Raw genomic sequence first — 137,211 nt, 5'->3', positions numbered from 1 at the left:
AAGTAATAAAATATATGTTTTAGCGTCTTGAAAATTACATTTTTTAGAGGCAAGGAGGATCAATTTCTATAATATTAAAATTTCCCACTTCTTACAAAATTTGGGCAGGAAACTCTTTTCCTTTAGGTCTGAATTCGCTCAGTTAAACAAATGGGAGTACAAAGTGGATGATTAATTAGTTCTTTTTAATAATTATTTTAACATGTTGACGTAGTTTAATTTTTTAAAAAGTGTTTCTTTCACATTCTATTATAAACATTTATTAATTTGCTGTAATTATTAAAGACAGACTAACTCTTACTTGGGGGACCATGACTTTGTTATTTGCCGTCCGTGATATAACCTTTGATTTTCACTTCACGTACAATCAAGGCTCAGGTCTCAAGAATGTAGCATATTTTAAATTTATTATTATTATTATTATTATTATTATTATTATTATTATTATTATTATTATTATTATTATTATTATTATTATTATTACTAGTAATAATAATAGTAGTTAATTACAATGGTAACAGCTATGTTAGTAATACTAAAACTATTGTTAATAATGGTAACAAGTAAAGAGTAATGACAACTATTTGCTACGGAAAGAGTTGAATATGATAAATATATGTGTAAAAATAATTTACTTCAAATCAACACACAGAAAGAAGAAAATTATGACGTATATAACTAAAACACAACATTATGTTACTAATACGAGGTGGAAATGGAAAAAAAAAAAACAAAAACAGACATTATGAAAGATCTGGGAATCACATTTGATAGGTAGTTAATATTTTGTCACCACACAAATGCTATCATGCAAACAGCAAGAAAGAACAATAGGCTTTATTTATTTATTATTTCAGAACGATAGAATATGTATTTATACAAATTATTTGTAAGAACTGGTTCTGTAATATGAAACAGTATATCTAAAACTTTGACTAACAGATTGACGGTATTGTTGGCACGGACGCGATGGTAACGTCACAAGATATTTTTGGCTCCAGTGTCGTTTAAGACTTGTGCCGCGAAATGATTTTTAGGTCTTGTGTCATTTAGGTCTTATGCCGTTTAGGACTTGTGCCGCGAAATGATTTTTTTAGATTTTGAGCCATTTAGGACTTGTGCCGTTTAGGACTAGTGCCGTGTCCCCGTCCGGACACTTATTGGTGTCAGATTAGTAAATGGTAATCGTGATCACACTATTTAGCATTCCATAGAAATTTTGCATACATTTTTGAGGGTCTGTGAAATTCGTACAATTAATTTCAAAATCTTAAGGCCATATAGCCAAATCATTTGTCAACTGATTAGAATATGTAATGCTTTCTTTGGTATGAGTGAAGCACCACCTACAAATAAGTTTCCTCAGGGTATTTACTACCTCGCCGATCATTTTGAAAGTTATTTCGTTAAATATCTCAGTTGCTTTGTCGTAATGGAACTGTATCTTTGTGTTCGGGATGGGAAATTTTACAGCATAGAGTGGAAATGATCCCAAAATCACCTGATATTTTCTTGCTAACTTCCTTCTGAGTGGTACCATAGTGTGTTTGCTTATACAAATATAGTTATATTACAGTGCCCTCTGAATAGATGTGTATGTTGAAAAAAAATAGAATTATATTGATGTAGTACCCAATATTGAATTTTCATTTAAGTATTAGAGCGCTTGAAAAAAAAATGTTGCATTAGATGGTCGTAACTATGGACATTCTATTTGGTTGGCGTGACTATTTCTTATAATGTTAACTGGCCGAACATCATATATACATAATTGTAGTGTGCAATGACTCCTCATACAGAGAAAAAAAAGTTTGAGAAATATTTTGTGTAGTGGTGAGTTCGAGGTAGCTTAGAAATTAGTAATCAACTGTTACTGTCTATAAATTTCGCCGTTTCTTCTATTTTGGTATGTAACAAGCTACAGACCTATAATTTGGATAATAGTCAAAATATTTTAGAATTCCCCAACATATACGAAATTTATTCTTGTAAATGATAATACAACCAACTTTCTTCGGATATTTTGAGAACTTGAGATTTTTCATAACTTTGTGAATTGGTTTTAAAAAAATATAATAAAATCTGAAACAAAAGCTGACATTAATGTTGTGAAATCATGTGTGTTAACAAAAGTCATTAATTTTTGAACCTGTTTTCGAGAAATTTGAAAAAAAAAATTAGGAGTCCCCCTGTTGTAAATAATGTGATTGCTTTTAAGAAGCCTGTGGTGTTTATTTTAATTCGCATATCTTGAAACTTCCAAATCAGTTGTTCTCTTGTTAATTTTTGAATAAATCAATATATATCTATATATTCTGTAAACGAAAAAAAATTACCAATCCTTATAATAAATTGTTTGCGAATTAAATAATTTGATAGTCACGTATTATTTATGTTTGATAAAAGTTATCGTTTAATCTTGAGTCAATGTAAGATTTAGCACATTATGTGATTTAACATTGATTATGGAATCTGGAAGTTTAGATCCTAAATGACAATTTAGAGTTTACATCCTCTTAAGACATCATGCTATCTGTCCTGCTTAATGGAAGTTGAGATCCACTTATACCAGTGCCGATGAAAACATTTTTTCTTTATTTTTCTCTTATCGCCGTTTTTATAGATTATTTTCTTTGTCGTGGGTTTCATATGATAGAGGTCTGCACAGGCTCAAGCTGAGCCCGCGGCCCTAAGCCTGACCCGGCTCACGGGCCGGGCTCGAGCCTACAAATCATATGTCACTTCGGGTCCGGGCCGGGCTCGGGCCGTAAGTTTTTAAATATACAACCATATTTCTCAGACCTTTTCGGGATTCATCATCATCACATCATCACAGGTATTCTGCCTTTAATGGCAGGTCACTTGCCGCAGCTGAGAAGCTTCCATGCTCCACGGTCCTCCACTAATCTCTTCGTCTTCGCGTATGATCTTTCTGTTTTAATATTATCCATTAATTGTAGTCTCCTTCGCTCCCTCCCTCTCTTTCCCGCCACCATACCCTCTAGGACGTCCCGCATGATACAATCTCTTCTTAGGCAATGTCCCAACCAGTTTCTCTTCCTCTACCTAATAATATCTAAAAGTGTTCTTTTCTCACCCACCATTTCTAACACTCTCTCATTCGTTTTCCGCTCGACCTAACTAATTCTTTCGGGTCGACTTTTTCTCTTCGCGGATTTTCAGGATTAACTTTATAAATATACTGTACACCGATATATATTAGACCGTTCTTTCTGGAGAACTTTTAAAAGACAACTTCAAAATCATACCTCTAATTCCTGTAAATAAAAATACAATTTTGCGTATTAAGTTTCTGTAATTCGGGCTTATTTCGGGCTCATTTGATTATCATACTATCTCGGGCCGAACTCGGGCCTAAATGCTAAACATATTTTGGACTTGGGTCCGGCATCACATTGTAAATTCACGGGCTAAAAATTCCGGTCCGTGCAGATCTCTATCATATGAGGAGTCCAAACAGACTCCACCTTGTGCCTTGCCCGTTGAATGGATAGATGCGATCACTCTCAATCAGGAATCTACAGTTCACTAAATTAGTTACGGAATGTGATGTTATATAAAAAAAATTAGAATGGGCGAGAGTGTTATAAGTTACACATTTAAGGTTACACTACAACGCCGAGCCAACATTAGTGGTTGCTTAGCCCACCGTTTAACACTGTTAGAACTACTGTATGTGAGGGTGATTTGCAATTAATGAAATTTTGTTTGTTTAAATATGAAGTATATATGGACTGGTAAATAACTCTAATTGGATATATTCTCGTTGCAACACATATGCTAAAACACTAATAGCAAGACTTCAATGTTGGTCATAAGTAGAAATGGTCTACTGTTGCTCTCAAACCTTTAGTTGCATTAATCAAAACTATGATGATGAAATAATTTAAATAATAATTTATAGCCTCATAATAATGATTTTCTTTCTATTACAGGTATCTTACTAGCATTAAATCCTTCATTGGATGTGTGCCAAGAATTAAAGTTGCATTTCTGAAGACTCACAAGTGTGGAAGCAGTACAATACAGAATATTCTTTTTCGATTTGGCATCAAACGCGATCTTGATTTTGTTCTTCCTCAAGCTGACAATCAATTAGGTTACACTAGACATTTTCAACGATCAATGATCAGTCATTTACCGTGGCATCGTCGAGGATACCATATATTTACCATCCACACAAGATGGAACCATCCGGAGATACAAGCAGTAATGGGTAATTACACGACATATGTCTCTATATTGAGAAATCCTGTTGATATGTTTGAGTCCCTTTATGCGTTTGCAGACTTCGAGAAAAGGCTTGGGATGAACATCCTACAGTTTGCAGACACAGTCAATGCAACTGATAAACGGGATTTGCGTTCTCACTCTGTTTTAGGTAGAAATCAATTGTTGTATGATTTTGGATTAGAACCAAGTGATACAAATGACATAAATAAGGTGAAAGAAAAGATTCGTGAAGTGGACTCAAACTTTGATCTAATTATGATTACCGAGTACTTCTCTGAATCGTTGATTTTGTTGAGGCATATGTTGTGTTGGAGTCTTAGAGATATTGTGAGCTTTAAAGTAAATGCTAGACGATATCAATATAAGACAAAGCTTACTGAATCTGCACGTGAGAAACTTAAACATTGGTTATGGGCTGATCAAATGTTCTATGATCACTTTCTGGGTAAATTCTTGAAGAAAATGGAAGATTATGGAACAGAGAAATTAGCCGAAGAAGTGGCAGAACTCAGTGAGATGAATAGTAAATTAGTTAGGAAGTGTGAGGCAGCTGAGGTTGAGAAAAGTGATCTTTCTGGTGTGTTTGAACCTTGGAGTAACAAAGTGATTGGTTATAAAGTTAAAACGGGTGATCAACAGTGTAAAGAACTAGCAATGAGTGAACAATATTTTCTGGATATTTTAAGGCTACGACAAACTCTCAAAGCTAGACATAGAATTATTAAAAATGCTTAATTCTTAAGGAGGTGCAATGATAAAAATCTCACAAGAGATAACTTGTGGTCAGTAGTGACTACAACTCTTTTTGTAAATAATTAAGCAAAGCAATACATATTCAAAAATTAAATTGTCAGTTTAATATAATCAATTTTTATTATTTTAAAGTCTTAAACATTTTCTTATATTTACTTACTATCAAAAACTAAACATACTTTTATAATTTGCAATACCGTATATTGAGGAATTTAGATCAATGTTAATAAAAGAAAATAAACTATGTAACTGAATTAACGAAGCCATGAACTTATCATGACAAAATTACCCCAATAATGAGGAAACATCGTCATACAAAGTTGTGAAAAAGTAAGGCACATTCTATTACAGAATTGCATAATACACAAACCTTTTATACCTACGTTCTCAAGTTTGTATACATTGATATGTATAGTATGATTGCAAATAAATAAATAAATATAAATACAAGAACATTATACAAAAACAGTTTTTAGTGTTTCGGTCAGTCAGCAACGTCACATGTCGCACATGTAGTTTGATTCTAAGATCTTGTTACTTACTCTAGAAATCCACGTTGAACATGAGGCACACTGAAGCCAATCAGATTCCTTGTACGTACTGCATTTGCATTTGCATATCCCGCAATGTTCTTGGATTGAAGGATTAAGTTGTGCAACCAGTTGCTTCTTTCGTTTCTAGTTTAATGTCTCTATGCACAGAGGTTAAAGGGGGTAGTGATGCTTATAATGAACGAAATGGTAAAGGGAGAAAGTGGGAGACAACGTGAGAATCATGAAAAAAAAACCGACGGTTTTTCCACCATAAAGCCTATTTGGCGGGAGCTGGGATCGAACAGTCCACACACCAGAGGTCAGCACTCTACTACTGACACCAAGGATGTTATAAAATAGAGGATCTGCCCACATGTATCTTCAACATATGAACTCAATGAAGCAAAAAAAAAAAAAAAAAAAAAAAAAAAAACCAACAACCGAGCATCGTCTGATTCGGCACATTTGATTGGCTACTCTCCTTTCCGCCATGATTGTTGGCTCGAAACATTGCGTTCTTAGTGGCGCGGAGTGGGCAGAGTAGGTGTGGCGAAGCTGTGACATATGTCTTCACGATTTTGTTGTATAGGCAGATCCTCTATTTATAACATCCTTGACTGACACATCGCGATCCCAGCAATCGTTAGTGTTATCGTTATATCCGGTTTGCCATGGCTCAATACTTTACCAGAAACAATCTCTCTGCTTCTCTTTCTCCTCTGTATCGTATGGTGACTCTGTAACACCTCTGCAAGGTTAAATAGTCGATTGTGACAACTAAGAGGTATCTATTGCGGGTATAACATTGTTACCCTCAAAGGTTTGGCAGTATACCTTTCCTTAGATATGTCGTCGTTGACAGGGACGTATGCAAAGGGGTTCGGATCTCCCCCGAAATCCTGACTGTTATAAAAATTTAGTAGCATTTTAGGGATAATTTTATAAATTTTAATATAATTTATCTTTATGATCAACTTGGACCCTCCAATAGCTTTGGACTCCTACCAAAATAAATTCCTGAGTATATGCTTGGTCATTGATACTGCAATATTTTGTATGTCAAGTTTTCAGGAGAGCAAGAAACATGTGGCTGTAGCCAAATCTAAAGTCTCTTGACGTTGACTATACTGCTAATGTGGAACAACTCTTGCTATGGGGGAGCTGCAATCTCCTGCCGAAAATTTGAACTACAAAATAAATATATATCATAAAACTGAACATGGTTGTTTTTTTTTTTTCTTACATACGATTAGTGCTGTTAAAATTACTCGAATATTTTTTCTGCTGTTATTCGAATATACGCGAATATTCGACTTCAATATTCGTACAACGATTGGAGCAATTATTCGATATTCGAATAATTATTCGTTGCCAAAATAATTGTTCAATTAATTATTCATTATCCCAATAATTGTTCAAATAATTATTCGTTATCCAAATAATTCTTCACATAATTATTCGGTATCCAAATAATTGTTCAAATAATTATTCGTTATCCAAATAATTGTTCAAATAATTATTCGTTATCCAAATAATTGTTCAAATATTATTAGTTATCCAAATAGTTGTTCAAATAATTATTCGTTATCCAAATAATTGTTCAAATATTATTAGTTATCCAAATAGTTGTTCAAATATTATTCGTTATCAAAATAATTGTCTGAATAATTATTCATTATCCCAATAATTGTTCAAATAATTGTTCGTTATCCAAATAATTCTTCACATAATTATTCGGTATCCAAATAATTGTTCGAATAATTATTCGTTATCCAAATAATTGTTCAAATAATTATTCGTTATCCAAATAATTGTTCAAATATTATTAGTTATCCAAATAGTTGTTCAAATATTATTCGTTATCAAAATAATTGTCTGAATAATTATTCATTATCCCAATAATTGTTCAAATAATTATTCGTTATCAAAATAATTGTTCAGGTAATTATTCGTTATTCAAATAATTGTTCGAATAATTATTCGTTATCCAAATAATTGTTCAAATAATTATTCGTTATCCAAATAATTGTTCAAATATTATTAGTTATCCAAATAGTTGTTCAAATAATTATTCGTTATCCAAATAATTGTTCAAATATTATTAGTTATCCAAATAGTTGTTCAAATATTATTCGTTATCAAAATAATTGTCTGAATAATTATTCATTATCCCAATAATTGTTCAAATAATTATTCGTTATCCAAATAATTCTTCACATAATTATTCGGTATCCAAATAATTGTTCGAATAATTATTCGTTATCCAAATAATTGTTCAAATAATTATTCGTTATCCAAATAATTGTTCAAATATTATTAGTTATCCAAATAGTTGTTCAAATATTATTCGTTATCAAAATAATTGTCTGAATAATTATTCATTATCCCAATAATTGTTCAAATAATTATTCGTTATCCAAATAATTCTTCACATAATTATTCGGTATCCAAATAATTGTTCAAATAGTTATTCGTTATCCAAATAATTGTTCAAATAATTATTCGTTATACAAATAATTGATCAAATAATTATTCGTTATAAAAATAAATGTTCAAATAATTATTCTTTATCCAACTAATTGTTCAAATAATTGTTCATTATTCGAATAATTATTCGTAATTCAAATAATGGTTCGAATAATTATTCGTTATCCAAATAATTGCTCAAATTACTATTCGTTATCCAAATAATTGTTCAATTAATTCTTCGTAATTCAAATAATTGTTTATTATTCAAATAGCTGTTCAAATAATTATTCATTATCAAAATAATTGTTCAGGTAATTATTCGTTATTCAAATAATTGTTCGAATAATTATTCGTTATTCACATATTTGTTCGAATAATTATTCGGTATCTATTCTAAATGAGCGAGAGCAAAGAAATGTAGTTATGCAAATAAGAAGAAATCCACGTCAAAGTGTGCCAAAACTTCCCACAAAAATTGTATTTGAGACGGGAAAAGCAATTTCGTGTGAAACGGGACGTAGGACGTTGAGAAGAGCTGGATATCATGGTCGCACAGCCAAAAAGAAGCCATGGACAAATGAAGTCAACAAACGTAAAAGATTGGCGTTTGCTAAAAAGTACATTTTACAGCCTCCTGCATTCTGGGATTCAGTGATATTCAGTGACGAAAGCAAGTTTAACGTGTTCGGGTCAGATGGACTGCAGTATGTGTGGCGACGACCCAATAAAGCCCTACAACAGGAAAATCTACGACCTACTGTCAAACACGGAGGTGACTCCGTAATGTTGTGGGGCTGTATGTCTGCTTCTGGTGTCGGTAACTTGGAGTTTATTGATACCACAATGGACAAATACGGGTATTTGTCAGTGTTAAAGAATAACATCAAGGAAAGTGCTAATAAGCTTGGTATGGGGTCGTTGTATTATTTTTAGCATGACAACGATCCCAAGCATACTGCCCATATTGTCAAACTCTGGTTATTATATAACACTCCAAAAAGATTGGAAACTCCACCGCAGTCTCCGGATTTAAATCCAATTGAGAGTTTGTGGTGGCAATTAGAAAAGCAAGTGCAGAATCATAAAATAACGAATAAAACTGAGTTGAATAAGATTCTGCATGAAGAGTGGAGCAAAATTCTTCCTTCAGTGACCCACAAATATGTACACTCCATGCCTAAAAGGTTAGCTGCTGTAATAAAAGCCAAAGGAATCGCTACCAACTACTGAACTTTTTTTTCCTGTTCAATATTCAAATGTGTACGCTCAATATTCAAGTGTGTATTCAAGTGTGTACGCTCAATTTTGTGACTCCAAAAACACATACTATTTTGTTTCTTATTTTTTTACTCATTACTGAAATAATGTTTACGAACAAAATGTATTGTAATTTCTTCTAGATCTTTTCAGGAAGCAATATTTGAAGTTTGAAATACCTACTTCACTTATGTAGATGTCTTTTGTGCATTTTTATGTTAATAAATAAGGTGTACGCTCAATTGTGAGAGCGACTGTATATATATATATATATATATATATATATATATATATATATATATATATATATATATATATATATATATATATATATATATATATATATATATATATATATATATATATACCTATTTACCAAGAGAGTGAGAGATAATCGTTTTCACCAATGAACTGAAAGTATTTTAAATTTAATTCATAAGGTTGAAATTTGTATAAATCTTCGAGTTTTACGTCCCATGATTATGCCGTGTGGGCGAAAGGATACGGTGATAATGAGAAATTAATGCAATGGTGGATTGAAGAAAGTGGGAGGAAATGGAAGAACTCCGAGAAAATCCACTCACACGGTGTTTGTCCACCACAAAACCCATTTGGCGCGAGCTGGGTTCGAACCAGGGACCTCACGCACCAGAGGTGAACGCTCTACTACTGAACCACCGCAGCCTCCTCTTTGTATAAATGTATAATGTGTTCCCATTCTAATATAGATTTGAAAGACATTATTTTTCGCAGACAAAACATTATTCTGTATATAAGTAGTTCACAACTGGAGGTTCATTAACAGAATATGCAATATCTTTAATTTCGTTTTGAAAACTGTCGAATATTTTCCCCCCATCTTTGTGAACTATTGCAATTTGCGAACGGAGACACAAAGCTATGTCAGCGTTTCATACTAGAAGGAAAGCATTTAGATCGTTTCGAAAAAGAGTGAAATAAATTACAAACTTTAAAACAACATTTTAGTAAACATTATTTTTCTACAATGTTAACCTAATTACAATGTGCAAAACATGCATTCATTATTACAACACTATGTACTGTATATCCCTTTCATCATGAATCCTCAAAAAATTCCTGTTCCATAAGCATAAAAAAATTCAAAATTTAACTCTTTGTTTCATAAGCGACTGTTAAACTTAGATAACAATATAAATTATATATTTAATGTCCCTTTAAGAGACGCATTTCTTGCACCAATTTGTATATACTGTCGTATCTTACTAAGCACGTTGAACTTAAGTTGTAATAAGAGACTTATAAAATAACCGTATACATAGGGTTATTTTATAACTATGGTTGTGATAGATTTTTATTTAAACAATTATGGAACGTATTTTGGGAGAGTTGTTTACTAAAACAAATGATAAAACAAGAAAAAAGAAAGAAGAAGAAGAGGAGTCACGTTGACAATATTAGTTCTTCACTATCAACTCATTTAGTCAGGACTTAGTTAATCACTAAAAGACCTACAAAAGTACTTAAACTTGTAACAGACAATATGATTATTGATAACATTTATTAATAATAATAATCGTAATAATGATAATTATCGTAATAGAGAGAACTTTATACAATTAAAACTAAAATTTACATGAAATAACAGCTGTACACAGTGTAAGTAAGTTTTTCAGAACTTAGTTGATCATTAAAAGACCTACAAAAGTACTTAAATAAACTTGTAATAGACAATATGGCTACTGATAACATTTATTGGCATGATAATAATCGTAATAGAGAGAACTTTATACAATTGAAACCAAAATTTTCATTAAATAATGGCTGTATACAGTGTAGATTTACACGACATCGAAATTCTTCCAAGGTTATGAACATTACTTTATTATCGCGCTAGCAATATCACAGACTAGAATATACAGACCGCAAACTCAGCGAGAAACTGGAAACTTGCTGACAGTAGCGCCTATAACACGCGACGACGGAACTAACCAATAGATCTGACGTCACCTACGTTGAAGTTTCGAAAGTAATCACAGACTAGATTTTCGCTCCTTTAGTTGCATTTGGGAACAGCATTTTCCGTTGACGTACTTCGTGTAACTTACAAGGAAAGCTATCCAACTCCTCGACGAGTATCGCATTGAAACTTGCACAAGTGGAAGAACATATTGAAAGATGGAAATATGCTTACTCTTACGATTCGCAACGTCGTCGAACCGCAAGTAGAATGATCGTTCCACCATAACCTCTGAAATTTATGTACTCTGGTCATACACGCCAGAATGTGATACATTGGAACCTGTTTTCTCACGGAGATAAATATTGTAAACTCAAGATAACTGTCGGTGGCGATTTGGATCTCTACTATGTCATGTCAAATGGAATATGATACACGATCGTAAGTTCCAAACGAAGATGTTTACGCGGTGGAGAAAAGGGACGCGCTGAAACCACAACTCAAAAATGGCTTTCTATGATTATTATTATTATTGTTATTAGTATGACTATTATTATTATTATTATTATTATTATTATTATTATTATTATTATTATTATTATTATTAGTAGTAGTAGTAGTACCGGTAGTAGTAGTAGTAGTACTAGCATTATTAATATGATCAGTATGAAGATTAAAAATAATAATAAGAAGAAGACAAGAATAGCGTATATTTTTGGGCTCGTTAAGTAACGAAGGACTTCGGCCCGTCTTGAGTGTCTTCTAGCACTGCTATAAAGGTTTTAAAATCCACAAACAACCATACCCCACCCGGGCTTCGAAATCGGGACCCTTGAGTCGCTGGCTTGACGCCTCAACCAACACAAACATAAGTTTGGCAATAAGACGAAGAAGACGACAAAAATATTATTATTATTATTATTATTATTATTATTATTATTATTATTATTATTATTATTATTAATAATAATAATAATAATAATAATAATAATAATAATAATAATAATAATAATAATAATAATAATAATAATAATAATAATAATAATAATAATCTTAGACCAGTGGTTATCAACATACGTCCGATCACGAACCCCATATTATCACATCCTCTTGCCAGCGATCTCCTTATAAGTTGTGGCTTGTATAAGCTTGTGTCTGATTTTTAATATACCTATTGTGGAGATATCACTATTATTTCTATAATAGTAGAATCCATTTCTTGTATATAGTGGATACAGTAATTTCCCTAAAAGCGAATGGAATAAAACCAAATTTGGTCCGTTCATTCATATTACAAATATCGAATCCGATCCGTCATAATGTTTCAAAATGAGGGCCGTTTGAAAACTTTACAACTTCATAACTCCCTTAATTTGGGGTCACATGATAAAAAAAAATAGTGCATTTGCATTCTTCTGATATTTCAATATGTAGTTTTCATTAGTTTCATATCGTACCTCTTTAATTTAAATAGATTTTTAACCAACTGTGCACCTGTTGAAAATGTTTAGTGGACATTTTTTTCTTGGCAGTATGTATACAAATATGTAAAAATTGTCTATCAGAACAAAATTCAAAACAATAATTATTTAAAAATATGTACGGTATTAGATTCTAATTATATTTCTCTCTTTAGTTTATCTTCGCGACACCCAGGTTGATAAACCCTGTCCTATATATTTCTTCTTCTTGCAGATCTCGTGTTCCTCTGGGTTGAAGCGTTAAGCCAGCGACTCAAGGGGTCCGAATTCGAATCCCGACTGGGGTATGGTTGTTTGTGGATTCTAAAATCTTCATAGCAGTGCTATAGGATACTCAAGACGAGTAAACACCTTGGTTACTTAACGGGCCCAACTATGCATTTGTTGTCTTCTCATTATTATTATTTTTACTAACCATACTGCTCATATTAATACTACTAATCATACTGCTACTACTACTACTACTACTACTACTACTACTACTACTACTACTAATAATAATAATAATAATAATAATAATAATAATAATAATCATAGAAAGCCATTTTTGAGTTGTGGTTTCAGCGTGTCCCTTTTCTCCACCGGGTAAACGTCTTCGTTTGGAACTTACGATCGTGTATCGTGTTCCATTTGACATCGATTCGCATCAATGAGGTACTAGAGATCCCAATCACAACCGACTGTTATCATCTTGAGTTTGCGATATTTGTATTCGTGAGAAAATAGGTTTCAGTCTATCACATTCTGGCGTGTATGACCAGAGTACATAAATTTCAGAGGTTATGGTGGAAGGATCATTCTACTTCCGGTTCGACGTTGTTGCGAATCGTAAGAGTAAGCATATTTCCATCTTTCAATATATTCTTCCACTTGTGCAAGTTTCAATGCGATACTCGCCGAGGAGTTGGATAGCTTTCCTTGTTAGATATTTTCAAACTGAACTCTTGAAAAGAAAGCAAAACCTAATATATATAAAGCTGGAATGAAACGTCTAGTCCAGAGACAGTACAAGAAAAAGTGAACATTAGCTTATCTTATTTATCTGCACTACATCTAACACTGACATGTGAGATGTGAAGCAAACGAAAACAATCCGCCGGTTACTATGACCATAGGCGCCGACTTGAAGAAAATATTGGGGGGACCAAACAATGAATAAATATATAATCATATTCAGCCGTTTTCTATCAACCAGAGATAGAGTGGGTCAGTAAGTCGGTGGGTCAAGTGGGTCAAGTTTTCTGAGTGTGTCAGTGCGTTGTGGGTCAACAGCATGTAACCCACTGTGACCCACCACGCACCGTGACCCACTGAGACCTACCACCCACTGTGACCCACCACCCACCGTGACCCACTGCGACCCACCGACTCAGTATGATCTATCGACCCACTCTGCTCACTGCATTGTAGACAGTATCTCCTGAAGACTGGTAAATTTATCTTCGTTTTACTTTCAAGACCTTCATTTCCCTTCCTTTTCCATTTGTTTCTGTCTACTTACCTGAGATGAGTATACGTATCTAACCAAGTGAAAAAAAAAAAAGAACTTCAGGCACTTTTGGATATTGATATTTTTAATTGTAATCATAGCAATGGGACTTATACTACTACTTGGTTTTCGAGACCTGTGAGCTTTTAGAGGAGCTAATTACTAAAAAAAAAAAAAAAAAAAAAAAAAAAAAAAAAAAAAAAAAAATTGAATCACTGTAATATATAAAAAATATAAATTATTATATAAAAAATTGAATGTAACTGTGTGCCTGATCAACACGTTCAAATTGCAAAGTCAAATGAAATTACTTTTGGTATATATTTAAGCCCCTTAATTCAAACTGGGATGTTATATTGCTTTCATTATAATACATAATATCCTAAGGAGGTAGTGAGGATTCAAATTTTTGCGAAAAAAAAAAAAAAAAAAAAAAAAAACAGTATCTTGCACGCCGTTAAAGTTACGGAGCTGAAATTCAGTGTATTAAATCTTTATTGAAAATAAACAGAATGTGTCCTACCCCTTTTTTTTAAAAAAAAATTCTCCTTTATGGGGGGAGGGGCACTTTCTATATATGGAAAATTGACACTGAGTTAGTTTGTAAAAATGATCGATGTTATTTAAAAAAAAATCAGAAACAAAAAATACAGTGCTTGGCTTCATATATCCATTGCTTTCTACTATAATAATTGCTGAAGCTTATGTTTATTATATGGAGCGCTTACAGCACAGGACAATCAACCCATAAAGTTCTGAGAAAAATAGGCATAAAATTTGTACTGTAAGCTTAATTACACGGAAATTTTAAGTTTAAATTGTACGCATAATTATATGGATAATTTTACACTCCCCCCTTTGACGTTGGTCTACTTACCTTGATTTGGAACTTTCAAATTTCATCCTTTTTTCCACTGAAAAGTATCGATAATTCAACAAGGAAATAATTATACTATGATAATTGAAATAACTCGTAATTTGGCACATGGCAAACATCAGTGTGGTAATTGAAGGGGAAGAGGAGGGAAATTCTCATTCACCTCTGAACACTTTCCAGGAACCTCGTTCCCTTTCGCTTTCTAGACGGAGGAGGGAACTTGGTAATGGCATCAAACCTTCATATGTAATTAGAAAAATTAAATTTATAAAGAAATAAGAAATCATCAGTTTATCAGGCTTTAATTGATAATTTATTGACAAGATTCCCTATCGAAGGCGTGGTAGATGAAGTTTCTGTTCTCCACGAGTCGACATTGCTAACTGACATGGTGATATGGAAAAGATGTTGTATGGTGATAGAGAGATGATACTTCTTGTTGAGTATTTCAAACCTGACCAAGAAAAATCGTTATCAGGCTTAAGTCTAACAAGCAGATTGTCGATGAGAAGTTGCAGAAATCGGGTAGAAGTATTATCAATTTCCACGACAGAGTGCGAACGGGGATTTCCCCTTATGAATTTACAGATGACTGATATTAGAAATAGATTAAGTGCTCAAACATTGTCTAACTTATTCATCAATGTTAATGGTCCAACGCTAGACAAGCTCAAAGTAAACGAGCTAGTTATTTCTTGGCTGAAGGATGGACATCATTCCGCTGCGGATGATTTACCACGAGAAAGTTACCAACAAGAAATAAACCCGATTTCAGATTTGTTTTAAGGTGGAAAATTACGAGTTATGAAAAATGTATACTTGTATTATTAATAGCTTATTTGTGTTATTCAACTTTGTACCTAATTTTTAGTAAGTCTCTTCTTTGCTTTAGGTAAACTACTTTGAATAAATATTCACAATAATTGTAATTATGCATATTTGTAACTTAAATTTAACGTGGTGTTTTAGTGATTACACAAATTACAATGAGCATAGTTTATGGAGATGCTCTCACATAGTACCCGAGCACCTTTATACACTATGAAAACCGATCTTTCAAGTCTTTTGTGAGAAAAATACTGTGAACTGAGAAACCATAACCTTTTCCATATTGTACAGGGGTATTTTCCTGCGAATAGAAGTTTCTTTTGGAATGCGTTCAGAAATTAACACTTGGAAGAATACTCTCTTAGTACAAGTATATTTTAGGCACACACTCCCCCCACCTCGGACTGTTTCAATTTCCTCACTGACAAACACTTTACCATATTATATCGTAAAGGTCAGATCCACCGTTATTGTAACAGAGTGGTGCTTGAACGATTGACTAGAAATTCAAACTCCGATTAGTGACAATTTCAGTCTTGTTTTATTACAAGTGTAAACTCTAGTCAGTACAGAAGAGGCCGTAGATCGTGTTCAGAGTTGATGACGATGGATTTGGTGAGTCAGAGTAAGTCACAATGGATGAGAGTGGTTCATGGTGGGTGGTGGGTCACGGTGGGTGGTGTGTCGCTGTGAGAGGTGGGTCAGTGGGTCGTGGGTCAAGTTTTCATTGACCCACGCCGCTGCATCCGCTCCGCTGCGAAATTCGTAAGCTAAGTCAAATTTGTCTAAAGGCATTAAAACAAATTCAAGTTCAAATTCTGGGAACTTCGCTGCACTACATTGATCTTCACTTGTCATATCAGTGTTGCCATAGTGTTGGTTGAAGCTTCAGTGCTCTATTAAACACCGTTTCGAAAACGGCGCTTTCTATCGAATAAGAAGGCTGTTGCTAATATTGAATTAAAGGCAAGACGAAATTTACGACAGAAATTCTTGCTCCTTTTTGTTAATTCTTCCTCAACTGAACTATATTGGGGGGGGGGGGGCGAGGACCCCACCTTTAAACATTGGGCGGCCAAAAGTGCCCTGCCCCCCCAAACTCGGCGCCTATGACTATGACAACCATATGATGTCACGTTCCAAGACCGATGGCAGCGCAATCCATATACGACGACACTGATCCCGCCCACCGAAAGCGTTGATTGGCTCTTTCGCTGTGTAGACGATCCAAACTGATTTCGATAACGCATATAGGAAGTTGCTCGTCTGTATGTATTCTAGTCTGTGATCAATATTTACCGACAATGAAAAGATGGCCCTTTGACACTACTAAAGTTTGTCGCAATATTTGAACATTTTTTGTACATTAAATAACTATTATGTATATATATGATTTACATGAGCACTATAAGTTCTCTCGCTTAAGTTGCCCTGAGTGAGTACGTATATAATTTACCTAATAAAGAAATATAATTGAAATATTTTTAAAAATGTTTAATTCCGTATAACACCAAAATTTGTCACAATTTTTGATCGTTCTTTCAATGTGTTGAAAACCATAATAATACATAGATGAGCAATACGATTTACATGATCATTATAAGTCCTTGCACTTAACTTGCCCTGAGTATATACATATATAATTACTTGATAAAGAGGTATCATTGGTTTTCTTAAGTTTAAGAATGTTCAGTAGCAAGGTTCTGGTAAAAGGTACGGAGCTGTTTGACTCCAGAAGGATGTCTGGGTGTAATTTTAATTTTAACTCCATTTCCAGACTTTAAAACCAATTGAGCTTCCAATTCAAGATCTTCTCTTTTACCAACAGCTTCAATTTTATAATTTCTCAAAATTGTTGAGATAATCACTTTCTCTTCTAACATGGCGAACTTCTGACCTGAAAAAAAATAATGTAATAGTTAGCAATAGCTCCCAATTTCCAGCATTTTATGTTTTTTTTTTTTTCTGAGATACAGATATTGTTAATAGGATGTACAACACCCTCATATTACACAATATAATGTTACAATTAAATATAATATGTCCGTCCTTTCTAAATTGTAGTTGTCCACGTCACCATTACTATTTGGTCTATTCACGCGGGAGAATTTTCTTAATAATGTGGCCTAGGTTCTTACACTTTACATCCATGCAGTGCTATTCATTCTCACAGTTTAAGCTGACTTTTATAACATTTATGCATTATTGTAGGAAGTTTCCCGTATTCTTGAACTACATTACAACGAACTTAATGAGACAATGGAGCAATGACATGCAGGCCGGTAGCCAGCCCAAAAATGTAGGGGGGCCCCGGCTGAAGTTAGGGGGGGCCCGACCCAAAAATATTATAGTTCATCACCATATTATAGTTCATTTGCAAGCCTACCGTGAAAATTTTATGGGGGCCCGCAAAAATTTAGGGGGGCAGCCCCCCCCCTGGATACGGGCCTGATGACATGTTGGATCGACTAAATTCATAGATTTATCAACAGACAGTTTTTCACATTAGAGCCAACCTGTAATTGTAATTTGTGTCTCAGCGAACTTGATAGGCAGCAAATGGGGCCACGTCAACAAATATTTTGACACTAAATAGTCTTTTGTTTTTAATCTATCTGCTATGAGTAGATTCAGTTTTTTCTTTTAAAAACAGTGTCATAATTCCGTAAACACATTATTTCAGATATCAGGAATTTATGTCTTATCTAGGTGCACTTGGCTGGTGATTCTGTTTTCAATAAATAAATAAATAAATAAATAAAAACATGTGAAATATAGCTCTACTACAACAGCTTGAAGCTAAGACACTAATATCTCAAGAACTTATACTCTTGCTACAAACTAGCACAAAATTATGTTAACATTTATTTACAGCAATTGATTGAAAATAATTAATTTTTAGCTATTAATGTCTGCTAAATTTCATGATTGTTTAGCTATACACCTTAACTCTACTCAGGTCATAAAGTCATTTACTATTATCACCATATACCAAACGTTATCATGAAACAATCTTTCCATTCGTACCATCATCATGTGATTTATCAGTGTCCCAAATGTCAGTGGCGGCCGGTGGTTTGTGGTTTCGGGTGTTGCAGTACGAACGATCGGAGACAGAAGATATAAAGTGGACTCATTGACTAATCAGCATAACTTTAGATGCAAATGCTATGTGACATGTTAAATTAAATAAAATTCTGTGTTTAAAAAATAAAAAATGCAGAGCATTTTATCCAATTAATCACCTTATTTAATTAGTAAGTTCATTCTCCTCTCTTTGATTGGAGCAAATCTGCCTAATACATGCTGGTTGAACTCTGGTATTCTAATTGTCAGGTCTTTTTCTCTGGAAAGCATAACCAATGGTGATAACCTTTCTTGGGACATTCAATTCCTTGAAAGTGTCAATTCTTTTGATGTGGAAAAAAACTTTCCTTATTTTGCTGACGCCATAGGTACAGTTAATATTAATTTCAGAAGCTTTGTAGATTCACTAAATATTTTTTCTAGATTATTGCAAACAATTCATTCTAGCAAACTCAGTCCCTGACTGTGATCCGAATTCCTCTTCAGCGTAGACTGAAGAGAGTTCGTAGCAGAGATCAGTGTTATAAAAAAATGTACATTGAACACACTTTATCCCTTTCGGGATGAAGGGGTTTTTGGGGTATTTTTTAGACTTTCAGTCAAGCAGCTACTGCATCGTCACTATTTATCCTAGGATCATGGTTCATACCTCATTCTCTTCAGAATGGAGCTGGCTTTCAAATGGTACCACTTGCATGCTCATACCATATACCAGGAGCGGGGAAAATGATGTCAAAAGGAAAATTTCGGAGGGAACTTTTTTCACACTTTGGGCCCCCCCTGGACCGGCCCTGTGTGAACGTAGACATCTAAAAAAAATCTGATAAATAGTACTTGGTATACTGAATGTGTGTGCCAAATTTCAAGTTTCTATCTTGAATACTAAGGGCGGGAGAAATTTTATCAAGAATTCTCACAATGCCCCAAATTACCGTAAAACACTATGATCTCAGGAAAAAACTTTCCTGAGACATCCCTAATTACCCTAGGGCCATGTTTCGCCCATCATTCTCTTTAGAATAGAACTGCCTTTCAGGCGGTACCATTCACATGTCTCCATCATGTATCTAAGGCGGGAAATTCCCGAAAAAAGGATTTTTTGGTCGAAATATCCCTTTTTCCAACTTTTAGCCGCTCTGGACCCCCCTGTTTTAACGCATAAATCTGAAAAAAAAATCTGTTAAATACTACTTGGTGGACTGAATGTTTGTGCACAATTTCAACCTTCTAGGTGCAAAAATAAGCCCGCCAAAAATATATATATACCGACAATGCCTCATATTTCCCTATACAGAAGTATATTTTGATAAAAATTCCCTGACACATCCCTAATTACCCTAGTGTCATGTTTCGCCCATCATTCTCTTCAGAATAGAGCTGCCTTTCAGACGGTATGACTAACGTGTCTCCATCATGTATCTAAGGCGGGAAAATCCCGAAGAAAGGGATTTTTTGGTCTAAATATTCCTTTTCTCAACTTTTAGCCGCTCTGGACCCCCCTGTTTTAACGCAGAGATCTGAAAAAAAAATCTGATAATTACTACTAGTTGGGCTGAATGTTTATGCACAATTTCAATCTTCTAGGTACAAAAGTAAGCCCGCCAAAAATATATATACCGACAATGTACCATATTCCCGTATACAGAAGGATATTTTGTAAACATTCCCTGCGACATCCCTAATTACCCTAGGGTCATGTTTCGCCCATAATTCTCTTCAGAATAAGACTGTCTTTCAGCCGGTATGACTTACGTGTCTCCATCATATATCTAAGGCGGGAAAATCCCGAAGAAATGGATTTTTGGGGTAAAAATATCCTTTTTTTTTCAACCTTTTACCCCCCTGTTTTAACTCAGAAATCTGAAAAAAAAAATCTGGTAAATACTACTCGGTGGACTGAATGTTTGTGCAAAATTTCAATCTTCTATGTGCAAAAATAATCCCGCCAAAAAATAATGAACATAGGCTTAATAAATAAAAATATATAATTTAGAATTATGACGTCATCACCTCCTATGTCTCGACGCAGGAAGATGTGAAACCATACGTAAGGTCTTCTACAATGCCTCTGGACTTGAAAAAAAAAATGGACGAAAAAGCTTAAATAGGAGAGTTATAACGCAATGTACCATGAAACACCCGTATGGTGCAAATTGTACCATATGAGCTCCAAAGGGTTATTCACAGTTTATCTAGGAAAATTTAAAATAAATTGTGGAAATGTATCTAGTGCAAACAACATTATTGCCATAAGATGTCCTGTAAATTTAAACCGGATTTTTTCCCACCACACTCCTGAATTGCCCTTTGCTTGTTTAGTCTAAGCCTTAATTGCAAGTTTCTTCTCAGTTGAAAGCTGGATTTTTTTTTGTAAATTATTTACAGAAGTCATGGTATACAATTCATTCAGAATGTGTAGGTTATTTATAGAATAAAGCACACACAATAAAATTAAATCTAATAACTAATAACTAAAACAAATGATGCAAAAGACGTACTGGCATATGAATTGTGAATGTCATATTCATACATCAACACACACATATATGCGTAAAAGAAAAAAACTACATTCGAAATCATCCGACTTGGTTGTTACGCAATGCACGATGAACACAATATATACTTCCACATGAGGCGAAACAACGCTTATCAATGTCATACGTTCTGGAAAGCAAACTTCGAAACCCGCCAGATGCATGTAAAAAAAGCCAAAAATCAAAGAACGTCAAAACAAACAGCATTGCCAGTTCTACACCCAGAAATGTTAGCTGAGAGGGTCTAAAGTATTAGAGGAAGGTCCAATACTTCTACGTAATATCGAACCTATCTTATACTGGACCCGAAAAGACGATAAGTGATTCTTAATTATTTTCACCTATATGTTTTAGAAAAAAACGATAGAACGATTATTTTTATAAGAAAAGAAAGAGTACATGATGAGGCGTAAGATAAAATATTTAACCTACATCAATCATTTCTCTGTTAAACAAGTATAGTTTGTTAGGAAAGTCTACAAATGTTAGTCAAGTTCCGAAATTTTTGGGAGGTCCGGACCCGGTGGACTCCCCTCGTGGCTACGCCCTTGAGCATTGTTAACTAGACCCAAATTCAATGTGGCGTTCCCCATCATACAGTTTCACGTGGAAATTATCAAGAGTAGAAAATATACTTATTTTATAAAAGAAATATGTATATACTAAAATACTATCCACAGAGGGGGGCGATTCTATATATTGACTTATTAATATTTGGTTCACAAATTGTTATACAAGAAGCCTTCATTATCTATATAAGCTAAGAATTAACTTGTAAATGCGGGTCTACTTTCATTTGTTCTCTGCTCTACTACATATTTCTTTCTTATTTTGTAATTCTGCAATCACTTTTTTTTTTTCAAAAAATTGTCATTATATTGATTTGCTTCAGTATAGTCCCGTAATTTAAAAATATGAATGCATAATAACAAATTCCATTTGTTAATTGGTAATGAAATAAAATTCAGAAAGCTAATTTAGTGCGAGAAACCTTCAAATTCAATGGAAACCGTGCTGTGTTGCAGAAGCACTACAACGACAAGACCATTTAACTTCTGAGATAGGGGAAAGCAGACTTAACATTCGCTCCAATTCCCGCGCTGAAGGAATCTGGTCGTTGTATGCTCGCTGCAACACAATAGAAATTAGAGACTCTGTGACGGATTATTTTTCAATTTTTAAAACGGATTAACGAAACGGACAGTTACAGAAGTTTAAAAAATGTTATTTAAAGTATATATGGGATTATTAGAAAGTATTTTTTCTGTTCTTTACTACTATTGCTAATAATATTTTTTCTTGAAATACTTTGGTCGTTGCGCAACGCTGCAATACTAACATTAGCCGCCACTGCCACTGCCAAATGTGGTATTTGTGACTATGTTAATTTACTAGTTAATGAAAACTGGAAAGAATTTTATATATATATATACAATATAAATAGAATTGAAACAAAACAAACAAATTTAAGGTATTAAATGACTGATATCAGAGAGCGCTTCAATAATAGTGTTTACAGAAGTGACTGACTAACAGAACATATTACTAATTTTTCTTATTTTAACCCAGCGAAGTGGATAATTGAGGCTAGTTAGTCAATAAGAGGGAGTAGATTGTTCTCCTCCTCAATGTAAAAAATGCAAGACTTTATAATATAATGCATAGTGAAATTGGTAAAAGGTAAAGTATGGAAAATCTAAGAAAAAATATAAATAAATAAAAACTCGCTTGTTTCTACGATATACAGTACAACTAGTATTTCTAAATCATAAAATACAAATTTTTACCTATGCAGTTTCTTGGTCCTGCACTGAAAGGAATGTAAGCGTAAGGATGCCTTCCTTGTACTCTCTCAGGAAGAAAATTGTCTGGGTCGTATTCCTCTGGATTTGGAAATACATTTGGGTTTCTATGTGCCATAAAAGGACTCACAACAACCGTTGCTCCTGCTGGAATTATGTAGTCCTCTGAAACAAAAATAAAGAAACAAACGCTGAAAATCAATTCAATTTCATAAATTAGCCTTATTTATAGTTTTACCTGCTTTCCAACATTTCGAACATGCGTTCTCCATCTCTCATTCACTGAGAAATAATCATATCCCATCGGAGTTCCTTATTCAGATATGTCATGTATATACGTAGTACATGAAGGTTCAAAGACCTGCCTGTGACTCAATGGTTAGAATGTCTTTATGTTGGAGAACGGGTTCCAGGAAGACCTCAAATAGTTCGGGTTCCATGTTAAACTTTACCGCATGACTCACATAACTTGGGCACTGCTCAAAGGAATATTAAATTATACTTCATGCATTCATTCATTGCTCAAAAGAGATGTTGAACTGTACCTCATGCCTCATCTACCTCAATCATTGTTAAAAAGAGATGTTAAACAATACCCCATGTTTTATGTAGCCTAGACGTTGCTGCAAAGAGATGTTAAACTATACTTCATGCCTCATATAGCCTAAATATTGCTCAAAAGACTTGTTAAACTATACCTCATTCGTTACCTACCCTATCAAGGTAAGTTCGGAAGAAAGCACTCGCATGCAGAGAAACTAATTATGCCATTTGATAGACCAATTCATGCTAATTACAACAAGCTAATAAAATTCCCGTACGGTTGAGAACTTTTCGAGAGATTCAACGTTAAATGTACGATTGCGCCTCCCAGCAACCTACCGTTATTATGCAGTTTTGATTGTTTCAACTTGCTTCTGCTTAATCACTGGGGTCCGTTAACAGACAAATTGTCCATTTCAAGTTGGATGACGGATGGCAAAGACATAATGGTTGAAAATATACTAAAGAACTGCACATGATTTGTACAACTATTTACTGAGTTTGGCTTCCGACCAATCAAATATTATGGCAGATTTGTACATAGTATGAAACTTCTTCATCCGGACGTTATGATGTATCAACGAAACAATCAAAGAAAGTTCGTGTTTATGCTAATGAATCAGTTCCTATCACCGAGGTAACAGAAGAACAGTGATCAAATTTAATCTCTAACCTATCATTATTTTGAACAGTATAAGTACTAATTTTAACTAACAAACTCGTTAGTTATTGCAAAAGAGTTTTTTCTATTACCTCCGATAGATTTCACCTCGTATGTCAATAGTCGTTGCTAATAGTGTTGTACTTAACGCGTTTAAATGCACTGTGACAATTACGCTCACACACTTAATTAATTGTTCATATATTCAAATTAAAACATCTTTATATGTAAATTCAATTTATTTTAAAAAAGTCAAGGAAAATTTTATTTTGTTTCATTTAGCAGCCAAGCGAACCTCTTTCATTTGTCCCAGGTAAAGAAGTTTCTCTGCTTTTCAGAAAAAAAAAACATAAGACGGTAACCGCACTAATAGACCACCCATTTTTCTACCTCGCCAGTAAACGGTAATGGAATTTGCTATTGTTACTCCAGCCATACTGTCGCACTACCAAAGTACCTCCATATCGCAAATATCACGTCACAGACACACAGGAACCAAAATTTTTTATCTACAATCTTCGCAAGTGCTTCTGAAACTCTTTAACATCACGTACTAGCCCAGAAGAGACGCTAGAGACCCAAGCCAAATTATCAACCGATTTTTGGGAAATGGTGTCACGAACTTAAAGCGGCGAATCAGAATCCGAAATTCAAAATTCACAAAGAGAAGAATGAAGCGTCTATTTTTTTAAAAAAATAAAGAAAGCTGGGAGAACGCCCACACGGAAGAGAGGTTACTCTAAGTCGACACTTCATCGTGAAAACATCACCAACACGCGATTCATAAGCGTACGTCAACTCATATGTACATATATATATATATATTTAAGTGTTTAAATTTCAGAAAAATGGCTAGCTAGACACCCGTTAGCAGCCAGTTACTTAAACCACGCGTTATCCACAGCAACTTCGTCGTTACAAGATTATTTATACAAATATTTAAAACATCGACAGATAGACATAATTCTTATCATCTTACGGTAACGCTACATAAATGGTGATGTTGAAGTGAGTCTGTGATTCTATATACGTTGATTTCCTGCATAAAGTGCAAAGACAGGAAAAGTAGTGCGATGTATGGCGGATATATATATAAACTGTGCGAGTGAAATTTAAGTGCAGATGGATGTGATAAGTGACGCATCGTTGCATTTCAACAACATGGAGATGAAGGACGGAGACACGGGTTCGATCCCCGATACTTGGAACAGATGCCTTGCCACACGAAGACCCAGACGCTTCAGACAAACGAGGACCTCTTCTCCGGGAGTTGAATCCAGAGGACAGCGGGGTCTGAGAAGGGACATTAGGAAGCATTGTGACGGTCAGTTAAGTACAGTGCAGTTTTCTTCTGAAGTGTGGAAATATAAGCGGAAGGACTTATTAAGGTAGGACAAAGTATTCTGTTATTTTCGTTATTGAAGAAGGACTATGGCCAATATTTCCGTGATTCGTGATCTCCATACCTTTTTCTAGAAACTTCGGGACATTGTTTATTCATACGGAACTGTCCGTAAACATTTAGAGCATTTTTTTTGAAGAAGTAAACAAATAGCCTAATGCCTTGGTTGCATTTCCAAAATTAATTCACTGATATAGGAACTGTTAATTTCATTCTTGAATAAGTACCATAAAATTTTTGATTATTTTACTAGTGAAATTTGTATACATTGATTTGATCTTCAATCATGCATTTATTTGTAATCGTAATGTGTCAATATTTAGATCCTTGAAGCCGTCATTATAATCATTTATATGCAATCCAGTATTTATTTATATCAAGTATGAATTATTTCTCTTTTAAACATAAATCGCGTTTAAGATGTGTGAATGTAATGTAATTTCTGTTTTGAGTAAACTATGATTTAGCGTCAAAGTCTAGTTTTTCAAATTTTAACATTTGTATAGGTTGTGTTAGGGAAATATGTGTCAGAGCGGTAAACAGGCTTAATATGATTTTATTGTAACTTGTCAATTTTTATTATACTCATTCTTAAAAGAAACAATCAATATAAAGCTTCCAAAGTACAATGTAACAAGAAATGGCTTCCCGAACAGGAACCCGAATGCGTAGTTAATCTTATTTGAAGGACCAACATGCGTAGTTAATTTTATTTCAGGACCGAAAAGCGTAGTAAGCGTTAAAAAAAAAAAAAAAGTAGGAAATTTAGTTTGGAGAAGCATACATAGTAAATTTCGAACAGCGAACGAAAACAGTAATCAAGTCTATTACGTAATACTAAAATTAAGAATGGGAAGCGTGATAGGAAATTAGGTAACTTTGTATTCAAAGAATCATTATTTCGAGATTACCCGTAGGGAACGATTAAGCGTTCTACTCCCCCTCGCAACCAATTTTATTTCATTTCAGCACATGCGTAAATAATAATAATAATAATAATAATAATAATTGTTCTTACCTCATGTTTGTTTGTTGGTTTGTGTGATTGGAAGAGAAAAGAGATACACCATTTTCTTTGTTAAAAAAAAAAGAAGAAAAGAAGGAAAGAAGAAAACAAAAAGGTAATGCACCAGGTAAGCGATTAATATAAGTGAACATGCAAATTTTTGGCATATTGATGCATAAATTTAGCTAAGTTTGTTTCTAGTGAATAACATTAGTATTAATATAATTATATAGTCATATATATATATATGTTTAGAATAGGTTAGATTTAATACTTTTATTTACACGTGCATTTTATTACTTAAATATTATTGTGTTTTAGATATTTTATCTGTTAATTAATACACTATTTGTATATGCACATGAATATACATGTGAACAAAAAAAAAAAAAAAAAAAAAAAAGAATGAACTAAGTTGTTGTGGAAAACGTGTGGTGATAAAGTAGCTTGGCATGCTACATTGATGAAATAGTAATATTTTTGCGTATTAAGGTGAGCTTAGAGTACGAAATTTAGAGTGATTGACAGCATAGGTCAGATAATTAGAATTAATTTTAGACAAATTTTAATAAGAATCATTCTGACAATCCAGTTATTTAAGTCTACTTGCAGATGCCACAGTTGAGGCCATCTACCTTGAGGCAACGACCAAGAAACAGAATGTCTGCCATGGAAGAAGCACAACGTTGTCGCACGTGTGGACGTGACCTATGGGAACAGGATTTGGATCCCACGGATGAGGCTCGAAATTGTCCTGAATGTGGTGACCAGAGGAATACAAGTCCAGTTATGGAAAATGATGTCACTCAAGGAAGTAGAGACAACATTCAACAGCATCACAGGCCGAACAGCACTAATGGCGATTTTCAGGAATCTCTTCTATCAGCGTTACATGAGTTCATGAGACAACAAAAAGAAGAAAACAAGAAAAACGAAGAATTTAGAGAAGAACAGAGGAAGAAAAACGAAGAATTTAGAGAAGAACAGAGGAAGAATATAGAAGAACAGAGGAAGAATATAGAAGAACAGAACAAGAAAAACGAAGAATTCAGAGAAGAACAAGATAAAAAACTTGACAAGCTCATGGAAAAACAAGACCATTTGGCAGAAGACCTCTCGAGGAAACTACAGGAGCAAGCCAGGAGGCTGGACGAACACGAGAAGTCGAACAAGGAAGCGCTGGAGGACTTCAAGCGCACCATCTCCCAAAGTCTGGAGGAACAGAGAGAGCGGCAGCACAGGCAGTTGCAGGAGACAGAAGAACGTCTCACGGCACAAGCTGGCCAAATGGAAGAGAGGATGGTCAGGCAAATGGAGGAAAGGCAGGAACAGGTCCTAGAAGATATGCAGCGCATGCGGATGGACTTGGAGACGCAGACCCAAGCACAAAGGATAGAGCTGCAGACAAGGATGGAGAATATTGAACATTCCATGACTGTACGACAAGAGGAGCTAATAGAGAGCCTCACTAATCAGAGCACCAGGATTGAGGAACTCCGGCAAATCCAAGAGGTCGAACGGGAGAAAGCAGGAGCTATTCAGCAGACGGTGGACCAACTGACAGCATCCCTAACGGAGAAGATGTCCGAGTTGGTAGAAAGGAGAGTTGGGGAAGCAGTAAGAAACATACCTCAACCCGCCTTCTCAGAACCCCCTCGAAGGACTCCAACGCCTCCGGTTTCAAATCCAATTTTAGAAGACCTCAGTCAAGGGAATCAGGAGAGTGGAAGATCTGTGGACTCTCACGTTAGCTGCAGAAGTTTTCTTCGAGCTCCTAAAATAGATGAATTGCCATCGTTTGACCCGGATACGGATGTGGGACTGCCATCAACCTTCCTTGAGCGGTTGTTGGATGACTGCAGGCTATACGGAATAGCGCAGGAAGAACTTCTCCACATAATTCCACGTATCCTACGTGGAGCAGCAAAGATGTGGATAGACAATCACATCCAACAGTTCAGAACTTTTGAAGACTTCCGTCGTGCCTTTCTGAGGAATTTCCAAAGCGAAGCCATTATTCAGCGAAAGCTCACTCGCCTCAGAAACACACGCTATAGGGCTGATTCACGTAAGTCCCTGCGTGAATTCTTTTGGGAGCAAGTCAAGGCGTTCCGGGAACTAAGTCCTTCTATGTCAGAAGCGGAAGTTCTCTCAAACGTGAAGAACATGTTACCGTTACGTATCCAAAGGCAGCTCATCGGAGTTCAGCTGGAGGACACGGAGCAACTGTCAATGATCCTCTGGGACAGCGAAGAGCTGGACAGGATAGAGAGTTTCCAGAGAGACCGAAATGCCCAAAGGAATAACAGGGGTACGACAGACCAACGGAGAGTACAGCATGTGCGTAGGCAGTCAACGGAGGAAACCGTATATAGGGACTCCGGAAATAGAAGACAACGGAACCATCCTTATCGAAGAGAGGACAATCGATTGCGCAACACTCACCAGCCATCACCGCGGACAGATGAAGACAGTTCCGGCAGCGAGAGAAGTACAGGAGCACCGACAAGAGGTCACGCGCAGCGCCGTTTCCGCCGCAATCAAAGAAACAGAGGAGACAGGCCAAGAACTGAAGAGAGACAAGTCCGACAAGTGACCACGCATCGAGGGAACAGCTCGGAGCGAAGAGGTCACACGAGAGGAAACAATCGTGGGTCACGAGGGAGAGGTAGCAGTACGCCAGACAGCATCAATGCTACCAACCCACTGGTCCTGCAGGCAGAGCAGCAGCAGGAAAACTAGAACTTGACCGCCAACGGTCCAGGGTTCGGGTTGACGGTCAGTCTCAGTCTGCTAGAAAGGAACCCAATAAAGTAGTTGACACCGATGTGGAAGGAAATGAAACAGCAGTGAAGATAAGAATTAATGCAGAAGGCAGATGTTGCACAGAGACTAATCAAAGAAACGTTGTAGAGCAAACACAAAAGAATACTGAGCCTCAGAAGATGAATGTGCATGTCTCTGCCACTTGGCTTACCTCTGATGATAATGAGAATGAACAAGGGGAAGATGAAACACAACGATATCAAACACCCAGGATAGAAGTCGTTATAAACCAACATACCTTCGAGGCAATTCTGGATACGGGCAGTGAAGCTACGTTGATTACGGAGTCTACTTGGAAAAAGATATCGGCAGATGTTCGCAACCCGACATTGCGACAAGCACAGGAGATCAGATTAGTGGATTTCACGGGGAGGTGTCAATCCAGAGCAATCGGTCGTGCAGTAATACCGATTGAGCTCTCGGAGATGGAGATTGCGTTGGAAGTATTGGTAGTTAAACGATTCAACGCACCCATTCTCCTGGGCGTGGACTTTCTGTACCGTGTACGCGCCGAGCTAGATTTCAATCGCTGTGAGCTGCGAGCGGATGCAGAACCCGCCAACATAATCCGCAAATTCCTACCTATGTCAAGAATGGAAGAGGAACTTTGCGTAGAGAAAGATCTTCAAATTTCAAATGTAACCAAAGACGAATTAATGCAAGAGATTGAAGAAAAAGTGCGTGCAGCCAACTTACCCTCGCACATTGAGGCACAACAACTTCAAGATATCCTTCGTAATCACTGCTCAGTATTTTCTGATCGTCCAGGACGCTGTAGGGTGTATCAACATGATATTGTTGTTGAAACAGAGGAGGCCATAGTTTCCAAGATATATCCGGTTACATTAGCACACAGAGATGAAGTGCGTACGCAACTTAAGCAAATGCTTGAATGGGACATTATTAGGCCTTCAAAATCCTGTCATTTGAATCCACTGCTGGTTGTACCTAAAAGTGATAAAACTCTACGTCTATGTGTTGACTTTAGATCCCTAAATAGGCATACCAAGGTGTTACAGACACGACCTCTGGAAATTCAGGAGATACTGCAGAGATTCCACGGTGTGAAGCATTTTGCAAGAATAGATATGAACTGTTCTTTCTGGCAGCTAGAACTGACTGAACGCTCGAAACCCTATACCGCCTTCCCATTTGAAAACAAATTGTATGAATTTCAAGTCATGCCATTTGGACTTTGCAATGGGACTCAATCCTTTACGAATGCGATGAACTTGGTATTAGGGGATGAGGTTCAGGACTTCACCATTTGTTATGTGGACGACCTCCTAATCTTTTCTAGATCGATGGAGGAACACCTGCAGCACATCGACACCGTTTTGGCACTTATCAGCAAAGCAGGAATGACGGTGAAATTGAAAAAGTCGGAGTTCGGATTAAAAGAAGTTAAATTTTTGGGACACGTGATTTCACCAACCGGTATTGTAAAAGATAAATCGAAAGTAGAAGTCATATTGAACCTGGAGCCGCCTCGCACAATAAAACAAGTGAGAAGATTTCTTGGCATCTTAGGATATCACCGCTCATACATACCAAACTTCTCGCAAGTGGCGCAACCTCTCTTTGAGTTGCTGCAAAAGAGTCGAAGATGGAAGTGGACTCAAGCACACCAGAAAAGTTTCGAAGACTTAAAGAGGGCTATCGCGGAGGATGTGATGCTGTACCATCCCAACTTCCAGGAACCCTTTTACGTGCAGTGTGATGCATGTTTGTCAGGCCTGGGAGGCTGTTTGTACCAGAAACAAGGGGATGAAAGGCGAGTGATCCAATACGCCAGCCGAAGTTTAAGAGGAGCAGAGAAGAATTACGCCATCAATGAGCTGGAATGTCTTGCCATTCTTTGGTGCATACAGAAATTTCGCATCTACCTCCTTGGTCGGCGCTTCACTGTGATCACTGATCACAAAAACCTACAATGGCTGCACCGCAGCAAGAACTGGAACAGTAGGTTGACCCGCTGGAGTGTACAGCTGCAGGATTACGCTTTTGATGTAGAGTACTGCAAAGGCAAGGATAACACAGTTGCAGACTCCTTGTCACGCTATTACGAGGAAGGCCCTGCAAACACTTTCAGCGTGAATACTGTGAAGCAGCAGACCTTGGTACTTGCAGTCACCAAAGAAGAGCTTGCGAGACAGCAGAGAGAGGATCCTCAGTGGCAGGATATAATTGACTTCCTAATAAAAGGCGATACTACGGATGGGAGCACCAGGAATCGGAATTGGAGTCAAAGCTATTGCTTAGCTGACCAAGTTCTATGCCTCAAGAACTTTCATGCTCCAGAGATGCTGACAATCTGTCTTCCGAAGACACTTCAAGACAAGGCACTCCAAGACATCCATGACAACGGCGGACACTTTGGCTTTTACAAGTCGTGGAAGGCCCTGAGCCAATCTTACTTCTGGAAAGGAATGAGGCGAGACTTGAAGAAATGGATAGCCGATTGTGAAGTGTGTGCTCGATCCAAAGTGGACAGACATCCCCCTCAGCGAACAGTAACCTCTTACCACGCAGAGCGACCCAGAGATATTTACTATGTCGATCTTGTAGGACCAATGACACGAACACCCACGGGAGAAAAGTATATCCTCACCGTGATGGATGGATGCACGAGGTACCTCGTAGCCATTCCCTTGAGGAACAGTTCGGCTAACCTAGTCCTCAAGTATCTCAGCCGTTACGTTCTACCCATCATTGGGGTACCAAATGCCATATTGAGTGACCAAGGACCACAATTTACCTGCTCAAGATGGAAGGAAGAAATGGAGAGACACAACATCAAGGTCTTGTACGCACCTCCATACCATCCGAAGTCGAACCTGGTGGAGAGAACACACGCTGAACTTCACCGACTATTCAGAGTATTCTGTGCCAAAAATCACACTTCTTGGGCAGAACATCTACCAAGCATTGTCATCCTCGTAAATCATGCGGTGACAGAATCCCTCTCTTATACTCCAGCGGAATTATTTCTAGGAGCAGTGCGAAGAAATCCCATCTTGGAGCATTTTGGTATTCCGAGGGAAGAACGAGAGACCTGGGAGGACAAGCTGTTCTATGCATCCCGTAGGAACATCACCTTGAAAAGGCGAAGAAATGAAAAACTCACCACTAAAGGTCCGGTGGTAACACCTGGGGACTTAGTGTTCCTGAAAGCGCACAGGTTAAGTGCTGCTGCAGACCAGACCGTGCGGAAGTTTTTCGATCTTTACCAGGGTCCGTATTATGTGAAGAAGAAGGTTGGAGCTAATACCTTCGCCATTATTGACTGTAGTACAGGAAAAGAATTGGTCCCACAACATTTGGAGAATCTCAAGACGTGGAAATGCTCAGAAGAGAGAAAGGAAGAATGGATCCAACGCATGAATGAGAGACTCTCACCCGGAGCATCCAGTAGCCAGAAGTAATCTTCAAACATGACATTGAGATTATCTCTCTCAGCGTGCACGAAATTTTAACATTAGGGTTCGGATTTTTTGTGAATATTTAAATTTTCTTCTTCAACATAGATTAGGGTTAGGACTTTCATGTATTTGTACTTTCTGTCAGAATTTGAACTTTTATATTTATCAAATGTTACTTCTCCTTAGATGCAGCCGTGCTTCACTCTGTTGCAGCACTTGCTACATCTTGGGAGGGGGGTATTGTGACAATTACGCTCACACACTTAATTAATTGTTCATATATTCAAATTAAAACATCTTTATATGTAAATTCAATTTATTTTAAAAAAGTCAAGGAAAATTTTATTTTGTTTCATTTAGCAGCCAAGCGAACCTCTTTCATTTGTCCCAGGTAAAGAAGTTTCTCTGCTTTTCAGAAAAAAAAACATAAGACGGTAACCGCACTAATAGACCACCCATTTTTCTACCTCGCCAGTAAACGGTAATGGAATTTGCTATTGTTACTCCAGCCATACTGTCGCACTACCAAAGTACCTCCATATCGCAAATATCACGTCACAGACACACAGGAACCAAAATTTTTTATCTACAATCTTCGCAAGTGCTTCTGAAACTCTTTAACATCACGTACTAGCCCAGAAGAGACGCTAGAGACCCAAGCCAAATTATCAACCGATTTTTGGGAAATGGTGTCACGAACTTAAAGCGGCGAATCAGAATCCGAAATTCAAAATTCACAAAGAGAAGAATGAAGCGTCTATTTTTTTAAAAAAATAAAGAAAGCTGGGAGAACGCCCACACGGAAGAGAGGTTACTCTAAGTCGACACTTCATCGTGAAAACATCACCAACACGCGATTCATAAGCGTACGTCAACTCATATGTACATATATATATATATATTTAAGTGTTTAAATTTCAGAAAAATGGCTAGCTAGACACCCGTTAGCAGCCAGTTACTTAAACCACGCGTTATCCACAGCAACTTCGTCGTTACAAGATTATTTATACAAATATTTAAAACATCGACAGATAGACATAATTCTTATCATCTTACGGTAACGCTACATAAATGGTGATGTTGAAGTGAGTCTGTGATTCTATATACGTTGATTTCCTGCATAAAGTGCAAAGACAGGAAAAGTAGTGCGATGTATGGCGGATATATATATAAACTGTGCGAGTGAAATTTAAGTGCAGATGGATGTGATAAGTGACGCATCGTTGCATTTCAACAACATGGAGATGAAGGACGGAGACACGGGTTCGATCCCCGATACTTGGAACAGATGCCTTGCCACACGAAGACCCAGACGCTTCAGACAAACGAGGACCTCTTCTCCGGGAGTTGAATCCAGAGGACAGCGGGGTCTGAGAAGGGACATTAGGAAGCATTGTGACGGTCAGTTAAGTACAGTGCAGTTTTCTTCTGAAGTGTGGAAATATAAGCGGAAGGACTTATTAAGGTAGGACAAAGTATTCTGTTATTTTCGTTATTGAAGAAGGACTATGGCCAATATTTCCGTGATTCGTGATCTCCATACCTTTTTCTAGAAACTTCGGGACATTGTTTATTCATACGGAACTGTCCGTAAACATTTAGAGCATTTTTTTTGAAGAAGTAAACAAATAGCCTAATGCCTTGGTTGCATTTCCAAAATTAATTCACTGATATAGGAACTGTTAATTTCATTCTTGAATAAGTACCATAAAATTTTTGATTATTTTACTAGTGAAATTTGTATACATTGATTTGATCTTCAATCATGCATTTATTTGTAATCGTAATGTGTCAATATTTAGATCCTTGAAGCCGTCATTATAATCATTTATATGCAATCCAGTATTTATTTATATCAAGTATGAATTATTTCTCTTTTAAACATAAATCGCGTTTAAGATGTGTGAATGTAATGTAATTTCTGTTTTGAGTAAACTATGATTTAGCGTCAAAGTCTAGTTTTTCAAATTTTAACATTTGTATAGGTTGTGTTAGGGAAATATGTCAGAGCGGTAAACAGGCTTAATATGATTTTATTGTAACTTGTCAATTTTTATTATACTCATTCTTAAAAGAAACAATCAATATAAAGCTTCCAAAGTACAATGTAACAGCACATATACTCATTTTTCAAATAAACTTCCAATTTGAATCTCTCGAACAGTTTTCAACCGTAGAGGAACTTTGTTAACTTTTTGTAATAAGCATGGGTTAGTCCTTCAAATGGCATGCTTAGTTGCTCTGCAGGCGAGTGTTTTCTCCCAAACTTCGCTTGTAAGCTTTGAATTACTTTATGTAATATCTCATCTAGTCTAGACGTTACTCAAAATAGGAGTAAAACTGTGCCTTATGTCTCATTTGGTCTAAGCATTGCTCATAGGATATGTTAAACTATAGCTCATGTCCCATCTAGCCTAAACATTGCTTAAAAGTTATGTTGAACTATTCCTCATGTCTCATCTCGCCTAGGCGTTGCTGGAAAGAGATGTTAAACTATGCCTTATGTCTCTCTAATCTAGATATTGCTCAAAGGAGATGGTAAACTATGTCATGACTCATTTAACGCAGACATAGCTCAAAACAGATGCTAAATTCTATCTTATTTAGGGTAGGTTTGCTCAAATAATACGTTAAACTCCAAACCAACTAACAATATGAAAGTGAAAACAGTGAACTACCTTTTCCTTAAATGTGGTTAAAAATTTAAAAAATATCTATAAAGGCACTTAACACGTGAATTAATAAATGAGCATAATCTGTAATACTTAGGTAAAGTAAACAATAGTCTACATTTTACTTGTACCCTAATGGTTCTCTAAATATTTAACTTTTATTATAGTTTTGAATGAATGATTTTATATTTTAGCCTTTAAAGAACAAATTTAATACTTGTAAAGTTTTATATATACACAATACAACTCACTTGTGTGTACATCCTCTTTAAGCTCTCTCGCAAACATAGGGACACTTGGATACAATCTCAGCGAATCCTTGATGCATCTTTCCAAATATTTCATCTCATTTAAATCTTGCATCGTCGCAGGACGATCAGAATCTCCAAAGATTGATTCAAGTTCTGCAAAGGCTTTCTCCTAAAATAGTAAAGCTCATTCAAGTACGGATTTGTCGTAGTATTCGGACTTCATTTTGTTGATACATTTATATACATAATATATGGATTTCCTGAATATCTGTATCAAACATTTTTAAACAAATGGTAACAAATCAATACATAGTCTACCAACTTTCAACTTGATTTTAGACTTTTTACATTTACTATTTGTTACATTTGTAACACAGGGTCGAATTTATATCCCTCACGTGAGCAAGGCACAGAATGGGCCATAGAAATAATTTGTATACAGTATATTTTAACTGTTACTTGTAAATCGTCCGATTTTTCTGCCACATATCGGGTGAAAACCGAACTAGCTTTCCAAGGGTTTTAGATCGAGAATGGTGATTAGCTCATACAAGAACGAAGAGCTGGAGGAAGGGGATCAAGATGACAGCAGGACAGATAGTATAAAAGCTTAAAACTCTCACTTCTAACAATTTTTCATTTTTTTAAAACTAATCTATATATATAAAAGAGAACGCACAAATCCTTTGTTACCTCATCACGCTAATACGGCTGAACCAATTTCTTTTATTTTTGGGGGGTTATTAGGATTTGGACCCTAGATGGTTTTTATCATATCACTTTAATTTTTAATTACCAGTGTCTTGAGATAATTGACCATTCAAGTGTCCATAACGTACAAATCCTTTGTTAGTTCATCATAGGTAAAAATAAACGTATTTATATGCAACCCGCATGACCGTGTCACTCGGCGGGTTAACATAAATGACAGGCGATATAATGTTAACATTTACTGCAATCTACTATGGTTTTTATCATATCACTTGAAAGCGAAAACTTCCGGGGTGACCGCAGCGAAGCGGGGCGGGTTAACATAAATGACAGGCGATATAATGTTAACATTTAATGCAATCTTCTATGGTTTTTATCATATCACTTGAAAGCGAAAAAGTAAAAATTATCTAAGTAACAAAGTTTATTGCGTTCCGGGGTGACCGCAGCGAAGCGGGGTGAACGCTGCTAGTTTTACTTATAGATATTTTTAGTTTGATACAATTACTTACAACAACTTATCACTGTTTTAAGTAATAAATTGTTGTAAGGACTAGTCTGGTGCCACCAGTCCTCGTTACTTATTTATTTTTTATTTTTATTTATTTATTTTTTTAGTGTTAGCAGTTTTACTTAGAACCAGCTATTAGACAGGTCAGTTTGCTTATAGCTCATACTGTAACTTTTGAATCAATTTCACTATCGGAACAATTCTAGTGATAGAATCGACATGGCTTTATAGCCGCGACTTTAAAGCTTAATATCCGACTAGATGAGAACAGAACAGAACAGAAGAATTGGAACGAAATGCATCTATGTCTATAGCTGGATTATATTTCATATGCGACAATCTATGAATATGTGGACACGCGATAGGGACTAACGGGACTTTGTGATCAGTCTGTGAATCACAGTAAATACGTATCTAGTCAGAAAACATAGTACCGGTATTTCTTACGAAAAATTGCTCCCTTCTGTCATCATAAAAATATAAATAATTAATTAAAAACATCTAAAACTTATGAAAAGAAAATTCTTATAGCAGAACGAGATACATATTGACGTTGGCCACAATAGACTGAGATGATCCAGGCAGGAGAAAGGCAATCTCTAGCTTCATTGTTTTCTTCCAAACTTTTCATTGGTTTCAACCAATCTACAGGTTACCATTCTGTATATAGAGCGTTTCTAAAGTTCTTTAATAATGTATGATGCAGTACAATACATATTTAACATTACATGCTTCCTAAAAATCCACGAATATCTTGCCTAACGCGATCAATTGGCTACAAGAAATATCCGATGTGACGAAATAAAACATCTAATAGGAGAACTAAGCAGGTTTTCGGGTTCATCAGAATTTCCTTTTTCAAACGGGAACAGGTCAAAACTCCCACAGCCAAAACCCCCATACTCAAGAAATGTCAAAACGCCCACACAATCGGTCATAACTCCCACACAAACGGACAAATCTCCCAAATGCCCGAACGGTCATAACTCCCACAGCCAAAACCCCTACACTGGTAATCGGTCATAACCTCCAACGATCATAACTCCCACACAAATGGACAAAACTCCCACACATAGCAACGGTCACAATCCCCACATAAATGGACAAAACCCCCACACTAATGAACAAAACTCCCACATGCAGAAATTGTCACAACTGCCACACAAATGGACAAAACCCCCACACAATCGGACAAATCTCCCACACTCTGAAATGATCCTGGTTGCATGTCTTGCCCTTGTACTTTTTAATAACATTTTTTATTCCACTTAAACTGATGTTGCAACTATTCTTCTTGTACTGTTTTCTAATGACAGAAACACTAAAGTGGGCGTCATAAAGAGCCGCAACAAAGACGTGCAATCACGATCATTTCAGAGTGTGGGGGATTTGTCCGATTGTGTGGCAGTTGTGACAATTTCTGCATGTGGGAGTTTTGACCATTTGTGTTGGAGTTTTGTCCATTTATGTGGGGATTATGACCGTTGCTATGTGTGGCTGTTCTGTCTATTTGTGTGGGAGTTATGACCGATTGTGTGGGCGTTTTGACATTTCTTGAGTGTGGGGGTTTTGACCTAGACCCGAAGACACAGCTTCTCATTACCTGTAATTGAACAAGGGCTCCTAGCACCAAAATGAACGCTCTACTATTCAGACATAGGCCTCTATGCTCAAATTGTGATTAATATCGTCATATAACACTTCAATAGTCAATTCGACTTCTACAATATTTCCATCTATGCTAGCGTATATTCTATTTGTTGAATTAATTTTTTTTATTTTAAAAATTATTGCCAATTCGTCAATATGTGTAACGGTAAAACCCGTGTTATGCAAGATATTGGTGTATTTACCATAGATTTTATATTGCAAACCAACTCTGAGACAGAAGTACTAGCTATATTTTCACATAGGAAAAAAATCTCTTTAAAAATAGTTTCACGTTTCTTTGCTTTAAAAGGGAAAGAGAAAGGGGAAAAAGGAAGTAAAAACATACCTGGATATCTGGGTGAGACCCTAACAGAAAAAATGTAAAACTGATGGCAGTTGCTGTTGTGTCATGGCCCTGAAAAATAAAACGTAATTAGTTTAGTACTTATATATAAAACAAGCGACATAGGATTCATCGAGAAAATATTTAATTTATTTGCTGAAGGTACCCATAAGACAATATTACGTGGGATAGTTTAGCAAATTGAGGATAATAGCCACGATGGAAAGAAAGGGTTTTTTGAAGAAAAATGTTTATTACCTTAAATATAAAGGTAACCAAGAAAGTTCTGTCGCTTTTTCTGGAGGTCTGTGTTCCATTGGCCCTCACACTGTGAGTTAAATGCGAATAGAGATAAGGAGAAGGTCAGTTGTTGGTGTGGGTATATTCAACATACTTCTTCAGTTACATCGTGAACTTCCGTAGGGACAGAGTGAACATGGCATCTCCACAGACCGTCATAAGGGAATGTATGCTGTACGAGTTCAAACTGGGGTCAAACGCCGCTGCAACGGGGCTGAAGATATGCCAGGCCTTTGGTGAGGGAGTCGCGACTACCCGGACAGTGCAGCGATGGTTTAACAAGTTTAAGGATGGTGACTGACACTCGAAGACGCACCACGTACCGGAAGACCAATACATGTACAAAATGATCTTCAGGCAGCAATTGAGGCGAACAGTGGCCAGACATATGAGGAACTGGAGTACAATTCAGTGTGAGTGGAGAAACCATTCGGCACCAGCTCCATCAACTTTAGAAGCACTACAAGTTGAGTCGATGGGTTCGACATGATTTGACTCCGAGCCAGAAGGCAACGCGAGCAGACACCTGTATTTCTTTGCTGTCTCGTCTGAGGAAAAAAAAAACATTTATGGACACGGTGTTGACATATGATGAGAAACACGTCCTATACGAAGTTCCACGGTGCTGTCATCATGGATCAGGATCCCATGAACAATTCCAAAACAGCCGAAATCAGCACTGCACAAGAAGAAGATAATCCTGTGTGTTTAGTGGACTGCTCGCGGCATCATGCACCGGAAACTGCTACAAGCTGATCAAAGCATCAATGCAACTGTGTACTGTCAGCAGTTGAGCCCTGTTCAAGAAAAACACAAAACTCTGGAGTCAGCATTTCTGAATCGCGAAGAGAGTCTCCTGTTACGGACAACGCTAAGCCCCATGTGGCTAGGAAACCCGGGACACCATTCTACGCCTTAGATGACAAACATTATTGCATCCGCCATACAACCTGGACATTGCACTTTCCGATTATCACCTGTTCCATTTCTTGGACAATCACCTTAGAGAACGCCAGTTCAAATCCCTAGCAGAGGTGTAAAATGCACTTGACGCTTTTTCACTTATGGGCTTCCAGAGCGTTGGCAGAAGATTGTCGATGCTGCTGGGGACTACTTTTGATCTTCGAGGTACATCTTAGGTGACAGTAGCGTACCCAGGAATTTATTTCGGGGGGGGTTCAAACTAAATATGAAGCTATTTTATATTAAAATTGCTAAAATTGCCCCTAAAATTAGGCTAAATTTTTAAAAAGTCGAAATTTCGGGGGGGGGTCCGGACCCCCGTGTCCCCCCCCTTCCGTACGTCCCTGTTAGGTGACATATCAATGTTCGAATGTGGTGGGTGAAAAAGCGACAGAACTTTCTTCGTTATCTTTATAGCACAACACAACGTCTATTACTATCTTTGGTCAAGATCAGGTTAGTTCCTGACAAGGAACGAACATGAACGTGTCATCCGGACATCCGAATCAAACCTAGTTCATTCGATAAGCATAACAAAGATATCTTCATGCACAAAAAATTAGAAGTCATGGACAACGGGATAAACCCGTGCGGCCCATTAATCCTGTTATTATAAGGAAAATCGTAGACTCGCAGTGAAATAGCTATTGCATCAACACTGTTCATTGGAAAGTCATGGTTTATAGTTCATTCTCTTCAGTGTGAAACAAGCTTTCCAGAGGTTCTATGAATTGGGGCCCATAACGTACGTGAAGAGGGAAAATTGGAAGAAGGTCGGGAAAATTTCCTCCAGAAATTCCTATCAACAACTTTGGACACCTGTGGAGTGGCCCCGGGTAAAAGCACACAATCTAAATGTATCAAGCAAAATACTATAGGGAATAAGAAATATGTGTACCAAGTTTGTATTGATAGACACAATAGATATGAGGGAAAAGCGTGTATTGTTATTCAAGCTTTTGGCACTTAATTTTTTTCAAGTTGTTCATGGCATCTTTTTTTTTTTTTTTTTTTTTTAATTTTGCATGAACATATCTTTGTTATGCTTATCGAATGAACTAGGTTTGATTCGGATGTCCGTTCCTTGTGAGAAGAGGTATGATATATATTATTCCTTTCATCAACTGCAGAAATCAAATTGAATAATCATGAGTTTGGCGCGAAAATATTTATTACCTGTATTAAGGCCAAGGTTTGCCTACTTTTGAAGCAAGTTGGAAAAGATAAGAAAAAATTGACAAAATACATTAAAGTGCCATAAATGATCGAAAATTGACCGTAGGCAGTTTACTGAGACAATGAGCTTGACAACTGCAAGCATTGATAGGATTATCACCCAGCTTCTGGAAATTAATAATAATAATAATAATAATAATAATAATAATAATAATAATAAACACCAAAATGGTTAGGCCCTTAACCAACCTTAAGATAACTAGGCGCAAGATTTGAAGAAATAATCTTCAGCCGAGTCAAAATAAAGTTCTCTAAGGAAGATGGGTGACATATACTTTGTTTTGAATTTGTAGAAAGTGGCTATGATACATTATCTCCCAAAAGGGCAAACAGTAACATTGAGCTGTAATGTAGACCTAATTTGACACATTCTGCCTTCAATCTCCTCCCAAACCTAAAAAAAAAAAAAAAAAAAAAAAAAAAAAAAAAAAAAATGGAAGTCTTCTATAAATGAGAGCTACTGGTGATAAATTTGGGAAGTTTTCACCAAGTTTGGCTTTTTAATCTAACTCTATGGCCTATGGTACCGGAGGTTCAATGCCGCGTTCAAAAAAGCTCTCCATTGACTCCTGTCCTTTGCCAACTTGATCCAGTTTCTACTTCGTATTCCTATTACTGTGAGATCCATCTTGATATTATAATCCATCTGCGCCTAGGTTTTGCTAATGTTTGTTTTCCAATTAGATATCCAGCTAAAACTTTGAAAGCATTCCTATTTTCTTCCATTCTGGCTACATGATCTGACACCTGAGCCTCCTAGATTTAATTGACCCTGACAATGTTTGGTAAACGGAACAAATTACAGTTAAGTTTGGCTTATAAGTTAGCAATAACAGCTCAAAAAAAAAAATCATTCCTTTCAGAGTACTGAATATAAAAATCATCCCTTAGAGAATACACAATACTAGTACTTCATGTTTCATGTAGATGATACCATGAATGTCATTCAACAAACTAGCAGAATATGAAATACTAGCAGCGTTCATCCCGCTTCGCTGCGGTCACCCTGGAACGCAATAAACTTTGTTACTTAGATAATTTTTACTTTTTCGCTTTCAAGTGATATGATAAAAACCATAGAAGAATGTTAACATTATATCGCCTGTCATTTATGTTAACCCGCCGAGTGACACGGTCATGCGGGTTGCATATAAATACGTTTATTTTTACCTATGATGAATAACTAACAAAGGATTTGTACGTTATGGACACTTGAATGGTCAATTATCTCAAGACACTGGTAATTAAAAATTAAAGTGATATGATAAAAACCATCTAGGGTCCAAATCCTAATAACCCCCAAAAATAAAAGAAATTGGTTCAGCCGTATTAGCGTGATGAGGGAACAAAGGATTTTGTACGTTCTCTTTTATATATAAGATATATCTTTATCCTCCGTAAGCCAAAAGATTTAACCATTGTACTGATGCCATTTTGTAAATACGAAACAGAATACTTGGTACGCCGTCCCTAGATTAATGGTCAGCATGGTTGGCAATCGATAATTACAATCCAGTTGGAAAATAACTTGGCTCAACGTAGTTTAAAAGGTACCTTGGCCAACCATCATCCAACGTAGTTTAAAAGGTATGTTGGCCAACCAACAAGTGTTATTTCTTTCATAGGGATCACATTGGTAATTGGGTTGATTGGTAAATGTGCAGAAGAGCAGCTAATCACAATGTATAGCCAGCTCTGGAATATGCTAACGTACTATTTGTTCTGTTCGTATTGTTTCCCACTGTTTGTACTGTTTGTTCTGTTTCTACTGTTTGCACTGCTAGGGCAAAAACATTCTATTACCAGGGCATATTTTACTCAACACTTGAATAGAAGAAGGAATTATATTTTGCAAAAACCCCTCTCTCTTTTACATTCGTCTTCCAAACAGTGAGCTGAATGCCTATAAGGTAAAAATTATAACATATAAGTAATGTAATTTTATACATTTCTGGATGTGGAAGTCTAGAGGTTTGTAATACCTCAAACATAAATGTATCCACTTCTTCTCTTATTTCTTCGTCAGTGAGAACATTTCCATTTTCAGAAGCTTCCAGTAACAAATCCAAGAAAGCTAATCTCCTCTTCTGACCTGGAAGATAAGATTTAGACTATGAAGAAAAATAAAATTATATAGAATACGATTAGTTATAGATTATGTATAGACCCTACGATAAAAACATATAGAAGATAAGATTGAAATTCAAGCTTGATTATTTTCTAGTATCATTCGTTCATCTTGTGCTGATTATATATATATATATATATATATATATATATATATATATATATATATATATATATATATATATATATATATATATATCGTGAGATATAGACTATGTGGAAGATATAAAATATGTAAAAGGTTGGAAGTCATGCTTAATTATTTACAAATATTGTTTGTATGTTCATCCTATTTAATTCTCCTGAAACGTGTCCTTAATGAAGCTACATATCTACTTTTAAATAGATTATTTACATATGTTAATGCTATGGACTTAATTGAAACTATATGTAATAAGTTTCAGTTTTCTTAATTATTTTAAAATGTATTTATTTATAATTTATGAATGACTTTTTCGTTTAAAGAAATAAAACAAGAAACTGGACATTATTTTGCAAGGATAAAGAAGAATTTCTATATAAAAATACGCAGTGGTATTCTACAGGCTGTCCAATATACAATGCAGCTAGGAGTTTTGAATAGTAGAACTTCTGAACCTGAAGCGATACACAAATAAAGGTTGTACCAAAATGAAGCTTTGTTCATGCATATATTTTAAATTAGGAACCAACGATTGAAGTGCACTAGTAACCACACAGTGTTGCCAGATGTAACTGAAAGTGTAAATCATTTTTTTTTTTTGCAAAACATGTAAATTAACTCATAACTCATACATATGGATGTTCTGTCGTTAATTTTCAGTTTGTTTAGTTGGAGTAGCTTGGAAACTATGGAGTGGAAAAAAGAATTTTTCATTTCCACCCATAACTAATCAGATGAGGCCTCTGTAAATTGGAACTAGGGAAATCGTAGTTTTCATAAATTAACACTCTGAATTGGCAACATTGTTGATGTTTGAGTGCATCAAAAGATGTGTTGAGGATCTGTCTACATTATTCAATTCCTGAATACAACGAAAAAGAAACTTTGAAATTATCATGATAAAACTTTTACTTACATGCACCCGGCAATTCTGCTCTTCATTTCTATGGGGTCACTTAGAGCGAGAGGAATACAAGAACAATTCTGGAACTATACAAGACCTGCAAATGAACATTCGCAGTGCCATTGAGAACATTAACACTTCTACTCTTCGTAAAGTTGCTGCTAACATGGTGAAACGTGTGAACCAGTTTTCGAATCAAAACAGGGGACACTCCCAGGATCACTGTAGAGCTGATAACTCCTTTCGTGATAGTAGCAGTGTTGCAGGGTGCATGTAAGTAAAAGTTTTATCATGATAATTTCACAATTTCTTTTTCATTGCTTTCAGGAATTGCATAATGTAGACAGATCCTTAACACACCTTTTGATGCACTCAAACATTAGCAATGTTGCAAATTCAGAGTGTTAATTTATGAAAACTACGATTTCCCTAGTTCCCCTTTACAGAGGCCTCATACGATTAGTTATGGGTAGAAATGAAAAATTCCTTTTTCCGCTCCATAGTTTCCAAGCTACTCCAACTAAACAAACTGAAAATTAACGACATAACATCCATACGTATGAGTTATGAATCAATTTACATGTTTTGCAAAAAAGTTGATTTACACCTTTAGTTACATCTGGCAACACTGTGTGGTTCCTAGTGTACTTCAATCGTTGCTTCCTAGTTTTAAAAAATATGCATGAACAAAGCTTCATTTCGGTACAACCATTACTTGTGTCCTAGTTGCATTGTATATTGGACACCCTGTATAAATGTATTTAAGTAAGTATTACGAACGGGTTCAAATTTACCATTAGGTCCAATAAGTCTGGGCATAACATTCTTTGGTGAGTACGTTGAGTGAAAATTTACTAAACAAGAGTAAGCAATATGGAAAAATGCAGTTGTTGAATAATAATAATAATAATAATAATAATAATAATAATAATAATAATAATAATAATAATAATAATAATATGATTAAAGTAATAGAAAACGTCCTCCAAGTAATAATTCTTTTAACAATCCATTTGCTTTAATCGTTGGTAGTTCAAACTGAGTGTAGTTTTAACTTTATATGTATAGTCATGTCCAAAATGATCGTGGCATGTCTATAATATGTTGTTGTAGGAATATAATTTGATAACGATGTCACCCGGTATTTCTTATAATGATAGCATATTGTAAGGATCCCCACATCAGGACAAGAGCACCTGTCAATACAACACGTGCTATTGATTATAAACAGAAGAGCAGAAGAAAAGCCGACACGAAAGGTACCGTAGATCGCCGAAAGAAGACGGACCTCACGGAAGGACCTGAAGAGGACAGATAAAAGGCGGACAACCGAGGGACCCAGCATCAGTCGTCCAACTGATCAAATCACCTACACCGCCCTGAGGTCGCACTGGACTAGGGGTACACCTATCTTTAGCCGAGGTCGCACTGGACTAGGGGTCATTTCTACAACCAAGCCTCGCGAAGCTTCCTTGAGGTGAGGGGGCTATCCTTCAAGACTCACCAGCACCGGTAGGTGCCTTGGAGACTGCCTTGAGAGAAGGGGCACCGTACAAACACCTATTTCCTCTCATCTGGATAATAAGAGAGACACTATTTTACTCTTTGTAATCAAAGACGTTTTGTATTTAACAAATTTTTATAATAAATTGGTGAAGGGGATAAGTCTCGGTCCATTATTGACTCTACCAAAGTCATCACAATGTGTATAATCGGCAAAGATATGTATGTGGTAAATTTCATGTCAAAGCAGCAGTAAATAAGAACAATATATAACCAAAAAAACTTTCTTGTCCATTTAGCAACATTTTATTTTACCCATTCTAATTTTCGAATTTATAATTATTTTCTTATGAAATTTACCACAAATATACATTTCCCGATTATACACACAGTAACAGTATTAAAAGTACCCTACAAAATCATTGTCAAATTATATTCCCACAACAGGACAGTTATAGATATGCGACAATCATTTTGGACATGACTGTATCTTCGGTAAACAGTTACATAAAGGCACGAGCGTAAATGAGGAGTTGCAAACACCTTTCTGTCTAGGGAAGGCAAAACATTAAATCCGGACCTGGCTGTGTGTTAAGGATTTTGAGGGAGTGGCCGTGTCTGTGTACAGGGAAATTGTTCCTGTACACTATTTCCAGAGCTAACTGTTTGATTCATACCGTGTCAACTCGATTCTAAACCGATCTTTTTTCACTTTTTTTTTTTTTTTTAATTCAAGAAATGTTCCTCGGTTTAGAATCGGCATAGTTTAGATGACACTCTTTATTGTTAAAACGATATACTCTTTATCGACGCAATCTGGAAATATCGCCAGAAGCCGCCCCAAGTAAGTTTTCATTATCGTATAGCCTCGGTGCGGTGTTGCCAAGTCAGTGGATTTTCTTCTAATTGTAGTGGTTTTATAGAGATTCGGGAGAAATCGTCGGTCACGCGTTTTAAAAGTGTTCAATCTCGAATGCGCTTCACGCTAGAGAAGACGGTGCTCTCTACGATGTTGACAAATAAATAAGGGACAATGAATTAGAATCATCATCTAATGATGATGACTGCCTACACAATTAAATGACAGAAAATTTATTCCATATGTTTTGTATATTAATTACATTAATAAACTTAAAGTTTGTTGTAAATTTTCGTTTTTGATTTCTGCCTTACAAATTAGTGTCGGCTTATAACTAAGGTTGCCATAATTTTTTTGCTCCAATATACGGACAAGCTTTAAAATGATGACCCATCAAAGATATGGTGCCCAAACACAGAATAAATATTTAGAAATTTCTTACCTAAAAATCACCTTTTTAGGTTATCACACAATTGTTTACTGTAATACTTAAAACACTATTGGAAACTAGCTGTTTTATAACTTTTTTCATTAACACGAATATAATAAATCATGTCATTAGATTACATGTATCAAATCTAACCAAAAGAAGCCTTGAATGGAAAAATGAGACACTTTTTAAAACCGTAACCTATGTTATTAATAGTTACTAAAATATAAGTTACCGTATATGATGGAAACACAATTCTTTTCACCCGAGATTTTAGCAATTCCCGACTCGGGAATTTTCGAGCAGCTCCAAAAACTGTCAAATGCGGACATTTTCCTATTTCGTGCTTTGTACGATATGGACACGGACACGGACTCAAAAATACGAACAGCCCGTACAAAATACGGACATATGGCAACCCTACTTATAACTGAATAAATATAGTATTTCTTGCTAATAATTCGATGTTGGTTATGATTTACAAAATATTTATAACAATTAAGTAAAATTGAAAAACATTGTCACCTATTGCAGATTCTTCAGAAGTTTCATCGTGTTTGACACCATTCACTTGAGCTTTTTGTAGTCTTTCTTGTTTCCTTTCACGAATAACCTGGATGAAAACAGGAAACAGAAGAAATAATATAATATGCGAGTGAGTGTTTGTGCAAATACACTATATTAAATTTTACCATTAGAGGACCCAGTTTTGTATTTTGTTATTGCATTCTAACAATTGTAGAGTAAAAGAAACAAATGTAGTTAGAGATGCGCACGAGACGAGTCGAGACAGGATTTTCCTAACAAAATTCGAGAAGAGACACGGCTCTTCCAACAGAGAAATATACATTTTTCGAGTCGAGACATCACTTTTACAGCACATTTTCGAGACGAGACAGCCCCAAATTTTGGCTCGTGCGCATCCCTAAATACAGTGAATTCTAAGAAGTTTCTGGTAAACATGATAATTCTTAGTTTGGTTAGGGACATAATGCATGGAAACTTCTCAGTGCAGAGCAAAGGATTTTCCAAACAACAGCATTTTATTATTGATTATTATTATTATTATTGTAATTATTATCGTGGCAATTAAATGTTATATATTATGATTTACTAACCTTTGTACTTAATCCATGCAAAATGTCTAAACTGTTTGTCATTTGTTTCCTGTATTTACTTAAATTGAATAGAAAATCAGGTCGAAGCCATATCTTGAAATGTCTCTTGTGTATGATATCAGTAATACTGGAAAAACAAAAAATAGTGACGGTGAGTGGGGCAAATCATAAAGCATAAAATGCATAATATCATTTCAGACGTGCAGTTCGTATTCTTAAAGGCACAAAGATTGGTCATAAGTATTGCAATATTTCCACAACCCAAACAGCAGGCGCGTTTATACGCATCTTCAGTCAGTTTTTAGTGGCAATGACACAATGTCTGATACATGAACTGTCCGAATTCAAACTCGGGCGTAATGCTGCGAAGCAACTCAATATTTATGTCATGCAAAAGGGAAGATATAGTGAGCCACAATACAGCAATTCACTGGTTTCAGAAATTTTGCGCAGGTTGCAAAAATGTTGAAAATCAGTCAAGGTTCGCCCGCTCCAGGGTAACAAATTCTGAGGTCACACGATACGCCATTGGCGAAAATTCAACCAACCAACGCACGACAATTGACAAACCAACTCGGTTTATCCGAGTCCACTGTAGTGTGCCTTCACGAACTCGGGAAAACCATCATAAGTTGCCGCATTGTGCCACATGAAATGAGAACAGATCAGGCACAGAGGAGAGTGGATGTGTGTCGACAACTGCTGCAAAATCCACATGATGTACGATTCCTGAAACGGACTGTCACATGCGACGCAAAATGCGTGTTTTTCTTAAATCTGGGCAAGAACAGTGGTTGAGCAACGGCTAACTTTCAGAACCGTTCATCAAACAGAACCGTTTTGAGCATAAAATCATGCTCTCGATATGGTGGAACTACGAGGCGACAATTCACTTCGAGTCCATTCCTAACGATCATACTATGAATATTGGTCTTTATTCTAAACATTTGGAGCTGATGTATGCTGCACTATACAAAAAATATCTTGCATTCATGCACCGAAAAACGTGTCCTAATGCAACAGGATAACGTAAAACTACACTTGGCTCGAAAAACGCAACAAAAAATGTAGGCACTTGACGGCATTAAATTGACGCCACATCTGGGATCTTATCCCTTCGGATTACTGCCTGTTTTGGTCCATGGCGCACTTTCTGAAGAAACGATGCTGCACCAACCAGCAGGATGTACAAACAGCAATAGGTAAATTCTTTGCTTTTAAAGACAAGATGTGGTATCGACGTGGAATTGAGAAACTAATCCAGTCTAACTCGCGGGGTTATACTAAATGTTACCTGCTTTCAATGTACTGTAATAAACTTAGCTATGTCATGTACCAAAATATTGCAAGACTTACGACTCAACCTGGTATTGTAGGCATTCAACAGAATCATGAAACTGAGATAATGCGTAATTTAAAAATATATAACAGCGCTTAATACAAATAAGATTGTAGTTTTACTAAATAGAGGGTTTAAAATAACAAACAATTAATTTGTAAATTTAGGTTTTGAATAGTTGTTATAATATAACAAGAGTGAATAAAGAATTTACTGCAGCAGAATAAAAAATAAGTACAAAAAATCGCTATATCAAAATAAAATTGAAGAAAAAATTGCTACAATAAATAAAAGCAATGGTAGAATGCCTACTTCTGGTGCGTGAGATCCTTTGTTTGATCCCCGGTCAAGCGAGTTTGTTGCGGACATCATGTCCGTGGGTACTCCCGTTTCCTCCCACTTTCTCATTCCACAATTTTTCCATCATCACTCACTTACCTTTGTCATGGTCTCCCTTAGCCTAAAGGGCATAAGCGTGGGACGTTAAACTGAAAGAATTTATTTCATTTTTATTTTCGAATACATTTATGGGAATGTTTTCTTGTGTGATTTATTTATATATAATTTAGGCAAATAACCAAGTGTAGTAAACGGAAAACGATTAATTAAATGTGAGACTGAACACAATACTTTCCGCAAACTGGTATTATATTGTGAAAAAAGTACGCATAACAAAAGTAGGTAAAAATGTATCCTTTTCGATACTATACTATGTATGGGGGGCCCCGCGGTGGCTCAGTGATGGAGCGTTCACCTCTGGTGCTTGGGGTTCTGGGTTCGATCCCAACCCCCGCCAAGTGAACTTTGTGGTGGACAAACACCGTGCGTGGGTTTTATCGGAGTTCTCCCGTTTTCTCCCACTTTCTTCATTCCACCATTTCATTCATTACTCATCATCACCGTCTCCTTTAGCCTAACCGGCATAACCGTGGGACGTAAAACTCAAAGATTTTATTTCATTTTCATTTCACTATACCATGTATCTTCATCTGACACAAAATACTACTATAATATCGAAATGTTACACTATATGCATTATTTTGTTAAGTGTGTGCAACGTGTTCACAGCCAAAAGTAAAGTAAACAGTGTAACGTATCAATTCTATAGTGCGTATCTTCATCAGACACAAAATACTGCTACAATATCGAAATGTTACACTATATGCTGTATTTTGCTAGGTGTTTGCAAGGTGTTCACATCTAGTATCCATTTAATATATATTGCTTATGTTGTCATAATTTTGCTCTTATTTGTTTCGTAATGGGTCAAAACTAACATGATAATGCAACTTGGAAAGAAAGGTGAAAAGTGTAATTTAACGTTTCTGGCTAGTTAGGGTTGCCAGATTTTGTAAATAAAAAACCGAGACACCAATTTCAGACTATATGTAAAGTCAGGGTTCCTACTCATTTGGTCAGAATGAATTAATTACCTGTCTTTTCTAAGTTACTACTCACAATTTTCCAGTTCATTCTAATACACACACACACCCCCAAGAAAAAAGCCCCACAAGGGATGTATAAAGAATGGAAAAGATAACAGAAAGAACTGCCAGACATCCCTTATTTCGAATTCCGATTTGTTATGTTTAATAGGTCCTAAATATTGGGCCAATTACGACACACCATTCCATTTATGATTAAAGAGATACTTTTTCTTTGCTACGTTATCACCTGAGTCAGAAATACTATCCTAAAAGAAGTACAAATTTAGCACTTAGCAAGAAAAGATACATTTACGATAAAGTCAGAACGCTAATCAAAAAGGTTTTGATATTTTTAATTTTTTTCTTCCTTTCGAGGCTAAACATAGGACGAAAGAATGGATATGATTTTCAAATATCTTGTTCTTTGTTTGATAAAATTAATTGACTACACAACCCGTTTTTAGCTGAGACATACTACTTCGTGAGATTGATTTTATTTTTCAATCTGAAGAACGAAAACCGGGACAAACAGGCCTTCCGAAAGCCTTTTTCGGAACAGTTAATTCTTTCATTGAAAACCAGGACATCTGACAACCCTATGGCTAGTAAATGTTTCTGGAATTCTGGAATGGATTAGTAGATGTCATATGAATATGGTGTTGAAACATTTACGTTTCAAATAAATTATTAATATAATTATGGAAGATTACTTACTTATGAATCGCTGTGATGTAGTCAGCATCTTTGTTGTTCTGGAAATCAAGATCTATTCCCATCGCTGTTTCTGAAAATAAATAAAATTGAAAACTTTGAAATTATATTTTTAATTTTCTTAAAAATAAAATCTTCAAGAAGTCTACAATAATTTAATAAGATTACAGATTACCTTATATCTAACTAAAGAAAAGCACAGAAAAGCATATACAGGGTATTAATGAACTAAACCGACAAACTGTAAGAGGTGATTCCTCACATCAAAATAAGAGAAAAAGTTCATATGGACCTGTGGGGAAAGGTGCATAGTTTCAGAGCTAGGGCTGTCCAAAATCGCAAAACAGCCAAATTTCAAGAGGCCCTATTTCGAATTCAAGAAACTGTGAATGGTGGTCTTTATCAACGTAAAGGAAGTCATGCATACGCAGTCCAAAATGCACATTTATTAATGTTCAATGGGTGTACAGAGTATTCCCTGTAGGGTGAAATTCCCAGACATGCCATCAAGAGAATTTTGAGATGTGCCCTGACTTTATGATCGGTCCAAAGTAGGCAAACGATTGATAGCAGTGAACACGAAATCCTTTGGCGCGATGTCGGAAGTGTTAAGGATCGTCAGCAGTACTCGGGAAAACGCATGCTGCGGTGTTATCTTTCACGCTTGTAAGTGAAGAAAGCGTGAAATATACCGTAACGAAATACATCGCATCACACGTTATTCTGAACACACACACACAAAACATGGAGCTGCCGGTTCCTAACTCTTCCGACTTCACTCCGAAGCATTGGATATCCATTGTTGTCAAGGCTTACCTCCTGCCTACTTTGGTCCCTCCTTGAAATCAGGTCAAATCTGAAAACTCTATAGAGAGCATATCTGAGAATTACAGCCTGTTGAGAATACCCTGTACACCTATTGAAAATTGATAAAATATGCACTTTTGGATTGTGTATGCGTGGCTTCCTTTACGCTAATAAGAGCCACCATCCACAGTTTATTGAATTCGAAAAATGAAATGAAAGCTTTGAGTTTTACGTCCCATGTTATGCTGGTTAGGCTAAAGGAGACGGTGATGATGAGTAATGAATAAAATGGTGGAATGAAGAAAGTGGGAGGAAACGGGAGAACCCCGAGAAAACTCAAGCACACGGCATTTGTCCACCACAAAGTTACTATGCGGGGGCTGGGAACGAACCCGGGACCCCAAGGACCAGAGGTGAACGTTCTACCGCTGAGCCACCGCGGCCCCCTCTTGAATTCGAAATAGGGTCTGTTGAAATTTAGCTTTTTCGGGATTTTGGACATCCCTAGCTTGAAACTATGAACTTTTCGCCATAGTTCCATATGAACTTTTTCTCTTATTTTGATGTGAGGAATCATCTCTTACAGTTTGTGGTATAGTTCATTAACACACTGTATATATATATATATATATATATATATATATATAGTATGGCGCTAAATTCGTTGTACAAAAGCAGAGGAGTGATTCCTGGGAGTAAAACAAACAAATAGTTCCAATAAACATAGGGTGAAAACCCCATCGTTTACGTGTTATAGGCTACCGAAATCATGAAAAAATTAATTTTAAAGGTTTATAGCTCCAAAAGTATGGGACCTACCTTGGTCGGCTCAAGACTTTACTTAGCAACTAGTATGTGCTCTATCCAAAAATACATGTTTTAGAATCCTAAGGTACTCAGGCAACAATTTTTATGGAGGTAGTTGGAGAGTACTTTATATCAGAGGCCCATAGTCAAACTCCCTTTATAAAAATTGTTGTGGAAGCAACTCAGGATTCTGAAACACGCATTTTTGGATAGGGTACATACTAGTTTCTAAGTGAAGTCTTGACCCGACCAAGGTAGGTCCCATAGTTTTGGAGCTATAGACCTTTAAAATTCATTTTTTCATGATTTCGGCAGCCTATAACACGTAAACGATGGGGTTTTCGCTCTATGTTTATTGGAACTTTTTTGTTTGTTTTACTCCTAGGAATCACTCCTCTGCTTTTGTACAACGAATTTAGCGCCATACTATATATATATGATATGTATTCTGCCTTTATTGGCAGGTCACTTGCCACAGCTGAGAAGCTTCCATGCTCCGGTACTCCGCTAACCTCTTCGTCTTCATGCATGATCTTTTTGTTTTTGTATCGTCCATTAATTGTAGTCTCCTTCGCCCCTCCCTCTCTTTCCTGCCACCATACTCTCTAGGACGTCTTTCATGATAAAATTTCTTCTTAGCTAATGTTCCAACCAGTTTCTCTTCCTCTTCTCAGTAATATCTAGCAGTGTTCTTTTACCCCCCCCCACCATTTCTAACACCCTCTCATTCTGTTTCCGCTCGATCCAACTGATTCTTTCCATTCTTCTCTACACCATATAAGGACAGTTCTCTTCATTTTTTCTATATTTGACGCTATATTGAGTTATAGTACAAGGCGCGGGCATGCATTTGTACTTCCTAGATACCTATACCACTTATAAATGTAAAGTTGTCGTGTATAAATAAACTTCATATGATAGTGGCAGAATTAAAATATTAACATGTGCTTCTTAATGTCTACATTATATAAAATGAACCATTCATATTGGCAGAAATATTCATTTGTATCGTACTGACATATGAGTAAAGTGTCATATTCCCGCCGTAGGCAAGGAAAAATGTTATAACTTCCATTTGTGCGGCACGCTAATTCCTAATAGTAAACCGATATGCTAATAGGTGTCACTACTTGCGCTCTCTGCCTGGATGACGGCAATAGATGTCGTAGCGTGTAAGTAACTTGCTGATTTAAAACTATTGTGCAGACTAGTTGCAACGTAAAAACAGCATTCTTTTAATAATATTTCTAAGTAGGACCGTAATCATTAGATTTGAGTGTTATTATTCGTGTATTTCTACAGAATATATTGTGAATACTTAATTACAGCTTTAAAACTTATTGTTTCAATGTAATTACATCAAAATATGAGACGCACCTAGAAAGTAAGTTCCAAAAGTTCCTCAAGATGGCACGAGTGGTCTGAACGGGACGTGCTTGCACAGGAGTGTATGAGGAGCACATAGCAGAAGTTGTGTGGAGTTAATGGTGACAGAAAGGTAAAAGTGGCTCTATGTGTCTTGCCGAGTGTGAGGTAGGTGCAGTAATCATGTTTCTCCACGCTAAGAAGCTGTCGGCTTCAGAGATCCACCGATAGTGACTTTGAAATATATGTGTGAAAATGGGTGTCCTATATGACACCAGAAACAAGAGTCGATGCACTGGTAACTTAGCGGTTCGCCCGTCAAAACCAAATTCAAACATTATCTGCCCAAAAAGTGTTATGCATGTCTTCTGAAACCGACAGGGTGTCCTCCTCATCCAATCCTTCCTTACCCCTGGGGCATATAATCACTGTCGAACGGAATTATGACACTTTTTGGCAACTGCGGAGGGTGATCCAGAAAACGAAAAGTCGAATCCTGAGCGCAGAGATAACGTTATTGCATGATAACGTACATCCCCATGTACCAAGGCTCACGTAGACTATTCTGCAGCAATATTGTTGAAATATATATTTGATCATCCCCAACCTCGCACCCACCGACTTTCACCTGAAGCGATTTCTGGCCAAACAACGTTTAGACAGTATAGCCGAGCTGCAGACGGTTATGGCATCCTGGTTGTAGTCGTTGGCAGCAGAATTCTTTGATAAGACAGTGCATATATTGAAATGCAGGTTATGTATCATAAATTCCACAGTAATAAAATAATTTTCTTCTGATGTTCGTCTTCATTTTACAGTCCATCGGAATTTACTTACTGGATGCACCTCGTATGACATGAGCTGTAATCATATTCGTTATGTTCTCCCTGTAATCACATACTGACAGTGACGCACATTCTATTTGTCATATACATTACACTTGAATCGCGAAACTGACCACGGTGAGCTAACCAACAATACACAGACGATGCATAAGTTGGAATTAGCTCATGTTAAGTCTACGGAAGAAGTCACTGCTCTCTGTTCTTAAAGAACACGCTTGATCCTTGATATCTCGAAGTACCTATATAATGTTCCCTGAAAGAACTACCAGCTCTTTAGTTCAGTGGCGTATGTAAAGGGGTTTCGGGATTTAACCCCCCCCCCTTGAACAATACTATGGAGAAATAAAAATTTACTATATTAAGGTATCATATATATATATATATATATATATATACACAAATCGCGCTTCTTCTGAAAGGATATGACGCGTTGAGTGCTTGAAATCCCTTTGATAAAATTCTGTCGAACGTCGCTATTTCAGTTCATGCTTTGTTTGCTCTGATCTCTCAAATCCTTTTCATGCGTTTTCCCCGTTTTTGGTCTATTAACGGTATATTCAAGAAAAAGACAAAATTAGACGATCACTCAGACGAATGCATTTGTTTTAAAACTTTACATTCTTTCCAAATCCAATATTGAATCCTGCCACAGAACAAAGGTTTATTCGTTAAGGGGGCAGACTACTGAAAATTTTTGAAAAACTAATAACTTTTTCTTTTGCCCGTTTTTCGTAAGTGGAAAGAGGTAATAAAATGTAACTTACCGCAATAATAGATAATGCTATTTTACACCCGAAAATACGGATCGAAAGAATTTTCAGTGTTGCCATCCATAGAAATAACAGTGTGAACAGAATTTGAATTACTCAAAAATCTAGGTAAAGGCAGCGACTAGAAAAATAAACTCAACGGTAATTGATGACTTATCATGCTGTCTATCCTTCTTGTTTACTACTTTTTAAATAATATTTTTATTTATTTTATAAACCTTACATAGATTCTTACAAAATAAATAAGTCATTACAAAATAAATAGAAACATTATTTAAAAAGTAGTAAACAAGAAGGATAGACAGAATGATAAGTCATCAATTACCGTTGAATTCATTTTTCTAGTCGCTGCCTTTACCTAGATTTTTGAGTAATTCAAATTCTGGTCACACTGTAATTTCTATGGATGGCAACACTGAAAATTCTTCCGATTTGTATTTTTAGGTGTAGAATAACATTATCTATTATTGTGGTAAGTTACATTTTATTACCTCTTTCCACTTACGAGAAACGAGCAAAAGAAAAATTATTAGTTTTTCAAAAATATTTAGTAGTTTGCAGCCTTAAAGCGATGAATCTTATGATTCCTTATCTCATTGGGATCATATGAAGCCGTGGGCATATTTGCAGATCCCAAACGTTTCAGCATATCCTCTGATCTGATTGGTCGATACAGATGCGATATCACAAGACATGATCTACATATAGCACAAAGTAAACGAGAATTGCTGTTGGCTGTGGTAGCCGAGTGGTCTACATTACAATGTTGTCTGAATGAATATACAGCATATTCAGGTGCAATGATTAATGTAGATAAAACTCAACTTCTTCCGCTTGGCACACAAACACAGCAAAATTACTGTGGATGGGTAACTGTATCCTCATATTTGAAAATTCTTGGTGTTAAATTTAATTCTCGAATCAGAGATACTATAGATCTAAATTATAATATATTGCTCAATAATGTACGTCAAGTTCTACAGATGAATAAGTCACGCCAATTGTGCTTATTATCACGTGTATATTTCATTAATAATCATGCATTTTCAAAATTATGGTATATTTCACAGATTTTTCCAATGCCCAATATATTAGCAAAGAAACTTACAAGCGTAGGTAATTGGTTTCTTTGGTATGGACATGTTTTTCGTGTAAGGTATCCGTACACATGCTTACCTAGAAAAAATGGTGGTCTTGCTCTTGTCCATGTCGAATACAAAGCCAAAGCCTTTTTCAATCATAGAGTCATACAGAGCATGATGAACGATTCTGCAGGAATAAGTTTCGAAATTCTAACAACTCTTCTTAAAAACACTGGAATTAATTTGCCAGTTAATATTCAAGTAATTCCAAATTCTTTCTGGTATTATAAAGATGTTGTGTGTGAGTACCTTTATTGTAAGGCTGGGTTACAAGACAATCAGTTGAGCTCAGTTAAGTCTCTGTACATAAAACTCTTCAAAAATCTTGAACTCCCGCCTTCTAAATTAACAACTAAATACCCTGATGTAAATTGGACACAAGTATGGCAGAATGTATTTTCATCTCATGTCAAAATTTTACTTCAATCAACGTGGTATGCTGTAGTAAATGATATAGTTGACACAAATTCTAAAAGACATCGTTTAAAATTCGGAGATACGGACAGCTGCATACAATGTGGTCAAGTAGATAATATAGAACATCGTTTAACAAATTGTACTGCAACAACAGAAATTTGGAATTGTTACCAGAAATTAGTTAGTAAAATTTGTCGTACTGTTCCAAATATGGTGCAAGTTCGAACATTATTAAAACCAGATATTAAGTTCTTTCCAAGAACTAAGAATAATGCTGTTATGTGGTTGGCTGCAAATACTGTGCATTACATGTTATTGTGCTATAAGAGTCATCAGCAACAAAAGTATTATGATTACATTTATGATCAATATCGTCATTTTCCACCAGTTAGAAGAAAAGAATTATTTGCAAATTTCCTAGAAATTGCTATAAATGATTGGCTTTCTTAACTAAATATTCCCTATACAAATACTTTTCTTGACAATGCATATTGTTTAAAGATAAAGTGATATCCTAATTGCTGAGTTTGCTACGTATGATCAAGAGCTATTATAAGAGTGAAATGATTCTATTTTTGTGATTTTTATATTTGTTTTAAATACTTTTATTGTTTTGTAAATGTATATAAATTGTTAATAAAAGTGAATAAAAAAAAAAAAAAAAAGTGGTCTAGTGTAACATGCTAGTAATGAAAATGTTTTTGGCGAGTGTTCGAATCCTGCCAATGGACAGTTTTTTTTTTACTACTTTTAAAAATGTTTATAACACTTCTTTCGTTAAAATAAGATTAAAAATAATATTTAAAAAGTGATTTAACGATCATTGTTTTAAAATTTTCATTAAAATAAGTTTGCCATTGTACTATATAGATCCACAGCAAATGTAGTAGTAGTACGTTTGCCCTTGTACTATATAGATCCACAGCTAATGTAGTAGTAGTAGTAGGAACGGGTTAGAAGCCCCGCAGGGGTTGTTTGGATTATGTTCTCGACATCAAATTGGCAAGAATGCTGAAACGTTTGGGATCGGCAAAAATGCAAGCCGTGGTCGCGCAAAGTATTTAAATGTTTGAATCATGTGACACCGCGATATGTGGTCGGTCAATTATAAGAGCAAATGATACATATCCCTGCGCAGTGATGTCTCTTATAAAAAGATTTAGGTAGTATAATGGGTCGGCATAGTAGAATAATTGATAATTGCAGAAAAAAAGATTTTAAATATATATTTCTTACCAAGTATATAATTATACTTACCAAGAATAATGTCCAATGTACACAAAGCAACTTTTGGGAAAACATCGAAGCTAGCAGATCCAATATCTTCCTGTAATTTCTTTACAAACACATTGGAGCATTTATTAAACACTTCTATAAACTGCTCAAGAATTTTAAAATGAAACGTTGGAGTTATGATTTTCCGGTGGGAATGCCATTTCTGACCTAGAATTAGAGAAAAAAGAAATAATTGAATCAACAACAAACGAAAAAAATTAAATACATAAATTATTTGAGATAAATGAAACGAACACCTGACAATTGCGATTTGCGATGATTGCGATTGTGTGAAAACCTGAGATATTTGCGATAAATTCTTTCCAGAGCCATTTCAAAAATATAAGTTGACAATTGCGGCCATGTTATTATTGTTAACTAATCTTGTAAGTCTATATGAAATTCAGCATTAAAATTTTATATCAAAGCTAGCCGAAGACTGTGGAGTGAGAAAATTATTCACATAAAGATGCATGACTAACTGGTACGCTGAGTTAAGGGGGCAGACTACTAAATATTTTTGAAAAACTAATAATTTTTCTTTTGCCCGTTTTTCATAAGTGGAAAGACGTAATAAAATGTAACTTACCACAATAATAGATAATGTTATTCTACATCCGAAAATGCGAATCGGAAGAATTTTCAGTGTTGCAATCCATAGCAATTACAGTGTGACCAGAATTTGAATTACTCAAAAATCTAGGTAAAGGCAGCGACTAAAAAAATGAACTCAACGGTAATTGATGACTTGTCATGCTGTCTATGTTTCTTGTTTACTACTTCTTAAATATTGTTTATATTTATTTTGTAATGAATTATTTATTTTGTAATAATTTATGTAAGGTTTATAAAATAAATAGAAATATTATTTTAAAAGTAGTAAACAAGAAACATAGACAGCATGATAAGTCATCAATTACCGTTGAGTTCATTTTTCTAGTCGCTGCCTTAACCTAGATTTTTGAGTAATTCAAATTCTGGCCACACTGTAATTGCTATGGATGGCAACACTGAAAATCCTTCCGATTCGTATTTTCGGGCATAGAATAACATTACCTATTACTGTGGTAAGTTACATTTTATTGCCTCTTTCCGCTTACGAAAAACGGTTAAAAGAGAAAATATTACTTTTTCAAAAATATTTAGTAGTCTGCAGCCTTAAGATGATTACGACAGCAGAATATTTATTGAATATAGTTGTTCTCGGACAATCAACCAGGTGAATTCTACATCGTCTAACGTTTCGAGAACCAACAACATTGTTTTCGTCTTCAGAGTAAAGAATGAGAGACCAAAAGTAGAAGCCCTTATTATATAGGTGCTGGCAAGAAGGGGGGTGGAGTTTGATTGGTCAATGACGACATCCAATCAGCGTCTGTCTATGACCTCAATTATAATTGGTTTGCCTGGGTTGGTTGACAAACTCTGATTGGTTGTTTTGAATACGTAATCTTCTCGACCTTCATAGGATTATTGTCAAACGATTGTGTTACATTATTTCGTTAAGATCTTCGTTTATCCTATTAACCGAAATAAGCAATAAGTCAAATAAAGTTACTACTTGCTAAACAATGAAGTGATTAAAAAAAAAAAGAACCTGGCTTAATCGTTTCTGTCAGATTGTGCAATTTAGAATATAGTAGTATCTCCAGGAACTTAGTTCTGGAGATTAAACTAGAATGTTTCTGTTATCTAAAATCCTATATCCTGATACTACTTAGGTACAGTGTCCAGATACAACAATCCTTACCTGACTAGGATAATAAAAAATTAGAGAGACCAACTTTCAGCTATTATTTTGCATACTTATTAACAACTACAAAATCATAATGCTGTATTTTACCTGTGCTAGTCAAGAGTCCTGTTCCAAGCCAGTCATGTAGAAAATTATATACAATTGATTTGTCAATATACTTCGCACTGCCTAAAACATCCTGAAACATAAAACAAAATAGGTTTTCAAAAATCTGATTAAAGAATTCATTACTTGTTCAAACAGAAATATTACATAAGAGTGAGATAGAATTTTACGAAATACGACCTAAAGAGCGAAAAGGGCTTGGACCACCCCCTCTTCTTTTTTTGTTCATCAAATATTCGAAACTGTTTGGCGTAAAAACGGGAAATTTTATATATACTGTATGCTGGCTATGAACCTTGAACTAAGGATAAAATAATGTTTTACGAAGTTGATTAGTAAGAAGAAAAGCTGGCTTTGTTCTTTTTTTTCAAAATAAAACTTTTAGTTTTCTGATACTACTTTTGTGCTAATGTTCTCCTTGGACTATAGACTATGGGTGTCGTGTCCGTGGGTTTCCTCCTATATTCTCATTCCACCAAGTCTTCCATTCTTTTGGCGTAATCATTCGTCTCCTTTAGCCTAAAGGGCATAGTCGTGGGACGTTAAACTGAAAGATTTAATTTCATTTTCATTTCTAGTGGCCCCGCGTAGCGTAGTCGCTAACGCGCCAGCCTTCGGTGCGAGCGGATCCAGGTTCGATTTCCAGTGAGGGCACTTGTTCGAAAAAGTGTAACACGCTTTTTCAGGCCAGCCACCCTGAATGAAGTTTTTCTCATTCACACCAGGCAAATGCTGGGATGGTACCAAACTTATAGGTCCCAGGCCACTTCCTTCCTTCCCCAATCCTTTCTTCCTTCCCTTTCCCCGGATAGTGTGTTCGCCGAGGGATGTCATCCCTCATACGTAACGGGCTAAATGTCTATAGATGTCAAAAGCCCGGAAATCTAAAATCGTAAATTTTCATTTCTAGACTACGAGCAAGATGGTGTTTTGTGACATTCAACATCGTAAAGGATTTTGAAGGTTTGTAAATGTTTTCCCGGTCTCGAAAGTTAAAATTTAATTCAAACATGCTCTATTTACCCCAAACTATAGGTAAGAAGAAGTTTTAAGAAATTCCACTCCGAAAAATAGGAAGAAGGAGAAAAATATTTTGCATCATTACTTCCAATTTGTTTTCAAACGCTGCTAATACAACCATGAAATATGTATAGTGTACATTTTGAGAATAGCAATGTCATGCGAGAAGTGGATGTGGCAAAGTTTAGAGACTGCGGAAAAACATTTTGTCAATGTCTTTTCGAAAATTCGTTTTGACGGATAAGAGTTGTGAGAAACAATTTCTACGGAATAGAGAGAGAACCTTCGATTTCGGGGATTCCGAACACAGCAATTTAACATGTGTCAACTTTGATGAGCGTATTTCCAGCACGATCTAGCACTGAAATATCACGATGCTGGTAATAAGGCTTTCATGGCATATAATGCCATCTATCGGAGAAATAATGTATCAGTTTAAACTGTCCAGCTGCGTCAGTTCGTTGGAGGCAGTCATTTGAATCAGCTGCGGTACGTTGAGCTCGCATACTACATGGCAATGCTCCAGTTCACATGACTGTTGTTCCAAAGGCGGCAGTGAAAGACTGTGGTTTCGAAGATATTTATCACTCACGCTACAGCCCAGATTTAGCACTATAGCCTTGATAACAACTTCCAATTATTGCGACTGGGAACATCCTTCTACTACTGCTTAATACTAACTTCCGGATATTCAAAATGAATGGTAGAAAGAACGAATAAAATACAATGTGGGTAAATTTCTTTTCTTTCTTTCAGCACGTTATCGCCACCGGGAATCGAACGCATGACCACATACACTAAAGGCGCTCATGCTAGCCACTACACCAGTATAGACTGGGATTTTGGTGTATGTTTTAGATAATGCAAATGCATTCACGCTTAACATGTACAAAAAAAAAAAAAAAAAATCGATTCTGTTCGGACAAATCGAATTTATCGAATTGTAAATTTGTGCCACGAAATCAGTATACTTGTGAGTGTAAAATAACTACATAGATGTTTTCTAGATCCTTGTACAATATTCCTTCTATATTCGTGTAACCTAATTCACGTGGTAACACATGAAACGGGATAATCAAACCGTTAATTCAAATTACAGCTGATGACTTTTAAAAATGAGTTTTTACCATATTTTACTATAGCATAGAACAATCTTTTAATTGACCAGGATAGCAGTGCGGATTTTGACTGAGGATATTGGTGTTGTGTTTACCTCAGTCACTGCCAAGGATCTTATAAAATAGAGGATATTCCCTTACTACAAAATCTTGAAGCCATACGTCACAGTTTCGCACCCCTACTCTGCCCACTCCTTCCAATAGGGTCACAAAGTTTTGAGCCAACAATCATGGCGGAAACGAAAGTAGCCAATCAGACGATGACAGAAACGAGAGTAGCCAATCAGACGTGCCGATGCTCGGTTGTTTTTTGGCTTCACCGATTTAATAGGATGAAGATATATATGGGCAGATCCTCTGTTTATAACATCCTTGGTTACTGCGCAAGTACGGCTGGACACGGGAGCGGAGAGTATCCCTGCTGCGATGTATCCAACGTCTTTTTCAAAGTTATAGAAGATGTTATAAGTAGCCTAATCTGTTTACGCCTCTTAATAAAGAACGCCATTTATTATATAGGTGTAGTTGTTATTGAATGTAGGAATGGTTCACCATCTCTGCAGTAATAGGGAAGTATTGTGGATAGCAATACATGCATGGAAATAACCAATGCAAGAACAACATAGCATAGTGGCAGTGAGCTTCTACCATTCATTAAAGAGACTGTATAAAATTTATTCGATTTCAATATAAAACAGGAGCAACCTGTAAACGGCAGAAATGACGATGTCAATGACTAACAGATTAATTTATAAGGTTATCCAACTTTTTTTTTATAGGGTTATCCAACTTCTTCAATGCATTAAATACGTGATCGACATGTTGACTTCTTCAATTTTGTACGAGTAACATTCAATGACACCGCTACATAGGTAGATATTTCTGTTCTTAATGTTGTAAGAACACTAAATTCAAACTGTATAACGAGGAATATTTAAAAATTGGTTTCACGTACTGTATCGATGAAAAATGTCTGTTCTATACCGGAGTGTTTAATATGTGGGGAAAAACCTTGTGAGTGGATGTCGTACAGGGACAAATACATCGGGGTTCAACGACCGGGTCCGAACCCTTTCAAAACTTCATCACTTTTTAAATAGTGTACTTGTGTTTTATTTGCGTCAGGGGTAGACACCCTGTCCGGACCCCCTACAATCTATCGACTTTTGATCCCCCCTTATGAAGAATTCTATGAGTGGGCACTTCGTGTCGTGTAAACAACTCTGCAAAACCACCAACTACACATTGTTCACCTGCTTCCATTGTCCTTTAAATTTGCTCCTTGTTTTCTGTGTGGGTTTACTGATAACATGAAGAGAAAGTTATGAGTCACGTGGTACTTAGTTGGGCACTTCGAACCATTTTTTACTTGCATGGCTTGTCCCCATCCTGCGCTGGTGAGCTTCATAGAATTATTTTATCCACTATATTGTTTTGTCTTCTGCTCCAATTCCCTAAAGTTCTTCCCATATTGTAGACATGTTGTAGAATGTTTTCTCTAAATCTACGAATACTATGATAAATATTTACCGCTTTCCCAGTTTTTTATCAGTTTAAGTGCAAGTATGAAATATATTAGTCGCGTCCTTAGAGCGTAAAGGTTCTAAGTCCTATTTTTTTTTTCGAAATTGAGTTTTTTATACTTATAGATGGTGCATGATGTGCTATTTCACATGGCGACAAAAGGCGTACGAAATCGTTATTATTTACAAGAAATAATGAATGAAATATTGTCCTATGCCATACGTCCTTCTATGTCCTATGTCCTATGTCCTTTAGTTTTGCTCTCCTGTAAAATTTCTAAAATTGGACATAGAACCTTGCGCTCTAAGGACGCGTAGTCTTCTCCAAAAATGTGTTGCTTCTCCCACATATACCACCAAGCTATCATCCTTATTTACACCTGCAAACTTTACAATACTGGTTTTATTTGAGGAATGGTTTACTAAGATCACCCAAACGAGCCTTATATAACAAAATTGTAATATTACTATACGTCCATCCCTTACCCTACACGATAACTGGTTAAAGAAAACGAATTTTTGAATTCTATGAATTTAACATTAGACAGCTAGAACGATTAATTAGGTCGATTTTCGTTAATGCAGTTAATCCGTTAAGTTCTTGACGGGGTAACGGTGACTTTAATGGTGGCTATTCATCTTCCATTTAATAATCTATAGCATCCCCTAGCATTTGTGCAACCTGTACAGTAACAAAGAAAAGCTGGTTATCTATACTAAAAGGATATGCAGCTTTTTCTACTCTCAATATCTCATATATCATACATATATCTCATATATCATGCATATATCTCATATATCATATATCATACATGAAATCGCGTGATCTTCTTCATTGCCTTTAAAACAGTTTATTTCCCACGAAAAAGGAGAAGAGAACGTGGTAAAATAAGTGAAGATGTTTAGTCAGTTTGAGCATGGAAAATGGTAAGTAGAAGTTATATAAAGAAAAATACAGTCACGGTAGAAAGCATCTGTAAACAACTAAACATGTTTACCTTGACCTTCCAAACTATACTTTACAGTATGAATTCATTTCTCACATAGTTATTATATACATTGTGAATCGAGGTACTTCATATTTCTATTTTCAATATCACGAAAATAGTATACTGCATGATTCACCTAAAACTTGCACTAAGAATAGGTTTGAAATTGAAAAAAAAAAAAAAAAAAAAAATGGATGTGCTGTTTTCACAGGTATCAAGTATATAGAAGGGCTGAAATTAGTAGTCCATTAAAAGAAAGTAAAATGGAGTATTGTATATACATAAAACAATGTAAGTTTTAAGTGGAATAATGTCGTAATAGTGGTGAAAATGTTAATGTGTTTAATCCACACGTCTAGTCCAAATACACCAAGAGACGACTTCGAAGATAAACCAAGGACGAATGGTAACACTCCAGTTAATAGTACAGGTACCATAGGCGAAATGATGTCCATATTGTGGTTCGGGCTCGGGTGTATGTTTCACAATACATGGGATCGTCCTTGTCACGAGTTAACGAAGTAAGACGTGCTGGATTTACTCGGGAATGTGGTATTTTCAAATGCTGAAAAAGCCGACATACAGTTGTGTACAGTGAATGTAGGAAAAATGGCATGCTATCGTGTACGGTACGCCAAGAGGTAACTCAACAAACATAAGACAAGCCGACAGTTACTTCTGAAACTCTTTAACGAACTAGGGGAACTGGAAATGTAACACCTTTTCTTACGAGAAACAAGCTAGTCACTGGAATATCGGAAATAGTGTTCTACAGTAGCTGCTGTCCCGGTAGATCATCACTAGCGCCCGGATTATATGTAATATCATTTTGTCAAATATGCACATAAATATGTAAGGTACAAAGCTAATTATGTGTAGTGAAATATGTAACATCAGTCAAATATATAATATCAAAATGTCGCTAAAATATGTATTTTGCTATATAATTTTGTTTTTTTTATGCAATTTGAATACTTCATGTTGTAGCCTATACATATACTGTATGTGTGATGTTTAATTTAATTAAGCAAATTTGAAAATGAAGTTGCTAAGCTTTTCAATAATTAGGTCATTCATTAAACATGAAACAAAACGCAGTTCAACTCGGAAAAAAATATATTTTGGAATATTAGTAGAGGGCCAATCAAATATAATAGAAAGTTTTCACAATGTACTTACCAAAACTATTCTTGCGTGGATTTAGAAACATAGCACTAATACAGTATATACACTGCACTCAGTCAAAGCAGTTCGTTGTTTATTTCTAAACAATTACTTGTATGATAGTTTACGAAATGTTACAATTTTTCTAATATTCAAATACAATCCAAACACTATCTGAGGCACTTATTTAGAAAAACAAATGCACCACCATATATTTTGCGACGTTTTCAAAAGACATAGAAAGACACTTGTCTGACATTACATTTTTGTAGGAAGAGAATGACCTTTCTACTGATGTCACTGGGGCGTATTTCATGAAGTGAATTTTCTCGGGGTTAATATGCAGATCTTCTGTAACTTCTCCACTCAGGATTTTACACACACTGAGAAATGTGATGAACCCAGTTTTCCTTTCCAGCACCCTCTGGAACTTAGCGGCAACATTCACACCAGTTTCTTCTCGAACAACATCTAACTTCTTTCTCGCATCCTCCAGGACACACAAGGATTCCTGAAGCAAGAGTAAAGAAGTTTCCAATTTCTTGATGGTTTCAGGAAGCCAACCAAAATTGCCTTTAATGTACGCAAGCAAAGAAGACATCTTGGGAACAGAAAACGCAGCTTGCACTTCACGCACGAAAACTGCACTGTCGGCGGGAACGAGTCTACAATGGATTTGACGCCCTCAAAATGTTCGTTGTAAAATGTCACTGCTTCTAACCAAGTACCCATCTTGTTAACACCGGCTCAGGAGGAGAGGTACATTTGGCAGACGTTCCTTGAAACAGTGGACTCTTTGGGGATTTTTCAAAAAACACCTTTTTTCCACTGGAAATAAGTTTATTCACGTCAGGAAACTTGCTTCTTACTTTCTTTGCGACACGTTGAAGTGCATGTGTAGCACAAGTGACGTGAACTAAGTTGGGATAGAAAACTTTAAGTGCGTTACCTGCCTTTAACATGTACGCTGCAGAGTCAGTGTAGAAAACAAGTACTTTCTCCTCTTCAACACCACGAGGGCACAGCATTTTCAGGCCATTATTTACGAACCTTGCCACGGTTGAATGATTGACACATTCAAGCTCCTGGCAATACAGGGTGTCCGGAATGGGACTGACGGTTTTCAAGTGTATAGTTTTAATATGGTCAGAGATACAGAAGAAAAAAAACATTCATATTGAAGGAAAAGTCAAAAAGTTTGTTCAGCAAATTTTCATACTTGAACAACTAGTATCGCCGATAAACAGAAATGGTGTCGGTAGTCGAAACGGCGCAATGCGTGTGGTGGTTTGCAGAGGCCAAAAGTGTTGTTCAAGTTCAACAAAACTTTCGACGTGTTTACCACAGGGATTCTCTATCACGCAACAATATCCAGGCGTGGAAGGATCAATTTTTATCAACGGGGAGTGTAGTGAAACAACACAGCGATGGTAAATCGCGTATGTCAGAAGAAAATGTGGAAGCAATAAGAGAGTGTTTCTCACGTAGCCCGAGGAAGTCAACTCGCGCAGCGAGCAGGCAATTGGGAATTTCAAATTAACAGTGCACGATGTGGTACACAAACGATTCTGTTTGCGCGCGTATAAGATGCAATTGTTGCAAGAAAATAAGTCCATCGATAAGCCCCAGAGAGCAGCATTTGTTACTGAAATTCTGGACAGAATTGATTATGACCATAATTTCCTATTGAACGTTGTTTTCTCTGATGAGGCGACTTGTCACTTGTCCGGCTGTGTTAACAGACACAATGTTAGGATATGGGGATCTGAGAATCCGCATGCGTACATAGAACATTCTAGAGACAGTCCCACATTGAATGTTTGGTGTGCTTTAACACATAATGCCCCTTCTTTTTCATAGAGCAAACCATAACAGGAAATGTGTTCTTAGACATGCTTCAACACTTTGTTGTTCCCTAGTCACATTTGCAACCTCAAGTGATATTCCAATTGGATAGTGCCCCGTCACATTGGAGCCTACAAGTGAGGGAGTACCTTGGTACTGAATTTCCTGGCCGTTGGATAGGCCGTGATAGGCTAATTAGGTGTCCTCCACGTTCTTCTATGTTACCCCCCTGGACTTCTTCCTGTGAGGGTATGTGAAAGACCTTGTGTATTCTGGTGAAAAGGTGCGTAACCTTGATGAACTGAAGAACCGGATTAGGAACACCTCAGATGTTACAGAATATGTGGAGAGAGATTGAGTTCAAGCTAGATATTATAAGAGTTACAAATGGAGCTCATGTGGAGTTACACTGAGTTAGAATGACTTGTAAGCAAGACCAAATAAACTTTTTGAGTTCTCCTTTAAAATGCATGTTTTTTTTCTGTATCTTTAACCATATTAAAACTATACACTTTTAAAACCGTCAATCCCATTCCGGACACTTTGTATATCAAGTAGGATTTCGAGGGCGAGTTGGGATCTAGCTTACCAACTATTAAATTCACAACAAAGCGTTCCAAGCGGTCGGTGGTTTCGTCCGCAGCCACCCATATATAGGAATCACCGATCTGAGCGCGAATTTCTTCGACATTTTTGATGTAGCAAACATCGACGTACTTTTTTTCCGCAATATAGATTCATTCGGGATATTTCGCTTGCAATAATTCTTCAAGAAATCCCGGTATTTTGGCACTTGAAGTTTGTTCCAAGGAATGTTTGCAGCTACCATTGCACCATACATGTCCGCGAAAAACTCATTCTCTGATGAAGACGATCTCTGTCGCATCTGCGTTAAAAGAACTTGTTTGTGAGAAGATAATTCCCGTTTCTTTCCTGTGTAAAGCGCGGTTCGTATATGTTGTTGGAATTGCGATTTCATGGAGCAACTTATCTTTTTGTCACATACTGTCACGTTTTTACAAATAATTATTTACCATCGATTGTGAAAGCATCATCTACAGTAACTCATGATTTTAACTTAGATGCTAGCGATGATGCAACCGGTGCCATGACGAAATATCGATACACAAAACCTCAGTCCACGATAAACACGTCCACAAGACAACGTCTGTTCATATGAAGAAATTTTCCACATTACGGCTACTTTTGTGTCAGACAGCACGGAGGGATGAAACTGGCTGGGTGATTTTCGTTGAAAGAGTGACGGAATGAACCGTCTCAAGCAGTGAAATCTTCAATGCCAGACATCTAAAATTACGTTTAGCCTTCTGCTCCTCGCCCCCCCCCCCCCCTCCTAGTGCTTGGAATGCAGTGCAGGACAGGGCAAATTTCTCGGAAATTAACATTTCTTCAAGTTGTTTTGTATTCCTTATAACAGTCACAAGTAGAGAATGGTCAGGGATTACAAGAAACTGCTAAAATATTAGATTTTAAATAACATGCCTGAAAATATGTAATATTGAGTAAAATATGCCAAAATATGTAAAAATAAAACCTAGGTATAATGATTTTGTTCACATGATCCGTGAAGATTTGAACTTTTTTCGGAACTACATTCAAGCGGAAAAGAATATGTAATTGCAAATAATCATCACGTTAGCATGCGTGCCATTGCAAAGGGTTTTGGCCTGAGTCAGGCAAGGGTGTCGGTCATATTCTCCACTGTCACATGTTCCATTCGTATCATCCATCCAGTCACAAGTCCCATGCAAGAACTCCATGGAAACGGTTCTCGTCAACAGTTTTACGAATGGGTATTAGGCCAGAATGTCTTTCATCTTGTTTTTTGACGAAACAACATTTGACAATCATGGTCAGATGAACCTCCGACACATGTATTATTGGTCTGTCAACAATTCCCTTTGCTTACGTCAAGTAGAACAATAACGTTCTTGGTGTGTAAATGTGTGGGATGGTATAGTAGACTAATATATCATAGGGCTGTTTCTCATTGAAGGCATACTGCAGTAGATTCCCCAAAGTACGTCGACTCGCTAAAGAACAACCTTCCACCGATGACATTCCACTAGAGATCAGAAAGAACATGTGGTTCTACCACGACAGCTACCCAGCCCACAATGCACCACGGTCTGTCTGTACAAAATGTCTCCTTATCATTGGATTGAAAGAAGGGAAGCAAGCTGCCAATTGGTCAGCCCATTCCCTGATTTCACAGCTTTAGATTTTTTCTCTGTACAACAATATGTCAACAATCCCCAACGATATGAAACGCTATATTGGTATAGTCCGTTCTAACACTTCGTCTGAAGTGCTACAACATGTACAGCAATCTTCACACATTAGATGGAGATTTGTTTTGCAGCTAATAGACATAATTTTGAACGAAACTTGTGAATGTGAATGTGTATGATGTACTGGGAGGTTTAGTCCATGGTGCTTGTCTTGTACTTATACTATTGAATGGGGCATTTTCGTTTGTCCTTGGTTTCTTTCGGCGATATCTCTTGACGTAGTTGAACTAGACGCATGCAATAAACACCATTGGCATTCCCTCACTTGTACTTCACTTTACACGACATTCCAAAGCATTGTTCAAGTTTTTAAAAGTGCCTTTTTGTTTACAAAACTCCATTTAACCATTCTTTTGTTTTGTAATGGCCTACAAATATCAACCCTTCTATACACTTGACATCTCTGAAAGTAGAGCATCGATTGTATGTTTCATTTCCGACGTATTCTGCAGTGCAAGTTTAGGTGAATCACCCTGTATATTCATTCCTTACCTCAATTACCCATGGGGCAGCAGTTAACACGTATAATTCAGGTCCAAGCCAAACTGCAACAGTGTCACTGTAAGTTTTAATAAAGTTATTCACTCTGATGAATATTTCTGAAAAATAAATAAATAAATAAATAAATAAATAAATAAATAAATAAATAGGTTAATTAAAAGTATATTTATTTTCATATAAATAACACTGTTCAACAACAAAAATGTAAATTGAACAAAATCAGCTAATTCTTATTGATTTTGTGGTGCTGATCACGAATTTGAAAGTTATTTTCGAATATTAGCTCTACTTTTCGTTTTACAGGCATGTCTAATAATAACGCTTTAAAAATAAATATATTCGCTTCGTTTGGGGTAAAATGTTACACTGATCCGGCAACATTGGAGAAACTATATGAACGCTTGGTTTCATTGTGCTCCTTATCTCAGTAGTGTTCTGCTATTGTTAGAAAAGACAGGTTTAGTGCAGTTATCAGCGTTTTGGGTGTGACGTTTGTGTAGTGCAGGACATAAGAATACAACTACAAGTACGCAAAAATACTGGTATTTCGAATGTACATTTTTAAATAGTTGTCGGAACTATTTCAAGTGACATTTTGAGGATTTCAATAAACAAAAATGCCGCGAAATTGTGTAAACAGTGCGGATAGCTTCTGCTACGTGTGTGGGGAAGTGACATTTTCCTCACAAAAGCAGACTATAACACCACTAATAAGAAAAGCCTATCAATATTACTTTGATTGTAAAATTGGAGACCAAGATAAATCTTGGGCACCCCACATTGTGTGTAACACTTGTGCCAGCAATCTAAGAAATTGGATTAATGGGAAGGGGCGCTCAATGCCTTTTGCAGTGCCCATGCTTGGGAGGGAGCCAAACGACCACATCAGAGACTGTTATTTTTGTATGGTTCCTTCCGTCAAGAAGAGAATTTCCACGAAGAAGAAGCGGGCCTTGATCTATCCTAACATTCCTTCTGCAATGCGCCCTGTTCCACATGGAGAAGGACTACCTGTTCCTGACCCACCTAAAGAATACGATCTTTTTTCTGATAATGATCAAGAAATTGAAGCTCCTGAATCAAGTACTTCGAAGGACCCTACGTTTGTTGTAGAAGAACCTCCATGTGAACCACATAGACTTACTCAAGAGGAACTAAGTGATCTAATCAGAGACTTGGACCTCTCGAAAAGCAAAGCCGAAGTTTTAGCGTCACGCTTAAAGCAATGGAATTTATTGCAGGAAAAAGTAAATATTTCAGTGTATCGGAATAGGGAGATGATGTTCACTTCATTTTTTACTATGGAAGACACACTTGTGGCATGTACAGATGTAAATGGTCTCATGAGGCCACTTAAAATTAATTACGAACCTACGGAGTGAAGGCTCTTTATAGATTCGTCCAAGGTGAGTTTAAAGGCAGTGCTTTTACATATTGGAAATGAACTTCCTTTAATTCCTGTAGGTTACGCAGTTCATATGAAGGAATCTTATGAAAACTTGAAACGTTTACTTCAAGCCATTAAATATTACGATTTTCAGTGGCTCATTTGTGGTGACCTTAAAGTAATAGCACTGTTGCTAGGTATGCAGTTAGGGTATACAAAGTATTGTTGCTTTATATGTGAATGGGACAGTAGAGATCGTGGATCTCATTACCGCAAAAGTGATTGGAGTACCAGAGAAACTCTTCAGCCGGGAGTGAAAAATGTGCAGCATGAACCACTGGTAGATCGTAACCGAATTTTGCTTCCCCCTTTACATATTAAATTAGGTCTAATGAAAAATTTTGTTAAGAGCATGAACCAAGAGGATGAGGCCTATAAGTACCTAAGAGGACAATTCCCTCGACTAAGTGATGCCAAAGTTAAAGAGGGTGTTTTCATAGGACCACAGATTAGGCAACTATTCAAAGATCACAAGTTCGACGAAATTCTCCAAGGTGAGGAGAAAGTTGCGTGGGAAAGCTTGAAGAGTGTTTGTTCACAGTTCTTGGGAAGACACTGAGCAACAAATTACAAACAACTGGTAGCAAAGTTGTTATTGTGCTACGAAAATCTTGGTTGCAATATGTCTCTGAAACTCCACTTTCTTCATTCACATCTAGACTTCTTTACCGAAGATTGTGGAGCAGTAAGTGACGAACATGGTGAGCGTTTCCATCAAGATATTGCAGCCATGGAGAAGAGATATGAGGGAAAGTGGAGTTCTAACATATTGGCCGACTACTGTTGGACTATTGCAAGGGATGCTCCAGATGTAACCTACAAAAGGCAAGCCAAACGAAGACGCTCAAAATAAAATAAACAAAATCCTGTACAAGGGATCACTTGAAACTTTTGTCTACATTCCAGTGTAGTTCTTGCACAAAAAGGTATTTGTACATATTTTTCATGTTTTGATGTTAATACTGATTTTTATTACGGAATTGTTAATGTTTAACTTGACCACGGTTACTTTATTTTCTGTATCGCTGTGAAACTGGTATTTGCGCAATTTTGAAAAAGGAAGTACAAGGGTATAGAAAGCTATAGGTTAGGGAACTTCTTAACTCCCCAGCTTATCACATCACAGTGAAATAGATAAAAAAAAGTGAAATGTAGGTTTTTACAAGGATTTTGCTTAAATGTTCTATAAATATTAATACATTTGTATATATACAGCTACTGTTGTACAAGGGCGTTTTTTCACAACCTGAGCTAAGAAAATTCTTCTATTATCATTTCCTTTCATATTATGCTTAAATGAATGTAAAAATCGTAATTTCAAAGAATTTACATACTTTCGATCAAAATTTGTTGAACAGTGTAATCAAAATTAAACTAAATAATCTGATGTTACAACTTATGAACGATTATGGCCGGCCAACCTCTACTTCAAATAGTCTACTTTCTGGAATCAAACCCAAGATGGCGTACTTTAACCTCAACTTATTATTATTATTATTATTATTATTATTATTATTATTATTATTATTATTATTATTATTATTATTATTATTATTGTTGTTGTTGTTGTTGTTGTTGTTTCAGCAAGACGTCCTTTTCTAGGACACTTTCACAGATACCAATATGGACAGTCTTTTTAATAACTTCAACGTTCCCGGCGGGAGTTCATGTGGTTCGGATTCCACGTTAATCAGTAGGTCCATGTCTCATATAGCCTCGCTGCTGAACGGGACGTAAAACTCAAAAATCAATCAATCAATCAATAACTTCAACGTTTTAATTACCTTTTCAAAATGAACAGAAGTTATTTTTAGTTACTGCGTATTTAGCACAGAAAATGATTTCTTTCTGCAATTTGTAAATAAATTTTCAATGGTCCAGCAGCTACAAGCAAATTTCAATTTGAAACTAAAGTCTGACCCAGGCAACCTGATAGGAAACTCCCCTACCTGCCACCACTTACCACTGCAGAAGGGGAAAGCAATTCGTTGACCTTCACAGGGAGGGAACAGGGGCGTCATTTCAGACTTTGCTTGAGGGGGGCAAGAGCACCACCGCCATAAGACTTTCACGCTTTTTACTAATATATTAGCAGACAATCTAATAAAGTATATACATTCCTCAAACTCTTGGGGAGGGGCAATTGCCCCCTCCTGCCCTCCCTAAATGACGCCCCTGGGAGGGAAGTTTTCTAATGAACAGAATCGTGTAAGCTCTAAATCCGTACGTCAATTCGCTCGCACCTGATGCTGAGAAAGCACCGCTGTTCCTTTTAGCTATCAACACCGAGTAACAAACAATTACTGTTTTTCAAGTTTTGTCTTGTAAAAAAGTATTGCATATTATTTATGTACTAAAGTTTTACCCTACTGTAAAACATTTTATTGTCTTAACAAATATCGAAAACATTCAAATCAATAAGAGCCCAATCTGCCCAATTTTGTGTGAATGTCGAAGTTGATCCCTAACACGAATACAAGAACGGGAACTGCGGGGTTTCGAAAATAAAATGTTGATAAAAATATTTGGAGGGAAAAAGACATACATTCAGGTGAATTAAAACACTATACAAGTTTTTTTTTTTTTTTTTTTTTTTTTTATTTCACAACAACTACAGGTCACCGAGTGTTATAGAAATAGTAAAGTTAATACGTACAAGATAAGCATGATACATTGCTTGTATGAGAAATTCGCACCAAGTCATTAAGTCCTATTCAAAGAGCTTAGGAGAAGAAGACTATTTGCTGGGGGAAAGAAAAAGCTTCCGGACAATACAAAGCACAATCTTTGAATGATGGTTGATAACAAACATGGTACATTGACTTTTCACAGGTTAAAATCTAATGGAAATGTTTGTTTCTGCTACGATGAACCTTTGAGCTCTTTAAGCCAAAACGTTCGTTATTTCTGAATAATTGAACAAAGTCCTATTTATCATTACTCTTTCTTTCTTATACAATACTCCACTCTTGTTACAACATTATACTATCCTGCACGCCTGGGGCCGCTGTGGCTCAGTGGTAGAGTTTTCACCTGTAGTGGATGGGTCCCTGATTCGATCCCAGCTCGCGTTATGTGAACTTTGTGGTGGACAAACACCGCGTGCGTGCGTTTCCTCGGGGATCTCCCGTTTCCTCTCACCTTCTTCATTCCACCATTTCTTTCATTTCTCATGATCACCATCTCCTTTAGCCTAGCTGGCATAATTGTGGGACGTAAAACTCAAAGATTTCATATTATTTTAAATTCTGTACGCCATAACCGTCTCATCTCTGAAAGTTATTTACTGCAAATTGTTATTCCTATTAATAGAGACCGATAATATTTCTCAGACAGTAAAAGAACATTTTTCCCCTCTTCTGCAAGAGAGGCTCAGCAAACAAAATTATTATTGGAACACTATTATCCGTGTATATATTTTTCTTCTTGTTCTTTTTAATGTAAGAACATCTGTTAATAAGAGAGGAAACGAGAAGTTTTTTTTTAAAATAGCATTTCAGGTTTTATTATTATCTTAACGCTCTGATAATTTACCCATACACATCGCACTTGATTTTCGAGTTTACACTGTGCGCGTGGGTTTTCTCGGGTTCTCCCGTTTCCTCCCATTTGCTTCATTCCATAGTTTCATTCATTTCTCATCATCAATGTATCCTTTAGCCTAGCCGGATAATCGTGGGACGTAAAACTTATAAAGATTTCATTTTCGGTTTTCGATTTTATGTTATGAAATTATTGTATTAATAAGTAAATACCCATTCAATTACCAACCCTGCCATCCCTTGCCATTCCAACATTATGTCAGAAGCTCGAATGTCAAAAAGAAGGAAAACAAACAATACAACTGTTCAATAAAATTTCCATTATAATAACATGTATTACTTACTTCACGAATACAGGCAAATGTAATTAAGTGTTTTAAAATACGCAGTGTTATTATGAAAGTTATAATTTATTATTTAGACATATTTAGGTACACTCTATACTTCCGTGTGCGGGGTCTGATGGCGGAAGACAGAACACAAACATTCACCTGTACTTGAGCGTGGTGGTGGGGAAAATTTCTTCTTTTTCCAATCAGGTTACGTGAAACAGATTATAGTGTCCGTACGAGGATGTACGTATACGATAGACAAATCTTGCAAACCTTCCTCCAAGAAATTCGCGTGTCCCCGGGATCGATTCCCGGTAAGGCACTCGATTGGAAAAGTGTAAAAGTTTTTTTTTCAGGGCAGGCATTCGGAGTGAGGTTTTCCTGGGGTTTTCTCATTCATACCAGAGAAGTGCCGGGATGGTACCTATCATAATGGTCAAAGGCCACTTCCTTCCTTTCTTCCTTCCCAGTTCTCCAGGCAGTGTGATTGACGATGCAAGTCATTTCTCATACGTGAGGGACTAACATGGCCATAGACGCCGGAAACCCAGAAATTTCATTTCTAACTAGCTGAACCTGCGCTCTCTACACAGCGCATCATTCGCATATGAACATAAATCTCCTTTTCATTCCTCACAACGTCTGTACATGTCCGTTTACAGACACAAGTGAAAGACGTATTTATTAAAAAAAAAAAAAAAAAAAAAAAAGCCAAGGGGTATCATACAGTGGAGACTTTTTTCGATTATTTTTTCTCAATATCTCGCACCGTTTGCTAGATTTGAGCCTACTTCCGATTGCAGTTTTTAATTCATGTATGACCAGTGTTTTCTTTCCTCTTGCATGCAGTGTGTAATAAGCAAATACGTTACATACACAATTAATTATAATGTCAGTTATATATGGTGTTCATTGGGCAAAACACTACAAAAATAAAGGTTCATCTTAGATTGCAGAAATGGTTATCCTTCTTTTTCCATTATTATTTGGCCATGAAACAAACGCCTGAGACATATACAACCCCTATATACAACACTGTGGTGTTGGAATATATAATGCGTAGGATGTGATGCTTTAGTTCTTTTTTAAATTTCAACTTCCAATGTACCCGTAAAAATGTAATAAATAAATAGTGGCCATGTTTTTTAAATATTCAATTAGAACTGGACAATCTACATGAAATTTGCAATCGATCAGTGAAAACGTCATCTTTCTAGAGCCTGTAGTTTCCGAGGTCTCATTGTCGAAAGGATTGACCACAAACATATAAACGTCCACAACATATAGTTTAAAAGAGCTCGGAAGATGGCAGCACAAGTCACGTGATTGATTTTACAGAAGGCTTATTAAAATACAAAGGCTTTGAACAATAATTTTAAAACATAAACTTTATGAAAATGATGAATTTAACTAATTTATTTAAAGTACACATACTCAAAATGTTAAGTTTGTTTGTGTTAAACGTGAGATCACACATAACCGTAAATGAAAGATTTGAAAGCCAAAGTTATAGTTGGAGCTCAGTTGCTTTTAATTGCTATTGTAGCATTTTAATAGATAGATCCTAATCTCAAGAAATTCGTAAGCCGTCACGATTCTGAGTTCTGTCTATATTTTCAGTATTGTAATAATATAACATGTTCTTACTTGTTTAATCTTACTTCTCACATAGTCACTAAGCAAATTACAAACTTTTACGTGGGTATGACATGTACGTGTATTTGAGAAGAAAATTACCAATATCGAGTACACTTTGTACTATGCGTTTATAAAAAACGTTCCCGGCAATACTTTTACTCATTATAGACGGGGATTTCCCACTCTTTGCCCCAATAATTGGAACACAGAATTAGTGTTGTAAAAAAACGGTTTTTTTCTGTGAAGTTTTTTTCAATAAAAAACATCGTTCTTTTTCATGTTTTTTTCAAATGTCTGTTTTTTTTCTGGTAACTATTATTTATTGATTTACGTCGCAGATTATTGAAATAATCAACAGAACTTGATTCGAAGCCCTCGTAACTTACACATCTTTTGTTTCTTTGCACCTATATACTAGCAAAATTGTGTGATTATTCCTTTCGGCCCCAGGTCATTTTTGGCGTTTTCCTACATTTCCAGTTAGTGACTTATTGGACAAAAACCATTCACTCGATTGATATGGTTAAGGCCTTGTTTTTTAGAAAATGAATGTGGCTATCTTTTGGTGTAAGTTGCATTGCAGTATTGCCAATGGGTGGGAAATTATTGAGGGAAATGTAGGGGTGAAAATTTACAAAAAATTCCCTAACCGAATTTCAAATTTTTTTGTATCTAGTACCACTGCTACTATATGGGTTCAAGTCGCCTAAAAAAATCTTTGGTGTGTTGACAAGGTACAGTGAAATCCTGAAGTCGCTTGCTTTCATCCAAAGAGGGAAAGAAAAAATTCTGTCATACACATGAAATTTTGACACTTTTTACGCCTCACAAGCAAAAATCAAATATGCCGGGGCTACGGCTTCTGTAATTATCCTATTGAAACTTTTTATGCTGCATTCTGTAGGGCAAAGAGGAAGTTTTCAGGTAGTGGTACGTTTGTTTCAATGTAGCCAGTAAGAGGGTAATAATAGAGGGGAAAAGGGAAATTTTCTGAATTTTTCACCTAAAAGCGGGAATTAATTGTTTTGGCTGGAAACACTGCCATCAGACAGACGAAAAATATCTGAAAATAGCCCTTAGTACTCCGAGAATATATCCTACAAGTATCATGGCGATATATAACAAAGTAAGCATGAAATTTTAAAAAAAATCTCATTCTACCTCAGAAATTCACCACTTTTCTTACCACTTACAGAACATGGTTTATTATAAACCTCAACTGTACTTTCCCTAATTATTCTAGTGAAACTTTTTATGGTGCGCTGTGTAGGCTAAGGATGAGGCTGTTAGTCACTGGTACGTTTGTTCGAATGTAGCCAACAAGAAGGAAATAATAGAAATAAAAAAGGGATTTTTTTTCCAAAATTTGCCCTAAAATCTGGAATTAAAATTTTCTGTAGCTGGCAACACTACTATCAGACACACACAAACTATCTTAAAATAAGCTTTGGTATCCCTCTTATATATCCTACAAGTATTGTGACGATATCTAATAAAGTAAACATGTCAATAAAAAATATATCATTCTACCTTTAAAAAAAATCACACTTACCTTCCCAATTAGAGAACAAGGTCTACTGTACTTCCCCTAATTATCCTATTGAAACTTTCTATAATGCGTTGTGTAGAGCAAAGACGAGACTTCCAGATACTGGTACGTTTGGTCCGATATAACCAACAAAAGGGAAATAATAGAGACAAAACAGATAATTTTTCCAAAATTTCCCCCTAAAATCTAGAATTAAAATTTTCTGTAGCTGGTAACACTGCTACCAGACAGACGCAAACTATCTTAAATTAAACACTGGTACACGACGATTTTTAAGGGAAAAAACTTCTAATTACCAAAAATATATTTCTGTAAACAAAAAAGTAGGGAAAAACTAGAAAAATCAAGGGTTAGAACCTAAATACGAATTTTTCGTGCGTTCCCTAATTACCCCCTTGTAACGGTCTGTACTTGCGTTTGTTATGTAAGGACAAATGTTCGATTGGCGTAAGTTGACTTGCACTCAGACGTATAGGTACGGTTTTATAAAAAAAAATTCTAATTTTTTCCCCAAATTTAGGAAAATTTTAATTTCCCTAATTGGCAACAATGCACGCAGGCACGTCCAATTGATGTCAACAGTTAGGTATCCCATCCGAGGTATCTACCTGACAAGTATAAGGAGGTCTTTCTACAACGAAAGAAGCTACAGGGAAAAAAGAAGTAAAGGAAATTAGTAAAAAATTCTTGAATTTTTGACTGGGGTGAAATTTGAGAAGGAAATTCGACACCAGAAGAAAAAAAAAATAATATGGTAAACTATAGTCCAACCATATTTTGCAAGAATAATATCCCGAGATCTTAATTAGTGTCCACACAGGAGCGGATTAAACAAATGACACCCGTGTGTGCCACTTTGGCTACCTGGGCCACCGAGTATACATTTGATTACTTTTTTTGACTACTAACTCGTGTTGTTGTTGTAGTTATAGTCTCGACTAATAATAATATAGTTGTAAACAATAACTTTATAAGAAAAATTTTTTCTCCTTTTTACATCTTAGTTCCAACACTGTTGGTGAGAAATGCAGGGTGTTTCAAAATAAATTTTGGGGTTCTAAGTCTTCGTAGTACTTATTACATTTTACGTACAATTATAAGCAATGCATCAAGTAAAAGAGCACCTCAAACAGTCTTTGCTACAAGTGTTCAATGTGAGATTCATTCGTCACACGGCACAATCTAGTCGATAGGCGAGAAAGGCCCATAAACTTTCCACCATATGGCACGAAACACATTCAATTTAGGGGAGTCTCGTTTCAACTGTACCATCTCCTGAGGATTTGCTGACTGCCAGATGCAAACATTATGAGTGTTCACATTAGCTCCTATGTGAAATGTTGATTTATCACTGAAGACGACACGATGCAGAAAATCTTCATTGTTATGCAGCAATATTTCACTTGCGAAATTGGCACGTAAACCGTAGTCTGTAGGCTTTAGACCTGTAGCAACTGCAAACGATAAGGACGTAGTTGCAAGCGTCTCCTTAATATTCTTCACACAGACGGTTGCACTGTACAGATTCAGTCTTTATTAAAACACAAAAAACTTTCTGCTCTCTAGTCTACATCTTTGCTGCTTGCTCTTTCTAACGGCAGACAGAAGAAACACTGCATGTACATGCGTGCGTACAAAACTGTTTGAGTTGCTCTTTCATTTGATATAATATTTATAATTGTAAGTTATTTGTAATAGATACTACAAAGTTTCAAAACCCAAATATTAATTTTGAAACACCCTGCATTACTTCAAATTGTGTCATCCTATATTCATGTCTTTTATATACATGTCATCAGGGCCGGTCCTAGTCAATTTGTCGCCCCATGCAATGGCATAATTTGCCGCCTCCCCCTTTCTCCAGAAAGAATAAAATCTTAAAAGTTATGATTTTAAGTATGCTACTCCAGCATGAACAACGAAGGGGAGGGTAAGTGCGGTTTCACTCAGAAAGGCTTAAATACTTACTAAAAATGCAATCCCGTTATGTCTTTTTTTTTAAAATATTAATCTATTACGTTAGTGAAAAATAAAGCAAACACACCTGCAGAGGAAAAATGGTAATCCTTTTTATAGAATTCACTATCGAGCTTCAATCTCAATGTATCAGTTTGCAATTCCAGTGCAACTAGCTCTTTTATCTTTATTTCATGATTTCCCTTCAATATCTGTTAACAGTTTTTTTTTTAAAAAACTTGTTTCTATCTTCAATGATAAGGAACTTGTTTCTGACAAAAGCAAGACTAGTTGTCATATCAAAACTGTGATAACTTACTAAATGGAACAGATATTCACTACTATTCGAGAACTGAATTCTTGCATTTGGCAACAATCAAGCAATTTGTGCTCGGATTTATTCGACCATTTGCTTTAGCATTGTCCATGTGGCCTTAAACTAATGCAACCTAAACATAATTTATGAATGTAGTATTCAAATAGAAGGTCAGCTTAGTAAGTGTAACTACCATCATCATGAAGTCTGTTTCCAACAAGAAATATTTAATTTAAATAATATACTTATGACAGATTTTACCGGATCATCCAAACTTGCCGCTCCACGCAAATGCACGTGTTGCATATATGATAGAGCCGGCATATCATATATATCTAGTCGACAAATTATTTATATATGGCATTTAGAAAAATACTATTAGGCAAATTAGTATTAGTTTTTACCTTTAGACAAGTTATTTGAATTTTATACTGTTCATGACATTATTTTCGTACTTAATAAAGGCCTGCTTTCACGAAAAAACAAAATTTCATTTCTACTTTTATCTCTTAGTTGATATTGCTGAAAACTGCTGAAACCCGAATTCTTAATAGGTATGGTATTCATGTAAATTGTAAAATATTTGTAGCGTATCAGTATCTAGCGTTTAATTTATGTTGCATTTTACAGTGATTATACCTATATAAAAATCTTTAATACTTAAATAGACGTAAGATGCATTAGAAATGACTATTTGAAAAAAAAAACGAAATTTAGAAAAAAAACGAGAGGCAATGTTTTTTTTCTAAAAAAAACGTACATTTCTGAAAAAATACGAACTTTTTTTTTCTATTTACAACACTACACAGAATTCAGTATAATATTTCGAACGTTTATGTAGCTAATATATTATAATGCAATATATAATAGTTACAAATATATATATATATATATATATATATATATATATATATATATATATATATATATATATATATATATATATAACTATTCTGTCAGGCCTTGTTTCCATTTTGTACTAATACACAATAACACACTGAGCAAGGCTATGTGATAATATGTAAAAAAAAAAAAAAAAACTATCACGTAACAGCACGTAAAAACACTCCCAAGCAGCTAGAAGGAGTGGAAGTCTGATGAAGGCACAGTTATTATGTTGAAACTGTTACGTGATAGTTTTTACATATTATCACAGCATTGCTCAATGTGTTCGTTGTATATATATATATATTTATCGTACGCGTATAGAGCCTATACACCTCATGAAATGCAAGTAATCTAAATTTATGTTACCTCTTTGTAATGGAAACCTCTAATTTACAGCCCACTATAATCATGTTCCATCGGAGTCCTTTACTCAGAGATTTTACGGTATTAGCCCTAGACTATCTCAACAGATCTGCTTTCTAAGTTACATGCTAACATTTGCTTTGGATTTTATTGCCCTTTCTCTATTGAAAATGTTATGGTAAATAATAGCTTTTAGTTGCCAAAGGTCAGCGAGTGCATCACAAACAGTTTTCCTCACTTACGAAGGTCAACTTGCAACGGTAATCGACGTACCGTATGGATGGTTTGGTTGGCCATGTGCACCATGAAAAATCCCAGCAGGTTGGGATCGTTCGCATTCGCATCTTTTCGTTGGTTTTCGCAATTCGCAGGTCGGAACTAATCGAGGCACTCCGATTTATTTACACGTGCTGGGAAATTCGCATTCGAATTCGCATTCGAATTCGCAATTCCATTCGGAAGCAATGGAGGCGCGGCCTGAGAGGGAATTTGCGATTCGAAAAGTCTTTTTGCTGACTGTCATTTATAAACACCAGAGTGTTTGTCTATTCCTTGTTCTCTCTGTATGATTTGCTGAGAATGTGAACAGCAAACGATAACATAATAGAACATCTAGTTGGAAATTATTGGTATAACTCATATCTTATATATCCAATCCAATCCATATTTCTACGATGTAATATTTTCTATGAAGTATCTAGGATCTTTTGAAAGATCGATAATTTGAGAAGTCATCAGTGACGACGATGCTAAAATGGAGACAATGTGACATGGTGGCTCAGTGGTAGAACGCTTACCTTTGGTAAATGTTGTCCACAGGGGCGCCGATTTCTCTGGAAATTTGGGGGGGGGCATTCAGATGCAGAAAGCATATATGAGGATTTTTAAGACAAATTGCATTCAAATTATGCCAAATATTATAAACTTACAAATACAATGAGGGGCCACATGAGCTTTGGGGGGCCCGGGCGTTCTCGGCCCCCCAGGATCGGCGCCCTTGGTTGTCCCTGCTTCGAAAAATGAAATGAAATCTTACGTCCTACGATAATGCCGGCTAGACTAAAGGAAACGACGATGATGAGAAATGAGTGAAAGTGGTGGAATGAATGAAGACAGTGAGAAGAAAAAGGAGAACCCCGAGGAAACCCACGTACGCAGTGTTTGTCCACCACAAAGTTCACTTGACGCGAGCTGGGATCGAACCAAGGACTCCATACACCAAAGGTGAACGCTCCAGCACTGAGCCACTGTGTCCCCTTCCTGCTTGGATCCCCAGCCAAGCAAGCTTGTAGTTTACAACATCGAGTCCGTGGATTTCCTCGGGGTACTCCATTTTCCTCCCACTTTCTCATTCCACCAATTCTTCCATCATGAATCACTTGGTTTCATCATAATCTCCCTTAGCTTGAAGGGCATAATCGTGGGACGTTAAACTGAAAGATTTCATTTCACTTTTATTGGGGATAAGTTGGCGGGCGCCCCCAGTGTCATCTTTCTTTCAATTGTCCCCCAGACTAATTGAGTTTTAGGGAACGACAAGTAATATAAAGATATTTTCGGTATAAAAATGCCCCCAATTTTTCTGCCCCTCCACTTGCGCCCCTCAGAAAATTAAAGCTGGCGTCGTCACTGGAAGCCATGGTATCTAAATTTAGATTTAAAACAGAATAAACAACAAAATATCAGTTTTACCGTTTTTAGCACCAAGAAATTCCATCGCACTTCCTATTAAGGGTAAAGGCTTTGGCCCAGGAAATTTCTTCGCCAATTTAATCATTCGTGCTCTGGAATGTCTATAGTAAAGAAAAACACAAACCGCCAGAGGCACGAAGAGCAAGGTCGTAATATTCCAGAGACTTGCAAATACATTTGTGACACCCAAATCATTAGCCATGTCTGATTAAATTATGTTTTTTTTTCACTACTGTTCGTGTAGACTTGAAAAAAGATCACACACCAACACATATCCATTCACGGAACTGAATTGTTAATCTCAGAAGATCCGGACAGTAATGTGTGCTGAAGTCAAGGTCACAAGGGGTTTGACGATCATCCTTCGATTCACTATTTGCGTTTTCATCACATAACTTCTTTTCTGAATGGTTATGTAATACAGCACTTAAAGACACGCGTTTCCCAAGTTTTTCTTTCTGGTGTCTTTCTATTATCTTGCTTTGTTCATGAGGTCTTTTTTTTTATTCATCGTCGGTCGTGACCGTTGCCCTTGGCATTTGATCAAAAAATAATGTTTTGTAAATGTTCTGCGTCACGTTAAGTTTTAAAATACATTTCAGCAAAATCACTAACACTATTTGTACGTATTTATTTTGAATCAGGAATCATAATAGTTGTACAGAATGTGGCAGCAAAAAGTGGCTCAGGCAGTGGCGTAACTAAAGGTTTGGGGGCCTCTCCGCAGACAGCGTGGAGTGAGGCCCTTTCTCCACGTCCAATTTCATGATTTGGGGGCTCCTGATGGCTTGATCTCCCCCCCGCAATGCGGGGTCTGCGGGGCCCTTATTTACGCCCCTGGCAGGCATTAATAATGAGTTTTTTTTACAACTTTTTAACGGTTACTTTGTAGGCCTTGTTTAATTTATTTTTACATTTCATATAACATTATAATAGGATAATCACCACAGCAATATTAAAACATTCCTGTTGTGATTATCAGCAGACAAAGGTCAAGAAGACGGAGTATGGCGTTTGTAACCGACTATAACTCATCTGGTGTTATCTGTGCAATGGTGTCAGAAATATTTGCTTTTAATTCTTCCAGTGTGTACAGATTATTTCTGATACTTTTAAATCTTTAATAATATCTCCCATAGAAAGAAATCACACATCGAAAGGTCCGGTGCGTCTGAAGATCGAAGACCATTTCGCAATTTGAAACTCAGAAACTTTATAACAACTATTTGTTCAACTGCCGCTGATAGCTCCTCGCACATTACGTTAGTCGCGTGCAGAATCGGTTTAAACTGGGTGCAACCACCAAAAGCGGATCCAGAACGGACTTCTTGGGGGGGGGGAGGCAGTGGGTTGTAACATTGCTACTTACAGCTACTTCTAGGAGCTCCAAACTGTGGGAATGGGTTTTAGTTATATATAAAAATAAGAAAGTTTCCTCTTCTGCGGGGAGGGGGGAGATTGCAAAGACCTAGCAACAAATCTCACTACAGGGGTACTTTTTAATTGCTACACCCCATATTTCTGAGCGTTCGGTATCTATGGCCTTTCAAGTCCGTCACGTATGAAGGATGACGTTCCGGAGAAGTGGCGAAGGAAGAAAGGAATGGGGATACAAGGAAACGGTCTAGAACCTCTATGTTAGGTACTATCCCGACGTTTGCCTGGTGTGAATGAGGAAAATCCAGGAAAAAACACTCAAAATGGCTGTCCTTTCCGACTGAGTGTCCCTTCCGGGAATCGAACCTGGGATCGCTTGCTGGGAGCGAGAGCGTTTTATATTGAACTTCTACGAGGCGTATCCGGAAGTAAGTACCGTTTTGGAAAAAAATATAGAAAACATATTTTTTTGAAAAAAAATTATTGTCATATCTTAGGCCCGTTACACAGTCAAGCGGAGCTCCGCGCTCCGTCTTCCGCCCTCCGCACTACGCGTGTGTGCTTACACAGTCATCCGTAGCTACGCGCTACGCGTCACGTGATTATATACAGGATTCTTCTCAGTGTTGCGAGCCAACATAAAAAGTTCGAAACGACAATAGTGGCATCTTAATATTTCTGTAAGAAGAGAAAACGAAAAACACAGAAAAATAAATGTCTCAAGATTCATCCCTTAGTTTCTCAAAGAAGTCTGAAGGGAGCTTTACGTCTGTGTATATAGATTTGCGAGAAGACGAGAAGTTCTTCAATAATTTCCGTACTTCAATTCAGTCGTTCGATGACCTAATTGAAAAAATCCATCGAAATTATAAAAATGCAGTTTAAATAAAATTCATATGCACGCTCTTAAAATACAGCACTTAACAGATACTGTTTTTTAACAAATGAAAATAACCAATGTTTGTACATTTGGTTAGAACTTCAGATCCAATCAACTATTTAATAGTAGAGATAAGTTATTTGCCTCAATTTATCTTTTTTCATTGTCCACATCTTCATTTTTACAAAAAAAAAAAAAAAAACTTTTACATATCTCGTTCCATGCCTGTTCATGAATGTCACGCTTTTTGTGTTCCTCACAAGAGGGATCCCATTAACATGGTGTTAATTTAACCTCCGTGATAATTGAAACTGAAACTGAAATTTGTTGAAAGAAAGTCCAAAAATTACAATAGTCACGTACTGTTAACAGTGGTATATTAGAGGCACCACATTTACAGTTCCAATTAAGCAAAGACATTAATTGAAAGTTCCAATTAAATGAAGACAATATAGCTAAATTAAAAATAACACTAAAAATATGAAAATAGTATTATAGAACAGTATAAAATATTATTTAGGAACTCACTATCAAAAATAAGAAAAGAAATCTGGATCAATTTTCATTTTGCTTTTGCTACCATGCACGTTTCTTTTTAAATTTTAAAGAGAAGTGGCTGCTCCGCGCGCGGAGTTCCGCTTGACTGTGTAAGCACCCATTTGTTCAATGGCCTTATCTGCCTCGCGGAGCGCGGATAGGGCCACGCGGAGGCCTCTGCGTGACTATGTATGCACCCATAAGAATCAATAGAACAATCTTGCCACGCGGGACTCCGCGCGCGAAGCTCCGCGTGACTGTGTAACGGGCCTTACACTACTTTTTCTCATAGTTTCCAGTGTTGAGGCACTTGTCGTAGCGGTGGATCAACTTATCTAGTAATTCCTCATAGAACGATGCCGCCAGTGAGTTTGACACTATATGCCGCCAGTGATGAGAACCATTGCTGCACACCGAGTTTCACTTCGTGGGGAATTCGCCTGAAAGTGTTGTCATAGTCAAACGTCTGTTCTCACGGATTTTTTCATCGATTTTTCTCACCAAATCATCGTTGACAACAAAAGACCGATCACTCCGGGGCTCATCGTGGACATTAGTTCGACCCTCATTAAGCATCCTTACCCACTTTCTCACCATTCCATCAGTCATTGCGTTTTCACCATAAACATCTTTAATTTGACAACGAATTTCTGCCGGTTTCACATTCTTTGCGTTTAAAAATTAAATTACCGAACGAATCTCACAGTCGGCGGGATCATCAATTGTCTTAGACATTTTACACTAGCACTGTAAACAAACAACACTACGCAGAGCAACCAAACTGGCGCCAGTTGAGAGCAGACGAACAAGGACGATTAGCACGCATGTGCGAAACGCCGATCGCAGCGCAGCAGCGGCGGGAATGCGAAACGGTACTTTCTTTCCGGATACGCCTCGTATATATATATATCTACACTCTATATATAGCACTATGCTAGGCGGAAATAATAGTAGGGGTCACGGTAGCTAAGTGGCAGAGCTCTCACCTCAGATGCGAGTGAACATGATGCTATTCAAGGCCATGCGAGTTTTAGGTTCAATACTATATAGACGTAGTGAACTTTAGTATTGGATCCCCTCTTAACAAAGATTTCTGAGTGCGAGTCTGCTATACATCATTACTTATCCCTTAACTAGAGAGAAGTAATTTCGATTTTCTGCCATAATGAGCCACTGCCAGAATAAATATAATTTTGCTGCTGATTAAGGATTTTATATTCCATTTTTAGGGACTTAATGACGCCATTGAAACTTCATTCATTTACCTTACACCATAATATACCTGCTTTGTGGTTCAAGGTAGAGCGTTCACATCTGGTGTGTGGGATTCCAGATTCGAAGCCAGCCCGCGCCAAGTGACCTTTGTGGTGGGTTAATACTGTGTGCATGGATTTTCTCTGTATTCACTTCTTTCCTCCCACTTCTTTCATTCCACGATTATACAATCTATCTCAGGCACGTACGCAGAAATTTACTTCGCGGGAGTCCAAAGCTTTCAGGGATATCCAAATTCAACATCAGGATAAATTATATTAAAATTTGTACAAACATTCCTAAAATTAGACGACATTAACAAGGAAGTTGGGATTCTGGACTCACCTCCTGTGTAGATCCCGATCCATCTCATCACTACCGTTTCCACTTGAATAAATAGACATAAGAAAATACAAAACACTTGTTTATGTTACTCTCGCTTTTATCTAAAATATATAATTGCATTTGATATAGTTGTAATTTCCTCTGAACACAGCTTCTATAGGCACTTCCCACGCTAGAAACGGCTTTGCTTGGACTGCAGACGACGTTCCGTTCGCATGAGTTCGGATGAGTTCGCATGAGTTCGCATGAGTTTCGTCAGTCCTTGCATTTCGCAGTTCGGATCTACTTAAGGCATTCCAATTTATTTACACGTGTTGTGAAACTCTCATTCACAATCACGTTCGGATACATTGGAGGCCTTGCCTTCCTGATTTCCTAACCAATGTGCATTGCGTGACTGATACATATTACAGAGGCTTGCTGGAAAACCTTCGTAATACATGGTGTTTGCTCTTAGTGGACAATGCTCCTACCTACAAAGTCCTGGAAATGACGAATCTTGTGCAAAGCCTCAGCTACCAATTACTACCCCATCCACCACGCTTTCCTGACCTCGCGCCATCAAACTTCTTGTTTACCAAAATGAAGCAGTCGCTGAAAGCAAGTCGTTTGTCTTCAGATGCGGAGGTAATTTCCAAAATGGAGGACTTTTTTATAGCCACTCTGAAACACTCAACAAAGAAAGGCTGTTGAAGTTGAAACACCGGTTGCAGAAGTGTGTTTACTTTCACGGCTACTATACAGAATAAAAAAGGATAAATAATATGTATGAATGTCAGTATTCTACCTCAATAGGAACAATAATCCTCGCCTGTTCACACAAAATCGATTTATAGATGGCAGTAATTACACGCATAGAAATCCGAATGCTGTAACAGTGCATAATCGCCAAGAAAGTACTCAAGATTGTGAAATACAATTTAATTTAATTGAAGCTATGAGTCAGCGTGATTTGGGCTAGATTGTGTTGATGTGCAATGGATTGAATCCACGTCATCGTTAAATACTTCCAATCAATTTTCTGATTATAAAACTGATTAAAAAACTTTAGATACAAATACCACTTTCATCAGCTTGACGTACCATACGTCACAAGCTGCATTTTGTACCAAGCCTAGCCCAGCTGGGAAGTGTTAACGTGCCACCGAGGATATTCTGTAGCATACGCTCTCACTGGGATTGACAGTACTTTTCAGTGCTGGAGGGTGGATCCCATCATCATCATCACTGATCATCTCACGTCACTTCATCTCATTTGGACATCTGTATTTGATCGTTGTTATTCTCTTCTCATTCTACTTACATCTAAAACGTTGTACTGGCTTCGGCCATACCACAATCTTCAAGATCCGTGGGTGTGTCCCCTCTGAACTCGATGGAGTGCAAGGGGGCCAAACCCAGAACGGATCCCAATCCTCAAAAGCGATCAGGTGATACACTACAGTCACAAAATAAGAAGAAAGAAACTCGATCACGATCTCCTTGCAGTCAAGCATCCGATAGTGACATAGATGATCAAAATATGGACATTGCTTCAAACCAACCTCCACCGATTTTTAACTTTCTTCTCACCAATGCTGATACCAAATACTCAACTCCAAAACATATCCTAATCCAACTGATGAAATACTATCCAAGAGTCAATGTATCTGAAATAGTCTTCACTCGCAGCGGAATCATCATCAAATCTTCAGACCAAAACTTCGCTACTACAATTCGAAATAAAGCAGGATTTCACATCTTTGGCGACAAAACCAACCTTCAAGCTCTCGCATCAACCAGAAAAAAGCAACCACCACCACCTAGACGTCAGCCCATGTTTTCAGTAGTAATAAAAGGCGTTCCACCGGCCTATTCTGACGAAGAAATCCTTGACGAATTACGTCTCGAATGTTATGAAATCCATAAATGCATTCGTATCAAGTGTCAGTCAGGCCCCACCTATCTTGTTCGAGTCCTCACAGCATCCAAAGAAACAGTAGACGATCTGCTTCAAAATGGTGCCTATATATATCGCAGACGACACAGAGTAGAACCATCTCGCACTTCACCACCACTTCATATCCGCTGCGAACGGTGCCAAACATATGCCTCACACCTAACAAAAAACTGTCCTAACTCACCCCGATGTGGACATTACAATGAAGACCATACAACCAACAACTGCCCCAACCTTAAAATAACCACCTCTTTGTAATACCTGCCATCAACAGCATCCAACCTACAGTTACAAATGCCACTAAAAACCTGCTCCACCAACTGACAAACCTGAACTCTCAGTCCCAATCCGCACTACCGATTCCGCTACAACTCCTACAAACTCCTTACGAGAACCTGTCATAGTAGAAGACTTGCTTCGGTTCACGACGCTCATTCTACAAAATATCCATCCCTTCTTACGACCACATATTCTTATGCAGGTCGACCAAATCGCCCAACAATTATTTGGCCTACAACTTTCTGCCACCTATACAGGTCCACATGCTCACTTTTCCATAACTTCTACTAAAACAGATCCAGAATGGCCATCTCTGTAAATACAAAACCCATCCAAACAACCTTTCTCATGTTATCAATCACCATGGCAGTCACCTTCCTCTTTCTTAACATTCGATCTCTTGTCACTCATAAAACAGTTTTTGAACAACTTCTCCGAGAGGAAAAAGTACAGGCTTTTACCCTAAATGAAACTTATCTCAAACCTACTGATTATATCCGCATTCCTCAGTTTCAATTACAACGTCATGACTGTCCTAGACCTTATCAACGAGCTAATGGTGGCACAGCAGTTGGAACCTATCATACTATACCTGTGCGTCCTCATACTTTCCCCAAACCACATGATCTCCCAGAGTATTCCATAGTCACACTGTATCTTCGCACAAAAATCATTACTATTTGCACCATATATGTCAGACCAGGCCACCCTATTCACTACGAATTTTTTCAATACATCGACAATACGTTCAGACATTATATAATCATGGCAGATATCAATATTCATAGTCGTCCTCAGACAGAGAAACAACATTTTCAAAACTACATTTCTAATATTCTAGCCGTCGACTACCATCATCTCCCATCGCCATCACGCCCAATCAGCAATACCTCACCCGACATAGTGATCAGCAGGGCCCGGATCTTGTTGACAAGTCAACTTTTTTCTGTTACTCATAGGACAAGGCAAGTTCAAATAAAAACATTATCCATCAACTCTTGGTTCTAAAAATATATTTTTTTAGGGTCAACTTTTGGTCACTTTCTGCCGTTTTGAAGTTTCAGGTCAATTTTTAATATTTTAAGGTAACTTTTAGGTCACTTATGGTCTTTTTATTCTTTTTCTTCTACATAAGGAAATCCTAAAATGAAAACTGTTTACGGATTTAAAAACAAGAAGTTAAATGATTTTTTTTCCTGCTTCCTGATTATTGGGGTGGAAAAACTGCATTCCTAACAAGTTAGTGAACACTAGGCTGTAGCTAGTTGACGAGGGCTGGGGGTTCGTAAGTGGCCAAAGCAGATGGTTCTGGTTGTTTACTACAATGGATATGACTACGTGAATAACTAAAAATAGATTAGAAGATGTTCAAAGGTTTTAAAAAGGCTTTTTATATATTATTCTGGTGTATACAAACTACACTTGCAAACTTTTATTCTTTAACTGTGCTTCCTAGTTTCAATTCGAGAGTGAATTGATGGTTTCAGTATGTAGAATGCCGAGGTCTAAACCATCTACAGCTTCTCATTTAAGACATTGTTTCCGAATTTGGTGAGGATGTTTTTAGTACTGACGGTACAATATTGTTTTTCAAGGCATGTGAAGTAAAAGTGGTAGCAGAGAAAAGAGACACTGTACAAAAGCATATCAGAAGCGAAAAACATTTACGGGCAGTTGAAAACAAACATAAAACCAAGTATTCGCAGTTGTTACTTGCGGAGAGTGCTTTGTATAGTAAAGGCAAATCCTTAGTTTTCAAAAGAGTTGTGTGAAGTTTTTGTGTCTTCAAATATTTCTCTTTGGAAACTCAACAATGTGAAATTGCGGGATTTCCTGGAACGTCATACAGGTCGTTTCATTCCAGACGAAACCAATCTTAGGAAAAAATACATGCCAAAGTGTAACGAGGACACAATAAGAAAAATAAGAGAGGAACTTTGGACTCAGATAATTTTTGTTTCTATAGACAGACTAGTGATGTGAAGGAACGCTATATTGTCAATTTTATTGTTGGGGCAATGAAAGCCGACGAACCTAGCAAAATATTTTTGCTAACTGTTGACGTGTTGGAATCTGTCAACCATTTTACAATATGTAGACTTTTCGATAAATCGATATCCCTACTTTGGCCTGAAGGTGTCCAACATGGCCATGTTGTTTTTGTAACAGATGCTGCTCCGTACATAATTAAGGCTGCTAATTCAATAAAATCGTAACAATATTTACAGTTATCTTCTGCAATGCTGAATAAGGTATGAGCTAAATTTTCTGACGATTACAAAGTTCCTGAGTTACTTTGTTGTATCACAGCTTATAAAATGTTTATATGTTGCTTAACTGGATATAGACCTATATATCTGTAATTCAAATATGAAATGCTAAGCTATTTACTAAATTGGTCAGAGTTTAGTTTTAATATTATTGCTTTTTTAAATCAAAGACACAAATGATCAATGAACTGCAACTAACTAAATCAGAACTTTTGAAAATGAGTGAGAAATAGTAATTAAAATCCAATAAATATTCAAAAAATGTCAATGTTTTAATGAAATAAACGTTTAAAAAACTGCAAGTTTTAAGGTCAACTTTTGTCAATTTTAGGGTCATTTTACAGGAATTTTAGTGTCATTTTATAGGTCACTTTTTAGAAAATTTTAGGTCAACAAAATCCGGGCCCTGGTGATCAGTACTCCTTCCCTTACTATTCACAATCTCAGAGTTCTACCACCTTTCGGCAGCGATCATGCTCCGATACTCCTTGATCTTATTATCACCACACACCCCAAAACACAACCCCCGCCAATTCACTTCTTTGATTACACACATGCGAACTGGGCTAATTTTCAGACCGACCTCACAACTTCATTGCAAAGTCTACAGGAGCCCACTAGTGAAGAAGAACTCTATAACCTTGTGGACCAAATCACAACATCCCTTGACACAGCCACCCAAAACAACATCCCTCTTCGTACACGTCATCCGCACAAACCTCCAATACCTCCACAATATCAATCTATCGTTGCTGCTTCTAGACGCTCTTTCCGTGACTTCCAACGTACACGTAATCCTATATCATTAGAACATCATCGTCGCTGGAATCGCATGCTCCACAATTACTTAGATGCCTACAAACGAAAACGTTGGATCTCAGCCTGCAACACTCTATCCACTACTTCGCACCCTACTAAATTCTGGCAAAAATCTCATCAGTTAACTGGCAAAAACCGTCATACTTCATACCCTATCATCTCACATAACAATCCGCTTCAAACCGATACTGACAAAGCAAATGCTTTCGCCTCTTTCTTTCAAGACATTTTTACCCCAACCGTTCAACCACTTCATCCAACTCTCACACGCCGTGTGCAAACCCTCACGCTCCTCAACTTCAACCCAATCTTCACCACCAACTTACCGCTTCTCCTCTTAACGATCTCATGACTCCTGAAGATATCTCTTCCGCCATCCGATCAAAACGAAACACAGCCCCCGGCTTTGATCACATTACCTATAAACTCATCAAATCATCTCCTCCCATCCTCTTTTCACTTCTCGCAACCATCTACAACTTCATTCTTCGCACCGGATTTTACCCTCCTCAATGGAAAATCTCCAAAAATCTCCTTTTCATCAAACCAAACAAACCTTCTACTGCACTCTCATCATACCGACCAATCCAACTAACATCAGTCCTTAGCAAAATCTTTGAACGCATTCTAGTCAGCCGTCTGCATACTCATCTTTCCGACCATAATCTCATCCCTCTACATCAAGCCGGCTTTCGCCCACATATTAGTACTTCTGACCAGCTTCTGCGCCTCACCACTGCTATAACAAATCATTATAATACCTCAAAACCATCTTGTTTGTTACTGTTCGATCTGGAGAAGGCTTTTGACAAAGTTTGGCATGCCGGCCTCATCGCAAAACTTCACTCTTTCCATCTTCCTATCTCATACATCCGATGTATACTTTCTTTTCTTTCCAATCGTATGACTTATATTAATATCAACCAATCCCTTTCCTATCCGATCTTTCTTCACTGTGGCGTCCCTCAGGGATCTGTCCTTTTACCTCTTCTATATATTTTATATGTCGCCGACATGCCCCCTCTCCCACCAAATGTCTCAGTATACCAATATGCAGATGATACCGCTTTTCTTGCCACATCTAATACTGTTCAAACCATAAATAAAACACTTCAGCAGGCAATTGACGCCTTTACCTCCTGGTGTTCCAAATGGCGCCTCACTATCAATTCTCTCAAAACACAAGCTCTCATTTTTCTCCCACCTCGTTGCCGCTCACGAATCCATCGTAATCCTTCCCTCCTTCACATTAATGTAAACGGCACTTTCATCCGCCCATCATCACAAGTTACCTACCTTGGGATCATCTTTGATTCTAAACTCAGTTGGAAACCCCACCTACAAAAGATTCAATCACAGGCAACGAAACGCTTAAACCTCCTCCGACGGCTAGTGGGCACAACCTGGGGCTTACATACCGACACCGTCATCACGACCTATAAAGTATTCCTCCGACCTGCTCTCACACATGGCCATATCTGCTGGATCTCTGCCCCTGATGAACTGTATAATAGACTCGCCATCTCCGAAAGACATGCTCTCCGACTTGCTTATCGTATCAAACTACCAGCACCGACTGCCGACCTCTATCGCCGAATCAACTTTCCAACAATATTCCCATACTTAGAAACACTTCGCACTAAATATAGTACAAAAGTCATTGCAGACGGAAATCCGATATTCCTAGACACCTTTCAACAGGACATAATATATGATACGCCCCCACGTCACCAAGCCACTCCTCTCCAACATCTTCTCACTCTATACCATAACACTCTAGACGATGACCCTCAAAAGGCCGACTTTGCCATCTATCATCCACCTCATCTTAGTCCATGCATTTATCCATCTCTGCACTAGTGTTTCATCAATGTTGCTAGCAGCGGGCTTCATCTGTCTACATCAGCCCTGTGACGCCCAAGGGCAGAAGATAACCATTCACTCGTCCATACTAACATATACTCTCGTGTTTGTGACGTCCACCTGCACTTCACCTCTTCTCATAAAAAAAGATGCCCACAAATAAGAATAAAATAAAATAAAATAATGCTCCAAACCCTCAATGCCCCCTATAAATAAAGAAAATTCCCCATACCCATAATCCTCGTCCCGAAGAAAGGGCGTAACCCTTTGATCGGCTTAACCTTAAAAAAACAAAACAAATACCGTTTATTAATACGACTATAATCGTGTGGTGTTTGGATTGATAAATAGAAGTTATGTTTTATTCGATATTCGTATTTTATACTATTCATGTGTTTTCCTATGATTGCAAAACAATATTAATCTATTATTCGTGTTTCATGTTATAGAGTATATTTGAAAGGAATTTTGTAATGCGAGAATATATATTGAAGTTAATAATTCATGTTTTCTTATAAGGACTTCGTATTTAAATAATTATTGCTTTTATGTTCTCGTTCTATTCGAATTTTACGCCAATAATATAAATGTTAAAGAATAAAAGAAGATATTTTTAATGTAACATGTGAAAGTAATGACAGTTGTACAAAATTGATGTCAAGCATTTTATGGAAGAATTACGGGTAATGAAAATCAAATTTATATATTTTCCAAAGAACTTTGACTTTAAATGTTATCACGGATTCAGACTTTATTTCTACTTTCATTCATATATTCATGTAATTACTTTCTGTTTAAAATAATGAAATTGTGTACATTTCAAGTTTTTTGATTACTAATGCCTAAAATACATGTATATTAACACCTTCATTTATTATGCCCAAAATTAATGATTTAACCTCTTTATGCCCTATAATGGACTTGAATTAGGATATTGACTGTATTTTTTAATATGCCATGTAATCATCGGCTATAGAATTAATTATAAAGGAATGTAATTATTAATAATATTTTTGAGTAAAAATAAGGAAATATTTGTGAATTATATGAAATATATATTGTATATACAAGGGGCACTTAAAAAGTATGTAAAGATCAACGGTCCAAAGTTCTTTTTCTTTTTATTGAATAATGGAATAAAAAGAAAAGTCCATCGAGCGCCATAATATACAACAGTATGTTGTATATTTTTACTTGTAACAATTGGTAACTTGTAATTTTGGGCTATAATGTGTTTTGAATATTTTAAATATACACTAGGCAGGTTCTGCTAATAGAAGAAGAGAAAGAAAAAGAAGTAATATAGTTATGATGTTAATACATAAAAAGATTATTCAAATGTTTTTATGTAATCAAAATCTCGATGTAGTCGTCATGACAACAAAAATAAATAGAATTATTGTGTGGGTTAAGCAGACATCTTAGAAAGTTGTATAGAAAATGAAAATGTACACTTCTCCATCACATTTATTAAACTAAGTGTATAAAAGGTAATTGATGTGTTTTAATGGCTCAAAATTGAGGTGATTAAGAACAAGTATCGTTATAGTATAAGGTTGAAACTAACCATTCATTGCATAAATACGTAGCTACTGGAAGCCCTTGAACGCTGTTATATTTATTTCTTTTATTTGCTGTTCTTGCAAGTGAAGAGCACAGGTAATTTTCTTTCAAAGTGTTTGGTGTTCCCCGTGTGAAGAAATTATTGCACACTCACGGCATATGATCACGAGAATTGCCTCGTGCATACATGAGGCTTGTAGTTGCTTGTGTTGTGTGACCTTGCTAACAATATCATTTATTCAAGCGGCCAATTAACTGAGTCATACTATTACATGACTGCTATTTACTTGGTTTCCCACAATATATATATATATATATATATATATATATATATATATATATATATATATATATATATATATATATATATATATATATATATATATATATATATCCATAACGTATTGTTTCACAAATAATTTTTACATTTTACAGTATATGGAAAATTCCTAGCGATAGTAAAGAAATCGGCGTAATTGTGGATATGCCAAAGAACAGTTATGTTTTAAAAAATCAAGCCTATCACATATCTTTAGTAAGCCCTGAATTCTTATCCGTGCGTGGAATTAAATCCGTGAATCCCACTGAGTGAAATATTAAGAATACAGTACATGCAATGTTGTGTTAAAAGGGAGAGAATATGTAACGTTTCAGCTTCGTAATATAGCCTTCCTCAGACATATCTCTCTATTAAAAAATCTTAGGGATGGCCTTTTAAAAAAATACCTTAGAAACATCTATATATAGGGTGTTTCTGAACAATATTGACAATGTGCAGCAGTTGGTCCCTTACACCAAGATAGGGGGCAAGAGGATAAACCAGTTTGGATAAGGAAAAAACAGCCATAATTTGAGAACAAAATGCGAGTCTAAGTCAGACGAAAGAGAATTTATTTTAGTCGTAGATCTCATTGATCTACAATTGGATGGAGTGTAGTCTCACAAGGGAACATCTTCTATTGATAGTAGCTTTGCCGATCCAAACAATACATAATCGATAGAGGAGTGAAGACAAGTGAGAAACCCAAAGTTTTACGGGTTGACACCCAGAAACACAGGAGATACAGAGGAAAGAAGGATCTAGAATCAATAAAACATAGCAATGCAAAAAATACAGTGAGACAGAACTTCAAAATGATAAAAAGTAATCAAAATGACATGTATACAACAGTATAGTAAGCAAACATTGTACTCACAGACATGTTCAAGAACATCATATGTAATGCAGTGTTGCCAATTGAGCATAAAATGAAATTTTGTAAAATGACACGGCACACAAATTATAATATCTAGAAAATCAAATTATAAGTAGAACCATACCTGTGAAGCCATGATGTACAGTGTTGTCAACGTTTTAAGATAGGCCTATATGAATTCCTATATGAATCTGGGATGTAAAAGAGTACATACAGTACTCTACTCGAACTAGCTGAAACCAAAATATGAGACCACAAACAAGAATATAATCACTGAAGTACAAAAGTAATGGACGAATCACAGTGTCGGAGCATTTTTGCCAAAGGAAAATGTCAGAATAGTACCAAAACAGCACATAAGCAACACACAGCAAGATTTATATAGGCCTATCCTCAAACGTTAGCAACACTATACAACAATACTTCACAGGTATGGTTCTACTCATAATTAGATTTTCTAAATGTTATAATTTGTGTTTCGTGCCATTTTAAAAACTTCATTTTGTGCTCAGTTGGCAACACTACATTACATATGATGTTCTTGAGCATGTCTGTGGGTACAATGTTTGCTTACTATACTGTTGTGTAAATGCCATTTTGATTACTTTAATCATTTTGAAGTTTCTTGTTTGTCAGTGTATCTTTTGTATTGCTATCTTCACATGATTCTAGATCCTTCTTTCCTCTGTATCTACTGTGTTTCTGGGTGTCGGACCGTAAAACTATGGATTTCTCACTTTTCTTCACTCCTCTATCGATTGCGTATTGTTTGATTGGGCAATGCTACTATCAATACAAGATGTTCCCTTGTCAGATCAAAAGTACCAGAGGGAAATAAATTGTAAATACAATATTTGAACTAGTAGTACAGAATAAGCTTTCAGAGGAAGAACTGTAATAATAGAGGTTGATTAATAATAATAATAATAATAATAATAATAATAATAATAATAATAATAATAATAATAATAATAATAATAATAATAATAATAATAATAATAATAATAATAATAATAATAATTGCAGTAACAATTAGCTAAACGATAAAATTAGGTAACTCAACTAACAACTGAGGAGTTTGATGCAATAAAGGCGTAAGTCTGAAACATGCAGTTGGAGAAAAACGATGTTGAAAATTTAAGTAGTGTTTTTTGCTTACATAAAACAATGTAATAGGCAGCATTTTATTCCGATATTGAACTGAAATGTTACCAGGAGGCTAAACAAGCATGGCAAAAGCCACAAATGCGTTTGATGAAAAAATGGCGTAAACTCGATTACACCCTTATTACATCAAACTCCTCAATTTTCTCTTCAAACGGGATTTAGTTTCTCGTTTGGACTTATATGAAAGGTTTTCAAGTTTAGCTAACTGATAACAGTTTAGCTAAAGGAAGATACCAGTTTTTGTGCAACATAAAGTCACTTACTGGCGTAGATAAGTGATTAACGCATTGGACTTCTATCCAAGAGGCCCGGATTTGAATCCGGCAAGTTCAAACTGTTTTACATACTTTAATTTTAACCCATACTCAGTGTGATAAGCAAAATCTACTGTAGAGACGGAAAGAGATGTCTGAGAGAGATGGAGAATTAGAGTACGTCAATGAATGGAGACAAAGATTTACAAATTTATTTACTTCAAATGTTCCACACTTGATATTTTCAGTTCATTTCAACCATTTTCTAAATCATCTTTGATCAGTGTTCCTTTTTTATTTCTTCTCATATGAACTACGATATGATATGATGAAAGAATACATTATACATATAACGAATTATGTTATTGATATATGGTGTTCATTGGAGAACTCGATCATGACAATAGAGCTTTATGTTAGAACGGAGAAATGGTCCATTTACATTTTCTTTACTGCAAGAGTCATTTGAAGGGCACCAACAGCTACCAACTTTTCCTTGTGCATTGGGTTGCGTTTCTGTACTGGTATTTGAAGGTTCAAATGAGATCCTCTAATCCAATGCAATTTAAGCAGTAAGGGAGGAAATATTTCTGTGGATGACTATACACATCTTCCTGTGTGTACCTTCTCAATTTCTGAAAAATATTGTTGTGAAAGCACATATCTAACTGCTATTCTAATCGAGTTGACATACGATAACGTCTAGTAATGTTTTTTTTTGCATCTGCGGTGATGAACATACACGTTTGTTAAACAATAATAGATACTACTCACATCAGTTATTTCTTTCAAAAAATGTCGATTTTTTTTTCGAATGCCCTTCTTAAGATATTATCTTAGGTCTACAATTTATTAGCCAACTTTGATTTAGAGATTAGATTTTTGGGCTTTCGGCGTTTATGGCCATATTAGCCCCTCACACATATGAAGGATGACCTCCCTCGGCGAGGGAAGGAAGCGACCTGGGACTGTTGTGTTAGGTAGCATCCTGGCATGTGCCTGGTGTCAATGAAGAAAACCCAGGAAAAAGTTTGGTCCAGCTCACTCAGGATGGCTGTTACACTTAAAAGGCTGTTGCACCTTTTCGACTGAGTGTCCCCCACCGAGAATCGAACCCAGGATCGCGTGAGTATGTTGTGCGTGAGAAAGAGTGGTGGGGAACGGGATATAATGTGTGAGGGTTGTTATTCTATTATGGGCTTTGTGCACTGTGCACTCATCGACTGCATCGGATTCGAGCGTCCGATTATGATTCAGAGCCCTTGTTAAGAGTCTTCATCCCGGCGAAATTAAAATACCGCTAATTTTACAGTAATTATGTGATATCTTCAAATAGATAAAAGATAATTGAATTATGGAAGAAGAGCGCCCTAGACAATATTATTTTGCATGAGGTACCGTTATCACAAATCACCTAATGGCTTTCCATTTTCAGCTGTTTAGAAGCGCAAAAATAAATGCCAATTTTCAAAATGGTTCGAAATCGAAAGCAGATAAGTGAGTCATGATAACGGTTTCTTATGTAAAATAATAATGTCTAGGGTGCGCTCGTTCCATATTTCAATTATCTTTTATCTATTTGAAGATATCACATAATTACTGTAAAATTAGCGGTATTTTAATTTCGCCGGGATGAAGACTCCGGCGGGAATAGTTCTCCATAAGAACGTCAAACACAAAAGCCCAAAAGCTTCATCGACTCCCAATTGTTGATTTAATGATCATATTTCAATCGACATTGGCACCTTTCCTCCCTATTTTAGTGTCCATTGTGCGTGTCTTTGGTGCTCAAGGTCAAGGTTTTTCATTCCAGTGGGAGAGCAACGAACGCTCTACAGTGTTTCTAATTCCTCTTTGAACTGTAGGTCACGTCCTACTGTATATAGCCTTGGTGCCAACAAATTAACGTAAATACAAATCAACCAAATGATCAAAGTGTTCCGAGCCAACCAGTAATCAATATTAGTTAAATTTGTATGCTTCCAGGTGAATAGTGACCGATTTGAGCATACCGGTAGTAAATTAAGATGCAATAAATAAATAAATAACAAGTAGCAAACTGACTGTGTACACCACATGAAGAAGTTTGGTTAAGTTTCTGGTAAACTAAGATCCTCAAGAAGCTACATTTTACTAAGCCTTAAATACAGCATTTTGCCTCAAAATAAATGCAGAAGGCCTATATTTTAAGACGAATTAATATTTGAAAATAGAAAAAAAACTTAAGTCCTTAAATTTGTCGAAATTATGAAATTAAATTAAATTTTTCAGTCTAACGTCCCACGTTATGTCTATTAGGCTAAGGGAGACGAATGACTAAGGCAAGTGAATTATGATAGAAGAATTTGGTGCAATGAGAATGTGGAACGAAACAGGAGTACCTCGAGAAAAGCCACGAACACGATGTTGTCTACCACCAGAAACTTACTTGGCAGAGGATCGAACCACAGATCCTACACTTCACAAGTAAGTTTCTGGTGGTAGACAACATCGTGTTCGTGGCTTTTCTTGAAAATTGTTTCCTACAAAAGTTGTTTCGTATTTCAAGGACTATTGAATGAGGTATGATTCAATACATGTTCCCGTTTGAAAATTTGAAGTTGGCCCCTGGGCCCCCTTGAAGGAGGGCCCTGTGGGTTACCACGACAGCACCATGTGATGCACCCTATGACATTTTCCTATCTCAGTTTTTGTTTCATCTTCTTATTCTCAGCCATTTCGGATTTATAAGCACTGGACGTTTTATCTGATATAGGACCCACTTTTTGCGGCCATTTAAAACCGGTGGCCCAAATCGAAAATTGTTTCCTACAAAAGTTGTTTCGTATTTCAAGGACTATTGAATGAGGTATGATTCAATACATGTTCCCGTTTGAAAATTTGAAGTTGGCCCCTGGGCCCCCTTGAAGGAGGGCCCTGTGGGTCACCACGACAGCACCATGTGATGCACCCTATGACATTTTCCTATCTCAGTTTTTGTTTCATCTTCTTATTCTCAGCTATTTCGGATTTATAAGCACTGGACATTTTATCTGATATAGGACCCACTTTTTGCGGCCATTTAAAACCGGTGGCCCAAATCGAAAATTGTTTCCTACAAAAGTTGTTTCGTTTTTCAAGTACTATTGAATGAGGGATGATTCAATACATGTTCCTATTTGAAAATTTGAAGTTGGCCCCTGGGCCCTCTTGAAGGAGGGCCCTGTGGGTCACCACAACAACACTATGTAATGCGCCCTATGATATTTTCCTATCTCAGTTTTTGTTTCAGGGTGACCCAATAAAACTTCCCACATTTTAAAGGCTAATGAACAGGGGCGGATCTAGCCCAGGGCCAGGGGGTTCCTAGGCAAAAATAATCTAAACTATTATTTATGTATTTCTGAAAGTTGATAGTTAATTCATGATATATCTATCATAATCTGAATTCTGGCTGCCTTTCCTCCCCCAGTTTTTAGATTCTAAGTCCGCCGCAGCTAATGAAACAAAAAGCATTTCAGATAGAATTTTGTCTATTCAAAATAAATAAATAAATAAATAAATAAAATAAAATAAAATAAAATGAAATTGAAACTAGTTTTTAATTACTGCAGATCTTCTTGTACAGTCCACAGCAAAAAAAAAAAAAAAAAAAAAAAAAAAAAAACCTGCAACATGAGCATGTAAGTTTATTGTGAAACGACGAAGTCTTTTGTTCCAAAATAAGTGTGCACGGGAGGACACCGAGGTTTCTCTGGCGTGATTCGTACCACTTAGACGTTATGTTGATTCCCTGCGCTGTTGGATGTAGTTTCACAATAAACTTACATGCTCATGTTGCAGGTTTTTTGCTGTGGACTGTACAAATCTTCTTTCACTCTCCCTAGATAGCCCAACAGCTGAAGCATGCCGGCCAGATTTCTTTTTCAGTGTTGTTCGGAAATTCACGACCTACTGCAAGATAGTCTTCCGATGAGGAACATTTTCATAGCGTGAAATAGCAAACTTTAAGTGAAAATCTTTTTGCACTGTAAGCATAGAACTAGGGATGGGCACGAGTAAAGCTAAAACTCGACTCGACTCGAAACTTGTAGCGAATTCAAGTCGAGTCAAAGGTAATTTTCTCGAGTCGAGTTCCAAGCCGAGTCACTGTTTTGAGGTCGAGTTTCGAGTCGAGTCGAGTTTGATAAATGGCTCTCTCGTTCAGCTACTTTTAACTCGTTTTGAAATCGTGGCCTGATTAGACTGGAAAGCGAAAGGCATGAGAAATGTAAGCAGTAATGTGGAATATTTTTAGTGTTACGAGATGGGACACTGCTCGCATCTCGTCTCGTCTCGATTAACGAGACGACAATAGATTTTATAACGAGACAGCCTCAAATGTCGTGAGCAACAATACTGTAGTTCTTATCATCAAGACAGACTTGCACGTTCGAAGTTTTTGAGCCCAAGCAGAAGCCCAACCCAGGTAGTGATGTCAACCGGCTCAGCTCGGTTCAACTGAGCAAACAGCTCGAGCCTGAGCGGTTAGGATGAGCCATCGACTCGATTTAAGTGAGCCGTCGACTCGAACCAGATCGGTTCGTTTCCGCTCGAGCCGGCTCGGTTCGATAGTGAATGAACTGTGAGCCGAGCCACTCGAGTCGTTGACAACCCTAAACCCAGACCAAGCAGTTTTGAACATGTTTGGCCAGCGATCTATAACGTTTAACAATTTTTGGCTCGAGCCCGAATACTTGCTCCTTCGGAACTCAAACCAAGAACCTCGTGAACGATGTCCTTGCCCCGTACACTTCACGACTACCTAGGTCAGCAGTCAACTAGGTTTTAGTATTCAGCTAAAATCCGCTAGTATCGTTGATAATTATATTGCCTATGTAGGATCCTTGAAAAAAGTACTTGAAACTACACACAACATTTGGCTCGTTTTGGCTTGACTCGACTCGAAACTCGACTCAAATTCGAGTCGAGTTGGAGGAAACTTTTCGAGCCAAGTTCTCGAGTCGAGCTCAAAGATGTCTATTTCGAGTCGAGTCGAGTTTTAATGAACACTTGCTCGAACTCGCTCATGCTCATCCCAACATAGAACTGGTGCTCTTGATAAATACTGTATTTCGACTGCGTACGCGCTATGAGTTCCTGACTAAACCATAATGACGACTAGAAACGACACGAAAATGGTGAGCGGAAGCAACGATCCTCATTCCTCTCGCCCCTTCTTTAACAGCGCTAAAGGTTATCAAAAGTGGGGAGATTTTATTCGGTATTATTGACTTGACAGTAGCTGTATTGTAGATTTTTGAGCCATCTCAACACACAAAAGAAAGAGTATTTCAAACAGAACAAAGTATTTTCAAACTGTTCTTAATTATTTTATATACGTATTTGAATAAACTATTTTCTATTTGCAATACTTTTTGGGATTATTGGTCTTTAAAATGTCGGAGGTTTATTGGGTAACCCTGCCTCCGGTGCTTGGGTCCCTGGTTCGATCCCAGCTCGCACCGTGTGGACTTTGTGGTGGACAAACACCGTGCTCGTGAGTTTTCTCGGGGTTCTCCCGTTTCCTTCCACTTTCTTCATTCCACCATTTCATTCATTCCTAATCATCACCGTCTCCTTTAGCCTAACCGGCATAACCGCGGAACGTAAAACTCAAAGATTTAATTTCATTTTTTGGGTCACCCTATATATTGAAATACACCTGAGAAAGTTCTATACAAACGAGTATACCGGTAGACCTTATTTCTAACTTAACTCCTGCACCAGTGTTGAAATCAGACTTTTGTACAAGGGGGGCAATAAAAATTTAAGGGGAGCTGCAGAACAGCAGGAATCTGTCGCAACCCAAAACTCGCCTGGTCGGTTGTTTGGTCGGTTGCAATAACCAACATATTGCCATTTTTACCTAACGTTGTAAAGCGTTTGTGTGCTTCTGTATCTAATTTCCATGTTTTTATTTAACTTTGACTTTATACGTGAATGCGGTTTGTTAATTAGAACAATTAGGTTGAGCAAAAGAAACTAATTTTTTTCAAAAAAAAACAAAAAAATCTTTGCTTTCAAGACTTTATAAAATTAAAACAGAAAAAAGCAAATATTTCAATGCATGTGTATAAATATTCCAGGGGGGTGCATATATATTCCAGGGGTAGCTCAGCCCCCTTTGAACATGCCTGAATTCAACGTGTATCAATTATTATTTTTGTAGAAGAAGAAATAGATACCACATCTACAGTACCTTTGTTTGGTCCTAGAAACTCCAATGCGTGTCCAAGAACGGGCACTGGTTTTGGTCCGGGGAATTTATTTCCCAGTTCGACCAACCTTGCTCTGGACTGCTTGTAGTTGTAAAGTATTAAGCAGATTGTAAAAGGTAGCACTATCAATGTCACTATATTCCATAATATAACCACAGCACTGTTCACATCCAAATCAAAACTAGCCATGATTGATTTAAACCGAACTTAAATCGTTCATGTGCACATCAACAACACAGCAGCAAAAATCTTTATGCAACCTCTTACTGTTCTTCAAACAACTTACGATTTTAAAAAAAATACTTCGAAAAAAATAAAAACTAAGTAAAAAAAAATTCAAGGTTAACAACATTATAATGGGAGAGTTTGCTCCTTGGAAGTTTGCAAGCAAGGTATCCGACCTATCTGTTTTATTTCTTTTTCTCGTGTGTTAACCGTCAAGGTCGTTGGAGTTTTTGTTTTCCTTCTTGTAATATTTGCTATGTTTCTGTCTTGACTTATGCAAGAGATACACATCCTTGAAGAAAGACAGGTTTGTTAAGTTAATTGATTAAAAAGCAAAGGGCTTTTTTGTCTACTGTGGAATCATTGCATGCAATTTGTACCAATAGACTATTATATTCTGTACTGTCGTAATTCGTGTATTTTGGGACCATGTCCACATTGAATGCAATTTAATCATGAGAAGGAAATGCATACAATATGAAGCAACTCAGTAGCAAGGGGATGGCCAATGGACTGTTAGCCCCTCCGTGCGACCACCTTCAGTTAACTGAAAGTTTCAGGTGTTAGCGGGCCCGCACCCAGGGCCGTGCCGTGGAAAATCAGCGCCCGAGGCGAGTATACGACGGGCGACCCATACATATATTCCAAGCAATTTTTCCTACCTTTTTTCGTTTTTTCTCCCGAATTTTTCGCTCCTCTTACTTCGGCACTCGGGGCCGCCGCTCCCCTCGCCTCCCCCACGGCACGACCCTGCCCGCACCCAGAAATTGTTGTTGGAAGGGGCCCAAGGTTTCGGTAGGTCCAATACTACTATGTCTATGTAGTATTGAACGAGTATTCTGCACTCGAAAAGATGATAAGTAAAATACTTCCATCTATGTTTTCAGAAAAAAAAATGATAGAACTAAATTGTTTTTACAGAGAAAGAGTACAGATGAAGTGTAAGATCAAATTTTCATGCTACATCAATCATTTCCCTATTAAACAAGGATAGTTTTATTGAGAATGTGTACAAATGTATGTTGAGTTACGAAATTTTGGGAGGTGGGTGCGGACCTAGGGGATCCCCGGGAGTGCGCCACTGTTTGTTATAGAGAAGCTATCAGGACAAGGGAGTAAATAAGGGTCCCGCAGACCCCGCATTGCGGGGGGCCTCAAGCCATCAGGGCCTCCCCAAATCGTGAAGTGGGAAGTAGAGAAGGGACTCCACTCAACGCTGTCTGCGGGAGGGCACTCAAGCCTTTAGTTATGCCACTGCATCAGGAGAAGGTCCCTGAAGTTTCTACCCACGTGCGAAGAGAAAATGCAGCCCCTACTTTGGTACTAGTGTTACCAAACACGGTTATTCTGTTTTACGCTATTAGGAAAACTGCCATTATAGATGCACCGAAGAAGCCTTGATACGTGAGTAGCGGCAACGCGGTTGCGAGCTGTCAGAGACCTTTTGTTGGCTCATCTATAGTACATATGTATGCATGTAACGTTAACTCAAAAATGAAATGAAATGAAATCTTTGAGTTTTACGTCCCACAGTTATGCCGGTTAGGCTAAAGGAGACGGTGATGAAGAGCAATGAATGAAATGGTGGAATGAAGAAAGTGGGAGGAAACGGAAGGACCCCGAGAAAACTCACGCACACGGTGTTTGTCCACTACAAAGTTCACTTGGCGGGGGCTGGGATCGAACCCGGGACCCCAAGCACCAGAGGTGAACGCTCTACCACTGAACCACCGCGGCCCCGAACGTGAACTCAAGTCAGTATCTTTAAAAATGGTCTCTCCCTCCCCCTCTGTCTTAATGTTCTGGCTATGGGCCTGCAATGAAGACCTTAAAATAAACTAAATCAATAATTGTCCATATTTCATTATGCTTTTTTTTCGTTGTTTAAGTCAAATGTTGTATTTTGTTTAAAAACTAATGGTACTGATCTGGTGGTATTTAAACTTTATATATATATATATATATATATATATATATATATATATATATATATATATATATATAAAAGAGAACGCACAAATCCTTTGTTACCTCATCACGCTAATACGGCTGAACCAATTTCTTTTATTTTTGGGGGGTTATTAGGATTTGGACCCTAGATGGTTTTTATCATATCACTTTAATTTTTAATTACCAGTGTCTTGAGATAATTGACCATTCAAGTGTCCATAACGTACAAATCCTTTGTTAGCTCATCATAGCTAAATCTAACCGTATTTATATGCAACCCACATGACCGTGTCACTCGGCGGGTTAACATAAATGACAGGCGATATAATGTTAACATTCTTCTATGGTTTTTATCATATCACTTGAAAGCGAAAAAGTAAAAATTATCTAAGTAACAAAGTTTATTGCGTTCCAGGGTGACCGCAGCGAAGCGGGGTGAACGCTGCTAGTATATATATATATATATATATATATATATATATATATATATATATATATATATATATATATATATATATTCACCTCTAATAACATCTTTCCATGAACTTTGACTGGTTCGTTGCACTGAGATTTAGCCTCATATCCAGCAGCGAAGCTATGTGAGGCATGGACCTACATCTTAACGTGGGATGTTTTTCCATTATTTCAAATTTTCTTCATTGGTTCTGAACTTTCATCTTAACTTACTGAAAAACATCTTTTTTGTAGTTAGTCCCTTTTCGCATGAGACCCATAAATATAGTCTAAATGTTGATATATCGCATTCTTTATATACTTCTCGCGACATGGTAGGATTTTGATAACTTCGTCTCGCGGACGTATTGCTCACTCTGTAATTATTCTACATACGTGAAAGGATTTGAAAGGTAATAAAATGGTCTTTTAACGGTATGCAGTATGCAGCAGTAATGTCTTTGGAAGGGAAGCTATTGAGGAAAATTAGGGAAAGTTATAAGTTATTTAAAGAAATTGGATGCAACACTGATTCCTAAATATCCCTCAATAAATTCTCTTCCAAAGACACGGCCGCTGCATGTTGCATACCGATGGAAATGCCATTCCATCCCCTTTCAAATCTCGCCTCTGTAGAATAAATACAGGGTGATCAATAAGCAACATGAAGACAAAAATGGTTTACAACCTGTAGCTCTGAAACCGTTGAGATTAGGATCCATATTCATATGAATATTTTTGCTTAGAATCACCCATACTCCATTTCCCAAAATATTGCCCCTTCCTCTTGGAACACCATATATATATATATATATATATATATATATATATATATATATATATATATATATATATATATATATAATATGCAAAAATATACAGAATATGCAAAATATAAACAAATTTTATATATTGTTTTTGTGATGCAGTTACTTCTTGCAAAACTATTTCGAAATTGGAAAAAAAAAATAAGCATATCAACGAAGTAAAAAATAATTAAAGTGAATTTTTTTTTTTGGTGCAACGGTTTAATTGGCGGTTGCGTCCTGGTATAGTTGTTTCTGTTTTCCTTTTACTTACTTTCTTTTTCCTTTTTGTATTAACTACAAGATTTCTTTGCGTTAGTAAAAGCGATAATTTTATCCCGTCACCTTGCCACGCGAACACACAAATCCACTTGCCTCACGGAACATTGACTTCAAGTTCATACTACAATATTAATGTAATATGTACGTTAGAGATTGCTACCCTCCCCGCATGTACACGAAATCAGTACCGTAGTAGAATCTTTGTTTGAGGAGTGGCAGACGGTGATGTTAGGGTACGGTTATACCGAAATTTTTCTATTTCTTCATTTCCCCTTTTCCTCCTTCAATGGGACGGGAAAAGCAATACAAGACACATTGTTTTAAATAGAACCTGATGAAACCTGATGATGTTGTATTGTTTGATATTTTCTTTTCTTTTTCTCTTTTCTTTAAAAAAAAAGGTGAGTTTATTTCTTAGCAGTAAATGATCAAGTTCACAGCTCGATGATTGGCTACACACTCACTCACTCATACACACACTGCTGTTCAATGATGTTTAAGTAGAATTGTGCCTGACCTGAAGACAACTCATTGAACGTTTTTCCTGCCAACTCTAATTTACGTCTAAGTTTGGAAAATTGATCGCTAAACTCGGCATAAATACGCTGTTCTATGAAGGATGAAAAATAATTCAAGATAAGAAAATTGAAAAAGAGAAGGAAAAAATAGGAAAATTTCGGCATAATCGTATCTTTAGCGATATAGCGATCACAGAAAAATAAATCAGTGTTTGAACATGATTTTCAGAAACAAATTTTGGTCATTGTGTAACATGTCCAGACATGCCTGAACTGTTCTACCAGTGAGGAAGAAATGTTTAGAATGTATCCTAACAGTGATAAACAGGAACTGCTCTAAGTGAGATCAAAATATGCCTAAACTTGCAATGTATAGGGAACAGAAATTACTTTTAAACAGTCTGGACACTACACATTACTCTTAATACATTTATACATTTACAAATCGTTTCTGCTCGTATATTCATTGAATACATCAGAAGTTAAGGCGCATTTTGAACATTCGTAAGGTAGTTTCTATTAAGCATTATTCGGAGGCATTCTGGACAGTTTTTATTCATTGATAGAATACTTCACGATATTTTTGAACATATTTCATAATGACCAAAAGTAATTTCTAAAAGAAAAATGTCCAAATCATCTTGAAACAGGGATTTATTTCATGTAGTGCTGTTTTATCCTCACTAATGCTAAAATTCTGAATGACAATTTCACGAGCTTCTTCTCATCCGTCCCTTACATACAACTCTGATCTACTGATAGTCGTCAAAGTAATGGAAACACTCAAGTGGGTTAGTGATATTGAATATTTTTGAACTGTGACTATGTTGTGTCTGTGCTATGTTGGGTGATGGTGAGTAGTACACGAGGCTAGTGGTCACTCTAGCTTTGGAACGATATATAATTTAAGTAACAATAAAGTCTGAGCAAAGAAAACTCGTTATTACTAGTGTTGCCCACGAGATGAGAAATAATGTTCCCATTTGGTCTCATCTCCTTCGTGGCTATGTTGTTAGCGTATGCAACTTTGGAGCTTGAGACCCGAGTTCGATTCCCGGCTGGAGCTCATGCGTTTAATGTCCCACGTTAAACTGTAGGCCTGCGCTTCACATAGCCTTGGCGGCGCTAAACTCAAAGGGACGCTAAAGTGAAACTCAACTAACCAAACCTCTCGATTTTCGAATAGTTCTTTCTTGTCTCATATGTGCTACATATGCAATAGTACATAGAGAGAATTTTACTTGCGGAGTTTAGAGTCAGTGTTTCCATACATCTAATAACGAAAGAAGTCCTAGAAGTAGGAATTTTCATCGGAAATTTTTAAAGTATCCCTTCATTTTTCTCTTTGTTACGTTTTACTACCACATAACTTATATCGTATGAAAGCCTTCTGTATTGTGATTCGAAAGAGCTTTAATATATACTTCTGTTTTAATTACCGCCTAAGTACGATAAATTTCAATAAGGAACATGAAGCGTTTCTTTTAAAGTGCCAAAATAAGTAGTTTTTTGTCAAAAAATCGTACGAAAGCTACCAAATTCAATTTTACCCAGATAAAAATTCAAACTTGCTGCAAAGTAACACCAAACTTGCCGTTGCAGGTCAGTTGACTTGTAACAAGCTCTACTATGCAAGCAAATTTGCTTGCTGCAAGCTTGTGGCAAAGTAGTTAGTTGCATCAGGGCAAGGCCATTGCATTCAGATCATATCTCTAAGATAACCGGAATTACCTGCAGACTTAATCTCTATGGGATAGCCACCATTGCATCCAGAGTTTATCTCTATGAGATAGCCACTATTGCATTTAGATTATATCTCTGAGATAACCGGAATTACCTGCAGACTTAATCTCTATGAGATAGCCACCATTGCATCCAGGGTTAATATCTATGAAATAGCCACTGCTACATCCAAATTTTATCTCTATGGGATAACCACTGTTGCATTCAGATTCAGACTTTATAAGATAACCGGAATTGCATCCATACTTTATTTCTATGAGATCGCCTCCATTGCATCTAGTCTTTATCTCTATGAGATATTGCAATTGTTTTCAGACTTCGTTAACACACATGACAATTCACATGATCGTAGAAATTTTACATTACCACGTATAAGTTGATTCACTAAATAGAAACTAATATACAGGGTGGCCCAAAAGTAGGTATACACCCCTTGCATTGATCAAGTATAACATTCTAGCTTTTAGGTTTATCTGCTTCGGCTGTTCCGACCTTAAGATAAAAGTAAACAGATATTAAGAACAAATAATGAAGAAACTGTCTACCTGATGGATAACAATAAGGAATAATTTAAAAAGCAATCAGTTGATCAGTACAGGACAAGGCCTATACCCAAGGGCGCCCATGTTTTGGTTTCCAAAGGGGGGCAATATAAGCGACATTTCAAATGTAGTCTCAAATTTTGCAGTAACTATTCTAAAATATCTATTGGGTTTTCGATCTTCCGAAGCACAATTTCCTCTAAAGGGGAGGGGGAGAGCGCCCCACCTTGCCCCCCTAATGGGCGCCCTTGCCTATACCTACTTTTGAGCCACTCTGTATAGTAACATTCTTAGGTAGCTTTCCAGCAACAGCAAGTCACTTGCTTCTAATATTTCCCTTGGAGTAACCTTCATATTTTGCACAAGGAAAGAAAGATCAAATGGTGGCGCCTCTTTTAAAAAGATTCTATTGTCAACAGGTTAAGAAAAAAAGGTGATGGACAAGCCAAGGTCGTATTCACGGAAACAATATAATCAATAAGAATAATGAAAACAAAGGCAAGAAATATAGGTACTTAGGCGTAATAATGGAACGTTCGAACTAATTTTATCTTCCAATATTTCTTGCATGATTTTTCTCTTCTAAATTTTGACTGGTTTTTAAAATTGTTATTTTAGCTGTTGTTTTGAATTCTGGGTAATAAAAACATTCCAGGCTCAAATTAGGATTTTCTTCTTTATTTCAATGTAATTGTTGAGCAGCAAAAAAACTAATCTTTGCACTTTTCGGAAACAACACAGTCCAATTCTGTAATGATCAGAGAATTTAAGAAGAAAAAGAAGAAGAAGAAGAAAAAATGTAGTTAATCCAGAAATGTCTTCACGTATATACAGTGCATGATATCATAATACTACAACAAATCAGAACAAGCAATTGTACACAAAGTTTCCTTGCACGAGTTTATTGTTGCTATATTTTCACAGAATATTTTAGTTTTATAAAATGGCATTACATCAACAAATAGGACAATCAACATAGAAAGGCAAAATATGAAGTTTCATACTTTAAACTAACAATGCCTCGTAAGATCTTACTGTTTCATGGTTGGTCGAATCGAAATATTCTGAGAAAACTTTCATATTTAGTAAAAATCTAAATATTTCTTCATACGGTGTACACTGAAAAACAAAAGATATGTAGCGTACGTGAAAATGTAAATCCTCTACTGTTTGCACTTAAATTACAGCAAACTATAACTGAAAAAGTATATTTTATACGTACTTCCCGCATAAGTGTTCCGAATAAACGTACTTCTGTACGAACGAAAGAATTGTATATATGCGGTCAGGATCTCACATACAGATGGACGCACAGTATGTAACGTACGTATAGGTATGTAATATACGGAAGACTGCTATATTACTGCAACAGCATGGTGTAATATCTAAGCGGGTAAAAAGGCGTATGTAGCATATGGATAACCTATGCTCCAAACAGATTTCTGTACTAAACATAAGGTTTCCGTATATTTGTACAATATACCGCTGTCGGGATAACGGATTTTTCTGTTTTGTGTACGTGTATTCTGTTTTGTGGCAATGACGACGCCAGCTTTGCTTTCTTCGGGGAGAGGTATGTTTGGGTTGGCAGCTATTTTTTTTTTTTTTTTTTTTTTGGTATACCGAAAACTATACTTTTATATTACTTAACCTACATTACAATACAACATGTCCGGGAAGGCTGGCGGTACCACCTGGGGAGGGGGGCGCCTGCCGCTCTTAGGTCTTCTCTAATGTCGTTACTTTCGTGCGCATCTTCAAGCAGTAATATAACTTTTTAAGTAGGTATACTCTCTACCGTATACAATATAATGCATGTAAACCAACCAACCAATCCATCTCCCTCCTAATTTTAAAAATCAACTAGTTTAGTCCCCATTGAGAACAGGCTTATGAGAAATACTTGAATCCCTTTTTCCTTTGGGTTACTTATTACAGTGGTGCCCCCCCTTATGTCTATGACGCACCCCCCCCCAGGGGTGGACTGGCCATAATCAAGTACCGGCCCGATGGCCGCTGCGCCCTCCTCGGGAGAGGCTAAGACCCGTCTTAGCCTCGGGAAGTCGCACAGTTTCCTCTCTGAACACAATTAAAAAAAAAAAAAACAAAGCTACATAATTATTTTATAAATTCGCTAGCCTTTGGCCAGCTAGGGCTCAGCCCCAAGACCACGGTATTTGCTCGGCCTGCGGCCTCGCTCTTTCTGTTTTCGGCGTGGGAATGATATTAGATTTAATCCTAAATATATAGATTTGACTCTAATATCGGTCATTTTGGACGATTTTTACATATCACCAGTACCAACCCCACGCTCCGCCCTAAAGCATTTGCTCGGCCTGCGGCCTCGCTCTTTCTGTTTTTGGCTTTCGGAATGTCATTATAATGATCTTAGGGACCCTGAAATTTATAGATTTGACTCTAATATCGGTCACTTTGGATGATTTTTTTTATATATCAACCCTCCCACTCCCACTGCTCCGCCCCCAGATCCCGTCTTTACTCGGCCTACGGCCTTGCCCTTTTTGTTTTAGGCTTTGGTGGTACCATTATTGATCTCAGCGACTTCGAAATATATTGATTTGACTCTAATCTCGGTCATTTTGGATCATTTTTACATCTCCCCCCCCCACTCCCTCCGTTAGAGGCGCTAGTGGCGTTACATAAAAATAAGACTCCGTTCAAGACTTACAGATGAACATCTGGAATCATTGTTCTTGATGAACCCAGAAAGAGACATTTTGACCAAAATAGACAACAACCTTATTATTGACAAAATGTGTAAGAAAAGCAAGGAGATGTGAAGGCTCCTTCCAGCATAAAGCAGTGACTTTACTTTCATTTTCCAGTTTTGTTTTTGAATTTCTTTTTTCGCTAGGTAGGTATATAATTCAAATTTACTTTTGTTAATTTGTAGTAAATGTTTCATGTATACTTTTTATCAACGGTTTTAAAAATAGATCAAAAAAATAAGTTAATGTTATGATGAACATACCTTTAAAAGGACAGAAGTATGAAAAATAGCATAAGCCCCAAACTTAACTCAAATCTCCAGTTATAATTAGGCTGTTAACAACTGTAGCCGAAGAATTTAAACAACTGGTATGATTTTTGTAGTCTCAGTTAAAGTGGGCAGATTTATATAGGCCTAATATACGAGGCGTGTTTTTTAAGTAAGGCCGTTTGAACATAAGTGCACAACGAAAGGTTATTTCAAAAAAGTAAATGTATTTTCAGAAAATACATACTTTACTCCATTTTTCGACATAGTTGCCAAGTTTGTTCAAACACTTATCATACCTCTTAACCAATTTCAAAATACCCTCTTCATAAAAACTTGCCGCCTGCTCCGATTACCAAGAGTTCACTGCCGTTTTCACATCGTCGTCATCATTGTAACGGTTGCCACTGAGGTGTTGTTTGAGGTGGAGGAACAGATGGTAATCGCTCGGCGCAAGATCAGGACTGTAGGGTGGGTGGGTGGTCTAAAACTTCCCAGCCAAAACTGTCCAACAAATCGCGGGTATGACCTGCAGTGTGAGGTCTTGCATTGTCATGGAGAAGAACAATGCCCTTTGTCAGCATGCCGCGTCGTTTGTTTTGAATCGCTCTGCGTAGCTTTCACAGAGTTTGGCAGTATGCTTCTGCGTTGGTAGTGGTTCCTCGTTGCATGAAATCGACCAACAAAACACCATGCCTATCCCAAAACACCGACGCCATGATTTTGCGCTGGGACAGAGTCTGTTTGGCCTTCACCTTTACAGGCGAGTGTGTGTGTCTCCATTCCATGCTCTGTTGCTTCGATTCGGATGTTTTGTCTCCAGTTACGATCTGACTCAAGAAGCCGTCACCTTCTTCGTGATAACGAGTCAAGAACTTCATAGCACACTCAAATCTTTGGCTTTTGTGGTCCTCTTTAGGAGTTTCGGGACCTAACGGGAGCACAGTTTCCTAAACTTTAGGTGTTCAGAAATAATTTTGTAAAGCACTGATCTCGACACGTTAGGAAATTCGTTTGAGAGACCTGTTATTGTGAAGCGCCTGTTCTCACGAACCCTCGCTTCAACTGAAACCACTAAATCGTCTGTAATCGAAGAAGGGCGACCGGAGCGATCTTCATCATGGACATTGTCACGGCCATTTTTGAATTCTCGTACCCACTTACGCACTTTGCTTGCACTCATAACAGTATCACCGTACACTTTGCAAATCTGTCGATGAATTTCTGCAGCAGACAGGTTACTTGCTGACAAAAACCGTATCACTGAGCGAATCTCACACGCGGCGGGCGACTTGATAGTCTTAAATATTGTGAAAGCACAGAACACAACCGTACAGGTCAGCTACAGAGCACAGTTGTTCCCGAGGCATGCCGGTACACGACGCATGCGCTAGTTGCGGTATGCGCGCGAACTACTAGTGTCTACAACAAAACGGACCTTACTTTAAAAACACGCCTCGTATTTAGTACTCAAAGTCTCTTTGTTTGTTTATGAAATAGTGAATTTGTATAATTCTATCGTGATTAACTGCAATAGCTACGTAATCTTTTGTTGTTTTTTGTGTACTAATTTTCCGGGGGAAGCCCCCCGGCACTTTCTTTTATTAGGAGGGGGCATTCCATACAAGCGAAAGCCTCGGATGGACAGCGCCCTTCCAGAGTATGTGACCGCGCCCTTTTTACATAGCCAGTCCACCCCTGCCCCCCCCCCCCCAATTGTCTATCCGTAGGTGTTCTTCCATGAAAAAATCTTCTTTTCGAGTAATTTTACTGCCCCTCATCAAACATATTTATATAGATTTTAACCCCCCCCAAATATTTCAATGACGCAGTTTGCGTCATAGCCCCCCCCCTTGTGGGCACCCCTGCTTATTACCATGAAAGTATAATAATAAACGCACAGAAGACTCTCTTCGCTTGGCAGAAATATCGCAAAGCTCTACATCCACAGAATACGCCTGTTAATCAAATTGATATGTTTAAATAATCTAACTTGGGATGATTACTAATTATTTTCCAAAAGTCATTTCAAACGGATCAGCCGTTTTCGCAACTCAGAAAAACTATGGAGCTGAACTTCAACTTAAATAAAATTCGGAGCCTCACTATTTATTTCAGGATTCTTAAAACTATGGATAATACACGAATATAAATCGTTTTGTATTATTTTTTTGTATGTAACCCCTTCCAACTACTATCCCTTGAGGTGTTTTACTTTCAGAGTATTTTTCCAGATTGTAAGTCCTGTGAGTGAGAGTAATGATAGTATCCCTGGAATATCAGGGAATTCGTCGACAGCGTCACAAACTGTCGTATCTCAGTTTTCTAAACTTTTCAGGAGAGCGATTTTTAGGTTTTCACACATCTTTGAACAGCCATAACTCAAAATCTATTTTACCGAAAGGAGAGAAAAATTACCAAGTTATAACTTAAAGCATAAGAAATCAGTGGAGAAAGTTTTATGGAATTTGCCTGTAAAGGCTTGTGGAAAATTTGGCGGGAAAAAGATACGACAGTTTGTGACGATGGCAATCCTCTCTTGTATGAAAGATACGACGCATATTTTTTATACTGAGAACTATATTAATAGATGAACAATCGGAATATATTGCACTTTTATTGAAAAACTTCGTGTTTATTACACAAAATAATTTAACAAATGCTTCCTGAGATTCTTGAGGGTAAAACGAAATTCCTGAGAACACACAAGAAACATAATATTAAGAGCATACTAACCATAACATAAAATAATGCTATCAAGTTGTAATTGCCAGAATATAAAATCTTGCAAAGTAATTTGCAAATTGCATGCTTTGATATTGCACTTGAGAAGGATGGCTAATGTGGTAAATTTCTGTAAAATTGAACATGTTCAGGGTTTTGAATGATTGGAGTTGGGCCCGGACACAATGATAACGAGTCCTCGTAGGCGTGGGAGACCCGGGTTCGTTTCCCGGCGGAAGCTCATGTGCTTCGGATTCCACGTTAATCAGTAGGTCCACGTCTCATATAGCCTCGCTGCTGAAAGGGACGTTAAAAATCAATCAATCAAAACGAGTCCTAGTACTTCTCTGGAGCGATAATTTTTGACAAGTATGCAAAGTAGGAACTTCTATCTGGTGGATTCAATTTGCGTTCTTTTCAGGGAAATAGTTATGTAAGTGTCCTCAAAATGACTTGTCTTAAACTGAATGCAGTTTGGATAGTCTTTGTTCACTTTCCCTTAGCGCATTTCCGTCCGATTGATTGGATCTCCATTTTCGTCACGTCTAACTGACAGAATACAAAGACATTGGGACAGAGATCTAATCTCATACATCGCTTCTGTCAATACAATGAACGGTATATGGGTTCTTTTTCCTTGCCAGTTTAACCATCGTTTCAAGTTGCGAGGGTACAAAATTACTGCCACAGTGCTTAATAGATGTGCTTATAGCACTGTGGACTGAATCTCCCTCATTTTGTCCATGCCTAGATTCAAAGAATCGAAGAGAAAATTCTGTGATGTTCTTACGTGTTTGCACCGCATACCCCATCATAACAACCAACCTGAACTCCTACTAGGTCCATCCTGTATTTCTCCAACTCATTCATTACGGATTTTAACGCGCCTCCCTATAAAGAATTCTAATATTCCATGTTCCAAATCTCATATCCATTTTCTTTTGCTGATGTCGTGCCAAGTTATCAGTCTTGGTCCGAGGCTTCTGTGATTGTTTCTGAAAAAGTGTCTTTTTTTCTATTACAGGATGAGTTTGTTAGACTCACCCAAACCCCCAAGCTGGAGGGCCACTCCTTGTTTGCCCGCGACTGCTTATTCAGTATTTTCGCAGCTAACCTCTATATCTAAAGGCCTTCTTCTCGATCCGCAACCTGGGGCCGCGGTGGCTCAGTGGTAGAGCGTTCACCTCTGGTTCATGGGGTCGCGGGTTCCAACCCTGCTCCCGCCAAGTGAACTTTGTGGTGGACAAATAGCGTGTGCGTGGGTTTCTCGGGGTTCTCCCGTTTCCTCCCACTTTCTTCATTCCATCATTTCATTCATTTCTCATAATCACCGTCTCCTTTAGCCTAACCGGCATAATCGTGGGACGTATAACTCAGAAATGTCATGTCATGTCGATCCGCAACCTGAGGATGCCCCATGCCGTGTAAATATATATGTATACAGCCCCGCATTGATCAAGTATAACATTCTAGCTTATAAGTTTATTTGCTTCGGCTGTTCCGAGCTTATGATATAAGTAAAAATACATTAGAAACAAATGATAAAGAAACTAAGTCTACCAGATGGATAACAATAAGAAATGATATAAAAAGCAATGAGTTGATCAGTACTGGACTGTATACCTCCTTTTAGGCCACTTTGTATATATAAACAAATTGCTTTGAATATAGGCGTATCTGTCTAGTTGCGAAAGATCTGTTGCTCACAAACTGTCGTAACTCAAGATACGACTGTTTGTGAAAATGGTTTATATGCTTAATCTCAAGATACGCCACAGTGACGTCATCACCACCGTCAAAACAACGCACATTACAGATGTGTCGCTTTGGGAAATTGTAGAAGTCAGTGTATGTAACTACATAGTAAAATATCTCAATTTTCGATTTTTTTTTTTGAGACACGACACTTTGTGACGCTGTCAACGAATTGTCCTCCACAACACCACAGAGCTACCGACATGTTTCACTATACGGAGAAGACAATTGAAGCACAAGCTTCCTTGAATATCCACCATACATAGAGACAGCCTGTTGTTGGAAATAAGATAAAAGAAGACTCACCGGAGTATATTACGCGTTCCTACAATCGGTAGTCCTTTTTGCATGTTCTCTGTACCAAGGGCAGACGATCCTAGCCGGCTATACCTGGCAATCGACGAGACGGATGAGCCAACGCTGTTGGCTGGGACAGCATGATAAAAACGAAAGAATCTATTTCTAGGTGGGTCAACTCTGTAGCAAAGCCAGGTGCAGTGACGTAACTAGGTGGACAAACGGGGCTTGTGACCGGGGCGCAAGATTGGGAGGACACAAAATTGGGCAAATATTTGGGGGAGCATTTTGGTTTGGTTGGTCAAGGGGGCGCTAAGGTGAGTTCTTGCCCCGGGAGACAGCTAGCGTAATTGCGTCGCTGGCCAGGTGGATCAAAGTTTTTCATCTTGTCTCTGTTTGGCACCATTTTTTTTTCTTTTTTCACGCTAAAGCGTTGTAGATGCTGAACAGCGGTTTGGAAATTTCAACCCGAAAGCAGATGATCAGGTTATGTAACTCGCGTTATTGCAGTAGGATGTTTGTTTCAGGTAGTGATTGAATTCGGGTCGCGTTCGCACTACAGTTCTTGGTTTCAACGATCCTGCCATAAAGATTTCTCATCCTTTCACCACTATTCTTTGCCAATGTTGCTTTTCCATGGGTTCTGTAGTCTGTCCACTCATCAGCTTTTACATTTCCTTACGACACACCTAATATACTAGCAACTTGCGCTAACTAACCTTGCACCTACAATTTTCCCTCTTTCCAACTGAAAGAAGTCTCCTATTTTGTACCACATTATCTGCCCGGTTCAACAAATTTCCCCCCGTACTGACATGCCTGACATACTATAAACGATCACCAAACACTGTACATAGTCTCAGTTCTATTACATGTCGTTTCTGAAATAGCAGTTAGGCCTGGAAAGCCATTTTAAAATGTAACGGTTTTCAAATTTAGAAAGTTTTTAAAAATAACAATGTTGAATGGAAACGCTGATTCTTGATTGTCATAACTGAAATTAGGCTACATTGCCTAATAACAATCAAATGCATTTATTGTAGATTTATCCTTTAACAATAAAACTAAAATATACTTCTATAGAAACGAATTCTTATTGAAGGTTTGTTCTTGAGTGACTCTATTAAACGTCAAAACAATTTTACTGAAGAAAGGTATATTAATTTTATTTTATTCTATTATATTATGAATTATCTAGAGGCATGTAGCGTACTGTTAAATTGAGGTAGTGAAAATTAGACTTTGAAGTGATTTACCATCGCACTTGCAGGCACGACTTTCATTTATTTATTCAACGGTTGCTGGCAACAATCATGAGGGGGGCCCAGGCCTAAGATGTTAGCATGAACATACATATTTAAATTAAAATCCTACCCGGAGGTGTTTTGTTTGGGGACATCTGACAAAACTGAATAGGTCTCATAAAAATACAGCAATTGACGCCATTGGCCTCTCCTGAGAGACATGAAATACTGTCAAAGGAGCAGAGGCAACTGAAATACGCATAAAATGAACTATGAGTCTCTTTTAAATTGTAAATTCGTATTATTATTATTATTATTATTATTATTATTATTATTATTATTATTATTATTATTATTATTATTATTATTATTATTATTATTATTTGCAGTTAAAACATGAGTTTGACTCTGTGCAACATTAAAAACACAAGTTGTAGGACATATGCCAATAAATTATTCATAGTAAAAGAAAAAAAAATATGTTAGGAAATTCATTTGCTTGACTTTGCCTTTATGTGTGTAAATAGAAGGTAAGGACCACCGCACTAAATTTTCTCGCTCTAATTTTTAAAACTAAAATCATGTTAGATTGTAGTTGTTACTGAAACACTTATTTCAGTGTTTTATTTGTGGATTTTGTAGAAGGGGAGAATATTTATGCAAGATTGTGTTCCGTATAGCAGAACAACTTTAAAGTGGGGTGGGACAACGTTGTTTTTAAACCTACCTACTTTGAAATTATGGTACTAGTTTGATAGGCAACCCCAAGTAATTTTTTTTTTTTTACTTTTTTAATGCAGTCTATAATGCGGTTTCCGACGTTGCACTACCTTCAGACGAAAGCCTGTTAATTTGTGTACCGGAATTACTTGCCTTTTCATCCTCAGGAGCTTTTCTTTTATTAAAATATAGTCTAATATCAATTTCCTTATAACGTGCTTGTCAACGAAGAAGCTACCAATTCACAACTGCAGTGACTGCTCACTGATAACTGAAACTTATTATTATTATTATTATTATTATTATTATTATTATTATTATTATTATTACTTGCTACTCAGATGAAGAATGATAAGCAATGGTATCAGCTGCAAGATTTTCCTTCTAGAAACAATTCTATAAACAAGACCAGCATAGTTCGCGACAAAAAACATACTAAAGAAGTAAAAAAAAAAAAAGTTACTAAAATATGAAGCTGAATCATTGTACTTTAAAACAGATTGTATAGTCTAAAAAAGGTGGAAAATATCTTCCCAGGCTGGGAAGACTAAATTAAACTTAGAGACAGGGAAACCAAAATTTAGAAGGGGGGAAATTCCCAGGCTTCCCTGGCTACAAATAAATCCCTGACTTATTTATAAAATACCAACAAAACTATGTTTTTTGGAAAACTTCGTCCGAGGAGAACTCAGCATGAAAAGTAAACTACTGTTTGTGCACATTTTAATGGCAATGACTATCATGTATTAGGGTTATTTATTGTTTATGAGATATGAACAAAATCGCATGAGTCGTATTTGAGGAAATAATAATAATAATAATAATAATAATAATAATAATAATAATAATAATAATAATAATAATAATAATAATAATAATAATAATAATGGTGATAAAGAAGAAGATGGAACTACGCTTATAAAATTTTCATGACAAATAATTTGTGCAACGTTATGGAGTTATTAATGACATATGAAAAGATTGTCTTAGTTTCTTTTTTTTTTAATTTTTAGAAAACATCTCCAAGAACAACCTTATTATTAAGTATTCTGCCTTTCGGCAGGTCATGGGACTAATGAGTTTTTTTTTTTTTTTTTTAATTAAATTTGGACCTGGAAATGTTTCTTCCACATTTCTCGATCTTCAACTTCCTCTTTTAGCTCCGACTTTTTTTCTATTCTTCAAATCATCGATCAGTTGTGTTCTTCTTCTTCCTATTCCTCGCTTTCCTTCCATCTTTCCTTCTATATGGTGGCACGAAGAAAACTTCTTCGTAAGATATATCCAATCCAATTGGTCTTCCTACGAAAGATGCTGGACAGAAGTGTCCTCTTCTGTCCTATCCGTTTTAAAACATATTTTTTTCCCTCTCTCGGTTCACTTTATCTTCTCCATTTTCCTCCAACACCACATTTCGAAGCGCTCTAAATATTTCATCTCTAACTTCTGTAACGTCCATGTCTCTGAACCATACACTCCAATGCTTCATATATAACACTTGACTAATTTTTTCTTTAGTCCAATAGTGAGTCCAATTTATAATTAAGAGTGATCTTTTCTTGTTGAATGCTTCTTTGGCTATGGCAATTCTTGGCTCTTGAATTTCTTCAGGACAAATGAGTTATGCTATTTTTTAGGTTAATAATGAAACACCTGTTAATGCAATACGAACAAAGCCATCGTAGTCGTTTTTGAGAAAGTCGTCCGGGGAAAAAATCCCGCCAAAATAACTACCACTTCCGAATTTTTTTCGAGAGAAATGAGTTATCCCACATTGTCAGGCTCTTATTTATTTACAAAATATGAACAAAATAGTCTGTGTCGTTTTTATGAAATATGAACGAAATCGTTAGAACCGTTTTTGAGAAAATTGCAAATTTTAATTTTCACCCTCCAGTAAACTACCCTTAGTTCAAGTAGTAGAAAAAATAAAAAAATCTTTCTGGGGAATATCATAAAACTTTTAAGTTTTAAATTTGGTCTCGATACGTTGAACGGCATGGTCTCTAGGCATGTAAATATCTTTACGTTAGGACGAAAGGAGAGGACATACACTTTGATGCTAGGGGTCTACAATTCCACGCTTAATTGCATGCAGGGAGAGCATGCCCACGACCGTTCGGTCTCTTTAATGGACGAGTACCACCTATACTGCACCCCGCCCGTAGTTGCTCAATTTGGACCTAAGTCCTCGTGCACATAGTGCACCGTCAGGATTTGTTCCCTAATCCTGACTCGCCTAAGCGATGTAACTCTGAGGGAGTGGGATACGCCTACTGCGCGGCCCGACCGAGTCCTCAATGCCTACCAGTTAACCTACTGGTGGAGACGGTCCTGCTAGCGAGTCAGCCCCTACCATGCTCTGCAAGCATGATGCCTGAGCGTTTCAAGACAAACTCACCTCCCACACATGTTCGCCGTTACCCAGGTTCCTGGGATTAGCTTCCATATGCTACCGAATCCCACGATATGACCACAGCCCGGCAGAGTTCTATCCAATCCGGGAACCTCAGGCAATGCCCGAGGGGGCTCGCGTCCCGGCTCTGCCTACCTCTATCGTTTAACTGGCAACCGTCTTCGCGTGAAGAGGTACCGCACACACGTCGAGATGCTTCTGCATCTCATCCAAGATCCAATGGTACGTGTTAAGGCACCATTTGAGTTTGGTGCCGGCCCATATCCTACAGAGTTTCTTCCCTTCCGCAGAATCAGAGCCGTTACCCAGATTCCTGGGATTGGCCGCTCCCCCATTTCCGTTCAGTCCCCCGCAGGCAGGAATCCGACACTCTCCTCCCGATAGGATCGTCCAGGTAATACGGGACTACCTCTCTTTAGCGTATTGAGGTACCACGAACACGTTGAGATACTCGGTATCTCTTCCCAGATCCAATAGCACTTGTAAGTCACCATTTGAGAGAAAGGCCGTGGCCACTGCTCTCCCCCGGTACGGACATACACCCAAAAATCCTTTTTTCGGCAGGTAGAGTCCATGAAATGTGTAAATCCACTGAAATATACAATTCGACTTTTTTTTCACGATCGCCATACTTCCTTCTCTTTTATCTTGAAAATAAAAATGGTAAAAAAATAGGGAAAAAATAAGATTCCTCTCAGACAGTTATGTAATAGTATAATAGACTAATAAAACAGCAATTGTGTGCATCCAGTTAATTAAATGTGAGGAACAAAGTTCATGATTAATCAGTGCCAATGGTGTAGGCAAAGGCACTAACTCGGCTCAACCTTTCTCCCTTTAGTAGTGATTCTGCTTTTATAGTATGATCGATTTGTGACTATTTTATGTAGGCATGTTGCGACTCTTTTGTACAAATAATTTGTCATCAAGAACAAGCTTTACACAGACATATTCCCATTAACTCTATTCTTAATCTTACGAGAATATTTCCAAAAGTTTACGGCTTGACATTGAAGTATCGTGACTCTGCTAGTAAGCCGTTCCGGGCATATACTGTCATCTATGGAAGAACTAATGTATCAGTTTCAATTGCCCAGCTGCGTCAATTCATTGGAGGAAGTAGTCGTTTGAATCACTTGCTGTGCGCTGAGCTCGCATCCTCCATGACAACACTCCAGTCCATACGACTGTTGTTTCAAGTTCCCTCGTGGGTAAGCGGTTAGCGGACCGCGACTTTGGCGTGTGAGACCCGGGTTTGATGTCGGTGTCAAGCTGCAAGTCCACGTCTCATATATCCTCATTGCTGAAAGGTACACTAAACTCAAAATCAAATCTACGTATGTTATGTTTAAGGCTACAGAAAAAAAAACTGTGTCTTTGAGGAGGTTCAACGTCAGCGCTAAAACGTTGAGGACAACAGCCGCGTAAACTGGAGCTTTCTCATGCATTATGTGAGATCAACGCACAGAGACTGATTCAAATGACTTCCACTGACGCAGCTAGACATTTGAAACTGATACATTATTTCTTCAATAGATGACACCATATGCCATGAACGGCTTACTAACCAGTAGCGCAATATTTCTGTGACAGACCAAAAACTTTTGGAAATAGCCTGGTATATGCCTTAGTCGTTATGCTCTTTATATCTCAGAGCACTTAAAAGGCATGATTTTATAGTCTTTCCCAGCGTTGTGGCAGTGAAGAAACAACCATCATGTACAGCTGTTTTACATGATGACTACTATTTTTTTTTTCTAAAAGTGAAAGGAGGCAGGACTTCGCTCACCCAGGAATCTGTTACTACTTGCTCCAGAGAACACTTACGAATGACATGTCTCAGAGCTTTAAATATTTGAAGAACAATGCGGAAAGTTAATTGCGCTGTGGTCGCTGGAGAGACGAATACGTTGTAGAGTATTTAAGTATAACAGATTATTGTTTTTCTATTGTTTGATGGGCCATCCATTGAAGTGCATTGATACGACTTCGGCTGAAAACCATAATGATACAAGTGTAAATATTTTATTTCCGAGAATCACGCGTTTAAAGTTGGATGATCTCATAATGTACCTGAGAAAAGCACAATTGTAAACAATTTACTCATCACGTTCTGATCCGTAAACACCACACAGTTCGCGATGAATCGCGGCTGCCGAAAGTTTTTCTCGCACTCACAAGTAAACCTTACGTTTGGGTGAATCGAGTTGCTGACTGAGACCCATATGAGAAAGTAGTACTAAATGTGGTCAGTATTTCAGTGAAGTTATAGGTGCGAAGCTCCACGGGTTTAGGAGATACTGCTGCCAGAACATCACATAGAAGTACAGAATAGTCTTCATACAGTTGGAGGTAAAAGCTCTGTAAGATCTCTTGTAATGACAAAAGGTGAATAACAAATATATGGGTACATATTAGGACTAAGGGGAAGTCATATAGTAAGGGTATACCTGACGGCGGCCACCTTGAAATCCGCCATTTTGAATTAAGGTTAAGTTTTTAAAATAGGAATAGGGTCATGTGATACATGAGTTAAGGCGCAAATTTAATCAGAAGAACAATGCTGACGTTACTTTTGATTTACGCGCAATTGGCAAGAAGTTAAGGGAAATTAAATATTGTTGCCTTGTAAATTTTGTGTTAATGATAATAATTAAATAAAAAGCAGGTGGATAAATATTAGGTCTATGGTAAGAGTTGCCTTGATGGCGGCCATGTTCAAATCCGCCATTTTGAATCAGACAAAAGTTTTAAACAAAACGCATAACATTGACACCTTATTAATAGCAAATTTTACCATAAATCCAACGATATAACCATTTTTGCTTTATCATTAACCAGCACAAAATTAAATGGGAATAGAGTAATGCAATAGTCTCCGGGCTGATACAGCAGTAACAGAAAGTGACGTGAATATATGGTATCGTGATAGGTTCATATAATTTCAGTCGTTTACAATTTACCAGTTCAATGCTCCTCGTTTTCGCAATAGGATTCGATTCGCTTTCAATCAGGCTGGATATTTGAATGAAGAACCTGGACGTTGGATCGCTCCTTACGACTACTGCTTTGACGGAATTGTTAACGACAAATGTGTCAAGTGTAACTCGATTGCCTTTGTCAGGTGTGCTCACTGTGAGCAGAGCATTTGTGCAAGTCATGCACTCTTTTCTGAACTACACATTGATTGTACTAATTGAGGACTTTTCTGGAAGAAAGACCCAAGTTCAGTTATGACTCAATTCCACTTTGGTCATTTTTCCTTAAATTAGCAACTTGTTTATGCGATAACAAATGCTGGTTAATGATAAAGCAAAAATGGTTATACCGTTGGATTTATGGTAAAAATTGCTATTAATAAGGTGTCAATGTTATGCGTTTTGTTTAAAACTTTTGTCTGATTCAAAATGGCGGATTTGAACATGGCCGCCATCAAGGCAACTCTTACCATAGACCTAATATTTATCCACCTGCTTTTTATTTAATTATTATCATTAACACAAAATTTACAAGGCAACAATATTTAATTTCCCTTAACTTCTTGCCAATTGCGCGTAAATCAAAAGTAACGTCAGCATTGTTCTTCTGATTAAATTTGCGCCTTAACTCATGTATCACATGACCCTATTCCTATTTTAAAAACTTAACCTTAATTCAAAATGGCGGATTTCAAGGTGGCCGCCGTCAGGTATACCCTTACTATATGACTTCCCCTTAGTCCTAATATGTACCCATATATTTGTTATTCACCTTTTGTCATTACAAGAGATCTTACAGAGCTTTTACCTCCAACTGTATGAAGACTATTCTGTACTTCTATGTGATGTTCTGGCAGCAGTATCTCCTAAACCCGTGGAGCTTCGCACCTATAACTTCACTGAAATACTGACCACATTTAGTACTACTTTCTCATATGGGTCTCAGTCAGCAACTCGATTCACCCAAACGTAAGGTTTACTTGTCAGAAATCGTACTACCTCACACACTTGACATTTGGAGGTTTTTCTGTTGGAGCGTTTATTTTCACTTGTTATGTCAAACGAGTGAACTGCAACACAACTTTCTCCTTCTATTGTCCACTGTCTACTGAACTACTGCACACAGTGCCACAAAACTCACGTCGCTCTCACTAGCCATTTCTTGTATAGACGGAGAGTTTTTTTTTTTTTTTTTTCGAATTGCTCTCGTAGAGTCGTGGGAAAGAAACAATATTCTGCTTAGATTTCTTTGCCACAGAAAGTTAGTGATGTGTAATTGCTACTTATGAACTGTTCTCAATTTTGACCAAAATCTTACACAGTACTAGTTTTCATCCATTTGTATGGTACGAACACACTATTCGCTAGTAAATTACATATTTTTATACTACTACTACTACTACTACTACTACTAATAATAATAATAATAATAATAATAATAATAATAGATTATGTAGATTGTTTTATTTTTCAGCCAAAAATGTCCGACAATGAGAATGAACTTGCTGCAGCGAATGCAATTCAGAATGATGAGGAATTGCCGCCCCTAAATCTCGGCGATATTCATAACCCTCCGTAAGTCTGATTTGCATTATTAATTAATAGTCAAAAGTAATACCACATTTTCAAATGCTTATATTATATAATGTATAAACAACAATAACCTGCTTAAAGTTTACGAAATTTACCTTGACCCAACTCTTCCAATTGTCCATGTCATGTGTGCACGTGCTAATCAGATAGACTCATGTTAACGTGTCGGTGAGAGAGAACCAATCAAATGAATCTGAAGAAGTCGTGTGGTGAAGTTTGAAAGTTTACGTGATATACAAGTGAAAATCATTTAAAACAATGATTACGTTATGTTGTATTGTCACAAATTGTAAAATAATTTGACAGCAGTACTTTTAGTAAACAGATCTTGTTTCTTACACGGGAAATGGGTCATGCCAAGTGTCGCAAATTATAGTCAAAGAAATTTTCTTTCTTGAAAACCTATCGTAAATCTACGAATCCCACATCAAAAATAGATCAGATTCTTCCCATGAATTAAGGGTAAGACGCACCTCACTCTTATGAGAGAGTTTATGCTGAGATGTGAAATGATCGAAATACGAGAAACAGGATGATATTGAATCAGCTCAAGAAAACACTATTTTCTTACTAAACCAGTGTTCGAGATCTTATGCTATGAATAGGGATGCGCACGAGACAAGATTTGAGGCTGTCTCGTCTCGAAAATGTGCTGTAAAAGTGATGTCTCGACTCGAAAAATGTATTCTTCTCTATTGGAAGAGCTGTGTCTCGACTCGAATGTTGTCAGGAAAATTCTGTCTCGACTCGTCTCGTGCGCATCCCTAGCTATGAAGATTTTACTGTTGTCAGAGCAATGGAATCACAATTGATTTTTTACCTATATAAATAAATCTGAATGTTAGGATGCTTAACATTTAAGTTCCCCTAGACCGCTGCATCGATTTTGATGACTTTTTGGCATGTGGCTGAATCCTGGCCTAAGTTGGGATTTTAGCATATTTTTCGGCATTGAGGGTGACATCACGGCTAACCCGTCCTAGATCGCTGCACCGATTTTGATGGTTATTGCCATATAAATGGATCCTGGCCTAAGTTTGGTTTTTAGCACAATTTCGGCAATGAAGGTCACATGACGGCTAATCCCTCCTAGACCGCTGCACTAATTTTCATTATTTTTTGATATATGAGTGAATCCTGAACTAACTTAGGTTTTTGGCACATTTTCGGGAAGGGACGAAAACGGTAAGGGGTTAAAGTACCATTTTGAAGTACCTATGAACTTCCGTTTCTCAAATGTCAAGCGTGCACCGGCCATTTTGTTTCACTATCATACGCCATAGGTCACATGTTACAGTCATGAGAGTACCGACATTTGTTTAGGAAGTATCATACTACTTACTGTATTGATAGTGAGACAATACGCAAGTACCACCAATTGTGTTTATAATATTTTTATGGACTCTGTATGACCGAGTATAATATAATGATTTAAATCTTAGATAAATATTAATGATCGAATTGTTCGATATTGACTGCAAATTTCGAACAAATAATAAATGTATATTACTATAATGACCAATATTTCAGCATGATATAGTAAGGTTTCTTTTCACATATAGGACAGTTCCTCAGCTAGCAAAGAGAGTTGTGGATCTGGATAAGATACTTGCTGATAAAAGAACTCATTTGCGACTGATCAAGACAAAGTACAGGAACCAATTGCGCAGTTTAATGCGTTTATGCAGGAAAAGACAGGTATTTAACTTTTTCGATTAACCTGAGAGTGCATTATATTATTATTTTATTTATACGTGTAAGTAGAATATCTTTCTTCAGCTGCTGACTACTGTTCAAGTTGTTCAAAGATAGGCCATATTTAGAGAGAATGTAGCTCCTGGACCTGAGACATATAAGTGAAAAGCTTATTGACAACTTTTAAAAATTACACAAGAATATTAATAACTGTTAAGTTTTAGTAAGATATTCTTTCGTATTACCCAGGTATACATTAAAAACCTTTTAAATTGACAATTTATCTGTTTTGTATTACTAAAATATAATTATCTTATTTACGTAAAATTTGGGTTTTAAATGATCATTAACTTAGCGAGTTCTCTTGCAAGCTTAGTAGGGAATTTAGTTGATATTATTTCGTTTCCAATCCTCCGTTTTATGTTTTTAATTATGCTAATTTATGGTTGACTTTACCAAAACAAGACATCATTCGTATGAATTTAACTTTGAATTACAAGTCTTATCGGGTAACGGGCATACTCATCTCTACATATCTTCGCATTCTCACTTCTATTGTGATAAACTTCGTTTAGCCACCAGTAAAAGTATATGTAAATAGTTGTTGTAGAATCGCAACTGAAAGGTAGGTTTGAGGAAGACATTCCAACACAGCTTCAGTTCACAGAGTAAATGGTGAACACAATTCATTTTAAAGTTGTTCAGCTTCAAGCTGTTAATAATTAATATTTTTAAAAATATAATCAATCTGATAGAGTACTTGATTGAATTTAAATACATTCCCGAACATCAGGTATTGGACCCGGTTTTAGTTTCTTTACTGCAAGTCCTGGTGGAGTTAGTTTCAAACATAAAACGTGCGAGAACATGTGACATGCAATGTCCTACCCTGCCTGGGTAAACATGATATTTCACTGCTTCATTGGCTGGCACAGTCACCTGATACCTAACTCACTAAACATGCCTGGTCCATGATCTTTCAAAACTTCACCACAAACCTACAAAGTAAATCAAGACATAGGGAGTTCTCTTGCAAGCTTAGTAGGGAATTTAGTTGATATTTCGTTTCCAATCCTCCGGTTCATGTTTTTGATTATGCTAATTTATGGTTGACTTTACCCAAACGAATTAAAACAAGACATATCATTTGTATGAATTTGACTTTGAATTACAAGTCCTATCGCTTTACGGACATACTCATCTCTACACATCTTCGCATTCTCACTTTTGTTGTGATAAGCTTCGTGATATGTCTTGTTTTACTTTGTAGATCTCTGGTGACGTGAGGTTTGAAAGCAGTGTTTCTTTCAGAAACAATATTCCGGGGGGCACTGCTGATACTATTCTATTTATTATTATATTATAGACATACTATTTTGGTCTCCTCCGGGGCGCACTCTCAGAGCTCCGGCGGGCAAAGGAGGTATCAAGTGCATTTTGCACCTCACCCAAGGATTTGAACTGGCGTCCTCTAAGCTGATTGTCCAAGGAATGGAACAGGTGATAATCGGATGGTGCAATGTTCGGGGAGTATGGCGGATGCAATATTGTTTCCTATGCAAGACGTAGAATGGTGTCCCGCGTCATCCTACCCACGTGGGGCTTAGCGTTGTCCTGTAACAGGAGGACCTCTTTGCAATTTAGAAGTGCTGGCTTCATAGTTTTGAGTTTTCTTGAACACGGTTCAACTGCTGACAGTACACAGTTGTATTGATGTTCTAACCAGCTAGTAGCAGTACCGGATGCACGATACCGCGAGCCGTTTGAACTCGTACAGCATACACGCCCTTATAACGCTCTGTGGTGGTCTCATGTTCACACTGTACTTACGCAAGTTCATGGTGCAATTGAACTGCCAGAACCAGGCAGTGTGTTGGATATACCAACACCAACAACTGACCTTCGCCTTATCTCCATTCGCATTCAACCCCGGTGTGAAGTTCAATTGAACATAGACCTCCACAAAAAGCGACAGAACTTTCTTGGTTACCTTTATAACTTGTAATATAGTCTCGAACGGAAGCAAAACAAGAGTTTAGGCATGCCTCATTACATTTCGAAGTTACTCTGTGAATGTCATGTTCATTGCTCTAATAGTACCTGGCGGATACTTGTCTTTGACCATTTCCATAGTCTCAGCTTCTGCAAATGCAATGCAATTTAATATATACAGAGTGTCTCAAAAGTCCCCTGACATAGGGTAACTTTGTTATTATCAGAGTTACAATAAAATATAAGAGAGGAAACCGTCTCCAAATATAATGTTTTCAATCTAAAGTGAAGGATTTTTTAACGTTGTAACGTTGCCATTTACCTGGGGCTGGCGGGAGGACAGGACAGGAGGTGGAGTAACTTTGTAAGAGTATGGTGAATGAGGGCATGTTTAAATTAGGGATAGCCATCGACACGTTAGCATAACAGACAATAATTTCATTCATTTATATTGTAGATCCAGGTAAATGGAAACGTTTCAATTTCATTTAACATTGGGCGCATAAAGAGTGTAGAGCCCAAACGGCCCGTTCGATTAAAAAAAAAAAATCCTTCACTTTAGATTGAAAACATCACATTTGGAGACTGTTTTCCCCTCTTACATTTTGTTGTAGCTCTGATAATAACAGCAGTTACCCTATGTCAGGGGACTTTTGAGATACCCTGTATGTTACAGGGAATATAAAGAATCAATTGCTTAACCATGTGAACGTTTATAGAGATTTTTCTCTCTGCAGGGATCTTCGGCTATGTTTGATCCCTTACTCTGTTTGCTCTAGTTTACAAAGGGTACTTACTGGATATACGGTACATTTCTTTTCTAATTAACTATAATTAATTTATCAATTATTCTGATTTGCGAAGGTTTTATCTTCCCACCAGGGACAAAACAATATTTATTTTTTAATCACCCATGCCATTGCTTTTCTCGCCACCTGCTCGCATTTTCAAAGTTATGAAAATCTCTACGCAACCATCAGTTAATTTCAATTTTAATATGTACAAAATCATGAAAAACTGGAAATAGACAGTACAAAAGTTAGGTGAGAATTGAGCTACGTCATGTCGTTCACACACGTAAAATCCACTGTATTTTGTACCGCATAGTGTTGTGTCGATCATGAACGGTTCGATCATTATGAACGAATCATGGCGTGAATCAAATTAATTATGATTCTCTTCACAAATGAATCGATTCTTCTAATGAATCATTTGTACTTTTCATGAATTGCTTGCCGTAATCGAAATGAATTGAGAATCACAAACTTCCTCAAGGACTTTATGAAGCTGCGCAGAAAAGAAGTGCACTAGCCCAAGCGATTCATATGTTCGAATAATTCCCACTCAATTCATATGATCGAATAACTCATTTGCGCAAAAGAGATGCGCGGAAACCTAACTGATTCAATGAGCGAATCATTCCCAACTAATTAACTTGCGCAAAAGGAATGCGCAAGACGACCAATTCATATGAACGAATTAAATGATCAAATCATTTTAGTGAATCAAAGTAAATGAATCGATTCTCCGAAACGAATCGATTTGCCCATTACTAGACGTTATCAATAAGTCATAACTGCTTGAGCTGTCGCATTTTAAACAGATTTAACAATTATATTTCAAACAAATAGCATCTTCTTTCACTTATGAATGAAACAATAAGGTATTGCTACAGAAATGTATCCAACACAAAAATGTAGAGGGGCCGGTAAAAGTTATGGGGCCCCGATCCAACCATATTATATTCATCACCATATTTAGTTCATTTGCAAGTGTACCATGAAAACTTTCGGAGGGTCTAGTAAAAATTTAGGGAGTTGCCTCCTCCCTGGATCACCTGGATAGGACCTGTATTCCTAACAACTCTAAGTCAAAATTATTTTGTTATTACTATTATATTGTTTGTTTACTTTCTAAAATATAATACATCTTGTTTACTTTGTAAGGCTGATCTCGATGTTTGGAAAAAGAAGGTTACAAACCGCAGTGTTAATCTACCTATGCAATACAAAGTTTGTGAGAGCTGTAAAAATGAGCGTGAAAGTCAGGTAAATTTACTGTTAATCTGTATCATAACTTCTATATTTTATATAGCCTTGTATATGTCTTATTTTTATTACCAATCTGTCAGCTTATCCCTGAACGAATCAATATTAGAATTTTTTTAGAAAATAAATCTTAACCGACTTCACACATATGATTCATTTGTTTAAAATGTTACAAACGACGGAGAGAGTATAATGCAGTATGAGTGTTCCAAAACATTGCAATACGTATGCTATTACGATACCATATTCATACTAAAGAACGTATGGTTGTGTCAAGGGCGCCGATCCTGGGGAGGCCGCCCCCCCCCCAAGTTTATGTGGGCCCCTAATGTATTTATGAATATACAATATTTGGTATAATTTGAATACAATTTGTCTTAACATCCTCATATATATAACTTCTGCG

The 137,211-nt window shown here is 36.8% G+C and overlaps 3 protein-coding genes across 4 annotated transcripts in view; 2 read left to right on the top strand and 1 right to left on the bottom strand.

Annotated features, from left to right (window-relative positions):
- Positions 1-4,146: 4,146 nt before the first annotated feature.
- LOC145689162 (galactosylceramide sulfotransferase-like) lies at positions 4,147-4,989 on the top strand. Its single transcript, XM_081763293.1, has one exon. The coding sequence runs from the start codon at positions 4,147-4,149 to the stop codon at positions 4,987-4,989; it is 843 nt and encodes a 280-aa protein (XP_081619419.1).
- A 12,372-nt stretch (positions 4,990-17,361) lies between these two features.
- LOC145690042 (cytochrome P450 4C1-like) lies at positions 17,362-108,081 on the bottom strand. 2 transcript variants are annotated; one of them, XM_081764541.1, is made up of 12 exons: positions 107,808-108,081; positions 72,113-72,219; positions 61,632-61,722; positions 59,771-59,956; positions 52,364-52,433; positions 48,884-49,010; positions 48,291-48,378; positions 43,783-43,892; positions 39,305-39,373; positions 36,087-36,255; positions 23,289-23,468; positions 17,362-17,777 (listed from the first exon to the last, which is right to left on the bottom strand). In XM_081764541.1, exons 1-12 carry the CDS (start codon positions 108,013-108,015, stop codon positions 17,560-17,562), a joined length of 1,623 nt encoding a protein of 540 aa, XP_081620667.1. In that variant the 5' UTR covers positions 108,016-108,081; the 3' UTR covers positions 17,362-17,559. The 2 variants fall into 2 exon arrangements, with proteins under 2 accessions (XP_081620667.1, XP_081620669.1); XM_081764543.1 differs by lacking the exon at positions 107,808-108,081 and adding an exon at positions 85,845-86,166.
- Positions 108,082-123,169: 15,088 nt separating this feature from the next.
- The window catches only part of LOC145688865 (uncharacterized), a 22,272-nt gene continuing 8,230 nt past the window's right edge, over positions 123,170-137,211 (top strand). Inside the window, exons 1-4 of the mRNA XM_081763034.1 lie at positions 123,170-123,273; positions 130,952-131,052; positions 132,633-132,768; positions 136,704-136,805. Of these exons, the coding sequence (XP_081619160.1) occupies positions 130,958-131,052; positions 132,633-132,768; positions 136,704-136,805 (333 nt within the window). The 5' untranslated portion in view covers positions 123,170-123,273; positions 130,952-130,957. The remainder of the gene's footprint in view (positions 123,274-130,951; positions 131,053-132,632; positions 132,769-136,703; positions 136,806-137,211) is intronic.

Source organism: Thermobia domestica, chromosome 7 (assembly GCF_964235325.1).
Source record: "Thermobia domestica chromosome 7, izTheDome1.hap1.1, whole genome shotgun sequence".
Taxonomy (NCBI): domain Eukaryota; kingdom Metazoa; phylum Arthropoda; class Insecta; order Zygentoma; family Lepismatidae; genus Thermobia; species Thermobia domestica.
The sequence above is the reverse complement of the archived record's forward strand: the minus strand, read 5'-3'. Positions and strand labels throughout refer to the sequence as shown.

Bases quoted from the DNA above. Each gene is read 5' to 3' on its own strand.
- LOC145689162 (XM_081763293.1), top strand. From the start codon at position 4,147: ATGATCAGTCATTTACCGTGGCATCGTCGAGGATACCATATATTTACC.
- LOC145690042 (XM_081764541.1), bottom strand. From the start codon at position 108,015: ATGGCTAGTTTTGATTTGGATGTGAACAGTGCTGTGGTTATATTATGG. The intron at 59,957-61,631 runs GTAAAATACAGC...CTCTAATTCTAG, and splicing joins AGGACTCTTGACTAGCACAG to GTCAGAAATGGCATTCCCAC. The intron at 36,256-39,304 runs GTATGTTTTTAC...TTACTATTTTAG, and splicing joins GGTCTCACCCAGATATCCAG to GAGAAAGCCTTTGCAGAACT.